Source organism: Oryctolagus cuniculus, chromosome 7 (genome assembly GCF_964237555.1).
Source record: "Oryctolagus cuniculus chromosome 7, mOryCun1.1, whole genome shotgun sequence".
In the NCBI taxonomy this organism is placed as follows: domain Eukaryota; kingdom Metazoa; phylum Chordata; class Mammalia; order Lagomorpha; family Leporidae; genus Oryctolagus; species Oryctolagus cuniculus.
In genome coordinates, this window is record NC_091438.1 from 130,402,637 (window position 1) to 130,546,191 (window position 143,555).

The 143,555-nt window shown below is 44.6% G+C and overlaps 4 protein-coding genes and 1 pseudogene across 27 annotated transcripts in view; all 5 read right to left on the reverse strand.

Moving 5' to 3' along the window:
- The window catches only part of YBX1 (Y-box binding protein 1), a gene marked incomplete at its 3' end in the record, with an annotated part of 16,882 nt that extends 15,360 nt beyond the window's left edge, over positions 1 to 1,522 (reverse strand). The window contains 2 exon segments of the mRNA NM_001082785.1: positions 544 to 607; positions 1,254 to 1,522. Of these exon segments, the coding sequence (NP_001076254.1) occupies positions 544 to 607; positions 1,254 to 1,419 (230 nt within the window). The 5' untranslated portion in view covers positions 1,420 to 1,522.
- A 6,161-nt stretch (positions 1,523 to 7,683) lies between these two features.
- PPIH (peptidylprolyl isomerase H) lies at positions 7,684 to 23,971 on the reverse strand. 9 transcript variants are annotated; one of them, XR_011390754.1, is made up of 11 exons: positions 23,817 to 23,971; positions 23,435 to 23,499; positions 23,150 to 23,173; positions 22,849 to 22,893; positions 19,910 to 19,952; positions 18,898 to 18,990; positions 15,632 to 15,719; positions 14,146 to 14,186; positions 13,051 to 13,140; positions 10,800 to 11,707; positions 7,684 to 8,199 (listed from the first exon to the last, which is right to left on the reverse strand). XR_011390754.1 is itself a non-coding variant. In XM_008265450.4 (10 exons), exons 1-9 carry the CDS (start codon positions 23,880 to 23,882, stop codon positions 13,072 to 13,074), a joined length of 534 nt encoding a protein of 177 aa, XP_008263672.1. In that variant the 5' UTR covers positions 23,883 to 23,971; the 3' UTR covers positions 7,684 to 7,844; positions 13,051 to 13,071. The 9 variants fall into 9 exon arrangements, 5 of the variants coding, with proteins under 5 accessions (XP_008263672.1, XP_008263671.1, XP_008263674.1 ...); XR_011390756.1 differs by lacking the exon at positions 7,684 to 8,199 and adding an exon at positions 9,689 to 9,984; XR_011390757.1 differs by lacking the exon at positions 7,684 to 8,199 and adding an exon at positions 9,689 to 10,266.
- A 1,577-nt stretch (positions 23,972 to 25,548) lies between these two features.
- Positions 25,549 to 118,138, reverse strand: LOC100355211 (coiled-coil domain-containing protein 30). Of its 16 annotated transcripts, none has more exons than XM_070078633.1 (18): positions 117,399 to 118,132; positions 116,973 to 117,066; positions 116,199 to 116,311; positions 116,003 to 116,100; positions 113,850 to 113,975; positions 111,828 to 111,965; positions 107,573 to 107,736; positions 96,404 to 96,647; positions 87,757 to 87,936; positions 72,798 to 73,007; positions 63,371 to 63,525; positions 57,348 to 57,510; positions 47,977 to 48,089; positions 36,081 to 36,222; positions 34,271 to 34,407; positions 31,810 to 31,924; positions 26,250 to 26,308; positions 25,549 to 25,889 (listed from the first exon to the last, which is right to left on the reverse strand). In XM_070078633.1, exons 3-18 carry the CDS (start codon positions 116,206 to 116,208, stop codon positions 25,853 to 25,855), a joined length of 2,091 nt encoding a protein of 696 aa, XP_069934734.1. In that variant the 5' UTR covers positions 116,209 to 116,311; positions 116,973 to 117,066; positions 117,399 to 118,132; the 3' UTR covers positions 25,549 to 25,852. The 16 variants fall into 16 exon arrangements, with proteins under 16 accessions (XP_069934734.1, XP_051712586.1, XP_069934737.1 ...); XM_051856626.2 differs by having other exon boundaries at positions 25,549 to 25,897; positions 117,399 to 118,130; XM_070078636.1 differs by lacking the exon at positions 72,798 to 73,007 and having other exon boundaries at positions 25,549 to 25,897; positions 117,399 to 118,138.
- A 16,387-nt stretch (positions 118,139 to 134,525) lies between these two features.
- On the reverse strand, positions 134,526 to 135,455 carry LOC138850667 (tRNA methyltransferase 10 homolog B pseudogene; annotated as a pseudogene).
- Positions 135,456 to 135,654: 199 nt separating this feature from the next.
- The window catches only part of LOC138850668 (coiled-coil domain-containing protein 30-like), a 46,080-nt gene continuing 38,179 nt past the window's right edge, over positions 135,655 to 143,555 (reverse strand). The window contains exons 5-7 of the mRNA XM_070078642.1: positions 141,130 to 141,245; positions 137,062 to 137,160; positions 135,655 to 135,768 (exon numbers count right to left, since the gene is read on the reverse strand). Of these exons, the coding sequence (XP_069934743.1) occupies positions 135,760 to 135,768; positions 137,062 to 137,160; positions 141,130 to 141,245 (224 nt within the window). The 3' untranslated portion in view covers positions 135,655 to 135,759. The remainder of the gene's footprint in view (positions 135,769 to 137,061; positions 137,161 to 141,129; positions 141,246 to 143,555) is intronic.

Sequence of the window (143,555 nt, forward strand, 5' to 3'; positions counted from 1 at the left end):
ATGGGCTCCATCAGTCTAATTCTGGGACAAGGAAGCAGAAGTCAAAACTGAGGAAGGAAAAGGCCCGTTCTCTTTCAGCTATTCACTCTATGAGCAAAGCGTAAGGCAAAGGCATGGAACGCTAAACAAAGGCAGTATCACCCTACGACGTGACAAAACCTTTTACACTGGACACACCGCATCCTGTCACTCCGAAGCTAACAGGCAGGCTGTGTACCGCTGGCTCCCACTCCCGAATACTCATCGCAGCAAAGTCAAAGGCTGCCAAGGACGAGCAAGTCCTGGCCCTCTCTGCCCGCCAGCCTGCCACCGCCGAGCCGCACGCACGGCTGCCACTCCGCCTGCCCTTCTAACCGCACCGGAACCAAGCCTCCGCGGCTAGCCCGACTACCACTTAGCTGCGGAACAAAGGCAATCTCCAGACCCACGCGTCCCCGCAGTCACCCAGGAACTCGATCACGAAACGTGCCGGCGCGCCAGCCGCCGAGCCCCGCAGGGCCCGCGCGCCGGGGTGGGAAGGAGGCTGCAGGGCGGGCATCTCACCTGTTGATGAAACCATATCCGTTCCTTACATTGAACCATTTTACTGTTCCCAAAACCTTCGTTGCTGGAAAACAAAACAAAAGCAAAACAAGCCGCGATCACCACACTGTCCGTTTTTCCTTCCTTTTCCTCCTTCAAGCAGCCCGGCTTCGGCATCCGGCCGCGGCCACCTGACAGCCCTTTCTCCCCGCGAGCGCGGCCGCCTCAGCCGCACACGTGGGTGAGCGCGAAGGCGCGGGCCGCCCCCGGGGCAGGCCCAAGATGGGTGTGTGCGCAGGCCGCGGGCGCGGAGCACGTGAGGGAAGGGGAAGCCGTCCCGGCCCACTCCGGCCTGCGTAGGCGGCGCCGCGCCCTCCGGGCACACGCGGAAGGGAGCTGGGTGGGGAGCCGGGAACAACGGCGTGCGGGCGCAGCGCACGAGGCCGGCCGGCGGGCGGGCGCACCGGGGGGGACCCCGCCGCACACGCGGCCGGCGGGCGCGCGGCCGCAGGGGGAGGGGCGCGGGGCCGCGCGGGGTCCACAGGGGGCGCGGGGGCGGCGTGCGCGCGCCGAAGCCCGCGAGGGCCGAGTGGGGGCCGGGGGGAGGGGCGGCCGCGCGCCGCGGACCCGTCCCGCGGGCCGCGCGCGCCCGCCGGCTCGCCCCGCTCCGGCTAACGGTTCCGCGGCCAGGCTTCCCCACGGCCCCACCCCCGTCCGCGTCCAGCCCTCACCGATGACCTTCTTGTCCCCGCCGGCGGGCGCCGCCGATGTGAGGCCGCCCGGGCCACCGCTCCCTGCGCCGCTGCCCGTGGTGCCGGGCTTGGTTTCGGCGGCGCTGAGGGCGGGGGCGGCGGGGGGGGCGGCGGGCGGCTGCTGGGTCTCGGCCTCGCTGCTCATAGTTGCGGTGATGGTGACTGGGGCCGGCTGCGGCAGCTGCGGCTCCTCCCGGGGTGTGATGGTAACTAGGCCGGCGGCGGCGGTGGGGCTGCTCAGGGCTCTCTGGGGTCCGCTCTCCGCTCCCGCTACCGATCGAACTAGCGAGAATGGCGGGACAGGCGGGATAAGCCTTGCGATCCACCCGCCCCCGGCATTGTTCACTGGTCCGCAGTGCTGTCAATCTCACCACCTGACCCCAATTCCTGGCTTCTATTGGCTAACACGTTATCACTCCTCCATTCTCATTGGCCCGTCGGCGGCTAATTCGGCCGACCTACAACCGTTCCTGCCTCCGCCGCCATAGAGACCGGAACTAGAATTAGAGTAGTTACCACAAGAACCATAGAGTACCCGCGAGGATGGGCAGAGGGAACGTGACTTTCACGAGGCTGCATCCCGCGGGCGCTCCACGTTCACGGTTGTATCTATCCCATGCCCGCTGAAGAGAAGGCATGACTAAACACCTGGGCCGTCGTTGCTTGGCTTGACCCGGGGCCACATCTTAGCGCTTCGGAGAGAGGCCTCCCTCTCTCCTCTCCCGTCCTGTCGGGCGAGAGAGCCGTCTTTTTAATGGCCGTGTACTCGCGGCACAGCCGGCGGCTTCTGGAGCTGACTGAAGACGTACGTGCTGGGAGAGCAGTCACCTTGGAGCGGCCACGCAGGCTCTCAGCCGCCGGGCTCAGCGCGTTTGGGGCGGGGGGTGTACTCCGGGGACCTGACTTCCGACCCCCGCGTGCGAGGAGTGTCTTCCTGCTTTAGTCGCCCTTTTTGTACTGGCCACGAGTGGGACTGGATTTCGGATCACGTTTATTGAACAAGCCAGGCTTTACTTTTGCATTTTATCCCTAGAACAACCACGTGAGATAGGAATTAGTGTCCACGTTTCACAAACGCACACCTGAGGCTGCCAGCCTGATGTGGCCGAAGTCTTCCGCCCACTTGGTTCCGTCCTAATTAGGCGTCTCGCGGGGGTTGGGGTGAAACAGTTCGCGAGTCCATCTGCCCTCCGACGGAGACAGAAATTTAAGTACTCAACGCTCCGAACGCCCCGGAGCTGCGAAAGCACAAAGCCTTTTGGGAGTGGAAGCAGGAAGAGGGTGCGGTGCACAGGGAGGGTTGTGGAAAGGCCTGGAGGCAGGAAGAGATGAGGTCTGGGGAATGCCGGTAGCCCACTAAGACAGGAGTGAAGCCCGGGGCTACAGGGGTAGGCAAGGTCAACTAGCTGTTTGGGCATTTTTATATGTATCTGAAACACAAAGGAAGATACAGAGATTGATCCCATCTGCTGGTTCCCTCCCCAAATGACCCCATCAGCCGGGAGCCAGGAACTCCGTCCGGCTCTCCCATGTGTGTGGAAGGGAGCTGGATTGGAGGTGGAGCAGCCAGGACTCCCACAGGTGCTCTGATGGGATGCTGGTGTCACACGCAGCTACTTAACTCAGTGCACCACAGCGCCAGCTCTTTTATTTATTTTAAAAAATTTTATTTATTTGAAAGGCAGAAAGATTAATTTGGAATTTTTCCAAAGGTCAGGAGTGGAACAGGCAACATTAGTGTTGTGAGTAGGGAATGGCATCCTCTTAAAAAAAAAAAAAAAAAAAGGCTGCCGAGAGGAGAGCGGTTGTGGAGGAGCAAGGATGGGAAGCCAGTGCAGATCTCACCCGTGTCATCCCGGTCCTAGCCTGGTGGTCCCACCTCCAACAGCCTCAGGCTCAGCCCTGTGCAAAGATCCCTAAAGGACCATGCAGTCCCTCATTCCTTAGGCCACCGCCCTAGCCTGTCTTCCTCTGTTGTTTAGAGCAGGGATGGGCAAGTTCTTTTCTGTGAGGGTAGAATGGTCACCACCTCAAGCTTGGTGGGCCATTCAGTTCTGCACCATTCATCTAGGGAGCCTGAAATCAATCATAAACCAGCGTGTGTTACCCCCCCCAAAAAAGGGGGGGTATGGACACTGATAACACTGATATGTGAATTTCGTGCAGTTTTTAAAAAAATATTGATTTATTTACTTGAAAGTCAGAGTCACACAGAGAGAGGAGAGGCAGAGAGAGAGAGAGAGAGGTCTTCCATCTGCTGGGTCACTCTTCAATTGGCCACAACGGCCAGAGCTGTGCCGATCCGAAGCCAGGAGCTTCTTCCAGGTCTCTCATGCGAGTACAGGGGCCCAAGGACTTGGGCCATCTTTCACTGCTTTCCAGGCCATAGCAGAGAGCTGGATCAGAAGTGGAGCAGCCAGGACTTGAACTGGCACCCACATGGAATGCTGGCACTGCAGGTGGTGGGTTTATCCGCTATGCCACAGTGCTGGCCCAAAATTTCATGCAGTTTTAACATGCCACAAAATCTTTAGATAGTGTCAATATTTAAAAAAAAATATTTATTTATTTGAGAGAGTTACAGAGAGAGGTCTTCTATCTGCTGGTACAATCCCAAAATGGCAGACTGGAAGCCAGGAGTCAGGAACTTATTCTAGGTCTCCCATGTGGGTTCAGGAGCCCAAGCACTTGGGCCATCTTCCACTTTTTCCCCAGGCCACAGCACAGAGAGTTGGATTGGAAGGGGCGCAGTCGGGACACAAACCGGCCCCCATGTGGGATGCAGGCACAGCAGGCGGATGTTTAGCCTCTGATGCCACAGCACTGGCCCCTCAACTAAACATTTTTTTTTTTCTTCAAGATTTAGCTACTTATTTATTTGAAAGAGTTTCAGAGAGAAGTCTTCCATCTGCCGGTTCACTCCCCAAATGGCCGCCATGGCTGGAGCTGGGCCAATCCGAAGCCAGGAGCCAGGAGCTTCCTCCAGGTCTCCCACGTGGGTGCAAGGACCTGCGCCATTACAGAGAGCTGGATCGGAAGAGAAGCCGGGACTTGAGCTGGTGCTAGTAAGATTCAGCTTCTTTCTTACTCTGTCATTCCCCACAACACTCAAGTGTTGGGTTCTTTTAAAAACATCGGATGACACTGTGCTAGTTAAAATCTTCATGACGTTTAGGACAGTCCAAATTCCTCAAGGGAGTTGATGGGCCTCGGTATGACTTTTCCAACTTTACCTCGCCACTCTCTCCCATTCCTGTCCAAACTTCCACTTAGCCGTTGCTTCCCCTGGGTGGCCACAGAAGGTTCTAACACTTCTTCTCCGTTACCTCCCTACTTCCCCATCCTTTACATCTTGGCTTAGATTAAATCTTCCCTACCAGACTGAGTTCCTCGAGCACTGAACCCAGGGCCCGGCACACATGACTGCAATGTGTTTGGTAAATGAACGTTGTGCTGCGGAAGATGGTCTGAGGGAGGTCCAGGCAGCACACAGCTCATCCGGGCAGCGCCAGTAATGCAGGGCAGAGAGGCCTGCAGCAACACTTCCAGAGTCGCCTGTCCATCTTTCCAGCCTCACACGGCTTTGAGTGCTAAAATCTCTCCTCAAAAGGCGGTTCTGCCGCGCTGCCCCTACCAGCTTGGGAGCTCTTCCCCAGAGTTGAGTTACGGAATCTGCTTCCCAGGGATGACTTCTCAAGCAGAAATACAAATTCTGTAACATTCGCCTTTAAACTGTTGGTAAAGTACCACAGCTCATCCGATGACTTCCTTCGGTGCAGAGCACGGAGATGAGCTGTTTAAGAAAGAAGCCAGTCTCCTATGGCCGCATCTCGGCCACTGCGGACGGAGACGGCACTGAGCACCGCAGAACGGAGCCCCTGTGGAAATGCAGCTCTGTCTCTGTTCCAGCCTTCCCCTGCCGCCCGCCCAGGGCCTCCACATCGTGACACAGGACCAACAACTCCACCGCCTGTCTTAAGGTGGAAAGAGGAGCAAGGGCATTCATCCCAAGTCTCCTTGTGAAGTAACTTTCACCTTGTCCCCCATCTGTATCCAACTCTGCCCCAAGAACATGTTCCCCTCTCCCGGGAAAGCCCTCCCTAAGCTGATCTGGTGAACTCCAAGCAATCTGTCAATGCTTGCCTCAAATATTCTCGTCCAAGAAGCCTTTTTGACCTCTTGCTGTCATCCCAGGCACCTCTCTCTGTTCCCACAAAGTCTTGCACACAGCATGCTCAGTCAGTCACTCATGGAACAGATACTAGATGCTTAACTCTTCCAGGACACAGCAGTAAAAATCAAAAACCAAAAACACCAGGCCATCCTTCCTGCCCTCATAAAGGCACTCACTCTAAGACTGTCTTGAAGGGAAACTGCCCATCTTCCATCACAAACACAGGCACATTTTCCCAGCCTCGTGCCTATGCGGACACTAGAAGGCAGGCCTCGGGTGTAGCTGCACCTGCTGGACAGCCCATGGCAAGAACCGGGCTGGCCCCACCCCCCCTCTACAGTCCCAAACCGGGTAGTTACGCAGAGCTGGCTCCTCTGCTGGATCACCGTCCCTCCCGTGTCTCCTGGAGCCCGTGACTTGGCTGCAGAGTGGTCGGTATCTAAACCGCAGGGTCCTTGGCTGTCTCACCATTGCCCTCGTCCCTGTTGCACAGGAAGGGCATGTTGAACGACACCCTATGCTGTCGTGGACTCCAGCTGCTTCCTCTGCCACCACTAGTCGCTGGGAGGCATCGCTGTCCACAAGAAGGGAGAACAGAACCCAGACAATGCCTTGCGGAAGGAACACCGGGGACTTTCTTCTTTCCCTCAACGCGACACTCACGGGACCCCATTTTCCCCAAGTCATGTTACTGTTCACAGGGTACTCTCGTATCCATTCGCTTATTTGACACTTTGAACAAAGGTATTATCCTCACTGTACAGGTGACGAAGCTGAAAGAGGAAGTGAAATTCTCAACCTCTCAGCTGTTTGAAAAAATGACCCCAGACTCAAAAGCTTGCCAAATGATTCCCACTTCATCATCAAAACCCTTTTTTCCAAAGGGTCTCCCAGCCTCAAACATCCCAAGTAAGTGGCCCTTCTGCCACTCTCCAGAGCTGACCACACTGAAGCTGTTGGAACATCCTTGGACCAAATGGTGTTGTGAAGCACCTGGGGCTTCGCCTTCTCTGACCAGCAAGCTTGAACCTAAGCGGGAGATAGCTAGTCTTAAGCATGAACAAACAAGGGGACTTTACCAAGTTCACGGAACATGGACGTAAAAGTATTTGATGCAAAAAATTCTGAAATCCATGTATACATGGGCCTTCAGAAGGTTCATGAAAAATATATGGATTTAAAAATATTTTTAGGGGCCGGAGCTGTGGCGCAGCGGGTTAACACCCTGGCCTGAAGCGCCGCATCTCATATGGGCACTGGTTCTAGTTCCAGCTGCTCCTCTTCCAATCAAGCTCTCTGTTGTGGCCTGGGAAGGCAGTGGAAGATGGCCCAAGTCCTTGGGTCCCTGCACCCACGTGGGAGACCCGGAAGAAGCTCCTGGCTTCAGATCTGCGCAGCTCCAGCCGTTGCAGCCATCTGGAGAGTGAACCAGTGGATGGAAGACCTCTCTCTCTGTCTGCCTCTATGTAACTTTTTCAAATAAATAAATCTTTAAAATAAATATTTTTATACCAATAGATATATCCTTTAATTCCATTTCTCCATGAAGTTTTTTTTTTTTTTTTTTTTTTTTTTTTTTTTTTTTTTTTTTTTTAAGATTTATTTATTTGCAAGGCAGAGTTAGAGAGATCTTCCATCTGCTGGTTCACTCCCCAGATGGCCACAACAGTCTGAGCTGTGCCCATCTGAAGCCAGGAATCAGGAGCTTCTTTTGGGTCTTCCACGCGGGTGCAAGGGCCCAAGGACTTGGGACATCTTCTACTGCTTTCCCAGGCCATAGCAGGGAGCTAGATCAGACGTGGAACAGCCGGGACTTGAACCAGCGCCCCTATCGGATGCCGGCACTTCAGGTGGTGGCTTTACCTGCTATGCCACAGTGCCGGCCCTGTCCTTGAAGTTTCTGAAATAACTTCATGCACAGCAAGGCCTTGGCTCTGGGCTGTGTGGGTCTCTGGAGACGCTGATCTTCTGAGGAGACAGTGCCTTCACTGTAGCACCCTAGAAACAAGGAAGGTGTCTGGTGCAGCAGGTAAGATGCCACCAGGAACACTCCCACCCCGCGGAGCAGTGCCTGGGCTCCAGTCCTGGCTCTGCTTTTAATTCCAGCTGCCGGCCAGCTAATGCAGGAAGGCAGCAGGTGATGGTTCAGTACTGGGGTCCCTGCCACCCAGAGGAGACCCAGACTGAACTGGCAGATAGATCTCTTTTATTCGAGAAACAAAAATAACAACACAATACAAGAAAACACACATAAACTTTATTTACAGTTGAAAACTTAAACACAGACAATCTTGGGTTCTGAATCTGTGATACCTCCTGGGTCTCTTGATCAAAGGGGAAGCAGCAGGCAGGAAGCACAGCCAGAGTGAAGCACACCTCCTGGAGTGAGGGGAGGCCTACGACGGCAGAGCAGTGGCGGTCAGTGAGGGGCACAGGTGAGCCGCCGGGACTCCCCGCTGCCCTCCACACTCCTGCTCCTCTTTCCCAACAGCACAGCCACGGGTCAGACTCCAGTTCCGCAGGGCACCCTTGAGAGGTATAGCGCACAAGAACCAGGCATACTGTCCCGTTTACTGTTTTCCCGTCCCACTCCGAGCAGCAGGCATGGTTTCTATGGAGAGGAGCACAGGAGGCCCGGGGCTCACTGTCCTGAGGTCACGGCGGTGAGTGTGCTGGGCTCCAAAGCCCGGGCGTGCTTCTCCTTGGACTGACATCTGTCTGTGGAGCTCCAGAACAGAGCAGTCCTTCCTCCTGGCACGTTTTGGAGAAAGGAAGGTCCACACTGTGTTTATGGCCTTGAAGAGCACTCTCAGATACTACTGCCCCCTCCGCCGGGCCCCACCCTCCCCCTGTGGACAGTGGGTCCTGGTGGTGTCATAATGTAGATAGACAGAAGTTAAACCCCGGGTCCTCCAAACTCTATAAAAATGTATAAACTCACTTAGAAACTGCATGGCGCGGCCAGCGCCGCAGCTCACTAGGCTAATCAATCCTCCACCTGCGGCGCCAGCACACCAGGTTCTAGTCCCGGTTGGGGCGCTGGATTCTGTCCCGGTTGCCCTCTTCCAGTCCAGCTCTCTGCAGTGGCCCGGGAAGGCAGTGGAGGATGGCCCAGGTGCTTGGGCCCTGCACCCGCATGGGAGACCAGGAGGAAGCACCTGGCTCCTGACTTCGGATCGGCGCAGTGTGCCAGCCGGAGCGGCCATTTGGGGGTGAACCAATGGAAGGAAGACCTTTCTCTCTGTCTCTCCTTCTCACTAACTCTGCCTGTCCAGAAGAAAAAAAAAAAAAAAGGAAAGAAAAGAAAAGAAAAGGAACTGCATAGCGCACCTGGACCCAAGCTCTAATAGATCAGGCACTGTGTTAGTGACCACGGTTCTTGCTTTAAGGAGCTCAGTGACCAATGGGTTAAGTGCCGTAAAGGAGGAATAAACCAAACGCTGCTGGAGCCCCCGGGCTGGAACCGTTCACTAAGCCTAGGCCTGGGAGGAGAGGATGCAGGGATTCACAAACTGATGTTAGCACCAGCTATGGGCGTGCTCCTGAGAGGGGCCGGGAGGGATTAGGATTAGTAAAACCTACATTTATACTGTGTTATAAGATCATAGTCAACACCGAAGATTCAAGTGTAAAAAGGACAATATCAACTGTAAAGAGTCTCTCTGCTATCTACTCTGAACTACTGGGGTGGGCATTTAGTACAGCAGTTAAGATGCCACTAGGGATGCCCACATTCCACATTGGAGAGCCTGAGTTCAAATCCTGGCTTCTCTTCTTTGGATTCAGCTTCTTGCTAACGTGCACCCTTGGAGACAGCAAGCCTAAGCTCAAATACTTGGGTCCCGGCCACCCACCTAGGAGGCCTGGATTAAAGCCTCAGCTCCTAGCCTTGGTCTGGCACAGTCCTAGGTGCTATAGGCATTTGGGGAGTGAATCAGTGGATGGAAGATATGTGTCTGTCTCTCTGCCTTTTAAGTAAAATGAAAATAAAAGTTTTAAAAAGTTCATGGACACTGTATTATGAAACAGATGTCCATGATTTCAAAACATCTTACACCAATAACTTCATTTTTCTCTGAACTTTTAGAATCCTCTTGTGTATGTAAGTAGCAAAGAACCCAGTTCAGATGACAGTTGGAGAATCCTGAGGGTTGATGTCAGTTTACTCTATACCTAACCATATTCACCATGCAGAGCCACTGAGATCAAAACCCAACACAACGACCAAGGCTTCTCCATCTCAAGGTCTAGAGCAGTACAGAAAACTTTATTTTCACTAAAAACTAAGTCAGAACTTAGGAAGGCAAAACACAAAAGAGTTCCGGAGGGAAGTGCTCCCAAAGGAGGTTCAACTGATGAAGTGATTTCACCTGTCTTCCATCTTTGGTTCCTCGCCTCTTCATCCCATATTCCAGGGCCACCAAGGGAGTGTCTCCTCCTGGGTCTTTTCTCTGGACTATGGCGAGTTCGCAATCAAAACAGACACTGTGGCTCTATTCTCTTGTTGCTCAAAGTCAGCACCAGCACACCTGGGAGCTGGTCACAAAGGAACAACCCAGGGCAGGCATTTGTGCAACAGTTAAGAAACGGCTCGGGATGCCCACCTCCTGTACGATGCCTGGGTGCAAGTCCTGGCTCTGTTCCCAATTCTAGCCTCTTGATAATGTGCACCCTGGGAGGCAGCAGAGGCAGCAGTGCTTGGGTATCTGCCACCATGTGGGAGACCTGGGTTTCCTGACTTTGGCCCGGTCCAGCCCTGGTTGCTACAGACACTGGGGAGTGAACCAGCGGACAGGAGATCTCTATCCATTTTTCTCTCTGCCTTTCAAACAAATTAAAAAAAAAAATTTTAATGCAAAATTTCAGCCCCATCCAGATCCACTGACTCAGACCCAGTATTTTAACAATTTCTCTTGGATACTGATCTACACATGGAACTATGAGAAATACTGCCCAGGAGGGCTTAAAAACATCATCTATGTCCAAGCATTCTTCTGCCACCAAAACTTGAGGGCTAGGAAACCCTCCTGAAAGATCAGAGAAAAATGGTATCATGATACCACTTCCCTCCATGGCCCCCTCCACTCCCTGGGGCAGTAATCTCTTCTCCCTGATTCTCCCAAATCACATTATTCAGCAACCCAGAGTGGGCTACCTATTTGTAGAATCCTTCCCATCAGACTGCCCCCTAGCTTCTCTAACACTGTAAAGCCTATGTTAGGGCTTCCTGGTAGAGTAACATGAAATAATTGAAGTACAGTTCTTAGCTCAATATTTGGGCAGGACAAGTACTTGGCAGGGCAGACTCTGTGGTACAATGGGTCAAGCAGCTGCTTGGGACAACCACATACCACTCTGAAGTCCTGATCTGTCTTGGCTTCTCTGCTTCGGATGCAGCTTCCTGCTAATGTGCACCCTGGGAGGCAGCAAGTGGTCCCTGCCACCCACTTGAGAGACCTGGATGAAGTTCTGGGCTCCTGGTTTCAGCCTGGTCCAGCCACAGCTATTGCAGCCATTTGGGGGAGTGAACAAGCAGATGGAGATCTCTTTCTCTCCCCTACCCCACCCCCATCATTCTTGCCTTTTAAATAAGCAATTTTAAAAAGCGATGTATTTGATAAATGATAATTGCTTTTATTATCGTGTTTCTAACACTTATGAGATGGAATTCTGAGCAAGTCCAGATTATGAGACTGAATGGGAGGTACCTAAGTTTGGAGTTCACTGTCCCATTTAGTAGCCAGTAGCTGCATGTGGCCCCTGAATTATATAAAATAAAAAATTCATCCCTCAGTCATACTAGCCACATCTCAAGTGCTCAACAGTCCTGTGGCCAGAACCTTCCAAACAGGGCAGCAGAGACAGAACGTCGCCCTCGTCTTGGAAAGGATGGTCTCTTCCAGGGCCCGGGTCCACAGGGCCTCCGGAACGTCAAACAGCCCCAGAGGAGCGTGTCCTGCTGGAGCCCCGGGCTGAGAGGAGGGCCTTCATGGGGCAGAGTGCACATGCTTCTGCTAACGGCAGATGGGAGGGGAAAGCTCATGATCTCCTCACCCCCCCCCCCCAGGAAGGGGCTTCCAGCAACTTCCCATGAAGGACTCAGAAAACGCAGAAGAGACCCCAAACGTAGAAATTCTGAGTTTTGTATTATCACTCTTATCCTCCAGTAGTTATGGGCGGTCCGTTGTTTGAAGGAAAAGGACGTGTGCGTTCAATTGTAGCAGCACACGCTTGTGCACATGGAGGGAGCTGCCAGCACCTATTGAAAGGGGAGAGCAGGTTGAGCCCAAGGGGCCCCTGGGATTGGCGGAAGGGAAAGTTCAGGGTTGTCAGTCGGGCCTGGGGAGGCCCCGTTGGTTGCAGAAGAGAGAGGCTCATGCACAGCTCTCAGCACACACTTGCGCATTCCTGCCTCAGCATTGCTGACGCCAGGTCCCTGCCTAAAATGCCTGACATTCCGCCTCTCTACTAACTCATGCAATACATTTTTATCAAATGCCTATAATTGCCAGATGCTCTGAGCACCAAGTGAGTCACAGATACAGGTACAGGCAGTCGTTAATATGGCCTGGTATGTGCCTGGATCTCCATTTGGAGATAAATAAAAATAAATTCTGGATAGCTTTTTTTTTTTTTTTTTTTTTTTAAGATTGATAGATTTATTTGAAAGGCAGAGTTAGAGAGAGGAAGGAATCCTCCATCTGCTGCTTCACTCCCCAGATGGCCACAATGGCCAGGGCCAGGCTAGCCTGAAGCCAGGAGCTTCTTCTGGGTCTCCCATGTGGGTGCAGGAGCCAAAGGACATGGGCCATCAGCAGGGAGCTGATTGGAAGTGGAATAGCCCAGACACAAACCTGTGCCCATGTGGGAAGGTGGCGTCACAGGCAGTGGCTTTACCTGCTATGCCACAACAAGGGCCCCTGGATACTTTATCATCTCTAGATTACTTATGATACACAAAGCGGGTAAATCCTGTGTAAAGTTGTTATCCTGTATTGTGCAGAGAAGAATGACCAGAAAGGAAAGAAATTCTTTTTCAAATATTTTCAGTCTGCATTTGCCTGCATCTGCAGAACCAGAACCTGCAAATAGGGAGGGCCAATTTTGCACGATGCCAGCGGCTCATGGAATATGGCATAGTTAGTTTTGTTTTATAAATACAAAGGTAGTCTCACACGCACTAACAAGGAAAGATCTTCAAGATATAATGCCGTGTTGAAAACACAGTGAACAAGGTAGTCTGATGTTGTTCAGGAAACTGTGAAAGTTCTCATGAGACGGTATCGTGTCACTTGTCTAATGGAACAGGGAAGCCTTAATCAGATCATGTTTTGCTTTTCTTTCCAAGCTGCACCTGGTCTTCCCAGCCGCTAGTCTATTCTTAAAAGGGACTAAGACACACTCTTCCTCTGCCATCTTCACAGCGACCCTGAGACAGAGGCATTATCACCATTCTGCAGAGGAAAGGGAAGTGATACCCCACGTCACAAACAGGGGACATGGGCTCCATCCTGTATCTTCAAGTCTAAAATTCTTTCCACTGGACCATGCCACCTTCTCTGGGGTCTGGTTCCTAACCGAACAGGATACAGACCCACTTACCTGGTTCAGTCTTGGTCTGGACTACATCTCCCCACACTGTGAGATCACCACAGGCAGCTTGGGTTTATTGTTGGGGCCTGTGGGAACATTCTGGGAAGAGAGCAGAGGACACTTACCTTCTCAGTCACGTGTTCACTCCTTCATTGAAGCCATACCGATGTCTGCCTGTTCCTGTGCTAATGACCCAGGACTAAGAGACTGATATGACAATCTACATCCCAGCAGACAGGAAAAGGACACAGTACAGTTCAAAGAAAAATGTAAAGCACTTGGAAAATATCAAGCTATGATTCATAACAACACAGTAAGTCACAGAGTTATATGCAGAGACAAAGCAACTAAACTAATGCTTAAAAGGGTGGCATAGGGGGAAGGGTGTTTGGCTTAGCAGTTAAAGACACCTGCACCCCACATTAGGGAAGTACCTGGGTTCCAGTCCCAGCTCCACTGCCGATTCTAGCTAATACACAGCCTGGGAGGCAGCAGGTTATGGCTTAAGTACTTGAGTCCCTGTCACCCACATGGGAGATCTAAACTGAGTTCCCAGCTCCTGCCTCAGTCTCCCAGACCCAGCTACTGCAGGCATTTGCAGAGTGAACGAGCAGATGGAAGATCTGTTTAGCTCTTTGATGGGGGGGGGGAGGGGGCAAAATTAAATGAACAGAAAAGAAAATAGAGAAGGCTTGATCTGGGCCTAGATGGATGAACGCGATCCCACCAGGGGGAAGAGAAAGAAGAGCATCCAGGTGGAGGAAACAGCAGGGGCAAGGGCTGGGGCGGAGCCGTGTGTGGCACAGTGGGAGCAGGGCCAGCAGCCTGACACAGAGTGTGCAGCACAGCGGGGCAGGCAGGGATCAGATCACGAGGGACCCTGGACGCAGGGCTGAGGGGACCAGGTTGCCAGAGGCCGCTCCTCATTGTGGGACAGAGAGCCTAACCGACAGGGACAGAGCACTCAAGGGGAGAGTGCGACCTCCTCCCTTTCCAGAGGGTGTGCAGGGAACCAGAGGCAGGGAAGACTGGCTCTGTCTTTACCTTCTCTAGTCAGCAGGGACCAGACCCGAACGGCTGGGAAAGAGAGCAAGTAGGACTTACCTCAATCTTTCTCATCACCAGAAGGCCATCGATGATTTTTCCTGCAGGAAGAGTACAAGTTGGACTTTATTCTTCTTGTTTACATAGCATTTTCATTTCCAAAGCATGTTCTTGGATATTATCTTACTAATCCCTTTTACTAACTTTCAGAAATGGAGGGGCTGGTGTTGTGGTGTAGCAGGTAAAGCTGCCTACGATGCCAGCATCCCATATGGGTGCTGGTTTGTGTCCAGGATGCTCTACTTCTGATCCAGCTCCCTGCTAAAGGCCTAGGAAAAGCAGTGGAAGATGTCCCAAGCGTTTGGACCCCTCCAACCTACGTGGGAGATATGGATGAGGCTCCTGGCTCCTGGTTCTGCCCTGGCCCAGCGCTAACCGTTGCAGCCATGTGGGGAGTAAACCAGCACATGGATGATCTCTCTTTCCCTCTTTCTCTGCAACTCTGACTTTCACATAAACAAACAAAATCTTAGAAAAAAAATTGGGATTCAGTGGAAGCAAAATGACTTGCCTAAGGTCACAGGTAACAAGCAGCAAAGTTAGGGCTCAAGCTTATTTTTTTTATCTTATAGATTTAGTTACTTGAGAGGTAGAGTTAGAGAGAGAGAGGTCTTCCATCCGCTGGTTCACTCCTAAAATGACCCCAACGGCTAAAGCTGAGCAGATCTGGAGCCATGGGCCAGGAGCCAGAGCCAGGAGCTTCCTCTGGGTCTTCCACAAGGGTGCAGGTGCCCAAGCACTTGGGCCACCTTCCACTACTTTTCTAGGCACATTTGCAGAGAGCTGCATGGGAAGAGGAGCAGCCAGGCCTTGAACCAGCACCCATATGGGATGCTAGTGCCACAGGCGGAAGCTTAGCCTACCACACCACAGTGCCAGCCCCACGTCTGAACAATTCTAAAACCCACTGTAGTATGTTGCCTGTATGGCATGTCTTTTTTTTTTTATAGATTTATTATTTTAAAGGCAGAGTTGGGGGGGCGGGGTTGTCCTTCCATCCACTAGTTTACTCTCAAAATGGCCACAATAGCCCAAGCTGGGCTGAACCAAAACCAGGAGCTTCTTTTGGGTCTCTCACAGGGGTGTTGGGGCCCAAGAACTTGGGCCATCTTCTGCTTTCCCAGGTTACAGCAGAGAGCTGGATCGGAAGTGGAGCAGCGAGGATTTGAACCAGCGCCCACATGGAATGCTGGCACTGCAGGTGGTGGCTTAGCTCACTACTAGGGCATTTCTTTAGTCCCAACATCTGAGTTTTTCCCTTCAGCATACCTGTTACCCAAGTGGTTACACACCACATCAGGTCGCCCCTTTGCTCTTCCTTCTAGTCCTCTAACCACACATCTTCCCCACCCCACTTGCATCTGCCCTCCTACTACCTGGAGGTAACACCAGTTGCACATTCTTGGCAAGGGTTTGGGATTGGCTCCTCTGGGAGTCCCACCTTGGATGAGTGGAGCCTAGCTGTCAGGACAGGAGTAGAACTTACCAAATACTACGTGCTTCCCATCCAGCCAATCGCACTTCGAGCAGGTGATAAAGAACTGACAGCCGTTTGTACTGGGACCGCTGTTGGCCTGATGGGGACCAAACACACCTGCAGTTACTTTCTCTGTCCATGTTAGAGGCGAGATTCCCAAAAGAGCCTGTGGCCCTGGTTCCTCCACACTTCCTTTCAGTAAACCTATCTGAGCACCTATTAGGGGTCACAGCCTAAGCCAGGATCAAAAGATACAGAGATGGGGGCTGCAACACCAGTACCCAACAGGTGCCAATTTGAGTTCTGGCTGTTCCACTTCTGATCCGGCTCCCTGCTAATGTACCTGGGAAAGCAGTAGGGGATGGCTCATGTACTTGGGTTCCTGCCACCTACGTGGGAGAGCCAGATGGAGTTGCAGGCTCCTGGCTTCTGCCCGGCCCAGGCCTGGCCAGTGTGGCCATTTGTGGAGTGAACCAGCAGACAGAAGAGCTTGCCCTCTCTCTCTCCCCTCTAACTTTGCCTCTTAAATAACAAACTTTAAAAAACTTAAAAAGCAAAACCCAAAGACACAAAGATGAACAAACACAGCAGCCCTGCTCTTGAGGAGCTGGACCCTTTAACAAATGTACATTTTCCCTACAGAGTGTTTACAATAGGAACAATTGTTTTGGAGACATGATTTGTTGTATTAGTCCCAAACTGGTTACAACTTGATGATAATTACAAATTAGCTGCCAGCTGGGAAAGGCCTGTCTGAATGACTTTGTACTAGATCATAACAATACTAACAAAATGTAAGGAGCTGCAAGAAGCTGCTGTGCTAGAAAAATGACATTTAGTTCATGCTTGCTTGTAGTTATTCATATTCAGAGCCACACCCAATCTCATTATTATTGAAATTTACAGGAAAAATTACTTTCCAGAGAATCTGAAACTGTCTAGCCATCTCTTTGACATTGTTTTTAATTATTGTATTTAATAATGCACTATAATTACACAGCAGAGTGATACCTTGCAAAGAATCCTTGACTTTCATATGAAGTGGACTTTGCATACATTTTAAACTGATAACCTAAACTGCCTTTAACCTGCGAAATTCAGACTTCTGTACATCAGTGAACTCCAGCTGGAATTCGGCAGCACTGCCTTACAACAGGGTCAGTTTAACTATGTGAATATTTTGTTGTACATTTCCCTTATTTTGGAAAACAATGAGTAGAGAGAGGAGAACTGAAATTATTACTACTCTGAAGGAAAGACAGATCTCATAAAATTAACACCACTGAGACAAAAGTGGCAATTTTATTAGATAGGCCACTAACTTGAATCAGATTTTTAATGGATTTAAATTGGCTAGGTCTGTGTTTCAACTGTGAAGAAAAAATGTGAACGAAGTACTGGCAATACATTAAAGATTATGTTTAGAGAGGTGACCACCAGTTAGGGATTTTATATCATATTTTACAAATCCCTCATGTAAGAAGGGGCTAGGGGCCGGCGCTGTGGCGTAGCGGGTAAAGCTGCTGCCTGTGGTGCTGGCATCCCATATGGGTGCCCATTCAAGTCCCAGCTGTTCCACTTCTGATCCAGCTCTCTGCTATGGCCTGGGAAAGAAGTAGAAGATGGTCCAAGTCTTTGCATGAGACCCAGAAGCAGTTCCTGGCTCCTGGCTTCAGATCAGTGAAGCTCCGGCCGTTGTGGCCATCTAGGGAGTGAACCGGCGGATGGAAGACCTTCCTTTCTCTCTCTCTCTCTGCCTCTCTGTAACTCTGCCTTTCAAATAAGTAAATAAATCTTAAAAAAAAAAAAAAAAAAAGATGGGGCTATTTTGGGGATGTATTCAAAACATTTCGTATGAAAAGTAACAGACTGCCTAAACAGGCCAGAGTAGTCCCACTTTGGAATGTAGGATAGAATTCCCAAGGACTCCAATCATCTTGTTTCTTTTTGCTGCTGCTATGTATAATCATTTCTCCTCAAGTAGGTACAAAAACAGTCATACATGTTTGTATAGCTCAAGGACACTCTCTGCCGTAGACACTTATTTATTCACATTCATTCTCTGGTGGTATAGCTCCTGTTTACAGCCTAAGGTCTGGTCCAGATGACCTGGCTCGAACCCTAGCTCCACCACTGACTGTGACTTTGGTTAGCCACATAACGTCTATGTCTCACTTTCCTCACGTGTACCCATCTCAAATGGATGAGGAGAGGACTGAAATGGATTAACACACAGAAAGCGCTGTCGAGTGCACCTTCAGTGTTCGCTTCCACTCCGATCATCACCCAGTCATTCACCAACACCTGCTCAGAAGCCCTTCTAGGTCAGGAAGTGAGGTCTGGAGATGAATGACAGCCAGTCCTTGCCTTGGAAGAACTCATGACTTAGTAGAAGATGGAAACAAAAACAACTGTGCTGCAAGATACGTGACCGCATAGTCCAGCCAGTGCCACCCTGCAGGGGCAAGCATCAGAGGGGACTTCTAATCCTCATGGTGAAAGTGAGCCTACCCGAGCAGCTTCTGCACTCATCCTGCACTTGGCCGAGTGATTTTCCTTGAAGGATGCTTGCATACTGTTTGCTGAACTGGTCTCTCCCCTGGGTATGGCAGTGCCCTAAATGGCTTCTCTGTCCCAGTCCCATCATCCCCTTCTGCCACTCACATTGTGGGCAGGATCCTGACTCTAAACCACAAAGCTGGGGCAGGCATTTGATGCAGCAGTTAAGACATCACTTGGGACACTCACATTCCATCTCAGAGTGCCTCTGCTTTCGATTCCAGCTTCTAATAATGAGTACCCTGGGAGGCAGCAAGTAATGGTTTAAGTGCTTGGGGTCCCAGCCACCCATGTGGCTTGAGTTCTAGGCTCCTGGGTTTAGCCTGGTCAAATCCCAGCTGTTGTGGGCATGTGGGAAGTGAACCAGTGAATGGAAGATCTGCCTCACTCTCTCTTTTAAATAAAAATTTAAAATATAAAGTTTTAGGAACAGGTACACAGCAGTTAAGATACCTCTTGGGACACCTGCATCCATATTGGAGTCTCTGGGTTTGGGTCCCAGGTCTGTTCCTTGTTCCAATTTCCTGCTAATGCACAGCTGGGGGCAGCTACTTGGGTACCTGTCACCCATATGGAAGAGCTGGATTTGAGGTCCTGGCTTGGCAAGGCAGCAAAGTATTTGCTTCCATCCCACAAGACAGCATGGGGCCTCAAGAGGGGCCCAGAAATGAGCTGGCTATAAATCTAACCCAAAACCCTGATTGGAACTCACTTACCATAGAAAGCAGACCTGGAGCTGAGTGCCTAAGCTTAAAATTTTCATCGGCAAATGGTCCTCGGTAAATACTGGCAACACCAGTACCATCTCCCTGAGCGGAGAGAAGGGAAGTGTTAGCAACACGGAGCATTGAGCATCTTAGAAACCAGAAGAAAGGGAAGGGTGTTTGGTCCAGCAGTTAGTGTTGCTTGGGACACCCACATCCCCCATCAGAGTGCCTGGGCTGGAGTCCCAGCTCCAAGCTAACATGCACCCTGAGAGGTAGCAGGTGATGGACTGAGTAGTTGGGTCCATTCCACTCAGATGGGAGACCTGGATTGAGTTCCTGGCTCTTGACTGGCCAACCCCTGGCTGTTACAGGCATTTGATGAGTGAACCAGCAGAAGATATCTCTGTCTGTCTCTCTCGTGTGTGTGTGTGTGTGTGTGTGTGCGTGCGTATGCCTTTCAAATCAGTATTTTAAAAAAGAACATCATGGTTAGCAGCAAAAGATGATTCCAGTGGGCTCTCTCAGTGAATACAGTGAATATCCCTTCAGAACTACCTATCTGGTTCTAATTCTTTGCCTACCAATCAATTTCTGATGAAAGACCTAGCTTTCCAGGCACTGTGGCACTGGAAGTGGAAGGGCAAATGGGATGCAAGCATCCAACTCACTGGAGGAAGCTTTATACCGCCACTCAGAACACTCAGGTCAGCTCCTTCTAACTCAGGTCCTGTGGACAGTTCCTGCAGGGCTGTCATGGACCGTCTGGCAGTAGGCTGGGAAAGTCGTTTCTGACCCGAAGGGCTGAGGTTTAATGACTGTGCAAGTGTTGATGTCACTGGTGCAGTCAGTAGTGGCCAACAACTCTAAAGGATGTCCCTCTCACCATCTTCTAACTCGACCCCGTCAATCCTGGCTACTGTTCTTTCTCAAGCTCCGGCCTGGGTCCCCCCTAGTAAGAACAGCAGCAGCAGTAACAACAAAACTAACCCCCGGGGTTTGACAGGGAAGGAAAAACACTTACATTAACAAAGTCACCACCCTGAATCATGAAATCCTTTATGACCCTGAAACAAGATTCCACGGTTTAGAAAAACATTGACTTAGCCACCGAGGTGTCAGACTAATGTCGACTTCAAAGTACAATGTTTACATCACTTTTACTATCAAATGATTATTCTTTTTGAATGAGTGGGCTGAAAGGATCACTAACCTTAGGAAGGGTTTTAATTATACATAAGGGCATCCTGGAGAGGTGATCTAAGTGCCTGATCTGGTATTTGAACAGGAACAAGTAAAACCCTGCAGGAAAAACTACCAAAATATTCACCATGGCAAAAGCGGGTCAAGGGCTTGACGTCAGCTTTGGGGGCAAGAACAACGGAGAATATATGTGGGATGGCCCCTACACCAGGGGGCTTAATAACGGTTGCTACTACTCTTAGGCAGGGGTCCCTAACTTTTCTCAACCTGTTTCCTCCTCTGCAACAGAAAATAATGCGTGCTACCTCACAGGGGTGTTGTTGGAGGTCAGAGACCACACCTGCCTATGTGAAAGTTGTCAGGATTAAAATGGAAGTAATAGATAAACAAACAAAAATAAATAAAAGGATACAGCTGGGAGGTTATGAAGAAAGGATTCTCATCCACAAACTGCCCGATATCAACAATCACCACCAGACTCCACCGGAACAACCACGCACAAAGGCCACCACGGCCTTGCACAGGAAGCACTTCTGTGAGGACAGCTGCATGCCACACTTGTGCTGCTCCCTGTAGCCAAGTGCTTTAAAATCGCTTACGTAAGGGCTGGCGTTGTGCTGCAGCCAGTGAAGCCGCCACCTGTGGCACTGGCATCCCATGCGTGCTGCACACTCTCCTGACAATTCAGCTCCTTGATAGTGTGACTGGGAAAGCAGCAGATGATAGCCCAAGGACTTGGGCCCCTATGATCCATCTGGGAGACCTGGATTTGCCATGGACCAGTCCCAGCTGTTGTAGCCATATGGACAATGAACCAACGGATAAAAGATCTGTCAGTTTGCCTTTCAAATAAATAAATAAATAAATAGTTAAAAAAAAAAAAAAAAGAACTAGGAGTCACTGTTGTGGCGCAGCAGGCTGAGCCGCTGCCTGCAATGCTGGCATCCCTTCTGGGTGCTGCTTCAACTCCTGGCTGCCCACTTCATCCAGCTCCCTGCTACTGCACCAGAGAAAGCAGGGAAGATGGTCCAAGTACTGACCCCCTGCCTCCTATGTGGGATACCCCGATAGAGTTCCAGGCTTCTGGCTTTGAACTGGCCTAGCCCTCGCCTGGGCAATAAACAGTGGATGTAAGATCTCTCTCTCCCTCTCTCTAACTCTGCTTTTTAAATGAATATATAAATCTTTAAAATCTGTGGTCACACAAATAAAGGCATGAAATTGATAGAACAGTGGAACGATGCAGTTTCTGGTTTAATACATAAAATGAATCAGTGGAGGACTGTAAGTGTAGCTAGAACATTTAGATCTTCAGGTTGCTGAGTCCACAGAAACATGTCTTCTCAAGGGCTAAGAATTAGCCTCTGATTTAGTTCTCTTCAAAGCTCCTCATCAGGAGGGCGGATGTTTGGTCTTGTGGTTAAAATGCTGCTGGGGACATCCCCATCCCACGTCGGAATGCCTGGCTCACTCCCAATTCCAGCTTCCTGATAACGCGCACCCTGGCAGGCAGCAGGTGATGGCTCAAGTCACTGGGTCCCTGCCACCCACATGGGAGGGCTGGACTGAGTTCCTGGCTTCCAACTTCAGCCTGGTCCAGTTTTGGCTATTGTGGGAATTTGGGGAGTGAAGTAGCAGACGGGAGCTAACTCCCTGTTTCTCATGTCTCTCAAATACTAAATAAAAAATAAAAATCCTAACCCCGTAACAAAGTACACTCAGCCTTCCATATCCATAGATTCCACAACCAAGGAATTCAAGCAACCTGAGATAAAAAATATTTGGGAGAAAAAACTGTATCTGAACTGAACATGTATTGAGTTATTTTTCTCACCATTATTTCCTGAACAATATAGTATTACATTTTATTAGGTATATGCAAAGGAGCTGGTGCTGTGGTGTAGTGGGTAAAGCTGCAGCTTGCAATGCTGGCATCCCATATGGATGCTGATTCGAGTCCCGGCTGCTCTGCTTTTTATCCCATTCTCTGCTAGTGGCCTGGGAAAGCAGCAGAAGATGGCCCAAAGTGCTTGGGCCCTTGCACCCACGTGGGAGACCTGGAAGAGGCTCCTGACTGTTCCAGCTCTGGCCATTGCAGCCATTTGGGGAGTGAACCAGTGGATGGAAGATATCTCTCTGCCTCTCCCTCTGTCTGTAACTCCAACTCTCAAATAAATAAATAAATCGTAAGGGGGGAGGCGGCGCTGTTGCATAGCAGGTAAACTCGCCACCTGCAGTGCTGGCATCGCATATGGGTGCTGGTTCTAGTCCTGGCTGCTCCACTTCCAATCCAACTCTCTGCTATGGCCTGGGAAAGCAATGGAGGATGGCCCAAGTCCTCGAGCCCCTGCACCTGCATGGGAGACCTGGAAATAGCTCCTGGCTTCTGGCTTCAGATCGGGACAGCTCTGGCTGTTGCAGTCAACTGGGGAGTGAGCCAGCAGATGGAAGATGTCTCTCTCTCTCTGCCTCTCTCTCTCTTTCAAATAAATAAATAAATCTTAAAAATATATATGGGAGGATTGTGTGGGTTATATGCAAAACAGGGGCACTTTAAATAAAAAGTTGATGGAAAATGGAATTAAAAGATAAACTTATTTTGGTGCAAAAACTTGGGAAATCCATATATACGAGTACTATGTATTTTATGCAAGGGACCAGGCATCCTTGGATTTAGGTACCTGAGGGGGATCCTGGAACCAATCCCCTGCGGATGCTGAGAGGCGTCCCAGCCCCCAGGATGCTTGCCAACGGCCTTACCTGTGGAAGGTGCTTCCTTTGTATCCAATGGGAACCCCATCTTTTCTATAAGCAAAAAGAAAGAGACTTGGAATGACGACAGGTAATCAAAGGCCTCTGCAGCTCCTGCACTGGAGCAGAGGGGCTCTCCTAGAGACCGCTGGGAGAACAGCACCTGCGAAGGACAGACCCCTGGGGTGCCACCTTTTATCAGCACCGCCTGCAATCACTGGCGGCCTGCTGGTGGTTCCCCAATACAGTCAGTGCGGCCCTAAGACACCCATAGGAGCAGGCGGAGAAGTGAAGCACGCCCGAGACTGACCTGAATTCTCCAGTGCAGAACTGCCTGAAAGGAAAGAGTGAAGACTCAGTCACTGTGGCATTACAGTCGTGCGCGCCTCGGACCTCGGAGGGCCGGAGCCAGCAAGCCCGTCAACCTGCCCCCACGCGTGCACAGACGCAGGCCTGCAGACTGCGGACACGAACTGACACGCGAACAGTCACCATGGTGACCGTTCGGGCCGAGCCCGCACCAGGCGACTCTGCAGGCCGCCTGGGGTCCGGCGGCTGGCTCGGCTCACCTGGCGGAGCTGGAGCATCTCCTTACCTAAAGTTCTCGGCCGTCTTGGGCACAACATCTGCAAAGAGCTCGATCTTCATGCGACCAACTTCCTGTAACCGGAGGGAGACGGAGACGGTCACAAGGCTCAGTCCAAGTCTATGAAGGGCTCAGGAAGCTGGGAGCCCCGGAGGCTGACCCGTCCGCTTTCTCCCGCCTCCGCATCCCTGGCCTAGCCGTGGGTCCCCCCAGCCCCTCCAGAAGCAGGGAGCCAGGATGCGCGCCATTCCCACGCCTCCTGCTACCAGGCCCCTGGCAGCGGGTCGCTGGGTCTGGCTGGTTTCACTCTCTGGCGTCCCTGGGTTGGTGGGTTCTGCCCCTCTATCCCCATTCCCTCCCGCGTGAGTCGGAGTGGCCGCCTGGATCTCACCTGGCCGCCAATACTGACATCAAAGAACACTACGGGGTTGACAGGGCTTGAATTTGCCACCGCCATGGCTCCGACCCGGAAGCAAACGTCGGGAGCGGGGAGTTCCGGCCGACTAAGACCCAGCCCCCTCGTGGAGGCGGGGCGGGAGGGAGAGGAGGCCGCGGCGCAGGCGCAGTAGAAGCCGACCGGCTTCCGGGGCGCGTGCGGTGGCTCGGGGCGGCTCCGTGGCGGTGGCGTGGAGGCTGTACCGCGGGTAAAGCCTCGGCGTCTTTTCCCTCAAGGTCAACGGGACCCCGCTCGCGTATCTGTACTAATACGGTCCAAATTCTAGGGCAGTCTGCAGATTCCATCAGCTTACAGCTAAGACACCTGAAGCGCCCACCGCGCGGGCAGGGTCTTGCCGCTGCCCAGGTGAGACCCAAGGCAGGCGCTCTGGTTTGCTCGCGCTCAGCGGGCGCTTGGAGCAGCCTGACGCAGACTCCCTCGGTGAATGCTTACCCCTTCTTCCTTCACGTCGGGACATCGGAATTCTGTGGCTTCCAGCCCACTTCCCCCAGAGCAGCTGGAACTTGCCGCCACCCGCCTGGCCTCCCCTGCTACCCCTCGCACTGTTGCCGGGCGCGGGCCTGTGTTCTTGGGGCCTCTGGGATGCCCCCTGGTACGAGCTGGCCCCTCTTCTTCCAGATCTCAGTGGAGGTCAGGGGATGTTCCTTGTACAAGGTGCAGGGCGCAGCCTGACGGCTCCCCCTCAGAGACAACACTGCACCCAACCTAAGACAGCCTTCCTGCACTCGGATCACCTGTTTTCTTTACACCACTCCCCCAGCCAAAATTGCCTTGCAGCACCTGTCTCCACAGGGACATCCGGCTCCCTGAAGGCCCGGAACCTCCAGGGAAGTGGACTCTGCCTGTTTGGTTCACCGCTGTAACTGCAGTGCCTGCTATTGCTGAGCTCTTAGCGGTATTCAATAGATTCAGTTCACTGAGTGAAAGGTGGACTGGGCAAGGTTCGGGGTCAGAGTGTGCAACTGGTACTTTTGATCATCCTTTGTAATTCTGTGATCTGAGGAGCCGAGGATAGGGGCCAATGCTGTGGCATAGTGAGTAAAGCCACTGCCTGGAGTGCCGGCATCCCATATGGACGCCGGTTCGAGTCCCAGCTGCAATGGCCGGAGCTGAGCTGATCTGAAGCCAGGGACCAGGAGCTGCCTCTGGGTCTCCCACATGGGTGCAGGGACCCAGGGACTTGGGCCATCGTCTGCTGCTTTCCCAGGCCATAGCAGAGAGCTGGATTGGAAGTGGGGCAGCTGAGACTCAAACTAGTACCCGTATGGGATGCTGGTACTGCAGGCTGGCTCCAAAAGTAGTTGATTTTAGTTCACAGTTCAGTGGAAAATTGCCCAGGTACTTAAACCTTGCTACCCATCCACATGAGCTCCTGGCTCATGGTTTCCACCTGGCACAGCCCTGGCCGTTGTGGCCATTTGGGGAGTGAATCGCTGACCTAAGATATCTCTGTGTCTCTCCTCTCTAATTCTGCCTTTCAAGTAAAAATAAATAAATCTTTAAAAAGGGAGAAGTAATCAAATAAGAAATAACACCATGACAATGGGAAGGGACATTCAATTAATTGTGTATGTGCTCTGCTGAAGAGAAAATTAAATCCTTGAACTTAAGTCTCAATACTGATGAATGCAAGATCTCTGAGGATATTAAACAAATGAGAAAACCATTCTTAGAACTGATTTAATAAATATATCGGTAGTTTTTAAAGACTTCTGGTTGATGTAAGTGGGGACCTGCAGTACTTCTCTCTGTCACGGTCCAGTTTTGTGTCTAAACTTTCAGTGAGCAGGTGTGGTCCGTGTAGCTTCGGAGAGCAGTGATGTCATAGTCCTGACTTGTGTTCCTGTTCTGGCGTGCTGTGTGTCTCTTTTACAGAAGCTTCAGTTATCTGTCCAGCTTTGGGACTTTTTAAACGTGAAGGAGATTCAAGGGACTCTGGGGCTGCCATTGCTGCTTCCGACACATTATCTTCAGTCTCTTGAAGACTCCCAACTCCCAAACTGGTTCCTAAAACACTAAGAAAACCACGTGTAAGGACATTGTATGGACAGAATTTCTTGGTGGCAGTTTAGCATACAAGGATACTGTGTCAATAGGATTTGCATTTTTTTACAACTGTCAAAAACAAAGAAAACCAAGTGAAATATACCTTAAACTCATGCTCATGAATTAACTTCTACCTTAAGACGGGATTCTGTGGGGTGTAGGGGTGAAGGAGTGGTGAGGGGAGAAAGAATTGGAAGAGGGTTCAAATACAAATATAGAAAAAATCACTCCAAAACATGATGCTTTTACAAGCGAGTAACTCAGGACTGCTTAGCATCCATGACTATCAGACGTGCAGACGATTGTCTTGATTTTACTAACCTGGAGTTTGGTAAAGGCAGTATGTTCTTCAGTAGTTCAAGTTCAGGGATTTCTGTTTCCTAAGAGAAAGAAAAGGTGAATATTAAAAATAATAATGATAGGAAGAACATGTCAAAGCTTTGGGGCAAACTGTGAATACACTGGTTTTATTTCATCAGGCTTATTTGATATCAAAAAGGGGTTTGAAACTGGAGTCCCTATGTGGCTCCAGTTTTTCCGGCTTAGGTATCAGCATCTGTGACCACCTCATGCTGGTTTAGATACCACTCCTCTGGTTTCCACAGCACTGTGGGCCTACTATACTTGCAGAACTTAGTGAATGTATGCTAGTGGCAGTGACATGATTGTCATTCCCTCAGCTGAGTTCTGAGCAGGCAGACACCCTTTCTCGTTCTTCTTCATATCCAAGCCAGATGGGAGGCAGCATGAGGCCTGGCACACCATCTATGCTCGATCAATATTTGTGGATTGTGTGAACTTTGCTTTACAGGCAAAGGAAGACTGAAACTCTTGGCAATGAAGTATAGTCACGGGCCACTGATGACACTTTGGTCAACAATGGTCCTCATATACTATGGTGGTCCTGTAAGATTATAATGAAGCTAACAACTCCCATCATCTAGCAACGCTGCAGCTGTCACAGTGGCTGGCTCGATGCACAACTTATGTGTTTGTGGCAATGCTGGTGTAATCAAACCCACTGCACTGCCAGTAGTACAAAGAACAACACATACAAAATACTTGATAATAAGTTACTGTTTTACATTTTTACTATACTTTCCAGCACCATTTTACAGTGTACTTCTGTTTCGAAGCTGCCTCAGGAAAGTCTGTCAGGAGGTGTTCCAGCAGGAGGGAGGCCCTGTTATCAGGGACATCAGCTCCCTGATGTCTATAGCTGCAGCCTATATATCCCACATCTTGCGGGACAAGATGTGAAGGTGAAAGACAGTGATATTGATGATCCCAACCCCGTACAAGTCTAGGCTGATGTGTGTTCTTCTGTCTTAATTTTGAACAAAAAAATCTTAAAAAGTAAAAAAAAAAATTAAAAATATGCTATACTATAATGGTTAAGCACTACCTAGGTTTATGTAAATCCTGTATTAGTTTGTTTTCTGTTACTATAAAAATATCGGAAACAGGCTACTTTATTTAAAAAAAGTTGATTTTTCAAAATATTTTAATGTTTTGACAGGCAGAATTAGACAGTGAGAGAGAGACAGAGAGAAAGGTCTTCCTTCTGTTGATTAACCCCCCAAATGGCCGCTACGGCTGGTGCGCTGCGCCGATCCAAAGCCAGGAGCCAGGTGCTTCCTCCTGGTCTCCCATGCGGGTGCAGGGCCCAAGCACTTGGGCCATCCTCCACTGCCTTCCCGGGCCACAGCAGAGAGCTGGACTGGAAGAGGAGCAACCGGGACTAGAACCTGGCACCCATATGGGATGCTGGTGCCACAGGCAGGGGATTAACCAAGTGAGCCATGGCGCCAGCCCCTCAAAATATTTTTTAAATTTATTTGAAAGAGTTACAGAGAGAGGTAGAGACAGAGAGAGAGGTCTTCCACCCTTTGGTTCACTCCCCACATGGCTGCAATGGCCAGAGCTGAGCTGATCTGAAGCCAGGGACCAGGAGCTGCCTCTGGGTCTCCCACGTAGGTGCAGGGGCCCAGGGACTTGGGCCATCGTCTGCTGCTTTCCCAGGCCATAGCAGAGAGCTGGATTGGAAGTGGGGCAGCTGAGACTCAAACTAGCACCCGTATGGGATGCTGGTACTGCAGGCCGGCTCCAAAAGTAGTTGATTTTAGTTCACAGTTCTAGATGTGTAAAGGCTAAAGTCTAGTCTGGAGATGGCCTTCTTGCTGGCAGAGTCTGAGGCAGTGCAAGGAGTCCCACAGAGAGGTAGTGTGTGTGTATATGTTTGTGTATCTGCCTGGTCTCTCTCCTTTTAAAAAAAATAAATTTATTTATTTATTTATATTTGACGAGAGAGAGAGAAAGAGAGGGGAAGAGGGATCCTCCCTCTGCAGATTTACTCCCCAAATGCCCACAAGAGCTGGGGCTGGGCCAAGTCAGGCTTGGAGCCCAGAACTCTATCTGGATCTCCCACAAGAGTGACGGAGACTTGAGTACTTAAGCTATTACCTGCTTCCTTCCGCTAACGTGCATTAGTGGGAACTGGAATCAGAAGTGGAGCCAGAACTCTAACTCAGGCATTTTCAATATTGGATGTGGGCATTGTAAATAATATCTTAACTGCTGCACCAAACATCTGCTCCCTCTCTCTTATGTAGCCACCAGAATTCAATCACGGGAGCTCCACCCTAACTGCCTTATCTAATACTAATTACCTCTCAAAGGCGCCACCTCTAAAGGCCAGAGTCAGACTAAGTTTTTAACCTGGGGATTAAACTCCAGCATGAGTTGGGGGGTGGGGGTGGAGGACATATCATATTCAAATTATATCAAGTATACTCTACAATGTATACACAAAGATGGAAACACTTACTGATGATTTCTCAGAATGGATCCCCATTGTTAAGCAACACGTGAATAGGTTGTTCTGGTGGCACGAGATAGATGAGAAGAGGAATAAAGACTAAAAGGAGACCCGCGCCGCGGCTTACTAGGCTAATCCTCCGCCTGCGGCGCCAGCACCCGGGGGTTCTAGTCCCGGTTGGGGCGCCGGATTCTGTCCCAGTTGCTCCTCTTCCAGTCCAGCTCTCTGCTGTGGCCCAGGAGTGCAGTGGAGGATGGCCCTAGGTCCTTGGGCCCTGCACCCACATGGGAGACCAGGGGAAGTTCCTGGCTTTGGATCAACACGGTGTGCCGGCCACAGCACTCTGCCTGCAGCGGCCATTGCGGGGTGAACCAACGGAAAAGGAAAACGGAAAAGGAAGACCTTTCTGTCTCTCTCTCTCACTGTCCACTCTGCCTGTCAAAAAAAAAAAAAAAAAAAAAAAAAAAACTAAAAGGAGATAATTAAATAGTTGTTTTGTTATTCCAGGTGCCATCTAGAATACAATGGGTAACAAGAGGGACATAGTTCTGCCCTCATGGAGTCAATAATCCAAGAGAGAAGGAAGATGGAATCACAGTACAAGGAGCAATGTGGTCTGTTACCAGTCTGTGTCCCTGGTTACTTCCATGCCTCTGGAAGGGAAATAGTAGATTTTGGGTATCATGAGATAATGGCCAAGATCAAGGGGCTACAGAGTTGGTTTCAGCCTTTGTTTTTCTACTAATTAACTGTGTAACCTTGAGTAATGACATCATTTCCCTCCCTAGATCTATTTCTTCCTGTGTGGATGTGGAAATTAAATGACAGACATCACATTAGATTACTTTGTGGGGGAAGGTATTTGGTGCAGCAGTTAAGATGCTGCTTGGGCCACCCACAATCCACATTAAAATGCCTCAGAGGTTCAGGTCCCTGCTTGGCTCCTTTTTCCAGCTTCCTGCTAATGAGCACAGTAGGGAAGAAGCAGGGTGGCTCCAGCAGCTGGGCCCCTGCCACCCACATGGGAGACCTGCATGGAGTTCCCAGCTCCCAGCTTCAGCCTGGCCCAGACTTGGTTGTTGCAGGCATTTGCGGACTGAATTAGCAGATGGAAGATCTCTCTCTCTCTCTCTCTCTCTCTGGCTTTCAAAAAAATATATGAATTTTTAAAGACATTGTTTTGTGGATTTAATAAACACATTTTTAAATAAATAAATGAGGCCGGCGCCGCGGCTCACTAGGCTAATCCTCCGCCTTGAGGCGCCGGCACACCGGGTTCTAGTCCCGGTCGGGGTGCCGGATTCTGTCCCGGTTGCCCCTCTTCCAGGCCAGCTCTCTGCTGTGGCCAGGGAGTGCAGTGGAGGATGGCCCAAGTCCTTGAGCCCTGCACCCCATGGGAGACCAGGATAAGTACCTGGCTCCTGGCTTCGGATCAGCACGGTGCGCCGGCTGCAGCGGCCATTGGAGGGTGAACCAATGGCAAAAGGAAGACCTTTGTCTCTCTCTCTCTCACTGTCCACTCTGCCTGTCAAAAAATAAAAAAATAAATAAAAATAAATAAATGAGACAAAAATTACTGGAAACCAGGCCACATAATCTGGCAATTCTACTTTTGACAAAATCTGCAAAACAGAGGTTGGAAATAATCGCTTAAAAAAAGTGTTTATTTGAAAGGCAGAAAGAGAGAAAAAGATATTCCACCTGCTGGTTCACGCTCAAAATGACTGCAGGAGCCTGGAACTCCATCTGGGTCTCCCACATAGATGGTAGGGGCCCAAGTACTTGGGCCATCTTCTGCTGCTTTCCCAGGTGCATTAGCAGGGAGCTGGATGGGAAGGGGAGCAGCTGGGACTCAAAGTAGTGCTCATATAGGATGCCAGAGTCACAGGTGGGTACTTAAGCCACTGTACCACAACACTGGCCCCTAATCACCTTTCTGACAGCACAAGATGCAGGTCTTGTAGTCATAGGAACAGAGCCCAACATGCAGGAAGCACTGTGCAGTAGCTCGGGAAGAGTCTTGCAGCTGATGTCTCAGGGAACAAAGTCAGCAGCTTCAGCCCTGGACTCAGAACGCAGTTCTGACCACTGAAGTTACTCTGTACCTTGTATGGAGTTACCTATTTTATCTATATATTCTGTCTGGACTTAGCTACTTGTCTGTTTGGAGTTTTAGAGCTTAAACACTTTTCTCTGCCTCAGATAGTCTCCTTAAGACAAACTCTTTCCCAGATCAGCCCGGCCTTGCTTCCTGTCTCTGAGCAGATTTGCTCATCTTTCCTTTCAAATGGGGCTGCAATTAGCAAACAGGAGTGTTGGGAATGAGTCATATATGAGAAAACATCCAACATTCATTCATTCTTACATACGGATGGGGCACCTATTGAGGCTCTAACATGTGGGATACAGTTCTCGTCCCAGGGTCTCCTTGTGGAGGTGATGGACAGACACAGGCAGTGACAGGATGACGTTACGGAAGACGCTTGGGCACACAGAGGAAGGTGTTTAGTAAGAGCTGACCTCGTTAGAGCAAAGCATCTGGTCAAGAGCAGTGTCGGTTCTGCCCTTCATGCAGCCCAGGGAGCCTGTTTGCCGCACCCCATCACAACGCTGAAAGGAGGCAACTGCTACCCAAGGATGAAGGGAGAAAAGGGCACGGCAACCTTAGCAATACATGCTTCAGATTAAGGACCCAAAAGCAGGGGGCAGCGTTGTGGCAGAACTGGTTAAGTTGCCGCTTGCAACGCTGGCATCCCATATGGGCACTGGTTTGAGTCCCAGCTGCTCCACTTCTGATCCAACTTCCTCCTAATGCACCTGGTAAAGCAGCTGAAGATGGCCCAAGTGCTTGGGTCCCTGCCCTCATGCGGGAGATCTGGATGAAGCTCCTGGCTCCTGGCTTTGGCTTGGCCCAGTCCTGGCTATTGTGGCCATTTTGGGGAGTGAACTGGCAGATGGAAGATCTCTCTCCCTGGCCCTCCACCCCCTAACTCTGCCTTTCATATAAATAAGTCTTAAAAAAAAAAAAAAAAAAAAAGACCCAACAGGAAGCTCACATCTTACCTGTCCTCCACGAATCTTGATGCTTCGTATAATGCGCTCTAAGAAGCTAATCTGCTGGGTGAGCCGAAGACTATTTTCCTGTAATTGCTTATTTTCTTTGTCCAGGAAAAGTGCTCTAAGAATGGCACAAAGCAGAGTTGTAACTAGAAATTCCTGTATCATTCCTAAGTACTAAAATTTACGTTCCATGTTCCACTAGCTCTAGGTCTTAGACCACTGTCCGGATTTTAGAAGCAAAATTTGACAGAATAATTCCAACCACATTTCATGATCAAGTAAAAATTATTAAGCTTCTGACCCCTATGTGGTTATTAAGAACAGGTGCAATATGTGAAAGGCACAATTCCAGCCCCTGAGAAATTTAAGGAAGAATATGAGCCCATTTATGGGTGGGATTGAGACAGGAGACTGACTGAATGCCTTCAAACATTGTAGCTCTACAGCTAGTATCTGTTGTGATCTTGTACTCACCTAGATCTGACTTCTCCGCAGATGCAGACATAGCAGCAGTAGCAACCATTTACCAACTACTGCCTGTGTGCTCAGGCACCATCACCTAGGCAGGTGACGCACACAGAGCTGGAATTCACAGAGCTGGGATGCCAATTCAGATCTTTTAGATTTCCATGGCTGAGCTCTGAACCTCTTTCTCAGGCTCACTCTCTAGGGCCACAGTTTGTTTGGGAGACTTGACAGTGTAATTGTTTTGATCAGAGACTTGTGTTTGAATTCTGATTCGCCCACTTACTTGCTATATAACCCCTGACAAATTACAAATCCGAGCCTCAGATTCCTCATCTGTAAAAGGAAGGAATGTCCTGGAGAAGGTGCATATTCTAAAACATCCAAGACCACTCCAAATGATCAGATTGTGTCCCCGGAGGGCAAATAGGAACATCATTAATGTGAAGGTAAAAGCAACACAAGTCAGTTGTGCTGGGTCCTGACTGTCAGAAGCTATGACTGTTTGAGAGGAGTGATGATTTGTATAGGATAAATCAAATGGGAGACACAGACAATAAAAGATAATCAAAGACTCTCCAGTCCTTCCCAGGGCAGAAAACCCAATGCAGTGGACAGGAGAGCTGCAGTGGGTTCAACCAATCTCTCCCCAGACTTCAGAACTGCAGGCTGCTCAGCCACTGACTAACCTCTTTGCACCTTGGCACCTTTTTTCTTCATCCAGGAAATAAGGCTAAATAATAGTGCCGACCTCTTGAGATTGGTGTTAGGATTAAATGAAGAGAGAGAGAGAGTGAGAGAGAGAAACTTACTAGCATATAGTAAATGCTCATATAAATGATAACCTCTGAAGTTACTATTGGTGACTTTATTTGTTAAGATCAACCCACTGTTTGCCTTGATCTTTGCTCGAATAACTTTGACTTTCAAATAAATAAATAAGTCAAATTTATTTTCATTTTATTCAAAAGGCAGAGAGACAGACACAGGGAGAATGAGACAGAGATCTTCCAGCCACTGTTCACTCCCCAAATGTCCTCAACAGCCGGGGCTGGGTCAGGCCCACGCCAAGAGCCTGGATGCAATGTGGGTCTCCCAAGTCGGGAGAGGTAATCAAGTACCTGAGCCATGATCTGCTGCCCCCCAGAGAATGCATCAGCAGGAAGCTGGACCGGAGTAGAGGAGCCAGGACTTGAACCAGGCACGCTGATATGGGATATGAGTGTCCCAACTGGTGTCTTAACCACTGTGCCAAATGCCTACTGCTAGGAAAAACTTTTCATTGTAATTAAAGCTGTTGGCTAGCAACTGAACAGTCTACTTAGAGTATTTTCATTAAAAGTTAATACACCAAGGGTGGGCATTTAGGCTAGAGGTTAAAATGCCAATTAAGATGCTTGTGTCCCACAACAGAGTGACTGGGTTCAATCCCCAGCTCTGGCTCCTGACTCCAGCCTCCTACTAATGCAGACCCTGGGAATTAGCAGTAATGGTTCAATTGACTCCTGCCACACATCCGAGAGATCCAGATTGAGTTCTCAGCTCCAGGCTTTGTCCCCAGCCCAACTTGAGTTGTTGTGGCTTTGGGGGAGTGAACTAGCCGATGTGAGCTCTCTGTCTCTGTGTGTCAAAGAAATATAATTTTTTTTACATTAACACATTGGTATCCTGTGGGTTTCATGAATTTAAGTCACTCTTGTGAGCTTGATTCTCACCTTAATTCCATAGATATCAAATGAAAAAAGGGAATGTCAACAGATCAGTATGAGACCAGAATCCACACAGCCAGGCCCTCTTCAAGATCCTCCTGAATAGCTGGCTTGCTCACTCGGGACCTCCTTCTCTTTCATTGTACAGTCTGCTGGAAACAGCAGACAGCAGAGCAGAAGTCACAGGACAGGCCACAAAGTCAAAGGTCAGTCTCTGGAACCACCTCTCTGTTGAGGGAGAAACACTCTTTCGGTGGCCTTGGTTGGCTCTCAGGCAGGACTGCACCTACCTGCTCTGGATGGAAGTTATTATCCATTTGTTGCTGTGGATCACTTCTTCTTGTTCTGTCACCTGCTCCAGAAGTTTCCTTTTCTCCAGGAGCAGGACATCATTCTGGGCAGTGATCTGGTCCTGCAGTGCCCTCTCCTAGGGATGAGAAAGTCCTCTAACTGCCACAGCAGGAGAATGAACTGGACAGTTAAGAGCATCACTCTGTTTTTAAGCCCTCACTGCACATCCCCCTTGGCTTTTTCTCTCTTGTTCTCCAGTCCCTTTTGCCTGTTGGCTGACCTTGCCATTCATCCCAGCTCAATAGTTCAATGTTGGTTGTTTCATGTCATGTATTTTGTTTGGACATTTAATCATTCTTTTGTGGAAACATTAAAAAAAAAAAAAAAAAAACCTGAGCACTCAGCTTCCACTACGGTCCCAAAACTCTTCTCTGTATTCTCAGTCCGTAGGGTTCCACTCTAAAAGGGGAAATCTGGCCACTTCACTTGGCATGTAGTGTCAGGCTGTCAGTCAGCACAGCAAGTCAAGCATGGAAGCCAGGAGCGGAGTCTCTTCTCAGTGATGCTGAGATTTCTAGTCTGATACCACATTTCATTTTCTAACACTGATTTCTACCAAAGCAATAACTGTGAAGTTATAGTTAAAACGATCAAGGAGTGTATTTTGTGGGAAAATAAAACCCACCAAACTAACATCCTTGTATTGAAAGAATCAGTAGATGTTATAAATCTCACTCTTGGTGAGGGTTTAGAGCTCAGATGTGTAGAACTGCCAGTCTTCCCTCACTAATGACTTGTCAATGGTAACAGGGAAGTGACCTCACCTTTTTGTGTTTGTTTCTCACCTGCAGGAGGTGGCAGGAGAATGACAATCTCTGACAAAGAGGGAGTTACAAGGTCAAGAGGGGCAATTCTATAGGTTTCTTTTACATACAAGGCTAATATTGCTTCTCAGCCTTTTGGCTAAGATCTAGTGTAATAGGACACTTAATGCAGTCGATGATCTGAAACAAACCGTTCCAGACTTTAAAGTCCTTCCCCGGGACCCTTCAATGTTGGATAACAGTCTTGCCTGCTGTTATTGAAGGACTTTTAATTAATAACGGATTGGTAAGAATTGATATGAGAAGCAGCCCCCACCCCCAATAATGCCCTTTGCAGTTATAACTGGATTAGAAAGGATATTGGGAGGCTGACATTGTGGCATGGCAGGTAAAGCCATTGCCTGCAATGTCAACATCCCATATGGGTGCAGGTTTGAGTCCTGGCTGCTCCACTTCTGATCCAGCTCCTTGCTAATGGCCTGGGAAAGCAGCAGATCATGGCCCAAGTACTTGGGGTCTTGCCTCCCACATGGGAGACCTGGGTCCTGGCTTCAGTCTGGGCCAATCTGGCATTTGCAACCATTTGAGTAGTGAAACAGTGGACGGCTTCTGATGCAGCATCCTGCTAATGTGCTTGGGAAGGCAACAGATGACGGCCCAAATACCTGGGCCCCTGCCACCCATGTGGGAGCCTCGGATGAAGTTCCTGGCTCCTGGCTTCAGTCTGGCCCAGCCCTAGCTATTGAGGTCATTTTGGGATGTAAACGAGTGAGGAATGGAAGATCTGTGTGCGTGTGGGCCTCTCTGTTACTTTGCCTTTCAAATAAATAAATACATCTTAAAAAAAAAAAAAAGATGGTACAAAGCAAATAAATTTAAATAAAGGCTATGAAGAGGCCACAAGTAATTTTTAAAAAAGTGGTCTTTCTCCGAATGGTCAGTCACCAGCAACATCATGGAGCTGTTTCACCTTTCATTTTCTCACCTTTTCCATTTGTTGTTGCAGTGTTCCAATTTCATGTTCAAGTTGTTTGATTCTCTCCGCTTGTAGTTCTACTTTCTGAACAAAATCCTCCTTGACTTTCTGAAGCTTGACTTTGTTGTGGTGATGCTTCCTGTTATAGTTCCTGTAAAAGTGAACTTGAGTACAGGCACACCTGAACACAGTTAAAGTTTCTTTTGCCTCCTCAAGCGACACCTTCCCTGAGTTTCCTCTTCTTGCTAATCTAAGGAACCTGGCACCAGAAAGGGATGCATATCCAGCCTTGCATCGTCTCTCCATCGTCTCATTCCCCTGCCCATATTGGGGAATGAACCAAGGATAAACCCCCTACCTAACACCGAATCCCTGAGGTCTTAAGCCTCTAGCTTACCTTGGTCAGAACCAATGGTTGTGATATGACTTTAGTTCCTGTGTTTAATTTAAGAAACTCCTTGGCTTCTGATCCCTGACACCTAAATTCTGAATCCTACTCAACCTATTCAGTCATTAATGTACAACTTCCTCGTACTTGGCTACACCCTTGGGCAGTGATACACCCAGTTCAATCTTATCTAATTTCCATGGAGCTGGATCTGTTTTCTATCATTGCGTTGAGTCTGTACATCTAAATGTCAATTCTATCAGGTCCCTGCTAAAGATTCTTACTCTGATCTTAAGTTGCATCAATAAACACGTGAATAGATGCTTAACATCTCTAGTTGTTATGGAAACACAAATCAAGGACACAATGAAGTACTACTCCACAGGGAGGATGGCTAGAACAAAAAGACAGATAATATGTGTTGGTAAGGATGTGGAGAAATTGGAACCCATGTAGCTAGCCTGGTATTTCCTTCAACAAGTTTACCTGGAGTTGCCACATGACCTAGCAATTCCACTCCTAGGTAGATACTCAGGAGAAATGAAAACATGTGTTTACACAAAACCTTATACACAAATGCTCATAGCAGCATTATTTATAATAGCCAAAAGGTGGAGACAACCCAACTTCCATCAGCTGATGAATGGATAAACAATTATGGTATACCCATGAAATGGGTTATCATTCAGCACTAAAAGGAGTAAGGTATTGACACATGCTACAACATGTATGAAACCTTGAAAGCGTGATGCTGAGAGAAGCCAGTCACAAAAGATCACATATTATGATTTCAAGTACGTGAAATGTCCATAATAGACAAACAAAGAAAAAAAGTAGATTAGTGATTGCCCAGGCCTAGTGTTAAGAAGGGAAATCAGGGCCGGGGTACAGGGTTTCTTTTTGAGGTGATAGAATGTTCTAAAGTTGTGATGGATGGACAACTAAAAACCATTGAACTGTATAATTTAAATGGGTGAACTGTATGGGATATAAATTATATTAGTTATATATTATATTAATAACAATAGTATAATATATAATTATATATAATGAATATTTATTTAAAAATCCAACCAAACAAAAATTTGTTACCATTTCAAACTACTAGAACAGCTAATCAGAATAAATAAAACAGATTAAAGAATGCATACTGCCCCTAGACAAATCTCTTTGAGAGTGACTGTGCTTTCCAAGCTAAGATCGTTATTCAGGGGTGGGCATTTGGCCCAGCGGTTAAGGTGCTGGTTATGCCAGCAACCCATATTGGAGTTCCTGAGTTTGATTCCTGACTTAGCTCCTGACTCCAGCTTCCTGGTAATGCAGATCCTAGGAGTTAGGCCTGATGCTTCAAGTTGAGTAGTTGGATCCTATCACCCAAGTAGGAATCCTGGATGGAGTTCCTGGTTCCTGGCTTCAGCCCTGGCAAGCAGTTGTTGAGGGCATTTTGGGGAGGGAACTGTCAGAGTTTGGGCTCTCTTTGTCTTTCAAGTAAGTTAATTTTTAAAAATTAAAAGTTTTGGGGCCGGTACTGTGGTGTAGCAGGTAAAGCTGCTGCCTGCAGTGCTGGCATCCCATATGAGCACTGGTCAAGTCCCAGCTACTCCACTTCCAATCCAGCTCTCTGCTATGGCCTGGGAAAGCAGTAGAAGATGGCCCATGTACCCACATGGGAGACCTGGAAGAAGCTCCAGGTTCTTAGCTTCAGATTGGCATAGCTCCAGCCATTGCAGCCATCTGGGGAGTGGACCAGCAGATGGGAGACCTCTCTTCTTCTGCTTCTGTAACTTCACTTTTCAAATAAATAAATAAATAAATCTTTAAAAAAATTAAGAAATTTTTCTTTGAGAACTCATTTAATAAAAATTACAGGGGCCATTGTTTTGGACTAAGTTCCTGTACTAGATCCCAAAATCCTGAAACTAATTCTACATCACCAAGTTGGAACTAAGCTGTGTATCTGACATTCTGAGAACTATGACTATGAAGCTCACAGTGCAATTTCCCAAACAGGTCAGTTTCAGTTGGCCTAACAGTCCCTGCTGCCTTAATCCTTACACACAATAAAAAGTAACTTGAAGGGCAGGCATCTGGCACAGCAGTTAAGACCCCATCCCTTTTAAGAGTTCTTGGGTTTGAGTTCCAGCTCCATTCTGGATTCCAATCTGCCTCTGATTCTGTCTCTCTGCCTTTGAAATCCATCAGTCAGTACAGCTATGTCCAGAGATTGCCAAATGTTTGCTTGCCCTGGGAGGCTGTGATACTGAGAAACACATAATTGGTACCAGCTTCCTGGCATGAAGCTCCTAAAACCTTTGGAACCTCCTCCAAAGTGAAGGTTGTATCCTTTGTATGCTGATGACTGGGGGCTGGAGGCCCCTAGATAGCTTCAGGTTGGGGGCTGGTCCCCAGGAAGGCCAAAGCATCCACAATGAGGTTCCCATGAAAACCCAAAAGGACCATGTCTGGGGAGCCTCTGCATGGGGTGGCACACCCCAAGAGGTGCCTCTTCCCACAGGCCTTTCCCTGTGCACCTTTTCTATCAAGTTGTCCATCTTACTGTTGGTGCGATGCTGTTTTATCATTGGGCAAGCCTAAGTAAGTGCTGCCCTGAGTTCTGTGAGATGCTCTGGCGAATTCCCTGAATTTCTTGGGAAAGCTGATTGGTCAGTGAGAAGCACTGAAGTGGGGAACAGGCCTGTGGGACTGAGTGTCTGGGATATGACGTTATCTTCAGATAGACAGTGTCAGAATCAAATTCAATTAGATGCCACTCAACTGGTGTCCACTGGGGAAGCGCCCTGCTTGGTGTGTGGGGAGAACTCTGCAACACGGCTGATGTCAGAAGTGTTGTGTTGAGTGACTGTATAAGAGACCAGGGGAGAAGTTATTTTATATTTTTTCCTATAAATCCTTAGAAGCAGACTGTCCTAAGTCAAGGACCGCTGCTGTAGCCAATGTTCCTAAATTAGGTTCAATAGGCTCAATCTATTTGTATTCCGCGTAACTTTTTCTCTTCCTCTTTCAAAGTGGGAAGATTGTTGGCAATGACTCTACTGTGTAGGGCTCTTGGTACCAGCCTAAGCCCTGTAAGTTACGGTGCCTGGAAGAGGGGTCACTGAGGAACCCTGACCCCGCCCCCTTACCTATTCACAACACTGTACACAAAGGTAGTTTCAGTTTTGCTTTGAGCCTGTCCCCTTGAGCACAGCCTCTTTCCTTCCATACTGAGAGTGTTTCCAGTCAAGGTGATAGGTAAAGCAGCCCCGGTGTGGCTCTGTTTTCTACATGATGCAGGCCCACAGTATGGCTCAAATTGCAGTCCAGGGTTCTGACCCACAGTGCAGTATGTATCTACTTCAGGCTACCTGTGTGCAGCCCAGGGCCTCACCTGTGGTCTGAGTGGCAGCTAGGAAGAAGGAATGAGCAGAGGAGTCTCAGGCAGGTCAGGGTATGAGGGCCAGGTTGGGGATCTGTGTGATGGGATGGAGGGGGACTGGTACACCACACTTTCCCTTCCTGACCTTTAGAGCTGGTCTCTGCAGTGATTCACACAGAATTAGGCTGCATTTTTGAATTAGCTGGTAAGTAACTGCTTTCTGAAATTCAGGAGGCATTTAGTGAATTTGAGGAAGATATGAAATCTGAAAGAGACATCCAGGGCTCAAGGGTTTGATAGCTTTATAGGTAGGATCATAATAGCAGTTGAGACTAGGCCTGTGAGGCTAGCTGAAGCCTTTAGAAATCACAGAGGGCCCAGAACAACCCAGTCGAGATTTATGAGAGCAGCCCAGACAGTGCTGGAGGGGCTGCTCTGGAGAGATGCTGCGTCCAAAGGAAAACAAACATGTTATCCTGCTTTGTGGCAAATGCTAGCATGTTTCCCGTGGGTGACTTGGGATGCACACCTTGGAGACTTCCGAAACTGGAGAAAGGGAGCTGCAGGAGCAATGGTGGCTCTTTACCGTGGAGGGACAAGCTGTTGTCAGAGTCACGTTACCCAGTTCCCTTCTCAGCCACACACTTGACAGTGAAAGGAGCCTTTACCTATCATAGCAGACCTGGAATCCAACCTCAATAGGCTCAATAGGCTAATCCTCCGCCTGCGGCGCCGGCACCCCAGGTTCTAGTCCCAGTTGGGGTGCCGGATTCTGTCCCAGTTGCCCCTCTTCCAGTCCAGCTCTCTGCTGTGGCCCGGGAGTGCAGTGGAGGATGGCCCAGATCCTTGGGCCCTGTACCCGCATGGGAGACCAGGAGGAAGCACCTGGCTCCTGGCTTCGGATCAGTGCAGTGCACCAGCTGCAACGTGCCGGCCATAGCAGCTGCTTTGGGGGGTGAACCAACGGAAAAAAAGAAGACCTTTCTCGGTCTCTCTCTCTCTCACTGTCTAACTCTGCCTGTCAAAAAAAAAAAAAAAAAAAAAAAAAAGCTGCAGCTGGGACTTGAACTGGTACCCAGATGAGATGCTGATGCCGCAGGCTGTGGCTTTAACCCACTGCACCTCAGCACCAGCCCACCACAGTACCAGTCCCTTAAATATTTTTAAGACTTATTTTATTTTTTTGAAAGGTAGAATGACAGAGACAGGAAGAGAGAAAAAGATCTTCCATCTACTGGTTCACTCCCCAGAAGGCTGCAATGGTCAGGGCTGGGCCAGGCTGAGGCCAGGCGCTCCATCCAGGTCTCTCACACAGATGGCCTGGACTCAACCACTTGGGCCATCATCTGCTACCTTCCCAGGCACATTATCAGGGAGCTGGACTGGGAGTGGAGCAGCTGGGATTTGAACTGGTTCCTCATTTGGGATGCCCATGTTGCAAGCGGCAGCTTCACCTAACGTCACAACGCTAGGCCACCGTACCCCCTCTGAAGTCACTGCCTTGTAACCATGATGCGATAAGCCTAAGGACAAAAATGCCAATGTGCCACACTTGGTAGAGCAGAATGAAGGAAGGAATCTGGTGCTTCATGATGCCAAATAGTAGAATGAACCTTTAATAACTACCTTCCTGTAGATTTCTTGCTATGAAAGAAAATAATATTTTTTGGTCTAAAGATATTACTTATGTTTTCTGACTAGTACATTTGTGGTTGAATGCATCCTGATAGCCCCCAAACAGAAAAATTAGTCTAATGGTCTCTGTAGCCCCTGACATCCCTGAATGCCTAGAAATGTCAATAATTCCTTTTTAACCAAGACATCAAATGTGTTCAAGGAACAAGGAGGGGCCAGCACTGTGGCGCAATGGGTTAAAGCCCTGGCCTGAAGCGCCAGCATTCCATGTGGGCGCTGGTTCTAGTCCTGGCTGCTCCACTTCCAATCCAGCTCTCTGCTATGGCCCGGGAAAGTAGTAGAAGGTGGCCCAAGTCCTTAGGCCCCTACACCTGTGTTGGATAACCTGGAAGAGGCTCCTGGCTCCTGGCTCCTGACTTTGGATCAGCTCAGCTTTGGCCATTGCAGCCATTTGGGGAGTGAACCATTGGATAGAAGACCTCTTTCTCTCTGTCTCTCTGTAACTCTGTCTTTCAAATAAATTTTTTTTAAAATCTTTTTTTTTTTTTTTTAAAGGAACGAGGAGTAAGACATGCTTCAAAACTCACTTGTTTTGAAGCCATTCTTGTTCAGGATCTCGGATACAAGCTCTCAACCTGCACTCTAATTAATGGAGTTGGCTGCATTCATCATATTGTCTCAGGCCCATTCAGTTCTGCAGCCCTCAAAGCAATCACTATGTAATATGAGGCACATACTTTTAAAGACTGTGCTCACAATAACCACTGTTGTGACTTGGAATCTTTGTAAGGAGCTATCTGCATCTTATAAATGTTCTCATTTTCCCTTTTACTGGAAACGCTTGGTGTAAGATTTCACTGGGTTTCAATGTCCTTTGGTCTACAGCTTCATAGATGTAACATCTGGCAGTGTACAATTTACTTGTCATTCTCTGGTTTTCTCAGCTGTTCTCAAGGAAACGTAGCATGTACTTCTGGAATTTCTTTCAACTATCACCTGGGATACTAAAAACCAAGTCTCTAGTTTCCCATGCCAAATAGCTGCTATTGTCTTTCATTCTGCTATTTTGGTTACTAAAAAATAAATTTATTCTTCAAGGAAAGAGGATAAATTATAGAAAAATTTGGGAAAAATCAAAGTCCCAATATGATCAGTATTATGATATTGTTGTGTTTCTTTCTAGTCTTTTTAAAATTTTTTAAATTTATTTTTATTTATTTGAAAGGGAGAGAGAGAGAGAGAGGGAAAGAGAGAGAGAGAGAAACAAAAACCTTTCATCTACTGGTTCACTTCACAAATGCCTACAACAGCAGGGCTGGGCTAGACCAAGGCTAGGAGGCTGGAAATCAATTTAGGTCTCCCATGTGCGTGGCAGCAAATTGGTTTTGGAGGGAGAGCTGGGACCTGAACCCAGGCAATCTGATATGGAATGTGTGTCCCATGTGGTGTCATAACTACTGCACCAAATGTCCACTCCACCTTTTAGTCTTTTCAGAAGCATCCTTTAGTTAAATATTGTCCGTATTAACATATTTACCTTGCACTCTCATTATTTTATCACAAGCATGTTTCCATGTTGTTATCTAGCATTCACAGCCATTAGCCTTACAGCTGAGTAGCATTCCATAAAGCGGACGGTTATCCTTTACTTCCCAGTATCCCAGTAGTGGATATTCAGGTTTCTCTCTGGAGTGTTAGGCATGGTTGGAAGAGATGATGAAGATGCAGTAGAGCAGATGAGAGCTCAGAGCGTTTTCTTGCCATTGGAGGCTGGGTATTTGGTACGTTATTGGCTTGGCCAAAATTCTGTTGACCAACTTGCCCAAAGAACATGTGGATTCACTGTGTTTATTTGCTTTTGATTTTGTTAACTATTAGCATTATGAGGTAGCACAATACTTACGTTCTAAAATGTAGGGACAATTTTAAGTTAACAATGTATTTAAGTAAAATGAGATCACCTATTATTTTTATTTTAAAAAGGCAAGGAATTTGTTTCTTTGGGGAAGTGGTTGGGAAAAAAAGTAAAAAATCAGCTAGTTTGTAAAGGTCAATATTGGGATCAAAGGAATGAAAGCAAAAATGAACATGGGGTTTTGACAGTTTTTTCCATTTCCTTTCCTAAATCTATGGTTTTCAACTTTGGTTGCATATTAGAAAAATACTGATCCATAGGCCCTAGGCCCATAGGCCCTACAAACATCAACTTAATCTATTTATGGTGGAGCCCAGGTGAGTGCTGGCAGTGTCAGGGTCCATCGTCCCAAAGGCTCTGCCCCAAATAGCATGAATAGACATTCAGCCTCACCAGCCATCAGAGAAACTCAAGATAAAATGACAAATTCTGACTAAAAACACATAAAACATTAGAATATGGGGTAGGTGTTGTGGCATAGCAGGTAAAGCTCCTGCCTGTGATGCTGGCATTCCATATGAGCACCAGTTTGTATCCCAGATGCTCCACTTCCAATCCAGTTCCCTGCTAATGTGCCTGGGAAAACAGTGGAGGACAGTCCAAGTGCTTGGATTCCTATATCCATGTGGGAGACCAGGATGAAGTGCCTGGCTTCTGGCTCTGGCTTCGGCCTGGCCCAGCCCCAGCCATTGCAGATGACAGATCTCTCTGTGTAACTGATCTTTTTTTTTTTTTTTTTTTTTTTTGGACAGGCAGAGTGGACAGTGAGAGAGAGAGAGATAGAGAGAAAGGTCTTCCTTTGCCATTGGTTCACCCTCCAATGGCTGCCGCAGTTGGTGCTCTGCGGCTGGCATGATGCGCTGATCCTAAGCCAGGAACCAGGTGCTTCCTCCTGGTCTCCCATGCGGGTGCAGGGCCCAAGGACCTGGGCCATCCTCTACTGCACTCCCGGGCCACAGCAGAGAGCTGGACTGGAAGAGGAGCAACTGGGACAGAATCCAGCTCCCCAACTGGGACTAGAACCCGGTGTGCCGGTGCTGTAGGCGGAGGATTAGCCTATTGAGCCGTGGCGCCAGCCTGTAACTGACTTTCAAATAAATCTTAAAAAAATACTAAACATGTTGAGCAAAATTAGATGCAGAATGCTTCTATGAGAATGAAATTCCAGGGGGGCAGTGCAGTGGCACAGTGGGTTAAAGCCCCAGCCAGCAGTGTCGGCATCCCATATAGGTGCTTCTCTTATTCAAATCCAGCTCTCTGCTATGGCCTGAGAAAGCAGTGGAAGATGGCCCAAGTCCTTGGGCCCCTGCACCCACATAGGAGACCAGGAAGAAGCTCCTAGCTCCTGGTTTCAGATTAGCTCAGCTCTGGCCAATGTGGTCATTAGGGGAGTGAACCAGCGTATGGAAAACCTCTCTCTCTCTCTGGCTCTACCTCTTTCTGTAACACTTTAAAATAATAAAAATAAATATTACAAAAAAAAAAAAAGAAATTCCAAAGTTGGCAGAAATTAGAACAGTGGTTGCTTGAGGGAGGTTGAAGAAGCAGGAGGTGCAGATTGACTGCAACAGCAGGAGAGAGCTTAAAGGGAGAGGGAAAATGTTCTGTGTCTTAACCAGGGTGACAGTCATGTGGGTGTGTATACATTTGTCAAAACTTAACGAATTTTACATGAAAAAAAATTTGTATTTCAACTAAACAGAGAGTAATGGGGGAAATTTCATCAAAGCCCCTCTCCCCTAACAATAGTAGCACCCAGTACTACTGAGGATGTGGAAAAACTGCTATTCTTATACCATGGTGGCAGAAATGTTTGGTAGGATGCTTCTGAATTTTTTTTTTTTTTTTTTGACAGGCAGAGTTAGACAATGAGAGAGAGAGAGAGACAGAGAGAAAGGTCTTTCTTCCACTGGTTCACCCCCCAAATGGCAGCCAAACCTGGCGCGCTGCGCCGATCCTAAGCCAGGAGCTAGGTGCTTCCTCCTGGTCTCTGATGTGGGTGCAGGGCCCAAGGACTTGGGCCATCCTCCACTGCCTTCCTGGGCTACAGCAGAGAGCTGGACTGGAAGAGGAGCAACCGGGACAGAACCGGCGCCCCAACCGGGACTAGAACACAGAGTACTGGCGCCTCAGGCGGAGGATTAGCCTAGTGAGCCGTGGTGCAGGCAGGGGGGGTGGGGGGAGAGAGAGAGAGAGAGAGATATCTTCCATCTAATGCTTAACTCCCTAACTGGCTGCAATAGCCAGAGTTGCCGCAATCTGAAGCCAAGAGTCAGGAGCTTCTTCTGGGTCTCCCACGCGGATACAGAGGCCCAAGGACTTGGGCCATCTTCTACTGCTTTCCTAGGCCATATCAGAGAGCTGTATCAGAAGAGGAGCAGCTGGGACTAGAACTGGCACCCATATGGGATGCCGGTGCTTCAGGCCAGGGTGTTAACCCACTGAGCCACAGCGCCAGCCCCCTGAATGTTTTTGTTAAAACATGATAAGATCCAAATGAAATGTATATATCAAAATCATTTTTCCAGTGTTATTGTTAATAAAACTATTCATCATCAAATTACTGAGCAATTCTGAACTAAAATAGGGTTGTGTTGTGAGGGTTAATTCCAGCAGGCCTAGAATTAACTTAAGCAACTTTGCTTAAGTTCTGCTGGGCAAAGCATGAAGTATATTGATTAAAGTAATGTGGCTCCTTAACCACAGGCCCCAGGAGTTTCATAGCAATTGGGACCAGTCTGTCAGCATTTTTTATTGGTGACTGTGAGAATGAAGACTATACCTCGTCTCAGCAAGAGTCCAAGAAGGCTCTGCTCTTTAGGAAGCTTATGGAGTGGGACTATGAAAAGATGTTAGATACTTCATGGAAGAGTGGAATTAAAAGATAAGTTTGGGATAAGCATTGTGGCAGAGTAGGTTAAGCTGATGTTTGGGATGCCACTTTCCACAGGGGACTGCCAATTGGAGTACTTGGGTCCCTGCCACCCATGTGGCAGACCTGGATGGAGCTCTGGGCTCCCGGCTTCTGCCTGGACCAGCACTAGCTGTTGTGGCCATTTGGAGAGTGAATCAGTGGATGAAAGATCTCTTTCTCTCTCTCTCTAACTCTATTATGCTTCATTTCAAATAAATAAATAAATAAAATTTTTAAAAGATAGGTTTTGGTGCAAAAGTTTATTGAAATCCACACTTAGTTTTTTCATAAAATGGATTTTTCCATGTACTTTTTGAAGACCCCTCATACGGTACACATATCAATAATACCCAGTGTCAATTCATTTGGCATTTTTATATACTGTAAATCCAGCACCTCATCCTCCTGCCTCAATAGCAAGACACAGTGTGGCAAGGGCACCTGCATAGGTTATCATAGGATTGAGTTCCAGTCTCAGAGAGTTAACAGCATGGCTGAACCACACACACACACACACACACACTCCCTCTACCATGGTTTCTACATTTCTCAATGATATAAGGGTCAAGGTGAGATAATAAATACCCATGGCTTTGAAAAATATTTGCTATAAGAAGTAGACAATGACTTTTAGATTATTAAAATCATCAATACAGTAGGTAATGACCTAATTGAACAAGAAACTTCAAATTAGCCAAAGACTACAAGAGCTATGAGTCAAGAGGTGGGTCATGGAGAAAGAACAAAAAGTCAATATAGGGGTAGCACTTAGCATGTGCCAGACATGGCTCTAAGTCAGTGCCTTACATGTGTTTACTCACTCAATTCTCACAACAACTTAAAGAGGTAAATGTTATTGTTTTGCCTGTTTTAAAGATGAAGGAGTTCTGGCACAGAGAGGCTAAATAACTCACACAAGGCTACACAGCTGGTTTCTAATAGATTCAGGATTCATCCCCCAGGCAAAGTGGCTCCCTTGTCCATTCTCTCAACTACAGGGTTACACTTCAGAGAGGAGGAGAGTGGAAGGAATTTGGCTGAACAATGAGCAGGGAACGGAGAGAAGAGCAGGAAGTTCAGGAACATAAATTTTTATTGCATTCCTAATCAATACTAGGAACTATGGGTGAAGAGATGAGTAACACCATGGCCCACTCCCTTGAAAGGTCTCTAGTTGGTTGGTGAGAAGATAGCTAATAAAACACATTGTCTCAAAACACTGTGGCAAGTCTGAAGCAAGTGCAGAGAGGCATGTACCAAGGACCAGAGGGACACCAGGAGTGAGCAATGCATCCAGCCCGAGCTGGAGAAGTCAAGAAAGGCTTCTTAGAGGTGACTCCCAATCTAGGGATGCTGGGGAGAGGGTGGTACAGGCTGAGGAAAGTATGTGAGCGGGAAAACAGCCTGATGGTAAGTGAGAGGGTTCATTTAGGAGAAAACAGGTGAGATTCCCCAGAGCTCAAGAAATGGGAATCCTCCTCTTCCTCCAGATCGAGAAGAAATTGGGCCCCTCATCTCCCTAGGAGAAGCCCTAGAACTTCTGGAAACAGAGGGAAATTAAGTTGGCCCTCTTGAAAGGTTGCTTCCGTGAGCATCTGCTGGCTTAGTCCTAGAGCAGACTCAGTAAGAAGGAACCACCCCCTGGTTTTCCTCCAGTGGGAATTTGTTTTTGTTTACCTCACGTGGACATCAACCTGCTTCAGAAATCGCCCGTACTCTTCACAGAGAACTTCCTTCTCCTGCTGTAACCTGGACAGCTTCTCTGACAATTCCTGGTTGTTCTTCATATGCTGAAAAACATTTAAAAATATTTGTTTGATTTTTAAAAACACAATTTATTTATTTGAAAGGCAGAGTGGGGGCTGGTGCTGTGGCATATGGGGTAAAGCCACCACCTGTAATGCCAGCATCCCACATGGATGCTGATTTGTGGCTCAGCTGCTCCACTTTTGATCCAGCTCCCTATTAAGGGCCTGGGAAAAGCAGCAGAAGATGGCTCAAGTGCTTGGGGCCTTGCCCACCACACTGGAGACCCGGATGAAGCTCCTGGCTCCAGATTTCAGCCTGGCCTAGCATTAAAGTCATTGAAGCCATCTGGGGAGTGAACCAGTGGATGGAAGATCTCTCTCTCTCTCTCTCTCTCTCTCTCTCTCTCTCTCTGTGTTTTTCCCTCTCTCTGTCAATTGTTAAAAAAAAAAAAAGAGTGAAGAGAGAAAGGGCAAGATAAGAGATTTTTTCATCTGCTGGTTCATCCCCAGTATGGCCTCAATAGCCAGGTCTGGGCCAGGCCAAAGCCGGGAACTCCATCGGGGTCTCCCAGATGAGTAGCAGGAACCCAAATATTTGGGCCATCATTTTCTAATGCATCTTCCCAGGTGCATTGGCAGTGAGGCTGGCTTGGAAGTGGAGTAGCCGGGACTCAAACTGGCACTCTGATAATAGCATTAGGGCATCACAAGTGGCCCCAAAACATTTTTTTAGGGTGTAAGGATACTCTGTGCTCATAATAGCTTGATGCTGAATTGGCGAAGCCTTTCTGTCAAAAAAACTTTAGAGTCACTCCAGGTTCTGAGGTCACAGTAGCTTCATCTGATTGTTATATGTGTGCTTCCAGTTCTCCTTAAAGGCAGCAGCTGTTTTCCTTAACTTTAACCCTCTCCAGCCTTCCCAATAATTTTGTAAGCACCTAATTCCCTACATTAAAAATCCTCCCAGCATGGAGTTCAGAAAGTGAAAGCTGTTCTGTTGACCTAATCTTGACTGATGAAAGAACTTGGTTCTAGAAGTGACTGCAGTGAGCTGAAGCTCAAGGGTGGGAGTCTGAGCTTGTTTATCTGACCTGGTTGGATATGAAGGTAGTAAGATCTTGTCACTAACACTATGTGGCAAAAGAGTTGATTAAATTATCACTTATAGATGCCTATGATGAAGTGCTTTGGGAGACCACTTCGCTGTACAAGTAATATTACATTGGAATTGAGAACTTAAGGACTGTGGGACTGTGGGATTGAGCTAGCCACGTCTGGCCTTCTTAATAAGTTTATAAGGAGAAAATGTCCAAATTGAAGATTTAATTATTGGGACAGAGCATCATCAGAGAACCAGAGAGCTTTTAGGAGTATCCTGAAGAAACCTCTTCACTCTTGGAGCCAGAAGGCCAATTTATCCAAAAACCAAATCCTAACTTTCATAAAGTAGGTTGCATAATTATGCACACATTGTTTTCATAGCCTTTTCAAGTCTCCTTTGTGATAAATGGGGCTTGGGAAAGGCCAGGTTAATTGAGAACTGGGAGTGACAACATCTGAGGGAACTGCAGTGACATTCAGTTCTTAGGTCTCCGAATTGGATGGAGACTCTCATGCCAGCATCAGCATTCCCTCCTCTGATGGCTAAAGATTTTAGCCACCTTTGCTTAGATCAGCATTGATGCCACCTGAGACAGTTATCTTGTAAGAGGTTACCTATTGTTCACCTCTGTACCACTACCCATCACACGGCTTCCAATCCTGTAACTAGAGTGAGATCCCAGCACATCCTGGGGTGTGAGTTGAGTACAAGGACTGGCAAAATTTTGCCAATCGAATTGGCATAAACTCAAGGAATATATAGATGTAGGAATGTGCTTGTAGGGCTTTATGTTATGGAGGAAGGAATATAATGTTGACTATGCAGAATTTATTGATATGAATGCACTTATCAGAGAGTCAGAACTTAATATGTTAATTGGGTCATCTAAAACTAGTGTTCTTGGTTGGTTGACTTATATTTGAACTCCATAGGACCTATATTAAATGACATACTTCTTTGGAATGAGGAAGAGGAGGGTATCCATAGGCTTAAACAGATAGAAAATTTGGAGTAAATTTATCAGGGTGACCTGTTCATGCAGCAGAAAACCATGGAGATGCAGAAGACACTGTTTTCACCAAGGCGTTACCAAGAACCTTGTGAGGGAGCACCAAATTCCTTGCAGTGCTCTACAGTGCGAGTGCAAACCTGCTGAGGATGCTAACATTGAAATGGCTCCCTGATTTTAAGGGGGTGGTGGTTCCAAAGAGTGTCAGAGCTTAAGTAGCAGTACTTAGCCCCTAGATACAGGGTGGACATCAGTACTGTAAATAGGCAAAAGGACCAGAGACATAATCAAATGATTGGACCCGTGGCAATCTGGCTGTGGATCATTGATCACAACGGTTGCAGGATTAGAACAGATGGGCTGCCAATGAAAGTCTTACTTGAGGTGAACAGAGGCTCAACTTAAATGACAAGAATGGTGAGGCATGGCCTTTTCTTCCTCGTTCTCTATACCTGAGCCACTTCACAGATTCAGAGGTCTTTGAGTGATAGAAACACCAGGCTTTCTTCAGGAGAAACCCTGCTTACTGCCACAAGTGTGTGATCTTTTCCCAAAGAGACCTCTGGTCTTTTACCAAGACCAGAACCTGGAGAAAGGGAATTACATAGACTTTTGGGGGATTACAGTACAGTGGTTTGGAGACACTAAGACCTTAGGAAACAAAACAACATTGATCTTTCACAATTCAGGGTGGGGGAGGCAAGAAAATAAGGTAGAAAATGGAGTTTTAATTCAGTGTGTTTTACAATGTGCTTTTTTTTAAAAAAAAAAAAGACCAAAAAACAAACAAAAATAAAACAAAATAAAAAGAAACAGAGGGGCCAGTGCTCTGGTGTAGCAGGTAAAGCTACTGCCTGCAGTGCTGGCATCCCATATGGGTGCTGGTTCAAGTTCCGGCTGCTCCAATTCCGATCCAGATCTCTGCTATGGCCTGGGAAGACAGTAGAAGATAGTCCAAGTGCTTAGGGCCCTGCACCCACGTGGGAAGACCCAGAAGAAGCGCCTGGTTCCTGGCTTTGGATTGGCCCAGCTTCTGCCATTTTTGGCCATCTGGGGAGTGAACCAGCAGATAGAAGACCTCTTTCTTTCTCTCTCTCTCTCTCTCTCTCTCTCTCTCTCTCTGCCTCTCTATAACTCTGCCTTTCAAACAAATAAATAAATCTTAAAAACAATAAAATAAACAAAATAAAATAAAAGAGTGTGTTTATGGCGACTCCATAGCTCAGCGTACATTTTACAGTGGGCCTAGTGAGTTTGTGGATCTCCCCAGTGGTTATTTCCTCAGTTTTTGAATGCATAATCAGAACTTCAGGTTCTCCACGCTGGCTTTTTGACCTGAGGAGTGGGGGCTACTGATGTTAGAAAAGGTAGCCAAGTGCCTGGAGCTGCCTCTTGGAATACATATGCGCCACATTCGCTCCTTCAACACCTTTATCAAGTAACCTTCAGGGCTGCAAGTTTTCAGTGGTGCTCATATCAGGGTATCTTTGTTGCTTCCATGTTTTGCCAACTTTGAACAAAGCTACTACAAACATCTATGTGCAGATTTCTGGGTGGGTGTACATTTTCAACTCCTTTGGGTAAATATGAAGGGGCATGAATCCTGGATTCTATGTTAAGATAATACATTATACGTTTAGTTTTCCAAGAAACTACCAAGCTGTCTTCCAAAGTGGCTGTACCACTTAGCAGACCTATCAGCAATAACTGACAATTCTTATGGTTCCACATTCTTGCCAGCATTTTGTACTGTCAGTGTTCTGGACTTTGGCCATTCTAATAGTTGTGCAGTGGGATCTTATTGTTGTTTTATACTGTAATTCCCTGACGACAAACCGTGTGGAAATTCTCTACTCTTAGTTTACTGAGATTTTTTTTCCTAATATATCATGAATGGATGTTGGATTTCATCATATCATTTTTATGTTTGCTATAGTTTTTTTTTTATTTTTAAAAGATTTATTTATTTGAAAGTCAGAGTTACAGAGAGAGGTAGAGACAAAGAGAAAGAGGTTATCCATCCATTGGTTCACTCCCCAAATGGTTGCAACAGCCAGAGCTGAGCATATCCAAAGCCAGCAGCCAGGAGCTTCTTCTGGGTCTCCCACATGGGTGCAGAGGCTCAAGCACTTGGGCCATCCTCTGCTGCTTTCCTAGGCACATCAGCAGGGAGCTGGATAGGAAGTAGAACAGCTGGGACTCGAACCGGCACCCATATGGGATTCTGGCATTGTAGGCAGTGGCTTAACCTGTTATGCCACTATGTCAGTCCCCACCTCCTTCTTTTTGATGGCTAACTTTGCAAGGTACAGAATTCTAGACTTTTCTCCCCTCTCAATAATTTAAATATTTCATTCCACTGTCTTCAAACTTGCATGTTTTCTGAGGAGAAGTTGGACATAATTCTTACATTTGTTCCTCTACAAGTAAGGATTCCTGCCACCGCCCCGCCATCTCCATCTTTTTTTCTGGATTTTTTTCTTTCTGATTTCCTGTCATTTGAAAATTACATACGTAGATGAAGTTTTTCTAGCATTTATCCTGCTTGCTGTTCTCTGAGCCTCCTGGATCTGTAGTTTGGGGTCCAACCTTAATTTAAGGAAATTCTCAATCATTATTTCAAATATTTCTTCTGCTGTGTTCTCTATTTCTTCTCTGTCAGATATTCTCATTGCATGTCTGTTACGTGTTTTTGCACTTGCCCTACAGTTCTTGGATATCCTGGTTGTCTTTTTTTTTTTTTTTTCTTTTGTTTGTCTTGTGGGTTTCTGCTGAGATGTCCTCAGGCTCAGAGACTCTTGTCTCAGGTGGAGAAGTCTATTGATGAGTTCACAAAGGCTTTTATCATTGGTGTTATACTTGTTTTTTTTGGTTTTAAAAAAATTACTTTTATTTACTTGAAAGCAGAGAGACAGAGACAGAGACAGACAAGAGCTCATTAGAGAGAGAGATCTTCCATGTACTAGTTCACTTTTCAAACACCCACAACAGTCAGAAGTGGGCCAGACTGAAGCCAGGAGTCTGGAACTCAATTTTGGTCTCCTCCATGGGTGGCCGGGATCCCACTACTTGAGCCATCACTTGCTGCCTCCCAGGGTGCACATTAGCAGGAAGCTAGAATTGGAAGTGAAGCTGAGACTCAAACCCATACACTCTGATATGGAATGTGGATGTCCCAAACCACTGTGCTGCATGCCATCTCCGTTACAGTGCTTTCAATTGAGCACTTCTTTTGATTCTTGCTTAGATCTTGCATCTCTGCTTATATTGCCCACCTGCTCTTGCATACATGTAGTCCACCTTATTAATTAGGACCCTCAGTATATTAAGCATAGGTGTTTTAAATACTTGGTCTGTTCTAATGCCTACTTTGTTTCTTTAAATTATGCTGTTTTTTAGTATCTCTTGTAATTTTTTTTTTCTTGATAGCTGAACATGATGTACTGTGTAAAAGGAATTGCGGTAAATACGCCTTCAGTAATGTAGTTTAAAGTTGGGAGACTGGGGGGTCCAGTGCTGTGGCACAGTGGGTTAACACCCTGGCCTGAAGCACTGGCATCCCATATGGGCATCAGTTCGAGTCCTGGCTGCTCCTTTTTCATCCAGCTCTCTGCTATGGCCTGGGAAAGCAGTAGAAGCTGGCCCAAGTTCTTGGGTCCCTGCATCCACATGGGAGACTCAGAAGAAGCTCCTGGCTTCTGGCTTTGGATCGGCGCAGCTCCAGCTGTTGCGGCCATCTGGGGAGTGAACCAGCGGATGGAAGACCTCTCTCTCTGTCTCTACATCTCTCTGTAACTCTGTCTTTCAAATAAATAAAATAAATCTTAAAAAAAAAAAGTTGGGAGACTGGGAAGTGCTCCGCATTCGTGGGCTCAGGTCTCAGTCCTTCAGCAAGCCTGTGTCTCTGGACTGCGAGCTGCACACTTGCTGCCCTCCCCGCCCTCCCACGTCCCTGCTGTGGGACTAGATGCCTAGAGGGATCTGAGCTGGACATCCTCCTTCCTCTAGATCAGTTAGGCTGGGTGAAATAGTCTCTCCTGAGGGCAAGCTTTGTCAAGAAGTTCAAAACTGGTTCTTTTTCCCCTCCCCCTGCTGGGAGCAGGTTTTTCTCAGATACTCACTGTAAAAGCTGTATAAAAGATGGGTGTTCAGCTTACTGTTTAAGCTGCCTAGATCCCATATCAGAGTGCCTGGGGTTTGGTACTCACCTCCAGCTCCTGACTCTAGCTTCCTGCTGATGTACACCCTGGAAAGCAGTGATGGCTCCGGTAACTGGTTTCCTGCCACCCATGTGGAAGGCTTGGATTCCTGGCTCAAGCTTTGGCTTGGCCAGCTGTTGAGAGTATATCTGTATCTGGGGATGTACCAGAGCATGGGAGCTCTCTTTGTCTCTTGCCCTCTCAAAAACAACAACAACAACAACAGAAACAATAAACAATCAAACAAAACCAATAAACTAACTCCAGGAGGTAAAATTCACCAAAGTGTGGGGACCCTGGGACCCCGAAATGATAGGGTTCCCTGGAGTTCTTAAATTTCCCAGACTTGTCCACACTGAGAGTCCAGCAGTTCATTAATTACAGCTCAGGTTTCTCTACCTGGGCACTGGTCCTCACAGAGGTTCCGCTCTTGTAGGCTGAGGTTCTGTTTGTAGTCCATTAGTCTCCAATTTCAGGAGCAGTGGTTTGCCCTGTGACCTCACCTCTCTGATTGAATTTAGAAGGGGTGTTGATTTTTCAGTCTGTTCAGCTTTTTACTTGTTAGGATAGGGCGGTGATGATTGCCAAGTTCCTTTCATGCGGAAGCAAAAACCAGAAGCTTCCACAAAACCTCAAAAGGACTTTCGTTTTAAGTTAATTAATTAATTAACTTTTTAAAAAGATTTATTTATTTATTTGAAAGGCAGAGTTACAGAGGCAGAGAGAGAGAGAGAGAGAGAGAGAGAGGTTTTCCATTCACTGTTTCACTCCCCAGATGGCCACAGTGGATGGGCTGGGCCAACTCGAAGCCAGGAGCCAGGAGCTTCTTCCAGGTCTCCCATGTGGGTGCAGGGGTCCAAGGACTTGGGCCATCTTCTACTGCTTTCCCAGGCCATAGCAGAGAGAGAGCTGAATTGGAAGTGGAGCAGCCAGGACTGGAACTGGTGCCCATATGGGATGTCGGCACTGCAGGCAGAGGCTTTACCTGCTACACCACAGCACCGGCCCCTAACAGGGCACCGCCCAGGACAGGGTTTGTAGAGCATCTGGGTTGAACACATGGAGGTGCAGGGAGGGTGGTACCCAGAGAGGGCACTCAAGTTCCACACCCACTGCCACATACCCTGTGCATTTCTTCTATCTGGCTGTTTCTGAGTTGTATCCTTTTATAATAAACCCATGAGCTAGTAAGGAAACTGTTTTCCTGAGTTCTGTGAGTCTAACAAAAGGTCAAACCTGAGGGTGGGCTGTGGGACCCTCCCCTCTATTGCTGGTTGGTTGGAAGCACAGGTAAAAACCTGAACTTGCAATTGGCATCTGAAATGAGTATAGTCTTGTGGGACTGAGCCCTTAACTTGTGGGATCTGAAGTTTCCAAACTGAGATAAATTCCTTATGCCGAGTTGGTGTCCACAGAGAACTACGGAACTTGCTCAGTGTTACTGAGGGGTCCAGATTCTTGTCTCTGACTTGTGAAAGAATTCAAGGACTAGATATAGCTAAAGGTTAGTGGAGGATTAAGCTTCATTAGCAAAGTGAAAGCACATACTTAAAGGGACAGTGGGCTCACTCTAGAGTGAGCTGCAACCCATGAGATTCAGGAGTCATCCTTCGACATGATCTGGAGTCACAGGTGATGGTGCTTTGGACAGAGTTTTCGGGAAAGGCCAAAGATTTCCAGGAATTTGATAACTTCTCATTTCTTGGCCTTTTTAGGAAGTCCTGGAAGCCTCATAGTGTATGATGGGAGTAGAAGTGTCAACCATGGCAATCCTATTATAGTGATATTATAATTGGTTACATATATAGGTCATTGCAGGATGCAGTCAGCAGTCACGTTGGGTATCTTCAGCCTGGCTGGTTCTGGCCAGTGGCTTCACAGTTGCTGGCCATGGAAGAAGTTTTAGAGGCAGCCCTGGGAGAGGGTGTGGTGACATACTTCCTCTGGCTCTTTCTCCCATCTCTGTCTGTCTTCTTGCCTGTAACAGTGTAAGAATACCCCACACAGCTGGTATCATAAGGGAAGTGCTAAGAGTAGCATTGAGTATGGAGAGGAAAAAAACAGGTTTGGGATTTTCCCCCTTTTTTCTTGTCTAGCACCAGCCAGTAGGTGAATGGCAGAGGATGAGACATTTGCAGGGGCTTCAAGGAGTTTCTGCAAATCTCCCACTTTGGTGCTGTAGGAGATGGCTTTCCTGTGATTTCTGAACCTCAGGGCTTTTTGGAAGCCAGCGGCAGTTCTTTCTGGCTATCCACTCTCCCCCTTCCCTGCCTTCAGACAGTTTCGTAAGCATCTTAAATTCCTGCTTGATTGTGTTTGGGCTCAGGACATATCATTCCAAAGCACAAGTACAGGAGACCAGAATATGCTACCTGGAAATATACTTTGGTGTCTTTTGAGTTGGTTGTTTTGAAAAACAGCAGACATGGGAGTAGCTCCCACAAGGATCCTTTTGTAGAAGCAATTACGTCCTTGAGGAAATCCCCATTAGTAAAAGTATCTGCACCGTCAGGAAGAGGGCGGCTCTTGTGTTACCGGAGAGACTTCCGCCAGCCCAACAGGACAGCCTCTATTCTCATGCTTTCCTCCTCTCACGTTCTCAGGACTTGTGTCCCTTCTGCCACCATCCCCAAGGGGCTATCCCTGGTTGTAGCTCAGGAGGAAGCTATCTATAGCACTATTTATAAGCTTTAATCATCTAATACTTCATGTCTCATTTGGCAAGACTCACATGTGTATGCACGTATTTAAAGTGGCTTTTCTCCTGTTGATCTGTTTTATGTCAATCCAGTTTGTAGTCCAGCCAAAGAACTTGGAAGGGTAGAGGACGCCATTCCCCTGCCACCCTTCCCTATCACCATCATCTTGACATACCTGGAGTAGTTTCTGCTTTCCTGATTGAACCCCTGACTAAAGCTAACAGGTGAAGTGCTGTCACTCAAGCCTGTAGGAACAGGGAGATGGAGACGCGTGTCTGTCTCCTTTCTTACCTCATCAGATTTTCTTTTCTCATTTTCCAGTTGTTTAAGGAGGGCTTCTTGTTGCTGAATTCTGGATTGTTGCTGATAACTGGTTATTTCCAGGCGGTTCTCTTTGTCCTGTAAGGTCTTCACTTGTCTTTGTAGCTCACTGACATCCTGATCTAAGAGTTTCCTGAGGGAAGTTAATGAACATTAAATCACATTGTGAATACCACAGCATTGCACACGAAACTCGGACTTAACATTCTGATACCTCCACAGGAGACTTTTTGCTTAAATAGATGGGGTATGTGTCCTCAGTGTAAAGGGACTGACATGGCAACCTCCTTTGTGTCAGAAACCTTTCTTAGTTCTCTCACACTCATCCAAGTTGCTCTCTGAGGAAGAAATAATTATCCAGGGCAGTGGATAAACAGGGCCATAGATTAAGGCCCTGCCTGCAATGCCAGCATTCCATAGAAGCAATGGTTTGAGTCCTAGCTGCTCTGCTTCCAATCTGGCTTCCTGCTAATGAGCCTGGGAAAGTAGTGCAGGATGGCCCAACTGCTTGGCCCTGTTACCCATGTGGGAGACTCAGATGGAATTCCAGGCTCCTGGTTTCAGCCTGACCCAGCCCCAGCCATTGTGACTATTTGGGGAGTGAACCAGCAGATGGAATCTCTCTCTCTCTCTCTCTCTCTCTCACTCTCACTCTAGCTCTTTCTCTCTGCCTTCCAGTCTCTCTTTCTCTCTCTAACTCTGCCTTTCAAATAAATAAAATAAATCTTTAACAAAATGAATTTTCCTTCTTTCAGATATGTGGAAGTTGTGGCAGGGGACATCCAGGACAAGGTAGAGGTAGGGTTCTAATCCTGAATCCCATATTCTTTCTTCCTCACAACATAAGGTCCTTATTTACAAACTCTACTGCTGCTAATGCATGCATGTTATCACTGGTACAGCTGAATCATGAAGGAGCCTGTGGCATTTGGTGAGAAAATTCACCCTTTTGCAAAAGAGGACCATTTGTACTTTCCTGCTTTGGAGAAAGTCTCATCAGGATACTGCTTGTGCAGAGTTCTTGAGGATTTGGGACCAAGGTTCTGTGAATTTAGAAGATTCCTCTTGAAGAATATGGTGATTATGGTTAGCAAAAATTCTTACCCACGCAAAAGGGCAGTCAAATACAAACACTGGACAAAAAGATTCTCTAACTTCAGTAATCTGAGAAGACAATGGATTATAGGGGGAGGGTATTTATATTCAAGATGTGGATTCAGATCTCTCCATCTCATTCTTCTAGTTACGTTGCTTGGAGTAGGCACAGGCTCTACAAGGACAGTTGTGGCTTCTACCATCCATACCTACCCGTATATCAACACACCCTCTTTCCTTCTTCTTCTTCTTCTTTTTTTTTTTTTTTTAAGATTTATTTATTTATTTGAAAGTCAGAGTTACAGAGAGAGGGAAAGAAAGAGGAAATTTTTCCATCCACTGGTTCATTCTTTAGATGGCTGTGATGACCAGGGCTGGGCCAGGCCAAAGCCAGGAGCTTCTTCCAGGTCTTCCATGTAGGAAGCAGAAACCTATGCTTTTGGGTCATCTTCTGCTTTTCCTGGGCCATGAGCAGGGAGCTGGATCAGAAGTGGAGTAGCCAGCACAGGAACCTTCACCCACAGGGGATGCAGGCAGCGACTTTACCAGTTATGCTGTTGCCAGCCCCACCACGCCCTCTTTCACGTGATTCACTGGATTCCCCTTACTGTTGTTGCTTACTTCTGCTTTTGGCTTCCATTCTTGATTTCTGATCAAAGGACTGCACTAAGAGATAAACCATGGACTAGTAAGAGTTGCTGAAACTAAACAACCTTGAATTATCTGTAGTAAAATTTGAGAGTTGAAAACTGGAATTTAAAAAAGTAGAAAGTTGGGGTTGGCATTGTAGCACAACAAGATTAGTCACCTGCATCATGTATAAGTGCTGGTTTGAGTCTCAGCTGCTCTACTTCAGATCCAGCTCTCTGCTAATGCACCCGAGAAAGCAGTAGAAGATGGCCCAAGGGCTTGGGCCTTGCCACTCACATGGGGGACCCAGATGGAGTTCCTTGCTTCTGGCTTTGACTGGTCTGGCCCAACACAGGCCATTTTTGTCATTTGAAGAGTGAACCAATGGATGGACAATCTCTCTCTCTCACTCTCCCTCTTGGTCTCTTTCTTCACCTTTCTCTGTTACTCTGCCTTTCAAATAAATCTTCAAAAATAAATAAATAAAAAGTAGGAAGTCAAAATGAAAACAGCAACTCATGAATATATCAGCAAATAATTCATATACCATATAGACAGTTTAGGCTATAAAAGACTAGTGAATAAAATTAAGAAATCTGGGGCCGGTGTTGTGGCGCGGTAGGTTAACACCCTGGCCTCAAGCACTGGCATCCCATATGGGCGCCGATTCAAGTCCCAGCTGCTCCACTTCCCATCCAGCTCTCTGCTATGGCCTGGGACAGCAGTAGAAGATGGCCCAAATCCTTGGGCCCCTGCACCTGCTGGGGACACCTGGAAGAAGCTCCTGGCTCCTGGCTCCTGGCTTCAGATCCTCACAGCTCCGGCCATTGCAGCCAACTGGGGAGTGAACCATTGGATGGAAGACCTCTCTCTCTCTCTCTCTCTCTCTCTGCCTCTCCTCTCTGTGTAACTCTGACTTTCAAATAAAAATAAATAAATCTTAAAACAAAATTAAGAAATCCATGGATTGATCACACTCTGTTTTTCTGCAGCCTGAGCCCTTCACAAGTCCATTCCCTACCTGGCGGTGAGAGCTTCTTTCTAATCACAATCTAATCCTATCACTCCCTCTTAAAACCCTTCAGTGGCTTCTACTGCTCTTGGACTAAAGCCTAAACCGTTCATTGTGGCTTGTTGTATGCCTCAGGCATGGGCTTAGCTGAACTCTGTAGTCTCACTTTCCTGCCAACCTCCTGATCCCAAACATTCTGTTCTTGCCAATGAACTTTCTTCACTTTCTCAAACAAGTGGTCTCCTTGGTATTCCTCTCCCACCTTCAACTCCAACCCTTTCCCTGTCTTCTTCCAGACTTCTCCTGGCATACTTTTCCCTACTTACCTTTCCCATACCAACTACTTCACTTCAGCTTCAGGAGTTTTGAAGGTTACTTTAAAAAAAATATTTATCTTGAAAGTTACAGTTACAGAGAGAGAAGGAGAGAGGGAAAAAGAAAAAGAGAGAGAGAGAGAGAGAGAGAGAGAGTCTTCAATCAGAGTCTTCAATCTGCTGGTTCACTACCCAGAAGGCCACCATGGCCAGTGCTGGACCAGGCCAAAGCCAGGAGCTGGGAGCTTTATCCAGGTCTCCCACGTGGGAACAGGGGCCCAAGCACTTGGGCCATCTTCCACTGCTTTCCTAGGTGCATGAGCAGGGAACTGGATCTGAAATGGAGCAGCCAGGATAGGAATCAGTGATCATATGGGATATAGGCATCTCAGGGAGCGTCTTTACCCACTATGCCACGATGCCTGCCAAGAGCAGCATTCTTAAGCACCTGAGCTCTGCAGCTGTCCCTGCTATGTGCCACCACAGAAACCTGTGCCTCCTTCAGTATAATACTCATCACATTTCACTGCAGTACCCAAGTCTATGTACATGGATATTCAATGCAGAAAAATTCATAATGGTAAAAGATGTCTAAAAGACATATTACATAAATTATGATATATTTGTGTAACAGAATGTTATACAACTGCTTAAAATGATACATATTATAAAACTATAGGCTGGCGGCGTGGCTTAATAGGCTAATCCTCTGCCGGTGGCACCGGCACACCAGGTTCTAGTCCTGGTCAGGGCGCCGGATTCTGTCCCGGTTGCTCCTCCTCCAGTCCAGCTCTCTGCTGTGGCCCGGGAGTGCAAAGTGCTTGGGCCCTGAACCCGCATGGGAGACCAGGAGAAGCACCTGGCTCCTGGCTTCGGATCAGCGCGGTGCACCAGCCACAGCATGCTGGCCGCAGCGGCCATAACGGGGTGAACTAACGGAAAAAGAAGACCTTTCTCTCTCTCTCTTTCACTGTCCACTCTGCCTGTCAAAAAACAAAACAAAACAAAACAAAACAAAACCAAAAAACAAACAAACAAAAAAACCCATAAATCAATAACAAGAAAGTGATGGAAAAATCCCAAGTGTCTGGAGATAAACAACACACTTCTAATAATGTATGAATCAAAGATGACATCTCATGGGGAATTAAAAACATTTTGAAGCAAATAAAAATACAGCTTTTTAAAGAATTTGTGGGATATAGCAAAAGCAGGAACCTTGTAGAATTAAATGCATATATTATAAAGGAAGAAAAATTTGAAATAAGTCATCTAATCTTCCACCATAGGTAACTAGAGAAAGAATGGCATAAACTCCCACAATTGCTTATGACCAAACTCCTGTAAGAACTCCCTTGGGGCCAACATTGTTGCACAGCATGTTAAGCCACTGCTTGCAATACCAGCATCTCACAGTGCTGGCTCAAGTCTGTTCCAGCTGCTCTGCTTCTGATCCATCTTCCTCTTAACGTACCTGTGTGGGCAGCAAAAGATGGCCCAAGTACTTGAGCCACTGCCAACCATGTGGGAGACCACAGTGGAGTTTTTGGCTCCTGGCTTCAGCTTAGCTTGGCTGTTGCAGCCACATGGGGAGTGAACAAGTGGATGGAAAATCTCTTTTTCTTTTCCCTCCCTCTCTCACTCTGCCTATCAAATAAACAAAATAAATCTTAAGTATATATAAATATAAATGTATATATATGTACGCTTCCTACTGACTCTGTATCTCTGATTGAATCTTTACTGCTACAAGTGCTTATGTGCCAGGATATATATTATGTCATTGTAACTGCCAGACACTGGGAAAAATGTAAGTGACCAACAGTAAGGGATTCATTGAATAGATTATGGGGCAGGCATTTGGCCTAGCAGATAAGATGTGGGTTGGGATGCCTACATCTCATATGAGAATGCCTGGGTTTGATGTTTGACTGTAGCTCCTGATTTCAGCTTCCTACCAGTGCAAACCCTCAAGTGGTTAGGTCCTTGTCACCCACATGGGAGACCTGGATTGAGTTTTTGGCTCTGTTACCAGCCCAGCACTGGCTGTTGCATGTATTTGGGGGCTTACCAGGTAGGAGCTCTGTCTCTCTAGTAAATAAATACAATTTTAAAACAGTAAATTCTGGCATGCTATTAAAATAATATTCTAGAAAGAGAAGAATTAATATCAGATAAACAGATCATGATACTTCATATATACATTAACTCATTCATTGATTCAAACTTTCATTCATTCAATAAATATTTATTATGAACCTATTGAGTGCCAGAGTCTATGCTATAGCTTTCACTGAAGGTGCAAGTAAGTTTCTGAGCTACAAAGTAAGTGGGAACATCTTCATATCTTTTCAGGGGCTAAAACCACATTTCTCTCAAAATGTATGTGGACCACTCTGAATGTCATGTAAATAAGAAGCACCAGTTACTGAAGTTGAAGGCATTCAAAAGGATGCTTTGTGTAAGAATTGTAATGACATTCATAGTAATTTTAGAAAAAAAAATAAACAACTGAACTGATAGTAGGTGATTAAGATACTTACATAGTACTTGGAACCAGTTTGAGGAAGGTCAGCTAATAAATACAAAATATCAACACCACTGTCATCTGCATTTGTGTCAGTCATGTCAAGGAGTTAGAAAAGCAAATCCTAGACTATCAAATTTCCTGGGTAATCCTGACATTCAAGGAAATTCACTGGTGCACCTGCTGTGTCTCAGAACAAGAAGTAACCTCCCCTGAAGAATCCCACACTCCAGTGGCAGAGGCAAACAGGAAAATAAACAGAATACAGTGAGGTAAGTGCTATATATAAGCAGTTGTGTGATGAGTTTACCCAGTGGGACAGAGGAGAAATAAACAGTACGTTGGTAAACTGACACCACGGATGAACTCCAGTCACTGCTAAACCCAAGTGTCAAGCTGTCTTGGCTGCTCTTACCTCCTCTGTTGTTCTTCCTGATACTGTTGCTTCACTTTAGCTTCATTTTCTAGTGCTTCTTTGATCTTCTCCTCCAGTTGCTTCTTCTTCAAAATACAAGTGTCTGTGAGACAGATTTTCTGAGCATATTCCAGTTTCTGTTGCAGTTCCACAATCTTGAATGAAATCAGTTTACAAGTAAAATGTTAAGAAAAGTATGACCTTTTTCAAATTAGAGAAATAGCAAATAAATTCAAATACAGCAGGGCTAACATATAAATCTGATCTAAAGTGTGTGGTTAGATTTAATCTATCTTTAATGAAATCAGTTTACAAGTAAAATGTTAAGAAAAGTATGACCTTTTTCAAATTAGAGAAATAGCAAATAAATTCAAATACAGCAGGGCTAACATATAAATCTAATCTAAAGTGTGTGGTTAGATTTAATCTATCTTTAAAAAAAATCTCACAGAGGGAGGGAGGGAGGGAGGGAGAGAGAGGGAGAGGGAGAGGGAGAGGGAGAGGGAGAGGGAGAGGGAGAGGGAGAGGGAGAGGGAGAGAGAGAAATCTCTTTCACTAATTCACTTGCCAAATGCCCACAATGGCTGGGGTGGGTGCAATCTAGGTCTCCCATGTGAGTGGCAACCACTTGAGCCATCACCACTTCTCCCAGAGTCTGCCTTAGCAGGAAGCTGGGATCAGGAACTAGAGCTGGAACTTGAATGCAGGTACTCCAATGTGTGAAGTAGATGTCTTAGCTGGTAGGCTCAAGGCCCACTCTAGATTTATCTTAATTTTAAAATAAACTACTCAGTTTTTGCCATATGTGATGTGTGTATAAAAGATGTTGCATAGTGAAAAATCTCCCATCCCTGAGCCATTTCCTCCCAGTTTTCCTCCACCAAATAGGTGACCTTGTTATTAGCTTCTTGTGTACTCTTTCAGAGATTTATGTACATATAACAAACATTTATAGTTCTCCCCATACACACAAAAATTTTTAATAAATGATGACATACTATATGCAAGTGTGTATCTTGTTTTTTCAATAATAACAATTTGGTGATTCTTCCATATCCATATACACATGGAATTGTCTTCTTTGCATTTTTTTAAAAGATTTATTTATTTATTCGAAAGTCACAGTTACACAGAGAGAGAGAGAGAGGCAGAGAGAGAGAGAGAGAGAGAGATAGAGAGAGAGAGAGAGAGAGAGAGGTCTTTCATCTGATGGTTCACTCCCCAATTGGCCGCAACAGCCGGAGCTGTGCCAATCTGAAGCCAGGAGCCTCCTCCAGGTCTCCCACATGGGTGCAGGGGCCCAAGGACTTTGGCCATCCTCCACTGCTTTCCCAGGCCATAGCAGAGAGCTGGATCGGAAGTGGAGCAACCGGGTCTCGAACTGGTGCCCATATGGGATGCTGGCACTTCAGGCCAGGGCATTAACCCACTGCGCCACAGAGCCAGCCCCATCTTCTTTGCAGCTGTATACCATCACACTGTATCGATATACTATAAACTACTTAACCAGCCCCCTACTGATGCACATTTAGGTGGATTCCAAATCTTTTACTACTACAAATAATACTATTTTAATGTCTATAGAGTAAACTATGAGATGTGGATTTGCTAGGGCAAAGCTTACTAGTTTGTATTTGAAAGATAGTGCCAAACTACCTCCATAGGTTATCAGACAAATCTATACTTCCAATAGCATTATGTGAAAGAGTCATTTCTCCACAGTGTGGCTAAATTAATGAATAATACCTCAAAACAAAGTAGAAGTCTCTTACAAATGAAGTATCTGTTAGTATATTGCCTAGTTTTAATAATGGCCTCTTTAATGCCCTGGTAAACTAAAAATGATTTATGAATTTGAAAGAGATATTTTTATAAAATTATATATTACAATTTATATGTTGGATTAAAAGTGGTGCTTTGGGTCTGGCGTTGTGATGTAGCAGGTTAAAATACTGTCTGCAGTTTCAGCATCCCATATGTGCACTGGTTCAAGTTCCAGATGCTCCACTTCCAATCCAGCTCCCTGATAATATGCCTGGGAAAGCAGCAGAGGGTGGTTCAGGTCCTTGGGGCCTTACCACCCGTGTGGGAGATCTGGACTGAGTCCTAGCTTCAGCCTGGCACAGTCCAGGCCGTAATGGGCTTTTGAAAGGAAGTGAACCAGAAGCTAGTGCTGTGGCATAGTGGGTACAGCCGCTACCTGCAGCACTGGCATCCCATATGGGTACCAGTTTGAGTCCCAGCTGCTCCACTTTACATCTATCTCCCTGTTAATGCACCTGGGAAAGCAGTGGAGGATGGCCCAAGTGCTTGGACCCCTGCACCCAAGTGGGAGACAAGGAGGAAGCTCCCATCCCCTGACTTCAGCCTGGCCCAGCCCTGGACATGTGGCCATTTGGGGAGTGAACCAGTGGATGGAAGAACTCTGTCTCTCCTCTTTATCGCTCTGAAACTGACTTTCAAATAAATAAATAAGTAAAAATTATATAAAAAAAGAAAGCAAACCAGTAGATGGGAGATCTCTTTGTCTGTCTGTGTACCTGCCCTGTTTGTGTCTGTATTTCAAATAAATAAAGATTAAAAAAATAGAACTGTGACTGCTCACATTGCTATTTTCAATGGAAATCATACTTAGAAGACAAATCTCAGGAAATTTTACAGTCAGAACAAAAACAAGAAGAAATTAGAAAACTAAAATACACTGTTGGAGTACAAGATACTACCGGCCGGTGCCGTAGCTCACTAGGCTAATCCTCCACCTTGTGGCACTGGCACACCAGGTTCTAGTCCCGGTCGGGGCGCCGGATTCTGTCCCGGTTGCCCCTCTTCCAGGCCGCTCTCTGCTATGGCCAGGGAGTACAGTGGAGGATGGCCCAGGTCCTTGGGCCCTGCACCCCATGGGAGACCAGGATAAGTACCTGGCTCCTGCCATCGGATCAGTGCTGTGCGCCGGCTGCAGCGCGCTGGCCGCGGCGGCCATTGGAGGGTGAACCAACGGCAAAAGGAAGACCTTTCTCTCTGTCTCTCTCTCACTGTCCATTCTACCTGTCAAAAACAAACAAACAAACAAAAGATACTATCAAACAACCCAACATACAGGTCTTAGGAGTTCCTGAAAACATGGAAAGAGAGAAAGGATTAGAAGGCTTTTTAGTGAAATAATGATAGAAAATTTCTCTAATTTGGAGAAATAAAGGGACATCCAAGTACAGGAAGCACATAGAACTCCTAAGAGACACGACCAGAAAAGATTTTCACCATAATACATTGCAATCAAACTCTCTATAGTAAAACATAAAGAAAAGATTCTAAAATGTACACAAGAGAAATGCCAGATTACTTTCAGAAGATCTCCAATTAGACTCACAACTGACTTCAGATCAGAAACTCTACAGGCTAGGTGAGAATGGCAAGATATATTCCAAGTCGTAAGAGAAAAAACTATCAACCCAGAATACTATATCCTGCAAAGCTCTTATTTATGAATGAAGGTGAAATAAGACCTTCCATAACAAACAGAAATCGAAAGAATTTGTCACCAACCATCTAGCCTTACAAAAGATGCTTAAGGATGTGGTACTCATAGAAACACAGAAACATGGTCATCACTTACAAAAGAAGGCAAAGGCAGAAAATTTCCCAATAAAAGTAAAAAGGAAATCCAAAGTAAACAATAAGAATATTTATGGAAAAATGCAGGGCGAAATCATTACTTATCAGTAGTCACTTTAAATGTAAGAGGCTTCAACTCTCCTGTTAAAAGATACAGACTGGTGGAATGGATTAAAAACAAAACCCGGCCGGCGCCGCAGCTCACTAGGCTAATCCTCCGCCTTGCGGCGCCGGCACACCGGGTTCTAGTCCTGGTCGGGGCGCCGGATTCTGTCCCGGTTGCCCCTCTTCCAGGCCAGCTCTCTGCTGTGGCCAGGGAGTGCAGTGGAGGATGGCCCAAGTGCTTGGGCCCTGCACCCCATGGGAGACCAGGAGAAGCACCTGGCTCCTGGCTCCTGCCATCGGATTAGCGCGGTGCGCCGGCCGCAGCGCGCCGGCCGCGGCGGCCATTGGAGGGTGAACCAACGGCAAAAGGAAGACCTTTCTCTCTGTCTCTCTCTCTCTCTCACACTGTCCACTCTGCCTGTCAAAACAAACAAACAAACAAACAAACAACAACAACAACAAAAAACAAAACCCATCTATTTGCTTCCTACAAGAAACACATCACCAACAAAGACATGCAGACTGAAAGTGAAAGGATGGAAAAAGATATTCCACACTAGCACAAACCAAAAACAAGCTGGTGTAGCCATCGTAATATCAGACAAAACACAAAAGCTTTAACACAAAACACAAAAACATTAACATAAAAACTGTTAAAAGAGACAAAGAAGGCACTATGTAATGATTAATGCATCAATTAAGATACGATACAGAAAGAGAACTACAGACCAATTTCACTGATGAACATAGATGTAAATATCTTCAACAAAATACTAGCCAATCCAATCCGACAACACATCAGAAAGATCATTCACCCAGACCAAGTGGGATATATCCCTGTTATGAAGGGATGGTTCAACATTTGCAAATCAATCAATGTGATACACCACATTAACAACTGGTGAACAAAGATCATATGATTATCTCAATAGATGCAGAGAAAGCATTTGATAAAATACAACACACTTTCAACACTCTGAGAAAATTGGGTATAGAAGGAACATTCCTTAACACAATCAAGGCAATTTATGACAAACCCACGGTCAGCATCCTATTGAATGGGGAAAAGTTGGAAGCATTTCCACTGAGATCCAGAACCAGACAAGGATGCCCAATCTCACCAGTGCTATTCAATATAGTCCTGGAAGTTTTAGCCAGAGTTGTTAGGCAAAAATAAATAAATAAATAAATAAATTAAATAAATTAAAATCAACGGGATACAGATTGGGAGGAGGAAGTCAAACTGTCCCTATTTTCAGATGACATGATTCTCTATATAGAGGTTCCAAAAGACTCCACTAAAAGTATATTGGAACTCATAGAAGAGTTTGGTAAAGTAGCAGCATATAAAATCAACACATAAAAATCAATAGCCTCCATATACACAAACAATGCCATGGCTGAGAAAAAACTTCTAAGAGCAAGCCCATTCACAATAGGAACCAAAAAGGTGAAATACCTTGGAATAAATTTAACCAAGGATATCAAAGATCTCTTTTGTAATTCTCATTACAAAACATTAAAGAAATAAATAGAAGACACAAAATAAATGGAAAAATCTGCCCTGGTCATGGATTGGAAGAATCAGTATCATCAAAATGTACATACTACCAAAAGCAATTTACAGATTCAATGCAATACCAATCAAAATACCAAGGACATTCTTCTCAGATATAGAAAAAATGATGCTGAAATTCATATGGAAATACAGGAGATTCCAAATAGCTAAAGCAATCTTATACAACAAAAACAAAGCCAGAGGCATCACAATGCCAGAACTCAAGCATACTACAGGATAGTTATAATTAAAACAGCCTGATACTGGTACAAAAATAGATGGATAGGCCAATGGAACAGAATAGAAACACTAGAAATCAATCCAAGCATCTACAACCAACTTATATATTTGACAAAGGAGCTAAAATCAATCCTTCAACTAATCAGTCTCTTAAACAAATGGTGATGAGAAAAGTGGATCTCTACATGCAGAAGTATGAAGGAAGACCCCTACCTTACACTTCACACAAATATCCCCTTAAAATGGATTAAAGACCTAAATCTGTGACCCAATACTATCAAATTATTAGAGAGCATTGGGGGACCCCTGCAAGACAGTGGAATAGCAAGGAGTTCTTGGAAAAGACCCCAGAGGCACAGGCAATCAAAGCCAAAATTGACAAATGAGATTACATCAAATTGGGAAGCTCTGTACTGCAAAGAAACAGTCAGGAAAGTGAAGAGGCAACCAACAGAATGGTAGAAATTATTTGAAAACTATACAACTGATAAAGGATTAATAACCAGAACATATAAAGAGATCAAGACACTCAACAACAACAAAACAAACTATCCAGTTAAGTGGGCAAAGGACTTAAACATTTTTCAAAGGTGGAAATCCAAATGGCCAACAGACACGTGAAAAAATGCTCAGGATCATTAGCCATAAGGAAAATGCAAATCAAAACCACAATGAGGTTTCACCTCATCCACATGAGAATGGCTTACATACAGATATCAACAAACAAAAAATGCTGGCAAGGATGTGGGAAAAAAGGTACTCTAATTCACTGTTGGTGGGAATGTAAACTGGTAAAGCCACTATAGAAGGCAGTATGGAGATACTTCAGAAATCTGAATATAGACCTACCATATGACCCAGCCATCCTTGTCCTGGGAATTTCCCAAAGGGAAATGAAATCAGCAAATGAAAGTGTTATCTGCAGTGCAATTCATAATAGCTAAGACATGTAATCAACCCAAATTCCCATCAACTGAAGACTGGATAGGAGATTATGGGGGGGGGGGGAGCAGCACTGTGGCTCAGCAGGTTAATGCCCTGGTCTGAGGAGCTGGCATCCCATATGGGTGCCAGTTCAAGACCTGGCTGCTCCACTTCCAATCAGCTCTCTGCTATGGCCTGGGATAGCAGTAGAAGATGGCCCAAGTCCTTGGGCCCCTGCACTCGCGAGGGAGACCTAGAGGAAGCTCCGGGCTCCTGGCTTCAGATTGGCACAGCTCAGGCTGTTGTGGCCATTTGGAGAGTGAACCAGCAGATGGAAGACCTTTTTCTCGGTCTCTCCATCCCACTATATGTAACTCTACCTCTCAAATAAATAAAATCTTAAAAAAAAAAAAAAGAAATTATGGGATACATACACCATGGAATACTACACAGTGGAGAGGGAGGAGAAAGAGGGGTGGGAGGGCAGGTATGGTGGGAAGAATCACTATGTTCAGAAAGTTGTATTTATGAAATACATAAAATTTGTATTCTTTAAATAAAAGTTTTTTTTGGGAAAAAAATCACTGCTTTCTTTTCAAGGGATAAGTATTAAGGTATTCTTCCATATTTTGTTGAGTCATGTACATTTGGTCAAGAAAAAAATAAAGCCTGTGGCCGGCGCCGCAGCTCACTAGGCTAATCCTCCGCCCAGCGGCGCCGGCACACCGGGTTCTAGTCCCAGTCGGGGCGCCGGATTCTGTCCCGGTTGCCCCTCTTCCAGGCCAGCTCTCTGCTGTGGCCAGGGAGTACAGTGGAGGATGGCCCAGGTGCTTGGGCCCTGCACCCCATTGGAGACCAGGAAAAGCACCTGGCTCCTGCCTCCTGCCATCGGATCAGCGCGGTGCGCCGGCCGCAGCGCGCCGGCCGCGGCGGCCATTGGAGGGTGAACCAACGGCAAAAGGAAGACCTTTCTCTCTGTCTCTCTCTCTCACTGTCCACTCTGCCTGTCAAAAAAAAAAAAAAAAAAAAAAAAAAAAAAAAAAAAAAGCCTGGTAATAGAATAACAAAAAAAAGTCATCAATCTTCATTAACTTCATCAGTTACTTTATCATTTTAAAAATATTTATTTATTTACATATGTATATATGTATGTATGTGAAAAGCTGAATGACAGACAGAGAGAGATAGACAGAGAGAGATAAGAGATTTTCTATCCACAGATTCACTCCCCAAATGGCTTCAACAGCAAGGTCTGAGCCAAGTCAAAGCCAGGAGCCAGTAACTCCATCCTGATCTCCAACGCGGATGGCAGGGATGCAAGCACTTGGGCCATCTTCCGCTGCCTTCCCAGATGCATTAGCAGGAAGGTGGACTGCAAGCAGAGTAGCCAGAGCTTGAACCAATACTCAGAGATGGGAAGTGGGCGTCCCAAGTGGTGGCTTAACAAGTTGTACCACAATTGGTTTTTTAAAAATAAAGTAATAACATATGTATGGTAAGTAACACACATACATTTGGTAATTAACATAAATATTTTAAGTATGTTAGATAAAATTTTATTTATAAAGTTTTACTTACATAACTGCTTCCCAGACCAAGATATAGAATGCCTCCAGTAGCATGGAAGATTCTCTCAGGCCCCTTTTAGTAGACATCCCTCATAAAGATAATTACTATCCTATCTCTATAGCTTAGTTTTATCTATTCTTGAATTTCAACAAACAGATTCATACAGGATAAACTATTTTGTGCTGCCTTATTTAGCTCAACCTTAGACTTTTTATTTTTTAAGAATTTTTATTTATTCATTTTAATTTTATTTGAAAGGCAGAGGGCAGAGAGCAAGAGCAAGAGTGAGAGAGAGAGAGAGAGAGAGAGAGAGAGAGAGAATCTTTCATTTGCTGATTCACTCTCCAAATGGTGTAACAGTGTGGAGCCAGGAGCCTGGAGCCAGGAGCCAGGCACTCCATTCAGGTCTCCCAGTACTTGAGCCATCATCTGCTGCCTCCTTAGGTGTGCATCAGCAGGAATCTGGATGGGAAGCAAAGCCAGGACTTAAGCCAGACACTCTGATACAGGTTCTGACTTGTCCCAAGTGGCATCTTAACCTTGACACCAAAGAAATACCCCAGATTTTTTATTTATTTATTTATTTTTATTTTTATTTTTGACAGGCAGAGTGGACAGTGAGAGAGAGAGAGACAGAGAGAAAGGTCTTCTTTTGCCGTTGGTTCACCCTCCAATGGCCGCCGCGGCCGGCGCGCTGCAACCAGCGCATCGCGCTGATCCGATGGCAGGAGCCAGGTGCTTCTCCTGGTCTCCCATGGGGTGCAGGGCCCAAGGACTTAGGCCATCCTCCACTGCACTCCCTGGCCACAGCAGAGAGCTGGCCTGGAAGAGGGGCAACCGGGACAGAATCCGATGCCCCGACAGGGACTAGAACCCGGTGTGCCGGTGCCGCAAGGCGGAGTATTAGCCTAGTGAGCTGCGGCGCCAGCAAATACCCCAGATTTTTTTTAAGTTTAATTCAGAGTTATGTCTTCTACTTTTTAATATTTGCTTTATATGTATATAGTTTGATGCAATTATTTAAGTTTTTACTCAAACCTACACATAAAATTGTGTAACCGTTATGTACTACTGCCACCTGGTGTTAAGCACCCTAAAATGCAGGGACAATATTTCAAAATGGTTCGTTTCATTCACAAGACAAATAGCTGTAAAAAGTCACAAAACAAAAAAACTCATATGGGCTCAGTCAGTTCTAGCTTTAATGAAATTTATCTTTTTAAGTTCACGCAGTTTTAAAAAATGCAACATTTGCTGGAATTGTAGGAATGGATGCAATCAAAAGAATTGAAAACATGGTAAAGATAAAACAGAATTCTATCAAGTACGCATCGCATCTATTTCTTAGCATCCTCAGAGAAACAGGGCTCCAGCAGTGGTACCCGGGGCTCCCTGCCTCCCGAGTGTGACGGGAACTACCTTTTCCTCTGCGCTGGCAGCCTTCGATTTCTCCTGAGCCAGCCTTTCCTGCAGGGTGCGCTGCGCTTTGATGCTCTGAGCCTGTTTGAGTCCCTCCAGCTCCAGTTCCTTGATTTTCTGCTGACAGTGCTTCCACTCTGCCGTGAGGGAGGAGTACATCTTTGTGCTGTCCAGTAACTTCTGTTGGGCTTGCTGTAGCTCAATTTTCATCTAGAGGTGGGGGATGAATCCAATTGATATCAACAATAAGGATGGCATGAATGGGAATCTGAGCTGGAATAGGCAGCTTTCAAAGGAGGGCACACAAACACCAAAGGCTGACACATGCCAGCAGCACGTGACTGATTGCCTTTCTGGACTGTCATGCGTCTGTCAGATTAGTTCATCTAGTCAGACAGAGGTGGGACAAAGGGATTTTCTTAAGGGTTTTCTATACACATGTGGTTGAAGCATTTGCACATGTTCTTCTATTCACTCCAAGCTGGATTTCTTCCTTCCTTTTAAAAGATTTACTCATTTATTTGAAAAGCAGAGAACACGCGAGATCTTCCATCTACTGCTTCATTCCCCAATTGTGCCCAGTAGCCAAGGTTAGGCCGGGTCAAAGCCAGGAGTCTGAAACTCAATCTGGGTCTCCCACAAGGGTGGCAGGGACCCAAGAACTTGAGCCACCCCTGCTGCCTCCCATGGTGTGCATTAACAAGAAGTGGATCAGAAGAGACCTGGGACTGGAGCCCAGGGACCCAGGTGTGGGATGTCATTGTTCCAAGTAGCGATGTCACTTTGTCACTGATGCACCAAATACCTGCCCCAAGGACTGCCTTATTTTTTATTTATTTATTTGAATGGGTTACAGAAAGAGGGAGAGACAGAAAGATATATGAGAGAGAGAGAGAGAGAGAGAGAGAGTGTATGTGTGTGTGTGTGTGTGTGTGTGTTCCATATGCTGGTTCATTTCCCAAATGGCTGCAATGGCCAGGGCTGGGCCAGGAGGAAGCCAGGAACCAGGAACTTCCCACGTAGGTGGTAGGGCCTTAAACAGTTGGGCCACCCTCTGCTGCTTTCCCAGGCCTTTAGCTGGGTCAGAAGTGAAGCAGCCAGGACATGAATCGGCGCCCACATGGGATGCCGGCATCATGCATGTTTTTTTTTACTTATTTCCCGTGTTTGAGGCCAATCCAAGTGCCAGACAGTAGGCAGTTAATCAGTATTCACTGTGCAGGTAAATTTATTCTGAGGAATGTCAGAACCTGGAGAATGTATATATTAGCAGGGAAGCCTCACAGGAAAAAATGCTACAACAAATTTTTATTTGTCCTCATGGAAAGCTGTGTTCACTGGTTTCAAAGCTTTTCAACTAAGTTAATGGGAATTATAATTACAATATCTTTTCTATATTTAACTTCTATGTATTAACCATAGTATATAAAATGGGTCTAAACGTTATTGGTGTTCAGTCTCTTTGAGCATCAGTCTCTTCATCTGTAATATGGGGCTAATTACTGCTTAAATTTATAGGATACTTGTGAGACTGTAGTAAGTAAAACAAAGCAATTAGAACATGAAGAATAGAGGCAGATACATAGGAAACACCTAGTAAAAGTTAACTGTTGATGGGGTGGACATTTGGCACAGTGATTAAGTCACTGTTTGGAAAGACCACCAGAGTGACTGATTCAAGTCCCAGCTACTCTGCTTCTGATCCAGCTTCCTGCTAATGTAATCTTGGGAGGCAACAGTGACGGCTTGAGTACCTGGGTCCCTGATATGTATGTGGGAGACTTTGATAGTGTTCTGGCTATGGCCTGGCTCAGCCCTGGCTGGTGTGGGTATTCGGGGGAGTGAATCAGCAGATGGAAGGTTTCTTCTTCTTCATTTTCTAAAGAAGTTTTATTTATTTATTTGAAAGACAGAGTTACAGAGAAGCAGAGGCAGAGAGAGAGAGAGAGAGAAAGAGAGAGAGAGAGATCTTCCATCTGCTGGTTCACTCCCCAAATGGCTGCAATGGCCAGAACTGGGCTGATCCAAAGCCAGGAGCCAGGAGCTTCTTCCAAGACTCCCACACGGGTGCAGGGGCCCAAGCACTTGGTCCATCTTCTACTGCTTTCCCAGGCCATAATAGAGAGCTAGATCAGAAGCAGAACAGCCAGGTCTTGAACTGGCACCCATATGGGATGCCAGCACTTCAGGCGGTGGCTATGCTACATCGCTGGCCCCCAGATGGAAGATTTCTCCCTGTCTGTCTCTCTTTCTGTGTGCCTTTCAAATAAGATGGAAAAAAATCTAAAAGTTAACTGTTGTCATTCAAGGATCAGTTATAGAATACTTATTGTATATGAAGCATGTAACTGAAATATTACTTTTTCATGTGTTAAATTTTTCACATCTACAAAGTCACTGGGATTGGTAATTTGCTCCATTTTAGAGATGAAAATACTGTATTATAGGGGCCAGTGCTGTGGTGCCACTGGTTAAAGCCCTGGCCTGCAGTGCTGGCATCCCATACAGGTGCTGGTTCGAGTCCTGGCTGCTCCGCTTCTGATCCAGTTCTCTGCTAATGGCCTGGGAAAGCAGTGGAAGATGGCCCAAGTCCTTGGGCCCCTGCACCCATGTGGGAGACCTGAAAGAAGCTCCTGGCTCCTGGCTTTGGATCAGCTCATCTCTGGCCACTGTGGCCATTTAGGAAGGAACCAGAGAGAGACCTCTCTCTCTTTGTAGCTCTGCTTTTCAAATATAAAATACACTTTTTAAAAAAACTATTATATAAAGTTGGCAAATGAGAGATCCAGGTCTGCAAAACAGATTTTCTGATTCTGATCCAGGACTTCACACTACATTGACTATGACATACATGTATTTATTATCTCGCTAAAAAGAATATAATACAGTTGATCAACAAAGGTAGAAGTTGGTCCTTTGAAAAGTCTACTAAAGTGAATCAACTTCTTAATTAGTACGACTAATTAAGGAAAAAGCAATATAACATAGGTAACTAACAAGAAAGTAAAAAGAACCATCACTACATTAAAAAAAGAAGTGGTGGGGCTGGCACTGTGGCATAGTAAGGGCACCGCCTGCAGTGCTGGCATCCCATATGGGTGCCAGTTCGAGATCTGGCTGCTTCACTTCCAATCTAGCTCTATGCTGTGGAATGGGAGAGCAGTAGAAGATGGCCCAATTCCTTGGGCCCCTGCACCTTCATGGGAGACCCAAAACAATCTCCTGACTCCTTGCTTCAGATCAGCCCAGCTTCTGGCAGTTGTGGCCAACGGGGGAGTGAACCAGTGGATGGAGGACCTCTCTCTCTCTCTCTCTCTCTGCCTCTCCTTCTCTCTGTAACTCTGACTTTCAAGTAAATAAATAAATCTTTATAAAAAATAAAAGAAGTTGGGCTTATGTTGTGCAGCAGGTTAATCTGTTACTTGCAGTGCCAGCATCCCATTTGGGGACTGGTTCAAGTCCCAGCTGCTCCACCTCTGATCCAGCTCTCTGTTTATGTGCCTGGGAAAGCAGCAGAGGATGGCCCAGGTACTTGGGTCCTTGTCACCCATGTGGGAGACCTGATGGAGTTCTGGGTACCGGCTTTGGCTTGACCCAGCTCTGGCTATTGTGGCCATTTAGGGGAGTGAACCAAGTGGATGGAAGATATCTCTCTCTTGTCATTCTGCTTTTCAAATAAATAAAAAAAAGTTTCTGTAGACATTTTAGAAATTTAAATGAAACCGAAAAATTGTCTAGAAAAATAAAATATACCAAAGCTGATACAAGAAGAAAGTTTGAAAACTTGATTTCTCCTAACTATTAAAGAAAAAGAACCAGCAATTGGCTTCAGTTTGGTTTTCCAAATGAAAATTCTAGAATGAGAAGGCTTCAGGGATGAGATCTTGTAAAAATTCAAGAAACCATTGCAATTTTACACAAATTCTTTCAGAGAGTAGAAAAAGTGAGTGCACCACCCATCTTATTTTACAACGACACATCCAACAAGAGCATTACAAGAAAGAAAATGACATGCAAGTCTCACTCAAGCACAAAGAAACAAAATTCCTAAAGGAATATTAGCAAGCGAAATGGAGCAATGTAGGAAAGGGATGCTAATTTACAATAAAGTATGACTTAACTCTGGAATGCTAAGGTGGGTTAACATTATTAACAGATTGAAAATTTTTCTTAATATTGCCTTTTCTCAAAATATTCAGGAAAATAGTTTCATGAAATTCAGCACGCATTTACAATAAAACATTGAGCAGGGGCTGGCACTGTGGCGTAGCAGGTAAAGCCACCGTCTGCAGTGCTGGCACCCCATGTGGATGCCGGTTTGAGTCCCGGCAGCTCCACTTCTGATCCAGCTTTCTCTCTGCTATGACCTGGGAAAGCAGTAGAAGATGGCCTAAGTCCCTGGGCCTCTGCACCTACGTGGGAGACCCGGAAGAAGCTCCTGGCTTCTGGCTTCGGATCAGCTCAGCTCCGGGTGTTGCAGCTATCTAGGGAGTGAATCAGCGGATGGAAGACCTCTCTCTCTCTGTAACTCCGCCTTTCAAATAAATAAATAAATCTTCTAAAAAAAAAAAAAAATCTGAGCAAAGTCACACTACAAAGTAGTTTCCTTATAATGATTTTTTTTCCCATTGGTTCACCCCCCAGTGGCTGCTGTGGCAGGCGCACTGTGCTGATCCGAAGCCAGGAGCCAGGTGCTTCTCCTGGTCTCCCATGTGAGTGCAGGGCCCAAGGACTTGGGCCATCCTCCATTGTCTTCCTGGGCCATAGCAGAGAGCTGGACTAGAAGAGGAGCAACGGGGACAGAATCCAACGCCCTGACCGGGACTAGAACCCGCAGTGTCGGCGCTGCAGGTGGAGAATTAGCCTAGTGAGCTGCAGAGCCGGCCTCCTTACAATAATTAAAAAAAAATTTAAAAGGCTTACAAAAACATATTAAATTATATAATTTGAGAGTTTCTCTTTTGAGATTAGGAATGAGAAAAGGATGCCTACTATCACCAGTTTTTTGTTTTGTTTTTTGTTTTTTTTGTTTTTTTTTTGACAGGCAGAGTGGACAGTGAGAGAGAGAGAGACAGAGAGAAAGGTCTTCCTTTTGCTGTTGGTTCACCCTCCAATGGCCGCCACGGCCAGCGCGCTGTGGCCTGCGCACTGCGCTGATCCGATGGCAGGAGCCAGGTACTTATCCTGGTCTCCCATGGGGTGCAGGGCCCAAGCACTTGGACCATCCTCCACTGCACTCCCTGGCCACAGCAGAGAGCTGGCCTGGAAGAGGGGCAACCGGGACAGAATTCAGCGCCCCAACCAGTACTAGAACCTGGTATGCTGGCGCCGCAAGGCGGAGGATTAGCCTAGTGAGCCGCAGCGCCGGCCAATCACCAGTTCTATCCAGCATTGTATGATTACTAGCTAGTCAAAAAGAAAAGAATACAAAGGATAATATTTGGAAGAGAAGAAATATTATATTTTTTTTCCAGATGATATGATTGTTTGCATGGAGTATCCAAAATAATATATATAAATTATAAGAATAAAAATTATGACAAAATTTTTATTAGAAAAAGATGAAGTGGGGCCGGTGCTGTGGCATAGCAGGTAAAACCACTGCCCGCAGTGCCAGCATCACATATGGGTGCCGGTTCAAGTCCCAGCTGCTCCACTTCCGATCCAGCTCTCTGCTATGGCCTGGGAAAGCAGTGGACGTTGGCCCAAAGTCCATGTGGGAGACCCAGAAGAAGCTCCTTGCACCTGGCTTTGGACTGGCTCAGCTCCGGCCCTTGCAGCCATTTTGGGAGTGAACTAGTGGATGGAAGACCTCTCTCTCTTTAACTCTGCCTTTCAAATAAATAAATAAATAAATAAATCCTTTAAAAATATAAGAAAAAGATGAAGTATATTTTATATATTTCAAATACTTAGAAAATGAAAAATTTAAAAGTTATCACTTATCAAAATTGACATTTTGAGATTTGATGATTATTTATAGCCCCTGTCTCTACTGCTGAATAATAGTATTTTTTTCTTCTTACTATTTGTTGAATTATTTACTTAGTGTAGTGTTAACCTTATAAATATAAAATAAACTGAAAGTGGATCTTTCTAAAAATTAAAAGAAAGAAAAGGAAAGAAAGGAAGAGGGAGGGTCAGAGCATGGGTGGGAGTGAGGGCAGGGTGGGTAGTATCACTATGCTCATAAATCTATTTATATGAAATATATGAAATTTGTTCACCTTAAAAGAAGTTACCACTTATAATCGTATAGAAAATATCAGTACCTAGGACTATGTCTAAGAAAGATGTATAAGAGAATTATAAAGAGACAAATTAAAGACCTAAATACAAACCTACACTTCACAAATTAGAAGATTCATATTTTAAAAGATTAAAACATTAAAATTCTGTACAAATTCATCTATGGATTCAATGTAATTCCAACTGAAATCTAGAAGGTCTGGTGTGAATATATGTGTAAGTTCATGTGAGTATCTGTGTGTATCTTAACAAACTGATTATAAAATTTATACAGAAAATCAAAAGGCCAAGAATAACGAAGATATCCTGGAATCAGAACAATGTGAAAACATTTGCTCTCTCTAATACTAATATTGATATAAAGCTAAAATTGCCAAGATGGTGTGGTATTGGCACAAGGACAGGCAGATTGAACAATGATGGAGCAGGATAGAGAGCTCAGAAATATATAACACACAGACACACAGACACACGCACAGACACATACAGATACATACACAGAGGTACATGCACGCATACAGACACACAGACACAGACAGAGACACACATAGACACAGATACACAGAAACACACATAGACACACACAGATGCACACACAGACACAGAGACACACACACTAATTTTTTTATGACCCAGGTGACAATATAAACCAATTTTCCTCACCAGAAAATTGAAAATCCAAATGGAAAAAAACACTATACAGAGAAATAAACTCCAATAGATTTAAGATCGGAATTCGAAAAGACAAAAGTAGGAGAATATGCTTATGACTTTGAGGGAGACAAAGATTTCTAAAATCAGGTTCCAAAACCTCTAACTGAAAAAGAAAGCAGGGGTGGGTGGATGTGTAGTCTAGTGGTTAATGCATCCATGTCCCACATCAGAGTTGCTGAGTTTGATACCTGGCTCTCACTCATGACTCCAGCTTTCTGCTAATGCAAACCCTGGGAGGCAGCAGTGGTGGCTCAAGTCGTTGGGTTTATACCACCCACAAAGGAGACCTGGCTTGAATTCCCATTCCCTGCTCAGCTGAGGCTGTTGAAGGCATTTGGGAAGTGAAGCAGCAGATGGGAGCTCACTCTCTCTCTTTCTCACTTTGTGTCTGTGTGCCTCAAATAAGCAAGTAAAAATAAAAAATATAGTAGTCAGGTGAAAATTAAAAGTTGAGTCATCGAAAGATGTATAAAGAGAATATAAATGTGAGCCACAGAGATGTTTGTAACACACACTTGAGAAAGGATTCATATGTAAAGAATTCCAACAGTCCTGAAAAAATTAAAATAACAGAAACCCCAAAACAATGCGAACAAAATCTTTTTTTTTTTTTTTAAATTTTTGACAGGCAGAGTGGACAGTGAGAGAGAGAGACAGAGAGAAAGGTCTTCCTTTTGCCGTTGGTTCACCCTCCAATGGCCGCCGCAGCGGGTGCGCTGGTGCACCGCGCTGATCTGATGGCAGGAGCCAGGTACTTATCCTGGTCTCCCATAGGGTGCAGGGCCCAAGCACTTGGGCCATCCTCCACTGCACTCCCTGGCCACAGCAGAGAGCTGGCCTGGAAGAGGGGCAACCGGGACAGAATCCGGCGCCCCGACCGGGACTAGAACCTGGCAAGGCGGAGGATTAGCCTAGTGAGCCGCGGCGCCAGCTAATGAACAAAATCTCGAATAGGCCTTTCACAGGATGGAAATTCAAGTGTCAAATAAACAAATAAATGAAGAGCAGTTCAACCTCATTTATAAACAGGCAAATACACATTAAAACTGCTAGAAATGAGCACTGTATACACACAATAAATTAGCATGTCTGATAGGGCAAAGGAAACCTCTAAACACTGCTGGTAGAAGTATGTAACTTCGGGAAAGAGGTGCAGTAATACGTATCTACGTCACAGTAATTCTCCTGTCTTCGCATGGAAGTCCACACTTGGTGACATCAGGACACATGCACAGGAAGGTTCACTGCTGCATTTCTTAAAGAGCAGAAACACCACCCAGCTCCGTTCATTCGTCTCGTGTTCAGATGAACTCTGAGTGTCTCAAATCACGTGCTCTGGTGCTCCCTGCTCAAAAGCAAATCTCCTTGGACAGAAGCTGCTCAAGTATCCAGAGTGGTCAGCTAATGAGACGCCACTTCCTTATTTTGCATTACTATTTTTTAAAAGAAATTTTGTAGTTTTTAAAAAATACTTATTTATTTATTTGATAAGGCAGAGTTACAGAGGGAGGGACAGAGAGAGAGAGAGAGCGAGATCTTCCATCTGCTGGTTCACTCCTTAAGTGCCACAGTGGCCAGGGCAAATCCAGGAGGTTCTTCCTAGTCTCACAAGTGCAATAGCAAGGAGCTGGATTGGAAGTGGAGCAGCTGGGACACGAATTGGAGCCCATATGGGATGTGGGTGTTGCAGGTGGCAGCTTAACCCACTAAGCCACAACACTGGCTCTGCACTAATTTCTAAAGAGCAGAAACGTCAAATCCAAAAATACTAGAGATATGTAAAAATTATTAAATGCTTTATTAAATAGAGTAGAAATGAAGAAATTAAACCCTAACAGAAAAGTGCCTTGATGTCATTGGTCAATGTAGGTCAACAGGAAAAATATAGTAACTTGTCTTTTTGATATTACTCAAAGGAAATTCCTGACCAAGTTTGAATAAGCTTCTTATTTTTTCAGTAAAAATCCTTTTCCTCCCTGCCATTCTAAATTCAAACTCAATCTAATCTCTCAATCTCTCTCTCTCTCTCTGTTTCTCTCCCCCTCTCTCATGTCTTCATTTTATTTTGGAGGATTGGTGCAGCTTTCTGAAACTTCATTGATGGGAACAAATTCATTAGTTGTTGGAATTTTCTCAAAAGACATTCCACCCTGTTAGAAAGCTTAGGCATTTCATTTTCTTTTTGTGGGCAATCATTTTTTTCAGTTTTTTTGCGTGAAAAAAAAAAAAAACTCAGTCATAGACAAATCCAATGAATACATAAGAAGGAACCAAGAAATCAGTGAAAAACTGGGGCCCTCCATGTGACACAGCAGGTTATATATAAGCTGCTGCCTGTAGTGCTGGCATCCCATATTGGAACACCAGTTTGAGTTCCAGCTGCTCCACTTCTGATCCAGCTCCCTGCTAATGCATGTGGGAAAGCAGCAGAAGATAGCTCAGGTAATTTTGGGCCTCTCTCATCATTGTGGGAGACCTGAATGGAGTTCCTGGCCTCTGGCTTAGGCTTGGCTCAGCCCTGGCTGTTGTGGTCATTTGGGGAATAAACCAAGGATGGAAGATAACTCTCTCTCTCTCTCTCTCTCTCTCTCTCAACTGCCTTTCAAAGAAATAAATCTAAAGGAAAAAAAAAACAAATAATGGAATTTGGTGCATTGGATTAGTTCAGGATTATGAAACATAAACTACTTACCATAAATAGAAAGGATTTGAGTCCTTTCACAGTATATTGTCCATTTAGTTGAGAAGCCAAAAAAGCTAAAGGCCTCTGGGAACTGTGGTCATCAATCTTGATGATGCCTAGTAATGATGATATAAGACAACACTGGGACAAATGCTGCTATGGCCAATGATTTGTACACCCAAGGTGGCCTTTTCAGCTTTTGGTTGGGACACTGGAATACCAAGAAGAGGACCCAGTACACTGTTTTGGGGTTGGTGGAAACAGAACGGTTCTCTGCCTGATGCTCTGCAGGTCTGTAACATTCTTTATATTGCCAAGCAAGAAACAGGCAAAGTGTCTTTAAGCCATAGGGGGAAAAACTTACAACATTTTCTTAGAAGAGATCACTAGACTGCAAAGAAAAAATGAAAAGCAGTGGCTAAACACCACAACATGGATGAATCTTGCAAACAGCTGATCATGAGAAGACAGGTGAGTGCTGCAGTGCAGGGGTAAACTGCCTCTTACAATGCCTGCTTCCCATCTTAGAGTGTGGGTTCTAGTCCCAGCTCTGCCACTTCTGGTCTAGCTTCCTGCCAATGCATCTGGGAAAGCAGCAGATAATGGGCCAAATGCCTGGGTCCCTACCACTCTCATGGGAGACCTGGATAGAGTTCCGTGCTCTTGGCTTAGCCCTGATTTTGTGTCATTTAAGGAGTAAACCAGCAGATGGAAAATCTCTCTCTGTCTCTCCCCCTTTCTCTGTCATTCTGCTTTTCAAATAAATAAAGAGAACTTTAAAAAGATATTCAGGCCAGCACTGCGGCTCAATAGGCTAATCCTCTGCCTGCGGTGCTGGCACATCGGGTTCTAGTCCCGGTCGGGGCGCTGGATTCTGTCCCGGTCATTCCTCTTCCTGTCCAGCTCTCTGCTGTGGCCCGGGAGTGCAGTGGAGGATGGCCCAAGTGCTTGGGCCCTGCACCCAAATGGGAGACCAGGAGAAGCACCTGGCTCCTGGCTTTGGATCAGCGCGGTGTGCCAGCCACAGCGGCCATTAGGGGGTGAACCAACAGAAAAGGAAGACCTTTCTTTGTCTCTCTCTCTCACTGTCCACTCTGCCTGTCCAGAAAAAAAAAAAAAGATATTCATAAAATGCACATATTGATTATACTTGAAAAATATTTTAAAGTAGGCAAATTGAACTGTATTCATGAGATTCAAACCTAGAGGGTAAAACTATAAAGTAAACCAAGAGTTTAATTCCAAAGAGTGCAGTTACTGTTGAGGGGGGAAGGTGAAGGGATTGTGATAGAAAAAAGGCATGTAGGGGCTGCTGGCTGCTGGTATCCTTCTATTTCTTGTTCTGGGTGGTGGCTACTTTGAAATTTACTTTCTTTTTTCTTTCTTTTTAAAATGTATTTGAAAGGTACAGTTACAGAGAGGCAGAGAGGAGAGAGAGGTCTTCCACCCACTGGTTTACTCCCCAAATAACTTTAATGGCAGGAGCTGGGACGATCCGAAGCCAGGAGCCAGGAGCTTCCTCCTGGTGCATGCAAGTGCAGGAGCTAAAGCACTTGGGCCATCATCCACTGCTTTCCCAGGCCATAGCAGAGAGCTGGATCAGAAGTAGAGCAGCTGGGCACTGCAGGCGGTGGCTTTACCTACTATGCCACAGAACAAGCCCCGATATTTACTTTCTAACAACTTGTGAAACAGTATATTTACATTTTATGTATTTTCTGAATGTTATATTTTACAACAAAAAGCAATAAATTAGTATTCTGGTTTCTTAATCAGTCTTGTAAGTCTGCCTGACACAAACTAGGGATTCAGTGTTTGGCCATCTGTCAGTGAATTTTAAAAAGTGAGCCATAAGTTTGCAAAGCTGAGGTTCTGAATGAGCCCAGATTGAGGAGAGATGTAATATGGAAGACAAGACTACACGTGGAAGAAAGACCTAGGCTTAAACGCTTTTAAATTCCTATTCTAGGGGCAGGTGTTGGGACAGTGGTTGAGTGCCACTTGAGAAGCTTGTATCCCACATTGGGGAGCTTGGTTAGAGTCCCAGATCCTCTGTTTCTGACCCAGCTTCCTGCCAACGCACACCTGGGGTAGCAACAAGTGACAGTTCAAGTAATTGGGTCTCTACCACCACATGGGAAACCAAGGTGGAGTTCCAGGCTTGGAATTTCAGCCTGACTGGCTGTTGGGGACATTTAGGGAGTGAACCAGTGGATGGAAGATCTCTGTCTCTGTCTCTCTGCCTTCCAAATAAAATGAAAACAAATAAAATGATTTAAAGGTTTAAAAATAAGTCCTTTTTTTTTTTAAAAAATATTTATTTATTTATTTGAATGTACACAGAGAGAAGGAGAGGCAGAGAGAGGGAGAGGTCTTCCAGCACTGGATCACTCCCCACGTGGCTGCAATGGCCGGAGATGAGCCAATCTGAAGCCGGGAGCCTGGAGCTTCTTCCGGGTCTTCCACATGGGTGCAGGGGTCCAAGGACTTTGGCCATCTTCTGCTACTTTCCCAGGCCATAGCAGAGAGCTGGATTGGAAGTGGAGTAGCTGGGACTTGAACTGGCGCCCATATGAGATGCCAGCACTGCAGGTGGCGGCTTTCTTTACCCGCTACACCACAGCACCAGTCCCCAGAATAAGTTGTTTTTTTTTTTTTTTTTTTTTTGACAGGCAGAGTGGACAGTGAGAGAGAGAGAGACAGAGAGGTCTTCCTTTTGCCGTTGGTTTACCCTCCAATGGCCGCCGCGGCCAGCATGCTGTGGCCGGCGCACCGTGCTGATCTGAAGGCAGGAGCCAGGTGCTTCTCCTGGTCTCCCATGGGGTGCAGGGCCCAAGGACTTGGGCCATCCTCCACTGCACTCCCTGGCCACAGCAGAGAGCGGCCTGGAAGAGGGGCAACCGGGACAGAATCCGGTGCCCCGACCAGGACTAGAACCTGGTGTGCTGGCGCTGCAAGGTGGAGGATTAGCCTATTGAACCGCGGCGCCGGCCAGAATAAGTTCTTACTCTACAGTTTGTTATATCAACTTTGCAGTTTCCTTATCTATTAAAGGTTGACCCTTTAGAGTTGAAGGGAGGTTTTTAAGACATAAAGTGAACAAACTGTTAATCAAATGTGACTCTACCTAGGTGCCTGATCTAAAGTGCTAGCCCAGAGGCTGATGTCTCATTGATGATAATTCACCTCACGAGGAGGGAGATTAAAAACAAACAAACAAAATGATCATTCAAAAACAATTTTTAGTGTTTATTTATTTATTTATTTTCATCTCCTTGAAAGGCAGAATCTCACATACACATTCACACACACACACAGAGATATAGAGAGAGAGTGAAAGAGGTCTTTTATTCAGTAGTTCACTCCCCCAAAGCTTGCTACCTCCCAGGATCCATTAGCATCCTAACTATTTAATATAAACTTATAGAATTGAGTAATTTTATTTATTTATTTTCATTTTATTTGAAAGACAGAGACAGAGAGAATGTTCATCCACTGGTTCACTCCCTAAATGTCTGCAACAGCCAGAGCTAGGCCAGGCCACAGCCAGGAGCCTGGAATTCCTTATGGGTCTCCCTCATGTGTGGCAAGGATACAAGAAACTTGATCCGTCACCTGTTGCTTCCTAGAGTGTGCATTAGCAGGAAGCTGGAATCAGAAGTAGAGCTGGGGAGCTGGTGCTGTGGTGTAGCGGGTGAAGCCGCTGTCTACTGTGCCAGCATCCTGTATGGGCACTGGTTCAAGTCCCAGCTGCTCCATTTCCAATCCAGCTCTCTGCTATGGTCTGGGAAAGCGGTAGAAGATGGTCCAAGTCTTTGAGCCCCTGCACCTGCGTGGGAGACCTGGAAGAAGCTCCAGGCTCCCGGCTTCAGATTGGCTCAGCTCCAGCCATTGCAGTCACCTGAGGAGTGAACCAGCGATGGAAGACCTCTCTCTCTCTTTCTCTCTCTCTCTGCCTCTGCCTCTCTGTAACTATGCCTTTCAAATAAATAAATAAATCTTAAAAAAAAAAAAAAGTAGAGCTGGGACTTGATCCTAGGCACTCCAATATGGGATGGCAGCTTCCCAAACAGTGGCTTAATCAGTGTGCCAAATGCTTGCCCCTGGTGAATAATTTTGAACATTTATGTGGCACATAAAATTTAGATGAATCTGCGTGACAGCTCTACATATATTATTTTTATGTATGTATATATGTGAGATGTATTGAGATAAGGAAAGTGAGAAAGAGAGCATACATTCTCATCCACTGGTTCACTCTCTATATGCCTATGATGGTCCTGGCCTGGACCAAAACTGGGAGCCAGGAACTCAATCCAGGTCTCCCCTGTGGGTAGCAGGAATTCAATTATTTGAGCCATCACTGCTGCCTCTCAGGGACTGCAGTAGCAAGAAACTGGAGTCAAGACCTAGAGCCAGGCATTGAACACAGGCCCTCTAATATGGGACACAGGTGTCTTAACTGGTATCTTACTGGGCTAAACGCCTACCCTCTACATAGATTATTTGAAAGTGAGTGTTTTGGGAGAGGTCCCCTTAACTTATAATGCTCTTGTGTTAGGAAAAATATCTTTGCCCTCCCATGAATATTATCACGGGCCGTTAATACTTAAAAGGATCAATAATAATAGATACCTCTGTTAGGGATCAATAAGTGATACACAACTAAGGCAGGACAACTAGTATTTTGGCTTAGTCATTGAAATTTATAGGTGCTAAAAATTTTAGATAATGAGTTCAAAAGATTGATTTATTTAAACATCATTTTAATGTTTATGTATTTATCTGAGAGGTGCAAGGAAGGAGAGAGAGAGAGACAGCACCCTGACCTGCTGGTCCACTCCCCAAACACCTGCGACAGCTGGGGCTTGACTGAGCATTAAGCTGGGAATCAGAAACTCCACCCAGGTCTCCCATGTGAGCAGCAGGAACCCAACTACTTGAGCTATCACCAGTGCTTCCCAGGCCTGCACTGACAGGAAGCTGGAGTCAGGAGCCACAGCCAGGTATCAAATCCGGGTGCTCTGACAAGGGATGTGGTCATCCTAACTGCTGGACCACATGCCAGCCCCAAGATCGCATAATTTAAAACCTTTTTCCATCTACAAGTTGATAGCACATACAGCCCTTAAACGGCAGAGAAATAACTGAGCTGTGTCCTTATTCAGTAGGGAATAATTGAAGGAGGTACCAGGTTCACGTGGCTCACCCATCTGTGGATCCTGCCATGAATGATAAAACTGAAGAATTTTGACTTGTTTGTTGCCAAGGCCAACTGAGGCCCACAATAAAGGATGTGCCCGCTGGAGTTACCTTAATGCTCTCTTCCTGCAGTAAACTATTATGCTGCTTCAAGTCCGAGTTCTTTCCTCGCTCATACTGAAGCTCTTTCTCAGCTGAGTTGCAAAGGATCTGGAGCCGGTGCAAATTCTGGCGAAGTTGCTGTACTTCCTCTTGCTGCTGGCATTTTAGTTTTTCTCCAGACAATGAATACTAAAGCAAACATTCAAAAAAAAAGAAACCAGGGCAGTTTGAAAGATTATTGGTAAAATATGGGATCAAGCTGTCAGAATTATCAAAATGTCATTTTTTTTTCAAAGCATCTCTCTCTTTTAAATTATACTTTAGTTCTTTTTTGGTTACTTTAATTAATTAATTTGCAAGGCAGAGAGAGAGAGAGAGAGAGAGAGAGAGAGAGAGAGAATGCACTTTCATCCACTGTTGCACTCCCAAAATGCCTGCTGCGGCCCCAGGCCAGGGGTTTAAGCTGAGCCAATAATTCAATCCAGGTCTCTCATGTGGATGGCAGGAACCTAATCATTTGATCCATCACTGTTGCCTCCCAGATCTAAATTAGCAGGAAGCTGAAGTCAGGAGCAGTGCCGGATATGGAACCCAGGCACTCTGTTGTGGAAAACAAGTGTCTTAACCAGTCCTTAACAACCAGGCCAACTTCCTATCCCCAGGTTGTAAGTATTCACATGTAGATGTTTCTGCAGTTAGTTTATTTACAACACATTACTCTTTTACATTTATGGCTATTTGTTACATGTTCATATAACTGAACTCCTGTTATGGTGAGAATACCAGGGAAATCAAGTGAATAAAAGCAGTTAGGCATGGACAATCACCCTTCCTATTTTTCATATCAATTAATGGCAACAGAAGCACGGACACTTTCAGAATAAAACATTTTAAATGGGGAATTCAAAGAGTCACTATGCGAAATAAGTGTGAATGTATGTGTGTATGCGTGCACACACACATGTGGTATCTGCTGGCAAAAAGCAAGAAACTTTAGCAAAAGATCTTAAGTTCCTAGTTTTCCTCATCACTTTCCTTTTACTGCTTAGTAATTCTCTTCCAGCTATTACTCACCAACACTGTTTTTTTTAAGACCTATTTTTATTTATTTGAAAGGCAGAATGATAGAGAGACAGGGAGAGGCAGAGGTATTTTCCATCTGCTTGTAATTCCCCAAATGGCTGCAACAGCCATGACTGGGTCAGGGTGGAGTCAGGAACTCCATCCTGGTCTCCTACGTGGGTGGCAGGGCCTAAGTACTTGGGCCATTTTCCACTGTCTTCCCAGGCACATTAGCAGGAAGCTGGATAGGAAGCAGAGTAACTGGGACTCAAATCAACACTCTGATATGGGATGCTGGCATCAGAAGTGGCAGCTTAATCTGCTGTATCACACCACCAGCCCCAATGCTGTTTTTTATTTTATTTCTTTAAAGATTTATTTATTTATTTGAGGGGCAGAGTTACAGACAGAGAGAGGGAGAGCCAGAGAGAAAGGTTTTCCATCCGCTGTTTCACTCCCCAAATGGTCACAGTGGCTGGAGCCGAGCCAACTCAAAGCCTGGAGCCAGGAGCTTCTTCCAAGTCTTCCACGTGGGTGCAGAGGTCCAAGCATTGGGGCCATCTTTCACTGCTTTCCCAGGCTATTAGTAGGGAGCTGGATCAGAAATGGAGCAGCCAGGACTCGAATGAGCGCCCATATGGGATGCCAGGGCAACAAGTGGAGACTTAACCTACTATGCCACAGAGCCAGCCTCTGTTTTTTAAAATATTTATTTATTTGAGAGGTAGAGATAGATAGAGAGTTTAGTTTGTTGATTCACTCCCCAAATGCCTGCAAAGGCTAGGGCTGCACTGGGCAGCTTTGGCTGGGAGCTGCAAATACAATCCAGGTTTCCCATGCAGGTGGCAGGCACCCAATCACTTGAGCCATGGCTGCCTGGCTGCTGCCTTTCAGGGTCTACATGAGCAGGAGCTGGAGTCAGGAGCCTGGGGCTAGGTATCAATTCCAGGTACTCTAATGTGGGACATGGGCGTCTTAACTAGTGTGTGACTACTAGGCTAATTGTCCACCTCAAGACATGCTCTCAAGTATGAATAGTATATTCCATTGTATATAGTATATATACTTAATTTTCTTTATTCATTCATTGACAGGCATTTTTTTTGACAGGCAGAGTTAGACAGTGAGAGAGAGAGAGACAGAGAGAAAGGTCTACCTTTTCCATTGGTTCACCCCCCAAATGGCCGCCACTGCTGGCGCAGCCGATTCAAAGCCAGGAGCCAGGTGCTTCCTCCTGGTCTCCCATGCGGGTGCAGGGCCCAAGCACTTGAGCCATCCTCCACTGCCTTCCCAGGCCACAGCAGAGAGCTGGATTGGAAGGAGCAACCAGGACAGAATCCGGAGCCCCGACCGGGACTAGAACCTGGAGTGCGGGTGCCGCAGGAGGAGGATTAGCCTAGTGAGCCACGGCGCCGACTGATTGATAGGCATTTAAGTTTATTCTGTAGCTTGGCTTTTGTGAATAATGCTGCAATGAAATTGGAGTCAGGAATGTCTTTCAGATCCTTTGGATGCATACCCAGAAGTGGGATCATATGGCAATTCTAGTTTTAGGTTTTTGTTTTGTTTTGTTTTTTTGACAGGCAGAGTGGACAGTGAGAGAGAGAGACAGAGAAAAAGGTCTTCCTTTGCCGTTGGTTCACCCTCCAATGGCCGCTGTGGCTGGCGCGCTGCGGCCGGCGTACCGCTCTGATCCGAAGGCAGAAGCCAGGTGCTTCTCCTGGTCTCCCATGGGGTGCAGGGCCCAAGCACTTGGGCCATCCTCCACTGCACTCCCTGGCCACAGCAGAGAGCTGGCCTGGAAGAGGGGCAACCAGGACAGAATCCGGTGCCCCAACCAGGACTAGGACCCGGTGTGCCGGTGCCGCAAGGTGGAGGATTAGCCTATTGAGCCACAGTGCCGGCTAGTTTTAGGTTTTGAGGAATTTTCATAATTTTGGACATTAGTCCCTTATCAGATGCCTGCCTTGCAAATATTTTCTCCCAGTTATAGACTGCCTGTTTCCTTTGCTAATTGTTTTCTGTGCAGAAGCTTTTAGTTTTATGCTATTTTATTTGCCTATTTTTGTTTTCATTGCTTGAGTTTTTGGAATCAAATGGAAAAATCCATTCCCTGGATCAATGCCAGGTAGTTTTCCCACTTATGTTTTCTTCTAGTGGTTTTACAGTTTCAGGTGCTATGTGAAGTGTTAATAGCTTTAGGTCATATGGATTACCTTACACAGGGGACTTCAAAAAGTTCGTGGAAAATGGGATTTTAAAATGTGCATTTTCTGTGAATTTTCTGAAGACTCTTTGTACAGTTTTCCATAATGTCTATACTAATTTACATTCCCATTAGCAGTGTACAAGAGTTCTATTTTCTTCATATCCTTACCAATACTTATCTTTTGCCTTTTTGATAATAACCATTCTAACAGGTGTGACGTGATCATTGTGTGTGTGTGTTTTTTTTTTTCTATTTGAAAGGCAGAGAGACACAGAGTCAAACACAGACAGACAGACACACAGACAGAGCTCTTTCATCCACTAGTTTACTCCCCAGTGTCCACAATATTCAGGGCTGGGCCACGTCAGAGCCAGGAAGCAGGAACTCAATCTGGGTCACCCATGTGGGTGGCAGGGACCCAGGTACTTCAGCTGTTACCTGCTGCTTCCCAGCGGCCACATCATCAGGAAGCCAGAGTAAGGAGCTAGAGACAGCCATCAAACCCCGGGAGACTGAACTGTTCATCTACACATGCTCCTGTGATATTTTAAATTAATTATCACTGAAGAATTAATGCTCTTATTTTATCTAATTGCTTTGAAAATTTTGTTAATGTGAATTTATTCCTAAGACAGATCTGTTCCAGGTTTTGGAGGCTAGAAGCTTGAGCGCTAAACTCTTTTTTTTTTTTTTAATTTATTTTTTGACAGGCAGAGTTAGACAGTGAGAGAGAGAGAGAGAGAGAGAAAGGTCTTCCTTCCATTGGTTCACCCCCCAAAATGGCCGCTACAGCCAGGGTGTTGCAGCCTGTGTGCTGCACTGATCCAAAGCCAGGAGCCAGGTGCTTTTCCTGGTCTCCCATGTGGGTGCAGGGCCCAAGCACTTGGACCATCCTCCACTGCCTTCCCGGGCCACAGCAGAGAGCTGGACTGGAAGAGGAGCAACCAGGACAGAACCGGCGCCCCAACCAGGACTAGAACCCAGAATGCCGGCGCCGCAGGCAGAGGATTAGCCTAGTGAGCCATGGTGCCGGCCTTTGAGCGCTAAACTCTTGCTAAATTCACCAAGAAATCTCTAACACCTGGGGTTTCTGGGAGCCAGTTGGCAGTCTTCCTTAGGACACCAGCTTGAGTGAGAACTGTAAGCATTCTGTGAAGTTTGCAGCAAGTAGAAGCAAATGGCATAGCTATTAAATAAGCAGTAAGCTTATTTACTGCTTATTTAAGTGATAGAGCCTGAGTAAGCAGACTCAGGCTCTATCACTTCCTTAACATGGGCAAATAAGCTTCCCTTTCTGGAAAAATATGTAACTTTTCTAAAGCCTCAGTTTCCGTATCTACATAGAGGCAACAATAATATTCCTGCCTCATTGTACTGTTTGATACATAAGGATATTTAGTATAGTGCCTAGAGCATAGTAAATTATCAATAATGTTAGGAAAAAGAACCAGGAAACTAGGTTTTAGCCCATAAAATTAAGATAATCAATGCTGGTTCCAACTACTTCAAGAGTGTTATCTAGAAATCAGCTATCAGGCACCCTGTAATATTGTGGAGCAGCAGAAGTTAAGCCTCATATGTGATGCTACAAAATACTTATGACCAAAACAGCTCACATACTTACTTATAAAAGTGCTCTCAAAGTTCTTTTTCTATGTCTTTAACACTTATAAACATTAAACATTTGGTATCTGGTTCAGGCTGACGCTACTTAAATGTGTCCATTATGAGGGTAATGAAGACACAGCACACACAGAATAGCAGCTGGCCGACCATAGGAACAAAGACCAGGAAAGCCACACATACAAACACACACAGGCACAGACCAGATAAAAAGCAGAACATTCTACAGCCATCAGTTAGCCAAAGAATGCTACACATAGAAAGAGGTTCTGAAATCACCAATGTACAGCACACGGCAGAAAAAAATGTTTTAAAGAAGTAAATGAAGTATCCAACAGGGCTTTGGGAAATGTAAAGTTTTGGGAAATGTAAAGTTCAAATACAAATGTGTTATTTTTTCCCCATGAGGTCCAAATCTATCTAGTTTATTACTGTATAAGCCTTAATACAGGATCTGATATATCATAGATAGCCAATTAATATTGGTTTAATAAATGAATAAGAAAAATTTAATCTTCTTCCAATAATTCCTGGTCACTATTATGGGAAAAAATTTCTGAACTAGTGTTAGAATTCAGCAAAATCCTAAAAGACTGTGGGTTATATAGGAATATTTGCTCTTCTACAAAGTGCCTATTCTCCCAGTGTTCCATAGAATTTTTATATATTTCATAGTTTTTCACCTCCATTCTAGGTTTTGAGAAATTATTCTTCATTACAATGGAAAAGTGTAAATTAAAAGAAAATTAATAAATTAACCAAGTTATTACTTCTCATGCTCTAAATTGCATACTCTAAAGGCATGCTGATCATTTTAAGTTCCTAGGTAAACACTTCATAACCTTTGTGAGCTTTGTTATTTATAAGGCTGTGTGTTCAGCCTCAGCTCAAGCCTCTTCTGCTAGCCCAATACCCAACAAGGGGACTTTCTGGGAGTTGTAAAATTGATCTCTTCCTGAATATTTGATGTCACATTCCCTAATCCACAATGGCCGGAGTTGGGTCAATCCTAAGCCAGGAGCCAGGAACTACTTCCAGGTCTCTCACATGGGTGCAGGGCCCAAGGACTTGGGCCATCTTCTGCTGTTTTCCCAGGCGCATTAGCAGGGAGTTGCATGGGAAGTGAAGCAGCCGGGACTTGAACCAGTGACCTTATTGGATGCCAGCGCTGCAGGTGGCAGCATAACTCTCTTCTATGCCATAGCACCAGCCCCTCAAATATACCTTTGACTTCCCTTACTGTTACTCTTTTTATTTTTCCCAAATGTATACTTGAATCACTTTTCAAATGCAAATTATCAGATTTTTGAAGTTGGCTTTCTTATGAATACAAAGGCCTCCCTCTTGGGATCTCAAAATCAGTTCTAGAATATTTATGGACTGAAATCTTAACTTGTACAAGAGCCCATAAAAGTGAGACATAAGAAAGAATTTATGTGGCTTGTGGTCACTCCTATTATTTCTCTTACAAGTAGATTTTTAGCAAATAGCAAAAGCCATCTTTAAAATAGTTCTGTGTTTGTAGTCTTCTCCCCACTAAAATGAAGTACTTTGTATAGGAAGCTGCATATCAGGAATAGAAAAGGTAGCACCTATCCTGACATTCCCTATCCCACCTGCTCAGGGCAGACCTCAACAATCAATCAGCAATTTTTCCTTATGAGCTTAGATGGAGCTTAAGAATTCTTGATAATAAAGTACACCAACTGAGGTGGTAGTAGGTTAAGATGACTCTTGGAATGCCCACACCCCATATCCAGAGTGCCTGGGGTTGACTCCCAACACTGCTTCTGATTTCAGCTTCCTGCAAATGTACCCATGAGACACCAGAAGATGGTGAAAGTAGTTGGGTCCCTGTCACCCATATGGGAAACAGAGATGGAGTTCCTGGCTCCTGGTTTTCTCCTGGTCTAGCCCTAACTGTTGTAGGCATTTGAAGAATGAAACAGTTGATGGGTGAGATCTCTCTCTGTCACTCTGCCTTTCCAACAAAAGTTTGTAAAAATGCACATCAATGGATGGACTTAGTTCAGATTTTAATTGCTACTGTATTACGATTTATGCCATGATTATAATATCACTCAGTAAGTACATGTTAATGATGAGATTAAAAATGATGTTGGGAGGCCGGTGCTGCAGCTCACTAGGCTAATCCTCTGCCTTGCGGCGCTGGCACACCAGGTTCTAGTCCCAGTCAGGGTGCTGGATTCTGTCCTGGTTGCCCCTCTTCCAGGCCAGCTCTCTGCTGTGGCCAGGGAGTGCAGTGGAGGATGGCCCAAGCCCTTGGGCCCTGCATCCCATGGGAGACCAGGATAAGTACCTGGCTCCTGCCATCAGATCAGCACGGTGCGCCGGCCGCGGCGGCCATTGGAGGGTGAACCAACAGCAAAGGAAGACCTTTCTCTCTGTCTCTCTCTCTCACTGTCCACTCTGCTTGTAAAAAAAAAAAAAATGATGTTGGGATGGGCAATTAACCTAGCAGTGAAGACACTGATTAAGACGCCCTTGTTCTAAGACAGGACAGAAGCAGGACTCACTAAAATCAAGCTCCACCGGAAATGATATACATCCCCCTCCCACCTAATTATGCATCCAGCTCCAGTTCCAAACCAATCAAGAGCAAGGAGCATCCAGACCCTAACCACAAAAGACCCCTACTGCCCTATTAGAGACTTCAACCTGCACACATGTCCAGGATAGCCCAATGTGACTAAGTGATCTTCCTGGGTTGTTGGCAGTGAGCAACACCACCATTTTGAACATGTCATATAGAAAAATAAAACACATCAACCAACCAACAGTGCCTGCACAGGACACCAGGCAAGGTACAAACTTAAGTGTCATGTACCAGGGGTGACTGAGCAGACTAAAGTGCTGTTTGCTAAGGAGAAAAACCCCCACGCCCACCCATCCCCATAGAAACACCTGATCCACTCTTGTTGGGGAGCCCATCAGTGAAACTTCTGCCTACCATGCTGTCTCCCTTGTGCTTGTGCATAAACCCCCAATAAGCTTGTCTGGGTTGTATGTTGGTCTCTTGTCAATTTCGATTTGCAAGTGAGTCAAAGAACCTGTTTTTTTTTTTTTTTTTTTTTTTTTTTTTTTTTTTACAGGCAGAGTGGACAGTGAGAGAGAGAGAGACAGAGAGAAAGGTCTTCCTTTGCTGTTGGTTCACCCTCCAATGGCTGCCAGGGCCGGCGCGCCGCGCTGATCCGATGGCAGGAGCCAGGTACTTATCCTGGTCTCCCATGGGATGCAGGGCCCAAGGGCTTGGGCCATCCTCCACTGCACTCCCTGGCCACAGCAGAGAGCTGGCCTGGAAGAGGGGCAACCAGGACAGAATCCGGCGCCCTGACCGGGACTAGAACCCGGTGTGCCGGTGCCGCAAGGCAGAGGATTAGCCTAGTGAGCCATGGCACCGGCCTAGAACCTGGTTTTGTAACAGCTGTATATGCAGATGCCTGGCTTGATGCCCAGCTTAGGGTCCTGTAATGCAGACTCTGGGAGACAGCAGGTTATGGCTCAAGTGATTGGTTCTTCCACTCACTGCACTGTATTCCTGACTCTCAGCTTCAGCAGCCCTGGTCCAGTCCTGGCTATTGTGGGCGTTTGGGGAGTGAACCAGCAAATAAGAGATCTTATTCTCTGTCTGTCTGTCTCTCTGTGTGTATCTCAAATAAATAAAAAAGTTTTAAAAAAGTGTACATTCACATCTAGTAGTAGGAAATGAACCCCATGTGAGCGTGTGTTTACAGCACCTACCTGGGCACTACTGTCATCTGAACTATCCCCAGAGCTCTGAGACTGCAGGAGGCTCTGATCGATATGGCTCAGCTCTTCTCTAAGCCTCACAACCTCCTCAGGCTTCACGGTCAAGGGCTGTTCTTCACCCTTCATCTCTCGATTCTGCTGGCAGTCCTCTTCCTTCTGCCTCTCTGCTGAGGCAGTGCCCTCCTCTCCTGATTCCTCTGGAGCTTCCTTCTGCTCACTTTCTCCTAATGTGGGACTTGGTGCAACAATAACAGTAAGAAACTATCAAAGTGCTTATTGGAGTAGCAGAACAGGGAGAAAATATCTTACAAGTCAGGATGGTACTACAAGCAAGATTTTCCAATGACTTCTCAGGTAGAGTAATATTATTATAAGTAACCTTAGAAACAGTGAGTTATATTTTTCACTCACAGACTTCTGTTTACCACAAACAATCACTTTAAATGAATTCTTTAACTTTTCAAAGTTTAGTATGACATTGGGCAAACATTATAAAGATTTTTTCTTAAAGAAATAACTCAACAGGAAGCCAGGCATTTTAGCAAGCACCAGGTCTGTAACAGGACAAACTCTCTGACCTAAGGGGCTTACAATTTAGTGAAAAAGAAAGACAGGTATGTATATGATTAGACTAAATGAGTAATAAGTACAATGATCCCTCAGTATCCTCGGAGGATTCGTCCCAGGACCCCTGCAGATTCCAACATCTGAGTGACTGATAGAAACTGGTGGAGTATTAGAATGACCTACACATATCCTTCCTTGTGCTTCAAACCATCTCTAGTATTACTTATAATAACCAATACAATGTAATTGTTATAGAAATAGTTGTTATACTATATTGTTTAGGGAATAATGACAAAGAAAAAAGTCTGTACATATGTTAGTAGAGCAATTTTCTTTTTAAAGCAACAGAGAGACAGACAGAGATACAGAGAGAGATCTGCCATCCACTGGTTCACTCCCAAAAGCCCATAACAGCTGAAGCTAGGCCAGGCCATAACAAGGAGCCAGGAACTCCAACCAGGTCTCCCACATGGGTGGCAGGGGCCCAATACCTTAGGCCATCATCTGCTGCATCTCAGGTTCATTAGCAAGAATCTGGATCAAAAGCACAGAGTAGCTGGACACGAAGTGGACACTCTGATATGGGATGTGTATGTCCCAAGCAGCAGCAGTTTAACCTGCTGTACAATGCCCACCTGGATGCAATTTTTAAAAAACATTTTTGAACCACCACTGAGTTGAGTCTATAGCTGAGGAGCCTCCAGATGCATAGGGCTGACGGTAATATGAGGCCTGACAGGTGAGTAGACACGAGCTAAATAAATGTAAAGGAAGTGTGTAAATATGAAGGTCTTCAAAAGTTCACGGGGAGCAGGTGTTTGGCACAGCAGTTAAGTTGCTGCTTGTGACACCCATATTCTGTATTGGAGTGCCTGTTTGGAGTCCCAGCTCCTCCACTGCAAATCCAGCTTCCTGCTAGTGCACCCTGGGAGGCAGCAGACGATGGCTCAAGTGCCTGGGTCCCTGCCACTCACATGTAAGACCCAGACTGAATCACGGGCTCCTGGCTTTGGCCACCCATGTGGGAGACCAGGATGCTGGCTTCAGCCTGGCTCCATGCTGGCTGTTGCAGTCATTTGGGGAGTGAACCTGTGGATGAAAGATCTCTCCCTCTGTCAGTCTCTATCTCTTTGTCATTCTTCCTTTTAAATAAATAAACACATCCTTAAAAGAAAAGAACAGCAGTCATAGATGACACCTGGATTTCTGCCTGGGGCAAATGGGCAAGACCAAGGTGGGGGAATGTGGATATGGAGCGGAGAGATGTCTGTGGGCAGAATCTGTGACATAAACACTGGGTTGGATGAAACAACCCAGGGAAAAGAGCAGAAGTTGGAGGAGGAGACAAAAACCATGCAAGGAACAAGCAGAGGAGCCTGAGGAGTCTGAGGAAGGAGGAAAAACGGGAGACTGTGAGCCTCAGAAACCAAGAGCAGGAAATGCGCCTTGCGTGGTTAGAGAATGTGGACGAAGAGTAGAGCAGACCAAATATGCCAAGACTCTGCGAATGATTGTACATGAGATTACTTTACAACAAAATAATACATTACAAAAAAGCCGAATGTACAGTTACAACAATGCTATTAAAACAGTGACTAAACTGAGACATGAAAATGACTATAAGATTAAAGATAATTACAACAAAATAATGCATTACAAAAAAGCTGAATGTACAATGTTTACGTTATTAAAACAGTGACTAAATTGAGACATGAAAATGGCTATGAGATTAAAGATAATTCAACCAGAAAGCGATATAAACACTAGTCATCAACATGAAGAATATTATCAAAGTAAAATCATCAGACAAAAAAACATGTATGTTTGCATATGCATACATATGAAGGATATTCAAAAGGTTCATGGAAGGGGCAGCCACCACTGGCACAGCGGGTCAAACCGCCCTTTTGGACGCCCACATCCCGTATTAGAGTGCCATTCGAGTTTTGGCTATTTTACTTCTGATATAGCTCCCTGCTGATGCACCTGGGAAGGTAGCAATTGATGGCCCAAGTACTTGAGTCACTGTCACCCATGTGAGAGACCCAGATAGAGTTCTTTGCTCCTGGATTTAGCCTGGCTCAGTCCTGGCTGTTGTGGCCATTTGGAGAGTGAATAAGCAGATGGAGGATCTCTTTCTCTGTCTCTCTCTTTGTCTGTCTCTGTCACTCTGCCTTTCAAGTAAATAACAAATCATAGAAAATGTGTGTATTATGAAAAAATGCATTAATTTCAAAATTTTTCACCAGAATAAACTCATCTTTTAATTCCATTTGTCTATGAACTTTCTGAAGTACCTGCATGCATACTATAGGAAAATGTACACTTGGAAAAATCTGGAAAGAAACAGGAAGAAAGACTGTATCTCAGGAGTGCTTTTTCCTTTTAACTTTCCTCTCTAATACACTATAGAAAATAATTAAACATTTTATTTTGGATTCAGCAGTTTTCAAAAGATAATATATCCAAATGATACAAAACAGCATGTAGTAGAGAAAAATACCTTAACTAATTTTTTAATAAAATAATAATGAATTTTACATCATTTATAACCCTTTTTCCTTTTCCTACTCCCAGTGGAAGCTAAATCACATTAAGAATGGGAAAGGGGTAAGCATTGTGACACAGTGGGTTAAACTGGATGCTCGTATGCCCTCCTCATGCATGTGGGAAGGCAGTGGAAGATGGCCCAAGTACTTAGGCCCCATGCCACCCAGATGGGAGATCAGGTAGAATCCCTGGCCTAGTCCAGAACTGCTATTGTGGCCATTTGGGGAGTGAAGCTCCTGCTTTCTTCCTCTGTCACTCTGCATTTTGATAAATAGATACATAGATAAGTAAATATTTTAAGAAAGACTGGGACAGGGGCTGGTGCTGTGACACAGTGGGTTAATGCCCTGGCCTGAAGCGCTGGCATCCCATATGGGCGCCGGTTCTAGTCTTGGCTGCTCTTCTTCCCATACAGCTCTCTGCTATGGCCTGGGAAAGCAGTAGAAGATGGCCCAAGTCCTTGGGCCCTTGCATCTACATGGGAGACCTGGAAAAAGCTCCAGGCTCCTGATTTCGGATTGGCGCAGCTCCGACCTTTGCGGCCATCTGGGGAGTGAACCAATGGATGGAAGACCTCTCTCTCTCTCTGTCTCTACCTCTCTCTGTAACTCCATCTTTCAAATGAATAAAATAAATGTTTAAAAAACAAAAGACTGGGACAATGTAAACATATACTTTATATGTTTAGAGATGGAAAAAGGATTTTTTCTTGTCAGAAGATGGAAATCCACCTTTCCTTATTTTTCTCACTAAGTGCAACTAAAAACTCTGAACATTACATATAAAACAAATATAAGAAGAATCTGAAAGGTGAAGAGAAGGTAGCAGACTAGCTATAGATTTTGAAACCTGAGGAATGATAATGGCTGGAAATTTCACAAGTTTTCTGTTTGCTTCATACTCAAATACGTCAGATTCAGAGCTTCAGAAGATAACAACCCAGACAACGCCAACAAGCACAGGCCAAAAACAAACAAACAACAACAAACAACAAACCCCCCAAATCCAGCTATCTTTAGCCAAACACAAGAAAAGGATACAAAGGAAGTGAGAGGACTTTAGTTTAACACCTACTTTCCTCCAGCAGGATACTTCACTGGCTGAGTTGGGAGCTTAGACTTCTACCCTCACCAGACCACTGGGTTGAAATCAGAGAAGCCCAAGCTGGGAGCAGGGACTTGAATCTCTGCCAGGCAGTGATGAGCTCTCCTACACTGCAGTGTCCATGCCCCATGTGGGGAGTCTAGCATTCTACTCCAAGCTGGAGTGCAGATGGGCATGTTACTCCCTTTCCACTGGGTGGTGTCAGAGGAAGCCAGGTGGAGAGTTGGCACAATGAGACCATTCCCACTACCCGCCTTGTGGTATCAGTGGAGCCCAAGTAGGGAGAAATAACAAAGCACCCTTCTCCCTCTCAGTCAGGTGGAGGAGGAATTCCCACCCTTACCAGCTGTAATAAGGACCCTTTTCTTCCTTGGGTGTCCATGGAGGCTGGGTGAGGCTATGACTTCTGCCCCTTCCGGGCAGTGTTGAGACAGCACTTACCTCCCCCAAACACCTCCCTTCATGGAGTAGCCCCTGAAAAAGATCAGCTCAACCAAAGGTCTAAGTAAGATATACAAAATATCCAAATTTCATTCTAAAATCACTCATCATACTCACCACAACAACCCAAAACAGGAACGTCTTGACTTGAATGAAGAAAGACAAGAACTGATGCCAAGACTGAGATGTTAGAATTTTCTAACAAAGCCGTAAGTCAGCCATTATAAATATATTTCATGAGGGATTATGAACATACTTGAAACAGAAAAAAAGTCTCAGAAAAGAAATAAAAAGTTTCAACAAAGAAATAAAATACATAAAAAAGAATCAAATGGAAATTTTAGGACTGAAAAATATAGTAACTAAAATTTTTAAAACTCAATGCCTGGGCCCACCAGCAGAACGCAAAGAATAGAGAAAACAACCAGTGACCTTGAAGATAGAGCATTTGGAATGACCTAATCTGAATAAGAGATAGAAAACAGAATGGAAAAAAAATGAATAGAGCCTCTGGGACCTGTGGGATTACAACAAAAGGTCTAGCACTTATCCCATCAAATCACAGAAAGAGAGGAGCATATAGGCATAGCTGAAAAGCACTTGTGGAAAGAGTGACTATAAAACTGTCCAAATGACATAAACATACAGATTCAAGAAGACGGGGATGGCCCTAAACAAGATAAACCTAAAGAAATTCATACCAAGCCACACAATAGTCAAACTTCTGAAAAAGTCCAGACAGAAAAATCTTGAAAGCAGTAAGAAATATTGTTTTACCTATAAGGGAAAACAATTAGAATGAGAATGGACATTCATCAGAAACTACAGAGGGGTGGGTGTTGTGGCAGTGGGTTAGCAGGGGGTTAAATCTCTGCTTGGGAAGCCAGCATCTCATATCTGAGCGTCTAGGGTCGAGTGCCACCTCTGCTTTTTGTAGGATGTATAAAGATAACAGAACAGATGAGTTTCTGTCAGAACTATATAACCTTTTCAAATAAAGAAAATTGAAAACTATTATAGTGGTTAGCATTGTGGCACAGGGCCAGTCTGAGTCCTGGCTGCTCTGCTTCCAATCCAGCTTCCTGCAAATTCACTGGGGAAAAGCAGTGAGTGACAGCCAAAGTACTTGGGCTCCTGTCACCACTGTGGGAGTTCTGAATGGAGTTCAGGGCTCCTGTCGTGTCTCTCCCGCTCTCTGTCACTATGCCTGTCAAATAAATAAATGAATGAAGCAATCTTTGGAACAAACAAACTACTATAGAAAGAAGGGGAAATTTGAGAGCCATGGTGGATCTCCAGACCCTTGCTAGCTACAAAGCATGTTCTCAGCTCCACGTCATTTTTGGCTGGTAGTTCACTTTTGCTGACCCCACTTTTATCCATAGAAATATGTATTTCTTTTAAAGAATATGCTCAGTTTGACTCTGGTTTCTAGTGTATATGTTGTCTCTTACACCTTTTGAAAGGAAAAATCCTGTGTTTTGGCGGGAGCATTTGGGGAATGAACCAGTGGATGGAAGATCCATCTCTCTCTCTGCCTCTCTCATTCCCTCCCTCCCTCCCTCTAACTCCCCCTTTTTAAATAAATAAATGAATCTTAACAGAAAAAGAAACCATAGAGGCCATAAGGAAGTGCTCAAGCCTGGAAAGAAAAGAAATGCCCACTGAGAATAGTCCTCCTTGTCTCCTCCATCAGTTCCCTTTTCTTACTTCTTTATCCAGCAGACTTTAGACTTCATTGCTTCCATCACTGTGTAAACAAAATGAACAACTCTCTTACCCCATTTTCCTTCCACCGTGCTGAAGTGGCAAAACTTTAACCTTGAGTAAATACCACTGTCTTTTCTTCCCTAAAAGTAAACTACTGAGCATTGCTAAGGATCATCACATGTTCTCAAAGATGGATGCCATATAACTTCAGGTTTTGTAGCCCAACTTGGCCTTCAATACCACCACCCTCCCCTGTTGCTATCTCTTCCATTTCCACATTGATTATTTCAAAGTTTTACAATTCTCTGCTGTTGCTATTCCTCTCTCACTTCCAGCAGGTATCTTTTCTTCCCACTTCAGAGAGCACAGAAACCACTGAGCGTGTCTTTTGATTTCTTCTTACGCTAAAAACTCACCTGCAGCTCCATTTATCCTCTATTATTCTTCCTGTTAAAATGGACAGGTATGCCCCCTCCCCCACCCCCGGCTAAGGCTGGCCCCTTTGCTGATACTCCGATACATCTATCAATTTGCAGATCCCCATAAGCATCTAAACACACTAGGTTCTGCTTATCGCAGCTCCATCTCCTTTTTTCTCCTTCACAACCAGACTTTTTGGGAAGCCTCGTCTACATTCACCATTCACGTTTCCATTCCCTACTTGTTCCTCAGTTCATTCCCACTCACTGCCCCATAGGCTGTCATTCAGAAAGCAATCTGTTTTTTTGCCTTCACTGGAACTACTCTTACTTCCTTACTGCTAAACTCAGTAGTCACTCCGTATTCCTTATTTCATGGACTTCGTGGCAGTACTTAATGTAACTCACCACTCCTTTGAAATACTCTTTAATCTGGCTTCTGTAACACACTCTCCTGATTTTTTCCCTACTTCTCTGACTGCTTTGTCTCGGTTACCTTTGATGTGTGTTCGAGGAGGATATTCTTTATGCCTCCTAGAGAGAGGTTTTCCTTAGGTTTCTGCCTACAGGTGCTTTTATCAAGCAACATACCGGTAACTTTTGTTACCATCTACTTGTAAAGGATTCCCAAATTTACCTCTTTTCCAGAGGTAAATTCCTGAGTTCCAAATCCTTAAATCCAATTGTGTGATGACTGTCTCCAGCTGGCTATTCTAACGACATTTCAAAGTCAGTGTGCCAAAAGCTACACTCCTTTTTCTCCTTCCTCAAAATTATTCTCTAACTCAGTGAATGACACCATCAAATCAAAAATTAAGTTATCCTTAACCTCTTTCCACAGCCAAATCACTGTCTACTATGCCTTCTTCCTCATTCTCCATACTCACCACTCCTTAAGTCCTATTGATTTTCTTCCTCTCAATTCCATGGACTTTGCTCTATCTCCACAAATATCATCATCTATCACCTAGATTACCCCCTAACTGCTACCTTCATTCTTTTTTTCTAAAGATATATTTATTTATTTGAAAGGCAGAGTTACAGAGAGGCAGAGGAGGAGAGAGAGGTTTTTCATCCACTGGTTCACTACCCAGATGACTGCAATGGCTGGAGCTGAGCCGATCTGAAGTCAGGAGCCAAAAGTTTCTTCCAGGTCTCTCACGCGGGTGCAGGGGCCCAAGGCCTTGGGCCATCTTCTACTGCTTTCCCAGACCATAGCAGAGAGAGCTGGATTGGAAGTGGAGCGGCGGGGTCTCAAACTGGCGCTGATATGGGATGCCGGCACTGCAGGCAGTGGCTTTACCTGCTACGCCACAGCGCCGGCCCCCTTCATTCTTTTTTTAATGTTTATTTATTTTCATGTACTTGAAAGAGTCACACACACACACACACACACACGCAGAGACAGAGAGAGAGAGACAGAGAAACTTCTACCCACTGCTTCATTCCCAAAATGGCCAGGATCAGGCCAATGCCAAATCCAGAAGCCAGGAACTTTATCCTCATCTCCCACATGAGTAGCAGGGGCCCAAGCACTTGAACCATAATCTGCTGCCTCTCAGAATGCCTCAGTAGGAACCTGGATTGGAAACAGAGTAGTTGGGAATAAAAGTGACACTCTGATATGGGATGCAGGCATCCCAAGTAGCAGCTTAACCTGCTGTGACACAATGCACATCTTGCTACCTTCATTCTTGCACCAACAATCTATTTTATAAAGAGCAGGCAGAGATTTTTTTAAAGAACAAATCTATTTTTGTCTTATCCGTGTTTCTAAAAGCTGCAGTAGTTTTCTATCACCTAAGTTTCCTACTCATGTCCTTTCACAACTGGGTCTTCACTCTCATCACCCCTTCCCCATTTCCTCTCTTCACATTCTATGCCACGGTTGGAACATTCAGCCCACAGGCTGTAGGAAGCCTGCAAAATCATTTGGTCTGGCTCTGCCACAACAACCACAGGCAGGACTCAGAATTCAATAAATCTATAGCAGGCCAATGTTTAAGTTGATAATTTTATATCACCATTGAGGTCAAGATTGAGGTCGACTTTTAGGACTTCAAATAAATGATGCTTTCTCTTGTACATGCCATCACCATCCCCCTGAAAGTTATTCTTCAGTCTTTTGCCTTGGCCTTTGATCAGTCATATTTCTTTTTTTAACTTTTATTTAGTAAATATAAATTTCCAAAGTACAGTTTATGGATTACAATGGCTCCCCCCCCCATAACTTTCCTCCCACTCGCACCCCTCCCATCTCCTGCTCCCTCTCCCATTCCATTTACATCAAGATTCATTTTCAATTATCTTTATATACAGAAGATCGATTTAGTATATGTTAAGTAAAGATTTCATCAGTTTGCACCCACACAGAAACACAAGGTGTAAAATACTGTTTGAGTACTAGTTATAGCATTACTTCACATTGGACACCACATTAAGGACAGATCCCACATGAGGAGTAAGTACACAGTGACTCCTGTTGTTGACTTAACAATTTGACACTCTTGTTTATGGCGTCAGTAATCTCCCTAGGCTCTAGTCATGAGTTGCCAAGGCTATGGAAGCCTTTTGAGTTCACCGACTTCGTTCTTATTCAGACAGGGTCATAGTCAAAGTGGAAGTTCTCTCCTCCCTTCAGAGAAAGGTACCTCCTTCTTTGATAGCCCCGGATCAGTCATATTTCAAGACTCATTCACTTTAAGACTAATTTTTGGTTCATTGGTCTGGGCCAGGGCCTGAGCTTTGTGTTCCTATATCGTCTAGTCTGCTTTGTTTCATTATCTTCCCCCAGCAGACTGTGTGGGCCAAAGAACAGCAACTGTGTCTTATTTTGTATCCTTATTATCTACCTACAGTACTCAGCACATGGTAGATGTGCAATTTATAGATGAATGTGATTGTATATGGACCTGAGTAAGTGCTGGCTGTGAAGGTGGACACAGGAAAGCACTACGAGTAAAGGAGAGAGAGTAGCATATGGCAGATGCACTGACTTCGCACAGTCCTAGCTACAGGACGCAGTGTGAACCAAGTTGTGGAAACAGGCGCAGGAAGGAGTTCTTCAGAAGGAAGCCCAGTGTCTTACGGCAAGGCTCCTCGTCCCCGGTGAAAGAAGGCCGCAGCCTTGCTCACTGTGGCAAGTATCCCTGCCAACTACCCCAATCAGTGGGGTGGATTTTTATCTGCTTTGATCATTGATGTCAACTCCTCCTCTGATAGAGCTTTAATTTGGACCATTTCATCTCCACTGTCATTTATCAAGATAAATGTCTTTTCATCTGTGGCTCATAAGTGGATTAATTAGCTTCCCATTTCATCTATTATAGAAATACCAGAACTGTATCACTTAAAAGTCATGTAATGTACCTTCCTAGTGCTCTCCTCCCCTACAGCAAACTACAGCTATGATCCAGCTTTGTGGCTTTTGTTCTTGCCACCATGATCATGTCTCTTTCCCCACCATCCCGCTAATATATTCTCCCCCACCATTCCGCTAATATATTCTTCCCCATCATCCCGCTAATATATTCTTCCTGCTTCTGACACTATATCTCTTGAGGGAGAATCCTGGACTGAGAGCTTACTCTAAAGTTTAAAGCAAATTTTAAGTGGGCATAAAATTCAGGGGCTCCAAGCTAGCAAACTAATCTCCTTCTAAAAACATTTACAAAGATACAAGTTTGGTTATTTCTAGACTGTATTTCCCCAATTTATTGATGAGTGCATCCTTTAGTAAGGCAGTTAAATAAAAATTGATATCTATCATTTCCTTTTGATTATTGACTTTTAGGCTTTTGTCCAAACATAATTTGATTGCATGTGCTTGTTTTTGTGCCAAAGCATAGCACTGCATTTGTTCAAAGCCTCAAAGATTTCTGTGAAAGATACTTTTTGTGAAAAAGCAAAAATATAACAGTTAGAAGACAAGATTATTTCCCCCATATTAAAAAGTGAAAGAGAAAGTTTTTCAAAATGTAGCTATCAGACACAATGTTAAATAAAAACAGCAAAAAACAACATCTCTGGAGGGTATGATCTTAGTTACATAAAAATATAAATATGTATGCATATAAAAAAGAAAGAAAAATTGAGATAATCCTAGTGAGAATTACAGGTTATGATTATCCTTTTATGTTTCTCCATGCTTTCTAAATTCTCTGTAAAAAGCGTATTTTTTTACAAAGAAAGAAAAAATGTTAAAAATGTTTAAAAAATATAATAACACATCAAAAGACAAACTCCTTAGAGATGGGTTATGACTAATTTTTTCCAGTCACATAATTTGGAATGAATATCAAATTCTTACAGTGATCAAGATAAATAAAATGAATCCTAAGTCATTGATAAGAGATTTTACTCTATTTACCAGAGTTCCTCTCTTTCTTCCTTTGGATTTTGAATCTCTATTTCCAAAATTGATAATTTAGACACAAGATCTTTACAGGTATTCTCACTTGTAATTAAATTTGCAGTTTTCCCCCCGAGAGTAAAATGATTTAAATTTTCAAATTCTTGTGAAAGCTTCAAGACCTGTAAAGTTAAGTAAAAAGACAAATATTCTATTTTGCATATTGTTATGTATAGCTGTGAAAAAAACTATACTGGTTATATTAAATGCTTAATTATTGCCTTAAATAGCATAAACTGATGTACTAATTGAAGTTTCATTCCAGGTTAATACTTTGTAGTTGTTATATAAATTAATCCATTTTTACTATAGGCATAAAAGTGTATACATTGGTGTTTTGAGTTTTATTTTACCGTTTAACAAGCAAAATGATGCTATCTGTAAAGTTCTACACTATTTCCACACTTCTTTGTTGTCAAGTTTCAAATGTACTTTGCTGACTCCTAAAAGCAAGAATGCACTGTTGTAAAAGAGAACATTAGAAAAACTGGATACACGCAAGACAGAACAACCGACTATTGAAAACACACGAACTAGTAAAGACTCCCAGACTATCTTAGTGGCTATCATAGTGGCTCTCAAACGTTAGCATATAAAAGCATCACCTGAGTAGTTTAGTAAGGGCACTGTTGCAGCCCCAACCCCAAGATTCCATCAGAGAAGTAGGGTGGGAGAAGAGATCCACCCTTGAAACGAGTCTCCCAGGGAATTCTGATGCAAGCTGATGCTCTCAGTCACTGCCTTGTGTGTGACTGGGAAAAGCATGTGTTCAGGTTTTGTTTGTTGTTTATTTGTTTTGTATAAATAGATTCTCAAGATTCTTTTCCTCAAAGGTTACTCTTTATACTTTCATATAAAATGAAAGACAACTTCCTTCAGGCAGTAGAAGGGATGGGTAGGACCTGGTCCTAGGAACAGCAGAGGGATCCCCATCAAAGCATTGCACTAAAGGAGGCAACAGCATTCCTAGCTCAGACCCTGAGTCTCTCTGGAAATGCAGTTTCTTTTGTAACTATGTATGATTTTAAGAACAGATTGGTTTACATTCTAAAGATCAATTTAATTTTATTTTACGAGTTCTTTAAATTTGGTTTCCTATGCCTTTTCAGTTCCCTGAAGAGAAACTGCAGTGTTCGATTGTGGTCTATAATCTCAAAAATCTCACACGGACTATAACCTTCGCTGGGGAGAAGGTTGGCTTTAACTGGGTCTTGGGGCACGGCATGATATAGATGGGTGAAGAAGAGACTATGAACAGCACATTCTAAGCTTGGGAGCAATGTAGTCAAAGGAACTAGCACAGAGTGAGTGAGAGTAATCTGTGGAGAAAGGAATAGAGGCTACAGGAGGAGAAGCTGAGGAAACAACGCGAGGCTGAGCGGAGGGATCAGATTATGAAAGGCCTCGAAAGACAACTTTCAAAATGAGCTGGCATTACTGTAAGCAAGAAAAAGGTTTCCAAAATGTGACTTAATCACTGATTCTCTGGTCATTGTGAAAAAAAAAGAGAAGTAAACATTACAGATAATAAATGTTCAGTTCTTCAGAAGTAAAGGATGGCAAACAGTGGAGTTTAAATTTGATGTGAAAACTGCTGAAGGTTTCTGAAGGGGATGGTGACAATAATACACTTCTGGGTATTCTGAATTTTTGCATGACAAGCTTGCTGAGTAGAGACTTTGTTCTTTATTGCAAGGAAAGTTAAAGTTACAGGATCTTCCATGACTTGGACATTGTGGAACAGGCCAGCTCTGTTCCACAGGTTTCTCCTTGTCAGGATGATATCTTAATGAATAACAGCTCAACCTAACAATCAGCCATGTTTAAATACTATAAAAATTAAACTGATCATTCCATTTTCTGATTGAGGGCTTGGGGTGGGATAGAAAGTGCATAGGCTGAGAATCACCAAGTAACTTGGCAGTGGGTTAGTATTGTTGGGCCTCAGAGTTCTCATGTATCAGCTGAAGGAGTTGACCTACATGATCTCAGCCCTTTCAGCTTGAACTTGGAGCCTGGGTATTGTGATCCAAACAAAAGACAGGCACTTCATCAAATACTTAAGACTCAACCTGTTTAGCCACACCTAGCAAACCAACCTTTAAGTCTAAACCATCCTCAGTTTCGTAGAGAAAATGGAATATAATGAATCAAATATTCAAAACAGGAACTTTTTAAGGGATAAAAGTTTGATGGGAAACAAAACACATATAGTCTCAAAAGTAATCTCCTGAACATGTACTAATTGCAAAGGTGGAGAAATCTATCAGACAGTGCCTTAACCTGAGTTGTGTTGTGAGGAGACATCAGACAAAGCCAGCTGAGAGACATTCTTCACAGTCAGTGGTCTATACCTGTTATGGCCTGCGTGCTTGTTTTCCCTCAAGATGTTGCAACCCTAACTCTCAGTGGTATGGGATTTGGAAGGGCTTTGAGAAATGATTAGGTCACAAGGGTAGACCCCTCACGAAGACATTAGCGCCATTTTAAGACAAAACAGGACAGAGCTTGCCTCCTCTGTCTCTGCCCTCAGCCCTCAGCCATGTGAGGGTGCAATGAGAAGATGACAGTGTGCAGAAAGGGAGTCCTACCAAACATGGGATCTGTTAGTACATTGGTCTTGGGTTCCCAGCCTCCACAACTGTGAGAAATAAATGCTGTTTAAGCCACTTGGTTTATGGCATTCTGTTATAGCTGCTCAGACTATGACCGTGCTCTTCAAAAATAGCAAGGTCATGAAAGACAAACACAGACTGAGGAACAGTTGGAGATTAAAGGAGCTTAGGACGTGGCAACTACATACAATTTATGATCCTGCATTAGGTATTCTACTAGAAAAAAACTGTTCATTTGTTAGAAAGTGGGGTAACTGGTAAATCTGAATCCAAGTTGTAGATGTAATAGAAATACTGTGTCACTGTTAATTTTATGATTTTTCAGATTTGTATTGTAGTAACATAAGGTATATTGCTATTTTTAGCAAACACACATGGAAATATTTACAGGTAAAGATTATACCTCTAGGTTACTTTCTAAGGGTTCATAGTGTGTGTGTGTGTGTGTGTGTGTGTGTGTGTGTGTGTGTAGGGAGAGACAATAATAAGGCAAACACTGCATCATGCTAACATTTAGAAGTGTGGAGGCTTATGGGAATTCTTTGTAATATTTTGGTAACTTTTGTATAAAGTGTGAAATTGTTTCAACATAAACAGGTTAAAAAACAAGGGAGAGAGTAGGATAGCTATATCTATATTACCAGGATAGTGATCTGGGTTTCTCGATCTTACATTATTACCTTATAGGATACATTATACTCTTCTCACTCCAGTCCCTCCTTTGTGTTAACTTTCCTGATGTTTCTCTGAAACACAAGTTCTTTCCTTGCACACAGTGATAACTCACTGTGTGACAAGGCCCCACAAGCTATGCTTAGTTGCAGGGTGTGCCCTACACATTCACCCTCCCAGGAAGTATTCTGGATCTTTCCCTCCTTACTGTCACATAATCCAGATCTCAATCCTTCAGCAACTTGCTACTTCGTTTCTAAACAACTGCAGATAGGATGAATTAGGCCTTGATCTAGCTCTTCATCTCATACATGACATTAAAATACAACCCAGCATATTTTAACTGTTGCTTTCAAACCTTCATTCCTTGCTACCATTTTAATCTAGATTGAAAGAGTGATTGAGGAAAGGAATTTTCAGCCAGGAGAAGATAACATAATAGGTAGGACTCTATAAATTACACCATAGGTAACCTCTTCATCTACCATTGGACTAACTCTGATCTGGTAGTCATTTTTAAGCTCAGGGAACAAATTTAGGTCAGGACATTTAAGCATTTTCCTAATTTTAAGCATAATCCCACTTCTCACTATAACAGAACTATACTTTTCTAAATTGAAGACATTTAAGTAAACTTTTCACATTGTAATATGTGCTCTAGCAATTAAGTTGTCATGAAGCTGATTTGAAGTTAAAAATTCACACATTAATTCTAAATACCAAGTACTGGTTGAAGTCTTAATATTTGTCCTGAAATACAAATATAACTTGACTTATGATCCACTTTATATGGCAATTTGTTCTATAATAATAAAAGAAGTTTTAATCTCCAAGTCATTTCTTATTGAAAATTATTTCATTCTATCCTACCCTCATTAAAATATATTAAATATTGAAAATTTAAATATTTAACAATTCAATCTCACCTTTGTTTCTAATTCAGAATTCTCTTTCTGTAGCAGGTCATACGCTGTTAAAAAATGGCCTCTGCTGTCTACTGCCCCTGGAAGACTTTGAATTTCATCATACAGGAATGTAAGTTCTGATTTTGATTTTTCTAATTCCTATTAAAAATGAAGATAATTTTTAGAATAAGACTATTTTTTTATTTTTATTTTTTGACAGACAGAGTGGACAGTGAGAGAGAGACAGAGAGAAAGGTCTTCCTTTGCCGTTGGTTCACCCTCCAATGGCCGCCGCGGCCAGCACACCGTGCTGATCCAATGGCAGGAGCCAGGTACTTCTCCTGGTCTCCCATGGGGTGCAGGGCCCAAGCACCTGTGCCATCCTCCATTGCACTCCCTGGCCACAGCAGAGAGCTGGCCTGGAAGAGGGGCAACCGGGACAGAATCCGGTGCCCCGACCGGGACTAGAACCCGGTGTGCTGGCGCTGCAAGGCGGAGGATTAGCCTAGTGAGCCGCGGCGCTGGCTGAGACTATTTCTTCATACAAAGTATAATATTTCTAAAAGTCTTAAAATGGTTCTGATAATGTTTTGTTAAAAAATTTTAATTAACCTTAGCATTCTGTTTCTCTGATCCACAGGTTGAAAGACTGGGTTTCTAGTGTCATTCCTACATTAAGCAAGGTTTGTATAGAGGTAAACTCTTCAGAGACTCCTGTATTAAATGGTTATTATCTGTTTTGAAATGTATTTTAAAAACTACCTTTAACAGAATAATGTGTTATGTGGTTTTCCTTTAATCTTGTGACAATCTTAGCAATGGATTATTGAAACTAAGGCCCGGGGAACTTAAATGACCCACTTAGGTTCACAAAGCCAGGAAGAGGCAAAGCTGAGATTGCAGACCCATGTCTATCTGACTTTAGACTTTGTGCTTTTAAATACAAATTATACTGCCTTATTTAACAGTGTATACCCAGTGACTAGTCCTCTGATTTTCCGTTCATATCCATGAGATGATTTTCATCTTAAGTCAGATGAAGATTTTCATCAAATTTTTACATTGATCATATGGACTATACAGTGGAAGATTAGGGTCTGAGAGTCAGACTGTGGTGTCCAATGAAGGGAACAGGTTACATAAAATTTACTTTAGAAGAACAGCTACTTGGTACTTCCCCAAAACCTTGAAGTCAGAGAGGGAGTGTGCTAATAAGCACTCAACAAAAAGGCAAGATGATAAGGGAGTGTCTTCCCAACACCACAGGAAGGGCAAGTGGTATCAATTTCCTATCTCATTTCATTAGGATGGGATCTGGGACATTATACTGGCTGCCACCCATCCTGCAAACTGATTCAGTATCACTGTGCTCTACACTGGACTTCCACAAACTCACTTCCATGCTTCTCTTCAAAGTATAGATTGATTGTGTCCTAATAGATCTTTCCAATATGAGGTTAAAACAAGAGACAAATACATGAGTCTATGAACACCGTAACAATCACCTGCTATTTGCAGGATTCTTTGACTAGTGCTGGAACTCAGCTTGGGGAAGCAACAGAACTACCTACTCCATTATTGTTACTAGAGGTACACATTCTATAGTGCCATGGACTGAATTGTGGCCACCCCCTTTGTGTGCTGAAGCCCTAATCCCCAATATCAAGGAGGTGATAAAGGTCAAATGAGAATGTAAGGGTGAGTCTCTGACTTGATAGGCTTGGTGCTTTTATAAAAAAGGAAGACACCAGAGCTTCTTCTGTCTCCATCATGTGAGCATAGATCGAGAAGGCAGCTGTCTGCAAGCCAGGAAGAAAGGCCCTCCATAGGAAGTGAATTGTTCCGCAGCTTGAGCTGAGATTTCCCAGCCTCCAAAACTGTATGAAAATTAATATCTGTTATTTTAGCTACTGAGTCTATAGTACCACTTATGGCACCATAGGCTAAGATATATAGTTATAATTTATTTTAAAATAGAAGATAATGTGAAATTCCCAAGTTAGGATTATTATAAGAGAAAAAAAACATCTTGAATGGCAGTACCTCACTTTTAACTTTCAAAGCCTTCTGTATGGAATTAAGACTGCATGCTAATTGCTTTCTCTTCTTTTTCTCTTTTGATAAATCACTTTCAAATATTTCAATTTTTTCTTGGCTCATATTAAATATCTGTAAAAAGCATTTTACACAATTAATTCTACATACAATAGCAGTGTTTCCTATAAATTCTGATAATAACATTTTTCTGCCTAACTCAATTATAAAGTCACCCAGGAAATATGAACTGAGGAAAACTAGGTCAGGGTACCATTGCTCCTAACATGTATTTTTCTCAACAAGCCTGTTCATGCAATGTACAATGTAGTAATACTCATTCTTCCTACATTATAGCCATCACAGAAGGAATAAAATATGATTTTGAAAGTATTTTATAAATTCTAGGTACCTATAAATATAAGGTGTTGTTCAAATCTATCCAAATTAAGTGATAATAATCATCGGAGTAATAATGGTGGCAGCTACTACTTATCAAGAGCTTCCTATATGTTAGATGCTACGGTACATGCTTTACATGAATTATCTCATTTTGTTTTCCCAGGACTCCTATGAGACTGGAATTACTATTACATTCTTTTTCAGAAGAGATAGGCAAGGCTTAGATAACTTAGATAACGTGACCAAGGTCACACAGTCAGTAAGGGGATTCAAATCCAAGTCTAACTTAAAAGTCCTTTTAATATCTACTCTATTCAATTTTGTCAAAGTGTGTTTTCTCTTTTACAAAAATCTGTTAAGGCCGGCGCCGCGGCTCACTAGGCTAATCCTCTGCCTTGCAGCGCCGGCACACCGGGTTCTAGTCCCGGTTGCCCCTCTTCCAGGCCAGCTCTCTGCTGTGGCCAGGGAGTGCAGTGGAGGATGGCCCAAGTACTTGGGCCCTGCACCCCATGGGAGACCAGGATAAGTACCTGGCTCCTGCCATCAGATCAGCGCGGTGCACCAGCTGTAGTGTGCCGGCCGCAGCGGCCATTGGAGGGTGAACCAACGGCAAAGGAAGACCTTTCTCTCTGTCTCTCTCTCTCACTCTCCACTCTGCCTGTCCAAAAAAAAAAAAAAAAAAAAAAAATTCTGTTAAGAACTGATTCCTTCCATCCAAAACAGACGGAAGGATTAAGTTCTAGTGTTGTAAAGCACAGTGAGGTGACTGTAGTTCACAATAACCTAGTCTATACTTTATGAATAATTGGAAGAGGGGAGCTTGGAGGTTCTAACTAGAGAGTAATAATAAAGAGAGGCAAATGCCCATCACCCTGATTTAATCAACATACATTGTTGCAGGTAACCGAACGCCACACTGTACCCCCATAAACATGTGTAACTATGTGCTAACCAAAAAATATGTTTTAAGTTTAAGGAGATGGAAATGCTAACTAAATCAATCTGATCATTACACATGTATACTTGTAGCGAATTATCATACTGAACCCAAAAATTATGTACAGTTAAAAACATTTTTAACATACCAAGTAATTAAATTGAAATAAAAATGCAGCTTAGTGAGCAAACTGTGAGAATGGGGACAATTTCCTTGATGACTACCTTGTCATCAAGCAAGCTGTGGACACTGCTCCATGGTGAAAGCACACCTGCCCAGGAAACTAACTGCATGTTAGATTTGGCCAATTAGGAAACAGCATGCAACTGATTCATGTGTACTCTGGAAGCTGGGCAGTGAAGAATGGTGTGACAGCAGGAAGCCCTACCAGTTCTGTACTACTAGCTAACAACAGAGAGACCAGAGCAGTTGCTTCACTTTTAGACCTGGTTTCCTCATGTGTAAAATAGGGATAATGATGCCTGAATCTCTCTCTCTTTTTCTCTCTCTCTCCATGGACACCCCATTCATAGAACAAGTTCTATTATATTATTATCAGATTGTCCTAATTTTTCACTCTTAAATCTTGACAGACTAGTTTATCTGAAAGACATCTTTAGTGGCTCCTTTCTAACTGACTGCTGGGAATGCCTTGGAAAGGGCATTCTGTAACTACTGATCACAATCTTAGAATGTAGAGTTACCATTTCTGGATGTGTGCTTTCTCCTTTTGCCCATTTTCAGTAATTCTTAAGCATCCTTATGGAGTTTACCTTACCTGTATTAGAAAATGTAGCAGAATATTGTCTTTTTAATATCTTACCTCATTCAGATCTTGTGCTTTAATTGTCTCTTGACCTTTCATACTGGTTCTTTTCTGTCTTCCTATAATATTGATAACTTGGGCTCTAAGATGGAAATCTTAATCCAAATAAATCATTAGTTATAATACATACACACATTATTTGAAAAAAAAAAATAAGCTACATTCCTTAAGCATCCCTCCCTGAGGGATATACCTATACCCATGAGGTCTCTTCCGAACAGCAGGTTCACCTCCTATCTGGTCCTGGAGCCTTTGGAGATTTGCTTTATTACGGATGTGAGCCTTTGCTGTTGTTTGGCAGCTGAACTGAAGGGAATAAGCATTAGAAACTACACTACAGAACTCTGACTGTTCTGAGTTAATCAAACTTATTAAAACTTTTTACTTATTAAAACTTTCTCATGTTTAACATCCATAAAATAGGACGTAATCCCAAAATGATGAATTGGGAATAATGGGGAATGCTAAGAGAAAAATGAATGCTAAGATTCAGGTACGACTTTCACAGTTCTTCCTGTCCAGCTATATGGACCATAAGCCTAATGAGAATTGTATTGACTTGACAACATTGTACATGGATGTGAAGAAGGATGACATATATTTTTTTCTAGGATGAATCTTTTCCCCTTCATCAGCCACCACCTCTGCTGAATGTTTCTGCAAATCTACATATGACATGCTGAGGCATTCAACACTCAAGGCAAGAATTTTCTTAGCTGTCTTATACCACGTGAGATGCCTCAGAACACGGTAGAGGAAGCACTTCAGCTCTTAAAAACTCTTCAATTCCTTTGTGTTTTCACAGTGTAAGGATGTCATGTGCAGTGGGCACTAGCACAGCATGCTGATTTGATGCCCATGTCATATCAGAGTGCCTGGGGTCAAGTCCCAGCTCTGCTTCTGATTCCACCTTCCTGCTAACATGCACCATGGGAGGCAGCAGGTGATGGCTACCCAAGTGGGATACCTGGATTGAATTTCCTGGCCCTCAGCTTCAGCCTGGTCCAGGTCTATCCTCTGCAGACATTTAGGGAGTGAACCAGCGGATGATCAATCTCTCTCTGCCTCTCAAATAAATAAATAAACAACCTTTTAAAAAAGAATGTTATGTGCTCGCTTTGGCAGCACATATACTAAAATTGAACGATAAAAAGAATGTTATGTATTTTAATGCTATAATTTAAAAAAGATAGCTTTCCCAAATAAGATATATTTGAAATGTGTAATAATTTGCAACATATTGAATACAATAATGTATTCAGGCATTTATATACCTCCTGAGATCACCAACCAAATTTAAAATAGAAAAACACAGGAAAGGTTCAGGAAGTAATATGAGAAATGGACAATGAGCTATAAAGCTTTCCAGGGAGCTGAGAGGAGCCTACCTCACCTGTAGCCAGCAGTAAACAGGAGATGCAGTGCTTTGTTTCAGATTGCCCAATTAGCCACCAAGGACTGGAGAACAACGGTTTAACAGTTCAGAATTTTCCACATTTGGTGTTCTACTACCTGGAAGGTGGGGATCTCCAGTGCTCTGAACTAAACTGTGACTCCCAGGCACCATCTGATGAGTTTTACTGCCAACCCTGTGCACGCTTACTCAGGATGTGCACAGCCAACTGAGACTATGTACAGAATAGAACACTGCCCAGTCATCACTCTATGGGAGGTAGTTTATGTGCTCAGTGCTGGTCATGCAATGGTCCCTGTGGGTTATAATAAATCCCCTCTACATGTCTACACAAGAGGTAGTATAGTGCAGAAAATGAGCACTAGGGCCAGGTAAACCTGGATCAATTCCTGAATCTGATTCTTTCTCTGGTCAAGTTCCCTTAAGCTCTCACAAATGTGAGTGTGAAATGGCAACACTCCTAAATACCTTGGGAGGACTGCTCCAGGGATTCATGAGAGGATGTTTGTAAGGCAAATAGAGCAGACCTTGGCACATTACAGATGCTCAGCATGCTGTGGCTATCATGATTCCTGCCAGACACCTGGCACTCCTTCCATTCTAAGCATTTCTCTGAGAACATGTGTAACAACAGCACCAAGAGGCCCCACTGAGTGGTAAGTCTGCAGGCCAAGATGGGTCAGGAACACAGTTCTATCTCAAGGAGTCTGCTTGATAGAAAGGAGTGCTGTTCTACACTATTCTTCCTTTTTAAGACACAGGGATCCCTTGGCCGGCGCTGCGGCTCAATAGGCTAATCCTCGGCACCGGCACACTGGGTTCTAGTCCCAGTCGAGGCGCCGGATTCTGTCCCGGTTGCTCCTCTTCCAGGCCAGCTCTCTGCTGTGGCCCGGGAGTGCAGTGGAGGATGGCCCAAGTCCTTGGGCCCTGCACCCCATGGGAGACCGGGAGAGACACCTGGCTCCTGGCTTCAGATTAGCGCGGTGTGCCGGCCGCAGAGGCCACTGGGGGGTGAACCAACGGTAAAGGAAGACCTTTCTCTCTGTCTCTCTCTCTCACTCACTGTCCACTCTGCCTGTCAAAAAAAAAAAAAAAAAAAAAAGACACAGGGATCCCCTCTTCCTTTTATTTTCAAAGGAATTATTAGGGGAAACACTGTACTAAGTACCCAGAAGTGGAGGCTCCTCTGATTGGTGGGGAGGTAGAAGACCAAGAGATTTTCATCTTTGATGCAATATCAAGGATACCTGGAAACAGCTTAAAAACAAAAACATGGGTCTTGTTCAAGTTGAGCTCTCATATTTATGAATTTGTGATTTTTAAAAAGATTTATTTATTTATTTATTTGGAAGGTGGGGTTACAGAAAGGGAGGGGGCAGAGGCAGAGAGACAGAAGTTTGTATCTGCTGGTTCACTCCCCAAACGGCTACAACAGCCAGGCTGAAGCCAGGAGTCAGAAGCCAGGAGCCAGGAGCTTCTTCCAGGTCTCCCACGTGGATGCAGGGCTGAAGCCCTTGGCCATCTTCCGCTGCCTTCCCAGGTGCATTAGCAGGGAGCTAGATCAGAAGTGGAACAGCAGGGACTCGAACCAGCATCCATATGCCATGCCAGCTCGGCAGGCAGCAGCTTAACTTGCTATGCCACAGTGCTAGCCCTGAATTTGTAATCTTACTTTCCTCATTTGTAAAGCTACACGAATAATATCTACCTCCTAGAATTTGTTAATGATAAATGAGTTAGTCAGTCCTTTAGCAGAGTCATTGCAACATTGCAAACACTTAAACATTAGTGCCTATCTGCTTTAGACAGTGTTCTCCAGATAACCAGAACCAACGGGATCATACATGGGGTGGGAGTGTGTGTGTCGGGGGGAGATGAAGAATTGGCTCATGTAATTACGGAGGCTGAGCAGACAACAGAAAACAAATGACCCAGCTCAAACAGGCAGAGAGAGTAAACTCCCTTGTTCCATCTTTTTGTGCTATTCAGGCCCTCTGCTGATTCTGTGATGCCCCCTTAAATTTGGAATCTGTATCGCAATCTGCTACAGACTCAAAGACTAATCTCTTCTGGAGATGCCCTCACTGACACACCCAGAAATAAAGTTTAACTAGATGTCTGGTATCCTGTGTTCCAATCAAACTGACACATGAAAGTAAACATCACATCATCATTTGACTTCCTTTTGGTGAGAAACAGAAGGGAAAGTCGTTAGCAATCAGGAAGGAATGACCGCAGGAGGCACCCCAGAGCCATGGCAAAGCTGAAGATCCGCACTGAGGACAGCACGGAACCACGTCAGATCTGGGAACGCGCTCTTGGGAAAGGGCTGTGCTTCTTGCCTGCTGATGACAGCACTCGGGTCACTCACTTCTGCTAGGAACTAGCCTTCAGTTACCCGTTATTATTGATATCACCATGGCCTGGTTGCCAGACACAATCCAGGAAGCTCAAGGCTTTTTCTTCATGAATGATTAAAAGAGAACACTGAAGATAAAACCCCATTCAGTTATCTCCTCTTTATTGAGGAAATGACTTTGAAAGATCATTTAACTCTGACTACTGTTTACTGATCGCCTTCTCTGGTAAACATCTTTACAGAGAAGAAACATGCACTTGCAATGTTCCTCATCACTCACTCCAGCTGTCTCTACCTGGGATGAAGAGAAAGGATCTTCAGAGGCAATATGAAGCTTCATTTTACTATTTGGGAAATCCACACATATTTCAAGTCTTGATGTCAAGGAAAAGAAAACTGGTTTACACCACAGCAGAGAGGATTATTAGACATAGGAAAAATAATTATAATACTGCGTGTTAAACATTAGAGAAAAGTGGGGCAGGTATTTAGCACAGCAGTTAAGACACCATTTGGGGCATCCACAACCCATATCTGAATGCCTGAGTTCAAGATCTGGATCTACTCCTGATCTCAGCTTCCTGCTAATGATCGGAGGCAGCAAGTGATGGCTGCAGTAGCTGGGTCCCTGCCACCCATGGAGGAGACCCAGATTGAGCTCCCAGATCGTATCTTGGGCCTGGGCCAGTTATGGTTGTAGGCACTTGGGGAGTAAACAAGAAGATGGGAGATCTCTCTGTCTCTGACTTATAAATAAATAAAAATCAAGTAAGTGGGGTTGGCATTGTGGTACAGAGGGTTGAGGCCTCTTGCAATGCTGGCATCCCATACTAGAGCACTGCTTCAAGTCCCAGCTGCTCTCCTTCTGACCCAGCTTCCTGCTAATGTACTTGGGAAAGCAGTGGAAGATGGCACAAGTACTTGGATCCCTGCCACCCACATGGAGGACAGCAAGAGCTCCTGACTCCTGGCTCCTGCCTGGTCCAGCCCTGGCTGGTGCAGCTATCTGGGGAATGAACCAGTGGACAGAAGATTCCTCTTTCTCTCTCCCTCTCTCTCTCTCTCACCCTCCAGCTATTATCATGTCCTTTGTTCTTGACTGGTCTACTTTTGCATTAACTGGCCCCCTTCCCCCTCCTGGTAGCCATAGCTTTGATTGTGCTCTGTCTTTAGAATCATCTGGTAAAGCCATGCTCCATCTCTTATTACAATTCTTTGAAAAAAAAAATGCTTTGGGATCTGGCATAAAATCTTGGATCTGGTATAAAATTTCCATCATAAGCTATGTTCTTCTCTGTAGCTGATCTGGGCACAAACCTTGGTACTCAGCAAGCAGAAATTTTGCCCAACTTGTGTTTATTTGAAAGGCAGAATGACACAGAGAGGGAAAGACAGAGAGAGACAAAGAGATCTTCCATCTGCTGTTCACTCCCCAAGTAGCCAAGATGGCTGGGGCTGGCCAGGCCAAAGCCAGGAGCTTGGAGCTTCATCTGGGTCTCCCATGTGGGTGGCAGGGACCCAAGCACGTGGGCCATCATCTGCTGGATCAGAAGTGGAGCAGCTGGGACTCAAACCATCACCCATATGGCATAGCAGGCACTTTAGCTTGCTATGCCATGACTCTGGCACCAGAAATTCATTCTTGAAAAAAAAAAATACACCTCAACCTTCCTACAGAAAAACAGGCAATGAACAAGAAAAACAAGTCACTGAAAAAGAAATAAAGTGGCATGAGGAAAAAATGAGGATGACACTTTCATCATTACAAGCAGAAAAGTAGAAAATAAATAAATGCTCTGGGACATTTGATAAGAAACATCAGAAGACTTTATCGATGGGGTGGGGTGGGGCGGATTAGGTGAGCACGGCAAGTTCCAGGGATTTCTGATGGAAAGCACTTTCCAGAATGTGCTAACATGAAGGGAATCCTCTGCAGAGTACAGCAGTCTTGCAAAACTGAGTGGATAGATAAAGGAGGCCAGGGAGGCAACATGTCAGAAATGTGTGGGGCAGTCTACCAGAGAAAAGGCAGCCACAGAGAAGGAACAGCAGAAGTCTGCACATGGTCTTCCAAGTTTTTCCTGAACACTAAGCTACATGAGAGTATGGCAAAACTCCACAAAGACAGGCAAAGAACAACGGGAAATTTCTAAGAATTCTCAGAGATCAACAGGGTTAGGAAATGTTTCAGTTCCGACAAGCCAGATTAGAGGGTCTTCATTGAGCACCTAGGGTCACACCTTAAAAGGAGCCCTATTCAACTATTCTAGCCCTAGAATACAGGTTACTTTAAATTTGCCTTAAGAAAGCTTAAGGGGGCCGGCACTGTGGCTTAGTGGGTGCTTGCATCCCATATGGATGCCAGTTCATGTCCCGGCTGCTCCCTGCTATGGCTTGGAAAGCAGTGGAAGATGGCCCAATTCCTTGGGCCCCTACCCTGGCATGGGATGACCAGAGGAAGCTCCTGGCTCCTGGCTTCGGATCAGCCCAGCTCTGGCCATTGCAGCCATTTAGGGAGTGAACCAGAGGATGGGAGACCTCTCTCTCTCTCTCTCTCTCTCTGCATTTCCTTCTCTCTCTGTATAACTCTGACTTTCAAATAAATAAATAAATCTTAAAAAAAGCTGAAGAACAATCCAGCTATTCAGAAAGCAATGTACTCAAGTGTTAAAACAAAGCTCAATACTTTTTTTTTTTTTTGACAGGCAGAGTGGACAATGAGAGAGACAGAGAGAAAGGTCTTCCTTTTCTGTTGGTTCACCCCCCCAATGGCCTCTGCAGCCAGCGCGCCGTGGCCGGTGCACCGCGCTGATCCGAAGCCAAGAGCCAGGTGCTTCTCTTGGTCTCCCATGCAGGTGCAGGGCCCAAGGACTCGGGCCATCCTCCACTGCACTCCCGGGCCACAAAAGAGAGCTGGACTGGAAGAGGAGCAACCAGGACAGAATCTGGCGCACCAACCGGGACTAGAACCCGGTGTGTCGGCGCTGCAAGGCGGAGGATTAGCCTGTTGAGCTGCGGCGCCAGCCAAGGTTCAATACTATTTTAGCAAGACAATAAATTCAGTCCTTGATAACATCAAATTCATAATATCCAACATCCAGTAAAAAATTACCAGACCAGGCCAGCACTGTTGCTTAGTGGGTAAAACTATGACCTAAGATGCTGGTGTCCCATATGGGTGCTGGTTCACATCCTGGCTACTCTACTTCCAATCCAGATCCTTGTTAATGTGCTTGGGAAAGCAACAGAAGATGGCCCAAGTACTTGGGCCTCTACCACCCACATGAGAGACCTGGATGAAGCTCCTAGCTCCTAGTTTCAACCTGGCCCAGCCCTAGCCATTGCTGCCATCTGAGGAGTGAACCAGTGGATGGAAGATCTCTCTCTTTGTCTCTCTCCCTTTCTCTCTGTAATTCTGACTTTCAAATAAATAAATAAATCTTTATTTAAAGAACTACTAGATCCACAAAGAAATAAGAAATTGTGACCTTAGTAGGAAAGAAGTATCAATCAACAGAAATAGGCCCAGAAATGACAGTGGATCTTTTTAGAGATATAATTAATTTTTAAAATGGAAGATATATATATAGTATATATATTTAAAGATTTATTCTATTCATTTGAAAGGAAGAGTTTCAGGGAGAAAGAGAAAGAGAGTGAACGAGTGAGAGAGAGAGATCAAAAAAGATCTTCCATCCTCTGGTTCACTCCCCAAATGGCTACAAAGGCCAGGGATGGGCCAGACATATTGGAGTGCCTGGATTTGAGTCCTGATTTGGCTTCCTATTCCCGAAGCTTCTTCCAGGTCCCCCATGTGGGTGTAGGGGCCCAAGCACTTGTGCCATTTTCCACTACTTTCCCAGGCACATTGGCAGGGAGTTGGATCAGAAGTGGAACAGCTAGGACTCAAAAGGCTTTAGCCATTAGGCCACAATGCTGGCTCTGGGAAATATTTCTTTTTTTTTTTTAACTTTTATTTAATAAATATAAATTTCCAAAGTACAGCTTATGGATTACAATGGCTTCCCCCCCATAACGTCCCTCCCACCCGCAACCTTCCCCTTTCCCACTCCCTCTCCCCTTCCATTCACATCAAGATTCATTTTTGATTCTCTTTATATACAGAAGATCAGTTTAGCATACATTAAATAAAGAGGTGGAGGTGGAGGGATCGGCAGCCAACCCAGGAGGGACCAGCAGCAAACCCGGGAAGGACCGAGCAGACAAAAGAACAGCGCAGGGTCCTGTGTCGTTCCTCCACGAAGAGGGGGAGCGACACCCCCTGAGTTCACTGACTCTGATAATATTTATACAAGGCCATGGTCAAAGTGGAAGTTCTCTCCTCCCTTCAGAGAAAGGTACCTCCTTCTTTGATGACCCATTCTTTCCACTGGGATCTCACTCGCGGAGATCTTTCATTTAGGTTTTTTGTTTGTTTGTTTGTTTTTTTGTTTGTTTTTGTTTTTTTTTTCACCCAGAGTGTCTTGGCTTTCCATGCCTGAAATACTCTCATGGGCTTTTCAGCCGGATTCTGGGAAATATTTCTAAAAATGACTAACAGAGTTTCTAGAGATGGAAAATTCAGTATGTGAAATGAGTAATTCACTGGATGGAATTGGAAGCATAATAGACATGACAGAAAAAAGTGAATGACTTGAAGGTACAATGATAGAAGTGATCAAACTGAAACAAAGGGAGAGAAACTGGGAACAAGTGAACAGAACCTTGAATATCATACCAAAAGATGTAGTGCATATGTAGTGGAAGTCACAGAAGCAGGGTAACAAACATTTTTTGGAAAAAATAATAACAAGAAGTGGACACTGTGGCACAGTCAGTTACGTTGCTGTTCGGGCCACCCAAATCCCATATTTGAGTGTTGGTTCAAATGCAGGATAGTTTGCTTCTGATCTAGCTGCCCGCTAATCCATCTGGAAGGTAGCGAATAATGGCCCAAATACTTGGTTCCTTGCCACCCACATCAGAGACCCAGGTGGAGTTCCTGGATCCTGTCATCAGCCAGTTCCAACCCTGGCTATTTTAGTCAATTGAGCCATGAACTGGTGGATAGAAGATTCTCTCTCCCTCCCCCCACCCCCCGTCTCTTTCTCCCTATCTGTCACTCTGCCTTTCAAATAAATAATATTTAAAAAATGACTAAAATTTTTCTGCATTTGATAAAAACTATAAACCTACAGAACCAAGAAACTCAAATACTTCTAAGCAAGGTAAATAGTAATAAAACCAAGGCAAATTATAATAAAACTACTGAAAAAATGCTGCAAATGCCAGAAAAAAAAAAAGAAACAGCATGCATAAACAAAATTGACTACAGATTTGTCAAAAACCATGAAAGCAAGTAGACAAAGGAGTGGTATCTATAAAGTAATGAAAGAAAAATGTCAACTTAAAATTCTGTATCTTGGCAAAATATTCTCCAAGAATGAAGACAAGAGGAAGATGACAGAGAGGAAGCATCAGACATCTGTCTTCCCAAATGGACAATAATACCACTGGTGGAATCTGCCTGATGTAGCTATTCTGGCACTCTGGAATCTATTGAAGGTTTGCAATGTTTAGAGGAGCTTTTTTTTTATGACAAATTGATGTTAACTTTAATTTAGCTCTCAGCTCAGCAGCAGCTATCCATCCTCTATCCCTTAGTCCCATGAGGGAGCATGCATGAGTTCCTTGAGTGACTTGCATTTAACCTGGAGGAGCCAGGATGGACAACAAGGACCCTGTCCTTCAAGTACTGGGGATCTGTGTTCTGATGCATGATTGCTGCTTCTCCTTTTGTAGGCGACAACACTGAGCTGGGCAGTCATTTTGCACCTTCACATCCAACCTGACTGACATCCAGGGAATTTAAAGGACCTCCAGCCTTTTTGGCTTCCCTTTCATTTTTCTCTTTTTCCCTTCTGAGAAGCCAGACACTAAAGAGTAGGAGATCCAAAAGCAACTGCAATGCAGGGGAAAGTAGAAAATCATCACCTATGCCAAAGGGAAGAAACATGCTCAGTAAAGACCCAATTTATACCTCCAGTTAATCCTACGGCAATCAGCCGGCGCCGTGGCTCAATAGGCTAATCCTCCACCTTGCGGCGCCGGCACACCGGGTTCTAGTCCCGGTTGGGGCGCCGGATTCTGTCCCGGTTGCCCCTCTTCCAGGCCAGCTCTCTGCTATGGCCAGGGAGTGCAGTGGAGGATGGCCCAGGTGCTTGGGCCCTGCACCCCATGGGAGACCAGGAAAAGCACCTGGCTCCTGGCTCCTGCCAGGATCAGCGCGGTGCGCCGGCTGCAGCGGCGGCCATTGGAGGGTGAACCAACGGCAAAGGAAGACCTTTCTCTCTCTGTCTCTCTCTCTCACTGTCCACTCTGCCTGTCAAAAAAAAAAAAAAAAAAAAAATCCTACGGCAATCAAAAGCAAAACAGGGGAGGGTATCTGACATAGAGGTTGAGAGTCCACATCCTATATTGGAGTGCCTGTGTTTGAGTTCTGATTCAGCTTCCTACTCCAGCTTCCTACTAGTATGCACCCTAGAAGATTGCAGGTGATGATGGCTTACGTGGTTGGGTTCTGCCACCCACACAGAGACCCAGACTGAGTTCCAGGCTCCTGCTTTGGCGTGGCCCAACCCCAGCTATTTGGAGACTCTTGGGAGTGAACCAGCCAATGTAGGATCACTCTCTGTCTGTGTCTCTCAGTCTTTTTGCACCTCAAATTAAAAAAAAAAACTTTTCAAAAACAAAACCAAATGAAAACAAAAAACAGCAAACGCTGAGGAAGATAAGGAATCTGATTCCAGTGTTACCACGATATTGTATTCATTCTTTATAAAGATTTATTTTATTTATTTGAAAGACAGAGATAAAGAGAGAGGTAGAGACACAGAGAGAGGTCTTCCATCTGCTGGTTCACTCCCCAGATGGCCGCATCAGCCAAAGCTGTGCTGATCTGAAGCCAGGAGCCAGGAGCTTCTTCCAGGTCTCCCTCGTGGGTGCAGGGGCTCAAGGACTTGAGCCATCCTCCACTGCTTTCCCAGTCCATAGCAGAGAGCTGGATCTGAAGAGGAGCAGTCGGGACTAGAACCAGCGCCCAAATGGGATGCCAGTGCTTCAAGCCAGGGCTTTAACTTGCTGTGCCACAGTGCCTGCCACCGTGATATTGTATTCAAAAGTCCAATTTTCAACAACCCTAAGAAAACACAAGGCATACAAAGAAACAGGGACATAGATGGCTTATTCAAAAGGAAAACAAACAGAAACTGTCCCTGAAAAAGATTCTATGGCAAAGACTTAAAAACAGCTGTATTATAGATGCTCAGAGAGGGGCTGGTGCTGTGATGTAGCAGGAAAAGCTGCCGCCTGCAGTGTCGGCATCCCGTATGGGTACCAGTTTGAGTCCCAGCTGCTCCACTTCTGATCAGCTCTCTACAATGGCCTGGGAAAGCAGTAGAAGATGGCCCAAGTTCTTGGGCCCCCACACCTGCATGGGAAGACCTGGAGGAAGCTCCTGGCTCCTGGCTTCAGATTGGTGCTCTGGCCACTGCAGCCAATTGGGGAGTGAACCATCGGATGGAAGACCCCCCCCTCTCTCTCTCCGCCTCTCCTCTCTCTGTGTAACTCTGACTTTCAAATAAATAAATAAATCTTTTTTTTAAAAGATGCTCAGAGAACTAAAGGAGACATGGGTGAAGTCAAGAAAATGATCTTTGAGCAAAACAGAAATATTAGTAAAGAGGGGCAGGAATTTGGTCCAGTGGTTAAGATATTGGATTCTATTGTCCTGTACTGGAGTGCCTGGGTTTAATTCCTGGCTCCTGCCCCTGATTCTAGTTTCTTGCTAATGCAGGTCCTAGGAGCTGACAGTATTAGCCTTAATGGTTGAGTTCCTGCCACCCATGTGAGAAACCTGAATTAAATCCCTGGCTCCCAATTTTGGCCTGACTGAGGTCACTGTAGGCATTTGGGGGGTGAACCAGTGGATGGTAACAAACACACACACACACGTACACACACTCACTCTCTCTCTCTCTCTCCCTCTCAAATACACAAAAAATTTAAATTTATTTTTAAAAATGTTTTAGGAATATCAATAACACTTTTTAAAAGACTTATTTATTTATTTAAGAAGCTGAGTTACAGAAAGAGACAGATAGACAGAGAGAGGTCTTCCATGCACTGGTTCACTTCCCAAATGGCTGCAGTGGCTGGAGCTGGGCCAGTCTGAAGCAGGAGCTTCTTCTGGGTCTTCCTCATGGGTACAGGGGCCCAAGCACTTGGGCCATCTTCTGCTGCTTTCTTAGGCCATTAGCAGGGAACTGGATTGGAAGTGGAGCATCTGGGATTTGAACTGGCACCCATATGTGATGCCAGCACCACAGGCAAAGGCTTAACTTACTATTCCACAGTGCTGGTTCCAATAAAAATATTTTTAGAAAACAGAAAACAAAAAGCAATTTTAGAGCTAAAAAGTACAATAACTAAAATAAAAATTCACTAGATAGAATCAAAGGTAAATGTGAGCAGGCAAAAGATTCAGATTAAAGATAGGACAACTGAAATTACTGAGTTTGAGGAACAAATGGGGAAACTTAATAAAAGTGAATAGTATCCAAGGCACCTATGGGACACTATCAAGTGGACCAACATACACATTGGGGGAGTTCCAGAAGAATGGTCAGAGAAAGAGGCAGAGAGATATTATTTGAAGAAATAATGGCTAAAAACTATCTAAATTTTATGAAAGGCATGAATATAAACATCCAAGAAGCTTAACAAATTCCAAATAAGATGAACTTAAAGAGAACCATGAGATGCATTATAATCAAATTATCAAGCCAAAGACAAGGAGAAAACCTTGAGAGCAGCAAGAACGATGTAGTAAAACTGTCCTTCAAAAGTGAGGGAGAAATTAAGGTATTCTCAGTTAAACAAAAACTAAGGGAGTTTATTATCATTACATGACAATAAACAGTAAAGGATTCCTGTGAAAACGAAAGGAGAGTAGGGGGTTGGTGCTGTGGCATAGTGGGTAAAACCGTTGCCTGCAGTGCCAGCATCCCAGCCCAGTTCAAGTCCCAGCTGCTCCACTTCCAATCCAGCTCTCTGCAATGGCCTGGGAAAGCAGTAGAAGATGGCCCAAGTTCTTGGGCCTCCACACCTGCATGGGAAGACCTGGAGGAAGCTCCTGGCTCCTAGCTTCAGATTGGCGCAGCTCTGGCCATTGCAGCCAATTGGGGAGTGAACCAGTGGATGGAAGACCTCTCTGTCTCTCTGCCTCTCCTTTTCTGTGTAATTCTGACTTTCAAGTAAATAAATACATCTTTTTAAAAAGAAAAAAAGAAAGGAGAGTATATACTAACCAAAGTCCTATGAAATGAATAAAATTCTCAGTAAAGGTAAACATATTGGCAATTATAAAATCTAGTATTATGTTTTTAATAATAATACATCCAAGTATTATTATTGGAGTGCTTGAGCTTGGGTCCTGCTTCTGCTCTCCATTTTAGCTTGGGCCCCTGTAACCCACGTGGAAGACCAGGATAGACTTCCTGGCTCCTGGCTTCAGCCTGGCCTAGCTTTGGCTGTCATGGGCATTCAGGGAGTGAATGAACAGGTGAGAGATATCTCTGTCTCTCCTTCTCTTCTTTTTTTCTGTTTCTCTGCCTTTCAAATGAATAAAGTAAATAATAAATAAATGTTCTTAGAAATTATGAAAAAGAACTAGAAAAAGAACAAAATAAACCCAAAACTAGAAGAAAGGAAATAATATCAATTATATGAAAGATAATAAAAAAGAAAATAAAATAATAGGAAAAATAAACAAAATCAAAAGTTTGTTCTTTGAAAAGATCAACAAAATTGACAAACCTTTAACTATGTTGACTAAAAAAAAAGATAAGACTCAAATTGATTATACCAGAAATGAAAGTGAGAACATTACTACATATTCTACAGAACTAAAAGTGATTGTAAGAGAGCACTATGAGCAATTGTATGCCAACAAATTGGACAACTGACATGAAATAGACAAAATCCCAGAAACACAAGACCTACCACAACTAAATCACAAAGAAATAGAAAATCTGACAAGGCTAAGAAGGAGACTGAATAGGTAACCAAAAACTCCCAACAAAGATATCCCCAGATATGATGACTTCACTGTGAATTCTACTAACATTTAAAGAAATAATGCCACTCCTCATTTTCTGAAACAATTGAAGCGGGGGAGGGAGGTCTACTTCTTAACACATTCTAAGAGACCAGCATTACCTTGAAAGCAAAGCCAGATAGACGCCACAAAATGGGGGCATTTGGCCCAGCAGTTTAGTTGGCAGTTGGGACACTTGCATCCCATATTGGAGTGCCTGGGTTTGAGTCCTGGCTCCGCTCCTGATTCCAGCTTGATATGATAATGCGCATGCTGGGAGACAGCACGTTACATAAGTTGGGTCCTTACTACTCACAGAGGAGACCCAGTCCTGACTTCAACCTGGTCTAGCCCAGGCCATTGTGGGCATTTGGGGAGTGAATCATTCATTGGTTGGGAGTTTTTCTCTTTGTTTCTCCGTATGTCTCTCTGTCTCCCAAATAAATAAATTTAAAAAGATACCACAAGAAAACTACAAAACAGTATCCCTATGAACACTGATGAAAAAAAATCTTCAATGATATATTAACAAACTGAATTCTGCAGTCTAAAGGACTGTAAATCATATCCAAAAAGAATTTATTACTAGAATCAAAGATGGTTTAGCATACAAAACTCAATCAATGTAATATACAATATTAGCAGAATGAAACCACACAATCATATCAATTGATGCAGAAAATGCATCAATTTCCTTTCATGAAATTTTCCTTTCATGAAAAAAAATACTCAACAAACTTAGAACAGAAGGAAACTACCTCAACTTAAGAAAATCCATATGTGAAAAACCCACAGTGAGCATTGTCCTTAAGGATGAAAGACTGAAAAATTTTCCTCTAAGATCAGGCAAAGATGTCCACAGCTAACATTTCTATTCGACACACTACTAGAATTATTAGGAAAAGCAATTAGACAAGAAATAAAAGGCATTCAACTTGGAAAGTAAGAAATAAAATTAGTTCTGTTTGCATATGATATAATCTTGAATGTAGACACCCTAAAGATTTCATTAAAAAACTTTTATTTTTTTTTAAGATTGATTGATTTATTTGAAAGGAAGGGAGACAGAGAGTGAGTGAGCTTTCATCTGCTGGTTTACTCCCCAAATGGCTGCAACAGCCAGGGTGGCCAGGTAGAAGCCAGGAGCCAGGAACTTCATCCAGCTCTCCCATGTGGGCAGCAAAGACTCAAGTACTTGGGCTATCATTTGCTATCTCCCCAATGTATTAGTAGGGAGCTAGATGGGAAGCAAAGTAGGTGGGACTTGAACCAGCACTCTGGTATGGGATGTGGTTGTCCCAAGTGGTGGCTTATCTCACTGCACCACAGTGCTCATCTCCCCCACTTCCCCAAAAGACCTTTTAGAACTTAAAAAAATCAAGCATAGCAGCAGCATGCGAAGTCAATACACAGAACTCAGCTGCATTTCTAGGGGGAATGTTTTTTCTGTCAAGGGGCATTTGGATGTTTATAACATCATTTGTGGGCCATACAAAATTATCAACTTAAAAATTAGGCTGCTATAGATTTACTGAATTTGGAGTCCTGCTTGTGATTACTTTGGCTAGGCCAGACCAAATGATTTTGTAGGCCTTACATGGCCCACGGGCCAAACATTCCCCATCCCTGCTGTACACTAACAATGAGCGATCTGAAAAGGAAATTAAGAAAGCAATTTCACTTAACAATAGTATCAAAGACAATAAAATACTCAGGAATTAATGGTGAAAGACTTGTACAATGGAAACTACAAAACATGCTGAAAAAAATTAAAGAAGATAGGAATAAATATGGATTAAAAGATTTAATATTGTTAAAACATCAACACTGCCCAAAGCTGTCTATGGATTCAATGCAATACTTACCAAAATCCCAATGCTTTCTAAGTAGAAAAATCTGACCTAAAATTCATATGAAATCTCAAAGGAGCCCCAAATATCCAAAAACAATTGAGAAAAAAAATTTGGAGGATGCATATTTCATTATCTTAAAACTTAATTTAAAGCTGCAGTATCAAAAATAGTGTGGTACTATATGGCCTGGGAAAGCAGTATAAGATGGCCCAAGTCCTTGGACATCTGAAACCACAAGGGAAGACCCAGAAGAAGCTCCTGGCTCCTGGCTTTGGATCAGTACAGATCCAGCCATTGCAGCCAAATGGGGAGTGAACCAGCAGATTGAAGACCTCTCTTTTCATCTCTGCCTCTCCTCTCTCTGTGTAACTCTGACTTTCAAATAAATAAATCTTTTAAAATATAGTGTGGTACTGGCATAAAAATATATACCCAGGGAATAAAACAGACAGTCTAAAAATAAGTCCTTGCATGCACAGTCAAATAATTTTCAACAAGGGTGCCAAAGCATTCATTCAATGGATAAAGGAAACAAATGATGATTGGAAACAACATCTACATGAAAATAATGAAGTTGAGCCCTTGCCTTATATCATAGATGAAAATTAACTCAAAGTGGATTAAAAAAAATCTGGAAGGGATAAAATTGTGAAACTAAAACACTTAAGAAAAAAACTTAAGGGAAAAGTTTCATGATGTTATATTTGATGATGGTTTCTTGGATATGACATCAAAGACACAGACAGCACCAAATGAAATAAACAAATTTACTTCATGAAAATTAAAAGTGTTTAGGGGTCAGCGCTGTGGTGTAGCAGGTAAAGCTGGCGCTGTGGTGTAGCAGGTAAAGCCGCCACCTGCACTGTCAGTATCCCATATGGGTGACAGTTCGAGTCCCAGCTGCTCCAATTCTGATCCAGCTCTCTGCTATGGCCTGGGAAAGCAGAACAAGATGGTCCAAGTCCTTGGGCCCCTGTACCCATGTGGGAAGATCCAGAGGAAGCTCCTGGCTCCTGGCTTCAGATCAGCACAGCTCTGGCCATTGCAGCCAACTGGGGAGTGAACCAGCAGATGGAAGACCTCTCTCTCTGCCTCTCCTCCTTTCTCTGTGTTACTCTGACTTTCAAATAAATAAATAAATAAATCTATCTTTTATTTTTATTTATTTATTTTTTTTGACAGGCAGAGTGGACAGTGAGAGAGAGAGAGAGAAAGAGAGAAAGGTCTTCCTTTTGCCATTGGTTCATCCTCCGATGGCCGCCGCAGCCGGCGTGCTGCGGCCGGCGCATCATGCTGATCCAAAGCCAGGAGCCAGGTGCTTTTCCTGGTCTCCCATGCGGGTGCAGGGCCCAAGGACTTGGGCCATCCTCTACTGCACTCCCGGGCCATAGCAGAGAGCTGGCCCAGAAGAGGGGCAACCGGGACACAATCCGGTGCCCCGACCGGGACTAGAACCCAGAGTGCTGGCGCTGCAAGGTGGAGGATTAGCCTATTGAGCCACAGTGCTGGCCTCAATCTATCTTTAAAAAAAGAAAACTAGAAGTGTTTAAATATCAAGATAACACTATCAGGTCAGGCGTTGTGATATAGTGGGTTATGCTAGTTTGAGTCTAAGCTGTTCCACTTCTGATTCAGATTCCTATGTGCGTGATCCAATGCCTGGCCAGAAGACTGCCTGCCTAGCCTATGCAGGAGGTCAAGAGGGCATGGCACACCATGCCTCTAGGGGAAAACCCTGGTTGAGGACTCAGCACACTGAGATCCACCCATGACCCGACTGCTGACGGGTGGTAGTGACCCCAGGCACATTTCCCCCACCCCACTTCCTGTTGAAGGGCCTTGTACTAGGTAAATGGCTCCTGAGTGTGGCCAAGACCTATAAGACCATCAGGAAGGCTATGTAGGCTCCATGACCTTCAAGCTAATTGGAGAAGAGTAGAGGTGCCAGTATCTGCTTTATCCTATAGAATTAGTGTTGCACTGAGCTAGCTACTCCCCTTTGCCTGCCCTATAAAAGCTTGTGCCTGGTTGTTTTTTTTAAGTGATTAAAACATGAATTATTTATTTCTGGGATTTATCAATTATCTTGACCCCAATTAACTGTGGATAAGAGAGGACTACTCTATGTGAAGAATCTAGTTTGTAAAAGTCTAAGAAGGATACAGGGCTATTAATACAAATCCTCTTGCTAGGATCCTGCCATTGGGAAGAGAGAAGCTCTCTTTGCCCATACTCAGAACAAGGGAGAACAGGGCAAGAGCCACAGGAGGGAACAAAGTGCTGTGGGGTCTCAACGGAGAACCAGGTTGGGACAGGCTATTCCTTACAAAGCTGTTTAAAGCTCATTACTGAGTTGTGGGAAAAATCAGCATGATCAGAAGAAGCCAGAGAACTGCATACATTTTTATGATGCCAATTTAGTGAAAATTCAATTCTTGATGTAACAATAAACAGTCTCTAAGTCTTTGACAAACAGGGACAGGTGAATCAACACATACAGAGCCATGTAGTTTTAGGGCTAACTGTTATGTAAAATTTTTACTTAAAATATATCTAGTCACTTTTGGTAAGCTAGGCACTATAGGAGATAAGAAGGGCATAAAATGTGGTCCCTGTCATTGGTAGGTTATATCCTATGAAGATCAAAGACATCAAGTAAAGGTAAGTGTGTCCACTGCCACCCTCTACCCTGCTCTTTGGTGAGGACGACTGCAGCAGCTGCAGTGTTAGACTGTCCATCATTCTACCGAACGGCGCACAACATAGCCTTTTCCTAAAGACTCCTTTCTTCAAGGCTTCAGGCCAATTGTGAGTCTCAGAGTAAGTGGCCAGGACATCAAATACTTGGTTGATGGCCAGTATCTCTGAATGATAGTTTTTCCGATTCTTGCATCTGACCATGAATTCCTGTATTTTCAAGCAGGCTGTCTTGACAGAGTGTTCCCAAGCCTTTTGAAATATTACTTTCTTCTGAATACTTTCATCCACAAGTCCATTAAGGATGTAAACTTTGTTTAGAGTAACATCTTCAAAAGCATGTTCTGAGTCAGGAGTCAGGTAAACTAGGGTTTCCAAAGGAAATAAGTTAAAGTAGTTTTCTTCTGTTATGTCTAGCAGGTAACCAGCAAATCCATCATTCATCCGCAAACACTCTTTATAGAGGGGCTGTCTGTTGTAAACTCAGTGAGGTAGACCCAAAATGGCCTGTCAGCCTTCTCGTTTGAACCATACAACCTTCAGATCTGTCCAGCCAGTCTACTCAGTTGCTTCTTTGACATATGGTGGGTCATACTCAAATCAATACAATCTTGGTCCTTGGGTTAAGGCTCTCAGAAAACGTGCTGGGGCAGATGTCTGGAGTTTCTGCATGATTGGCTTTTCTTTCTTTTTCTTCTTTTACTCTTCTTTGCTGCAACGATTTTTTCCCAACGCCTCTGTTTCCTCTGGACATTTTTTGAGCACTATGATGCACTGCCTGTGGGTAGGGTCTCTCTCTCACTGCACTTGCATCCCATGTCAATCTGCAGAAGCTGGGAGCTTTCAGAGATTCCATCTTCACATGTGTCTTCCAGGATGCCTTCCTGCTCCTGCAGAACAGCTGACTTTGTCTTCTGAGCACTCCCTTCAAATTTCCACTCCATGTACTTAGTCCCCGGTCCTGATGCCATCACCTCATGCCATGCCTGACTGTTAATAAACGGACATGTTCACTGAAACTGTCTCTGGTACTTCTTGTCAAAGGACGCTGTCGCCCCACCATCTCAAAAGTGTGGGCCTTGCAGGACAAGCCCACATTTCTGCTGATGCACTTGGGAAGCAGGAAATCATGGCTTGAGTCCCTGCTACCCACATGAGAAACCTGGTGGAGTTCCTGGTTCTTGGCTTCAGCATGGCCCAGGCCTAGCTGTTGTGAGCATTTGTGGAATGAACCAGTAGATGGAAGATCTTTCTTTTTTTCTCCCTCTTTTTCTGTCACTTAGTCTTTCAAACAAAAAAATAAATATATCTTTGAAATAAATCATAAAACCCAGAAGAAGGAAACAACTGACTTTCAACATGTTTCTGGAATAACTGGATATACAATTGAAAATAAATGAAACATAACCCTTATTTCACAGTATATACAATTATCTGAAATACATCAAAAGACTAAATCAGGAAGCTAAAATTGTAAATTTTTTAGAAGAAAGGATAAGAAACATCTTCTGTGCCTTTATGGTAGACAAACACTTCTTAGTCTTTTATATCTTATTGCAAAATTATAAAGGAAAATATTGATGAATTGTCCTCAAATTTTTAACCTCTATTCTTCATAAAATACTTTTAAGAAAATGAAAAGACATGACACAGACTGGGAGAAATCATTTGTAATACAAGTCTTCAACAAGTTCATGGAAAACACATGTTGTGAAAAAACTATGTGTGGATTTCAAATTTTTTGCACCCAAATAAGCCAATCTTTTAATTCCACTTTCCACAAACTTCTTGAAGACCTCTTGTACATAACCTAACAAAGGACTGGAATGCAAGATACATAAGGAATTTCTCCAATTCAATATAAGGAATGCATGTGACCCAATTAAAACTGAGCATAAGATTTGAACAGATGCTCTGTAAAAGCATAACACAGATGGCCAATGAACACATTAAAACATATTCATTGTCATCAGAAACACTCAAAAGGCAATTAAAACCACAGTGAGATACCGCCAACAGGTCTACTAAATGGACATTAGTGCCCGCTTCAGTCTGTCTTAGGTTGGACTGCTTTGCCCACTAGTTCAGAGACTAATCATGCAGAAGTAACTAGAGGCTGTACACATAAAGGCCTTCACCTCAGTCATTCTCTACCATATTTTATTATGTCTGGTATGGTTCCAACTACACCCAGGCCCCAGGATTGGCTGATTCTACAAACCAACTGTATGTGATCATTTAAAATGCTCAAATTGGTTGTATATTTGTAATGTTCTTGTGTGTGTGTGTCTGTGTGTAAAGCAAAAATCCACTATATTATTGAGTTAATTGCTCTTTGTGGGGAAGAAGTGAACAGAAACACATCTTCTGTACTTCAACTTCTTCTACTCTAACTGGTTGTGCAATAACAAAAAAAAAAAAAAAAAAAAAAAAAAAAAGAAGAAGAAGAAGAAGAAAGAAAAAAAAAGCAGTCCAGTAAAAAGACAGCAAATGTTTAGCATCAATTGGTCTAGTATACTCTATAAAAATGCAACTCACCAAAAAATTAGAAATCAGAAGGAAGAGAACTTAAAATACCTGTACTCTCTGTTCAGCACCTGCAGCTTTTCCAGGGGAGTGGTTTCCAAGTTGTTTATTCTCTTGAGATTCACACATCGCTCCTTTAAGTCTTTCAACCTTTAATACAAAAGTAAGCAGTTTGTAGACTTCCTAATTTTTGTTTGATGACAATATTGTTTTGTTTTAAAATACACAGTACATGAATACATTCTTCTTGCAAAATTTCAACAACACATAGCTACAAAATAAAAAGTGCATTTTCCCCCATGTAACAATTCTTTTCTTCCTCAAAGTAACACTGCTTGGATACACCCTTCCAGAACTCACCCCCCTCCCTCTCTTTCTGTCTCTCTCTCTCTCTTTCTCGCACACACACACATATATATACACACACACACAAAATACAATCATACGTGTGTTAGATACATAAATTTATCAATAATAAGACAACTTGAGTAATCTCCATTGTTTTATTTATCCTTTTCTATAATTGCATTTTACAGCATTACTTATTTAGCATTTTAATAATTTAATAACATTTTTTATTTGAGAGATATTTCTCTCATCCTCTGGTTCATTTTCCAAATGCCCACAACAGCCAGGGCAGGGCTAGACCAAAGCCAGGAGACAGGAACTCAATCTGAGACTCTTATGTGGTGCATTACCTGCTACCTTTCAGGGTGTTCATTAGCAGAAAGTTGGAATCAGAAGTGGAGTCAGGACTTGAACCCAGTCACTCCAACACGGGATGCAACTATCCCAAGTAGCACCTTAACCACGTAATGCCAAACACTGCCTCCCATTTTAAACATTTTTAAGTTCATGGTTCAGTGGTAACGATCAGATTCGCATTGTTGAACAAGCATCACCACTATCCATCTCCAGAACTTTTTTTTTCCTTTTTGGTAAAGATTTACTGTAGTTATTTGAAAGGTGGAGTTATAGACTGAGAGGAAGATACAGAGAGAAATCTTCCATATGTTGGTTCGCTCTCCAAATGGCTGTAATAGCCAGGGCTGGGCCAGGACAAAATCAGGAGCCTGAAACTCCAACCAGGTCTCTCATGAAGATGGCAGGGGCTCAAGTACTTGGACCATCTTCTGTTGCTTTCCCAGGTGCATTATCAGGGAGCTGGATTGGAAGTGGAACACCAGGGACTTGAATGACTCATATAGGATGCCAGTGTTGGATGCAGAGACTCAACCCATTGCACCAAAATACTGCCCTCCCCCTCAGAACTCTTTTCATTTTGCATTGAAACTCTATACTCGTTAAAAAATAACTCCACATTATTCTCTCCCGTAGGCCCTGGCAACCATGATTCTACTCCCTGTGTCTATGATTTTGACTGTCCTAAGTGCCTAATATAAATGGAATCATACAGGATTCGTCCTTTTGTGAGTGTGTTATTTCATTTGGAATAGTGTCTTCAAATACATTCAGAGGGTAGGGGATGGGAGCCCAGTGCTGTGGTACAGTGGGTAAAGGCATCCACCTGCAGTGCTGGCATCCCAATGGGCACCAGTTCGAGTCCTGGCTGCTCCACTTCCAATCCAGCTCTCTGCTATGGATTGGAAAGCAGTAGAAGATAGCCCAAGTCCTTGGGCCCCTGCACCCACATGGGAAGACCTGGAGGAAGCTCTAGGCTCCTGGCTTAGGATTAGCTCAGCTCCGGCCATTGTGGCCATTTGGGGATTGAACCAGCAATTGGAAGACTTCTCTCTCTCTCTCTCTCTCTCTCTCTCTCTCTCTCTGCCTCTCTGTAACTTTGTCTTTCAAATGAATAAAAACGGACTCTATGGGAAACGGTGACTTGATCAGCATAGTCCTGACTGTTAATGAACAACTTAATACATTATCCCTCTTAGTAGTTTTTTTGTCTGTTCTACTTAATATGACTGGTTTAATTCTGTAATTAATACACAGTTATTCTTAAGTGTTAAAAATTAACTGAAATGAGATCCCTGTTAAACATAAGAGTGGGAATAAGAGAGGGAAGAGATGTATAATTTGGGACATGCTCAAGCTGACTTGCCCCAAATGGTAGACTTAAAAACATACCAGGGGATTCCAATTCAATCCCATCAAGGTGGCATGTACCAATGCCATCTCACTAGTCCAAGTGATCAATTTCAGTTCACAATTGATCATAATGAAAGGACTAAGAGTCAAAGGGAGCACATAAACAAGTCTAGTACCTGCTAACACTAACCGATGGAATAAATAAAGGGGAGAGTGATCCAACATGGGAAGTGAGATACTCAGCAGACTCATAGAATGGCAGATGTCCTAAATAGCACTCTGGCCTCAGAATCAGCCCTAAAGGCATTCGGATCTGGCTGAAAAGCCCATGAGAGTATTTCAGGCATGGAAAGCCAAGACACTCTGGCAAAAGATCTCTGCGAGTGAGATCCCAGTGGAAAGAACAGGTCTTCAAAGAAGGAGGTACCTTTCTCTGAAGGGAGGAGAGAACCTCCACTTTGACTATGACCTTGTCTAAACAAGATAAGAATCGGAGAACTCAGAGGGCTTCCATAGCCTTGGAAACTCATGACCGGAGCATAGGGAGACTACTGATGCCATAGACAGGAGTGTCAATTGGTAAAGTCAACAACAGGAGTCACTGTGCACTTACTCCTCATGTAGGATCTCTGTCCTTAATGTGCTGTGTATTGAGATTTAATGCTATAATGAGTACTCAAACAATATATTTCACTTTGTGTTTCTATGGGGGTGCAAACTGTTGAAATCTTTACTTAATGCATACTAAACTGATCCTCTGTAAAAAAAAAAAAAAAATTATCAATTCCCAACTTGACTCTCACTGGGATTAAACATGACAATAGGTCTGCTCTGATTTCATCATCATTTAAAAAAATCATCTATTATTTTTCACTTTATGTTTCTGTGTGGGAGCAAACTGTTGAAATCCATACTTAATGTATACTAAGCTGATCTTCTGTATATTAAGATAATCGAAAATGAATCTTGATGTGAATGGAAGGGGAGAGGGAGTGGGAAAGGGGAGGGTAGTGGGTGGGAGGGACGGTATGTGGGGGAAGCCATTGTAATCCATAAATCGTACTTTGGAAATTTATATTCATTAAATAAAAGTTAAAAAAAAAAGAAAAAAAATAAAATAAAAAAATTCACCCATGTTATAGCATGTGTCAGAATTCCTGTATTTTCAAGATTGAATAATATTCCATTGTATATATACTGTATTTTGCTCATCTATCGATCCATCTATCAATGGATGCTTGAGTTGCTGCCATCTTTGGCTATTGTGAATAATGCTGTTATGAATGTGGGTAAATACACATATCTTTGAGTCTCTGTTATAAAATCTTTTGGATATATACACAGAAGTGGGATTGTGAGATCACATGACAATTTACTTTTGAAAGAATTGTCATACTGTTTTTCACAGTGGCTGTAGTACTTTATATTCCAACCAGCAATGCCCAGAGGTTCCAATTTTTCCACATTTTTATCTGTATTTGTTATTTTCTATAGTTTTGATAATAGTCATTCTAATGAGTACTTATTCATTCTTGCAATAAAATCTCTTGTGCACCTAGTATTATGCCAAGCATTCTGTTTGACACTAGAGATAAAATTGTGAAATGAGTATGAACTAAAATAAATAAACTTCCAAATTCTGGAAGTATATATTAAAATCAATAAATTGCTAAGGAGAAATAGTTTAAAAACTAGGATACAACTAAAGATTTATATCAGAAATGTCAAACTTAATCCTATTAGAGCAAATATGTTAACTACAAACTATTTTCTAGATCCTTACTAAAAGGAAAAAAAATACTAGATTTATACTTAAACATTAATCTTACTGCTTAGCACAAGTGTTAAAATGTATAAAATATAAATATTGATATAATGCATGTAAGGCCAAAGTTGGCATCTAACTGGAATGTTACAGTCACCAGGATCAGATCTCACTAATGGCCAACTCAAGCACTATCTACATTGTTCAAGCTACTGATTGTTTTTGTATACATATTTAAGGACTAAATCAAATACAATATTGTTATTGTTTACACATTCTAAGGATTAAATCAAACTTACCATTTCCCCAAGCACCTTTTTTTCTGAGTCAAGTGATCGAACCCGATTTCTTAAAGTCAGTATTTCCTCATCCAGTCTCTGATTATGTTCTTTTGCTTTCTGTAGGTCAATTGCATCTAAAATAGAGAGAACACAGTTTACATGGCTGGATCAAAGCCTTAGTTTGGGGTAGGGCTAGTCCTGCTCCCTTGTCAGTCCCACCATGTGTCTGTATGGGGCTCTCTCCACAGGACAGTGGCTAGACTCTCTAGTCCCAGAATTTTCTACCAAACTGTTGAAGCAGAACAGAAAGCTTTGTATTTTTTTAAATAAGGTTTCTTCTCCTCCTCCTTCTTCGTTTTTAAAGATTTATTTATTTATTTGAAAGGTGGAGTTACAGAGGCAGAGAGACAGAGGTCTTCCATCTGCTATTACACTCCCCAGGTGGCCACAAAGGCTGGAGCTGTGCCTATCCAAAGCCCGGAGCCAGGAGCTTCTTCCATGTCTCCCACATGGGTTCAGAGGCCCAAGGACTTAGGCCATCTTCTACTGCTTTCCCAGGCCATAGCAGTGAGCTGGACTGGAAGTGGAGCAGTTGGGACTCAAACCAGCACTCATATGGGATGCCAGCACTGAATATGGGGGCTTTACCCACTATGCCACAGCACCAGCCCCAAGTTTTGTATTTCTTACACTATACTAATGTGCTGGACATTCTGAGTATAGGTTTCCAGTAACACAGACCCTTCTTGGGCCTGGAATTCTAAACAATTGAGCCTACCTTCTAAAAGCTAAACCATCAAGAAAGTCATCTTCCTAGCTTGCTTTCCATTCTGCCTCTTTTATATACCTGTTGGACACTTCTCTTCCACTCATCAACAATAAGACCTTCATAAGATCACACCTAAGAGCAGGGAGTGAATTTTCGAGTTAAATAAAGTTGAGTATTTAAAACCATTTTTCTGGGGCCGGCGCTGTGGTGCACTAGGTTAATCCTCCGCCTGTGGCACCGGCATCCCATATGGGTGCCGGTTCTAGTCCTGGTTGCTCCTCTTCCAATCCAGCTCTCTGCTGTGGCCTGGGAAAGCAGCAGAAGATGGCCCAAGTGCTTGGGCCCCTGCACCCACATTGGGGACCTGGAAGAAGCTCCTGGCTCCTGGCTTTGGATCGACACAGCTCTGGCTGTTGCAGCCATTTGGAGAGTGAACCAATGGAAGGAAGACCTTTCTCTCTCTCTCTCTGTCGGTAACTCTACCTGTCAATCAAATAAATAAAATCTTTAAAAAAATTAAACCATCTTTCTGTCTGCACCACTGCCCATAATATCATTGCTCTCTCTCAACTCAGCACTTCATGTTAAGACCTGTACTTTCCAAGTTATCATTTCAATAATATAAACTTGCTACTTGCTGCCTATAACTTTCCTGAAATTGTACATCATGCTCTATTTTTCTCTTGCACAGCCTATTGGCAGAAGGACATTGAACCTCTCACCCTTAATCTTGTTCTCCTGCACAGTCTTGGCTCCCTGAAGATGCCCAGTCCTGCAGATCACAATGAGACCCTTTGTGGCCAGCAGGTGCATCCCTGTGGATGTGAAGGGCTGACTCGTGTGCTGAGGGCTGCTCCCTCTGAGGGGGTCTCCACAGGGCTCATGACCACACCCACACACATGGCCAGCAGTTCTTTGATTTATACTCGTGGTAGGCACGGCTAGCCTTTAGAATGAGTTTGCCAATCCAACCACCTCCAGCGACCACAGCAACCACAGCTCTGTGGGCAAGAGATGAGCTTGGAGCCTGAAGGCAGCTTCATGCAGGTCATCTTAGTCTCAGGGTTGTGGGAAGTGATGGTGACATAGGGTCCTCAGGCTTCCTCTCCAGGCAGCACACAATCTTGCCCTTGGGCATGGTGCCTATGGGGAGAACATTACCAGTGTGGAGCTGGGCCTTCTGCTGCAGCACCTGAACTGGCTGTGTGCATGCTCATGGTGGTGAAGGGGAGCTGCTTCTGCCTCTTAAACCTGTGCAGATCCCACAAGAACACTTGCGAGCAGGGCACTGCAGCCAGGGTGGTGGATGAATGTCCCTCACGAAGCTCTCTCTGTAGCCTTGCTGCCAGGCAAAGTCCACCACACCTGGGGTGCCCCTGTGATGCTGCACATGCTGGGTAGGGCAGAACAAGTGCTCTTTCTTTACCCATGAATCACACAGCCAAAGGAAGGGCCTGCTCATGAGCATGGACCAAAACAGCCTAGCAAGTTCTCCCTAGCATTTTCAAAAAGATCTATGTATCTATGTAACTATCTATCCATCCATCTATCCATCTATCCATCTATCCATCCATCCATCCACCCATCCACTGGTTCATTCCCCAAATGAACAGCCTGGGCTGGGCCAGGCAGAAGCCAGAAGCCAGAAACTCCATCTGGGTCCCCCTTGTGAGTG

Coding starts and splice junctions, on each gene's coding strand:
- PPIH (XM_008265450.4), bottom strand. CDS start 23,882: ATGGCGGTGGCAAATTCAAGCCCTGTCAACCCCGTAGTGTTCTTTGAT. Junction 22,894..23,149: donor TTCTGCACTGGAGAATTCAG/GTCAGTCTCGGG, acceptor TTTTGCTTATAG/AAAAGATGGGGTTCCCATTG. Junction 18,991..19,909: donor AGGGTGGTGACTTTGTTAAT/GTAAGTGTTTTT, acceptor CTCTCCGCTCAG/GGAGATGGTACTGGTGTTGC.
- LOC100355211 (XM_051856628.2), bottom strand. Junction 96,648..107,572: donor GAAGAAAGAGAGGAACTCTG/GTAAATAGAGTA, acceptor TGTTGCACCAAG/TCCCACATTAGGAGAAAGTG. Junction 63,526..72,797: donor CTGCCAGCGCAGAGGAAAAG/GTAGTTCCCGTC, acceptor ATTTCATTCAAG/ATTGTGGAACTGCAACAGAA.